The following is a 144,179-nucleotide window of genomic DNA, read 5'->3' on the forward strand; positions in this document are numbered from 1 at the left end:
TGTGGCTGTTTTCTAGAGGATCGAATTAGTGGGAAAGTTCCAATAGGACAGTAACAGGTCCGCAGGTCGATTGAAGTGCCTGTTGGATGTTTGAGAGAATCTCAGAGAGCTGAGTTGGAATTCATTGCCGTTGATGAATTCATTTTTATTTTAGAGGTCTGCTTGGGATGTCGACTAGTTCCGGTGTTGGCATTTTTGAGAAAGCAGATTCTCGCACTTTTGAATAGATAAGTTTCTTGTCTATTGGAATTCATTGCCGTTGATGAATTCATTTTTATTTTAGAGGTCTGTTTGGGATGTCGACTAGTTCCGGTGTTGGCATTTTTGAGAAAGCAGATTCTCGCACTTTTGAATAGATAAGTTTCTTGTCTGTTGGAATTCATTGCCGTTGATGAATTCATTTTTATTTTAGAGGTCTGTTTGGGATGTCGACTAGTTCCGGTGTTGGCATTTTTGAGAAAGCAGATTCTCGCACTTTTGAATAGATACGTTTCTTGTCTGTTGGAATTCATTGCCGTTGATGAATTCATTTTTATTTTAGAGGTCTGCTTGGGATGTCGACTAGTTCCGGTGTTGGCATTTTTGAGAAAGCAGATTCTCGCACTTTTGAATAGATAAGGTTCTTGATTGGAGTACCGTTTGAGTTGGTATTTTGAAGAGTCTCTTGTTTGTTCGTAATCTGGTCGAGTGTGTATGTGATTAGCCATTATTTTGAAGGAATAGACTGGTTGTGCGAAACATCGTTTGTATGAGTTCATTTAAACTGCAGATATTGGATCTGAAGGTGGGGCCAGTCTTTAATTCTGATCTTGGTGCTTTGTGGCAATCATTCTTGTTTGAAGTTCTGATTGATTCATTATACATCCGACCGTTCATGTGATTAACCAAAAGGCCAGTTTCTATGCTCGGTCAACTTTTTATTTGTAATTAATTACAAACAATTCGGACATTTTTTAATATAAGATAAAGAAATTGTATGAACCGGCTAATTGTCTGTATTTAAGTCGTGTTAGGATTAAGTCCTCGGAGGTTTTTACGACCCGGTTCATTTTTTGTTGTTGTTGATTCTGTCATAAATAAATTAGGTGGACAGAGAATAGTTAATTTGTTTAAATTAGTTGATAATCATAAATAAATTAGACGGATAGAGAATAGTTAATTTGTTGAAGTACTGAATAAATGTGTAAATCCTCTTTGACATCACCGCGCTGACTAACTGCACGTGCACGAGCAAACACACAGGGGACGAGCAGGAGCCTGCAGGCCAGTGTTGGGGCCACATTCCAATCTTCAGGAGGGAGACGAGCGCTTGGGGGGAGTTCACATTTGTAGCTTAGAGATAGTAAAGTATTTAAACTAACTAGCAGAATAAACTCAAATAAATTGTATTAATAAATAGTGTAATTCAGAAAAAATAAATAAGGTAATAAAGTAATAATTAAAAATGGCACCAACAGCGGTAGAAGTTTTGAGCAGAGATAATCCACTCCTCAGAAATGAGATCAAACGAATTTCTGAGAAGTGGGAGAAGCGGACAGTTAAATCAGGTACAATTTGGCCCGCGGGAGGGACTTTTGATCCAATAATGTATCGGGACATGGAGGTAGTGATAAGGAACTACATAGATAACAGAAGTGGAAAAACGGCCTCAGCAAAGAGGGACAGGGAAAAGTTAGTACTAGCTTTGTTCTTAGAGGAAGGAGAGAGATGGCGAACATTACAGAGAGTGGCGGGAGAAATAATAGCTAATAACAACAAGGCTCAACCATTGCCTCTGAAGGTTGAGCCACCGCTGCACAAATTAGTATCATTGCACCCATTGCTAAAAGGCAACGTAGAATCGAAAGGGGAAGTCACACTAGATGAAGGAGATAATAAATGTAACACACAAGGGAGGGTCAGTGGGGACCCAGGCACAGAGGTGTCTGGCTGCAGTACATCAATACAAAGCCCCCTGGTACTCCAGTCACGGGGGAAACTAAGGAGAGCACGAAGGGGAAAAAAGGCACCCGACACCCTCCCCGGTAATTATCCTATTCTAGTCAAAGGACAACAGGTCCATTTTCAACCGTGGGGTTCACAGGACTTAAAGGGAGTCATTTCTAAACTCCCTAACATAATTAACGGGGCGTCTAAATGGATTAGAACATTTGAGGAGCTCACAGTGGGAAAGCTAATTGCAGTGGGTGACCTGAAAGCTCTGTTGACAAGAGTATTGGGGTTATCCAAGATGGAGTTTGTACTGAGGAATGGAGGGTTGAATATACTGGATGGAAAGTATGATGAGTCTACACTTGATCATTACAGAGGGGCGTTGTGGGCCACACTCAGGAGGGAGTTCCCGGTCCACATGGATCCTAAAGACATGAGAGGTCTCCCCATTGGTGACACAGAGAACCCTGCATCCTACCTGCAGGCCCAAGTAGACAGATGGCGCATGGAGACGGATGAGGATCCTGAGATCCATCCGGTGTTCTCTGTCATGTTTAGAAATTCTGTGATAGAGACACTTCCCAGCCAAATCAAAGCCAAGCTAGAGGATGTGGTTGGACTGTCTACATCAGGATCTCATAGAAATTTTAATGGCCATTTAGTTCATGCAGTGGATGAATATCGTCAGAATAAACAAAGAATACAGGAACAAAGCAAAGAGGTCCAGAGGAAGCTATATCAGCTTCAGCTGGAAGATCTCACAAGGAAGGAAAGAGATAAGGAAAGACAGGCAGGTGTTTTAGAACCAGCTGCTGTAATTTCGCAAGCCGCCCAGCAGGGCGCACTTCAAAACCAATATCCACGATTGGCATTTTCTCTCCCAGTACAACAGCCTCAGAGCCAACTGTCAGCTACTCCACCTGTTACACATGTACACATCCATAATTATGGGAACCCCACGAATAAAAATAGACAGAATCAGGGGCCCCAAGGACAGTTTAGAAACAATCAACAACCAGGATCCCAAGGACAACGCAGAGGTCCTTTAATATGTTATGGGTGCAACCAGGAAGGACATTCTAAGAAGGATTGTTTAACTAACCCTTTTCCACCACAGCAAACACAGGGTAACAGCGACCAGGGACAGGCAGGTCCCTATATGGGTCAGGGATACTAGGGGTGCCCAGAGAATCCACAGGGGGAGGGTCAGCTTGTAGCAATCACAAAACAAGCTGATCAGGAACCAATACTGCAGGTTCTGACAAATTATAGAGGCACGCCAATGATGGCCCACACTGGAGCCACTTACACACTATACCTCTCACCTCCCCATGGCAGGAAAATTCACCAAAACTTTAGGATTCTCGGAACACACGCAGTTAATGCCTATGACAGCTCCAAGGATGAGAATCGGTGAATTCCTATTTTAAGTTGTATGAGTGAGTGAGTGAGTGAGTGAGTGAGTGAGAAAGAGTTAGCATTGAGTTAAGTTAGAGGGGACAGATGAAGTGATTTGTGAAGAGTGAGACAGAGAAGAGGAAGAGTGTGTGGATTTGGCAACGAGAAGTGACGATGAGATTGGAGAAGGCTTTCCGGTTAGAATTTTCTTTGGGGAGATTCATATTTTTCGATGGCCTTTTTAAGATTAATTAAGATTGAGAGTTAGAGAGAAGGAACGTAAGTAAGGAAAAACCCGCAGGTGGGGGCTGGACAGAGAGACAACAGAGAGAAAGAGATTGAATTTGCATTGTGCCTAATAGATTATTTGTGCGTTTGGATGTACTCTGTAATTGGTTCCTGAATGTAACCTTTGTCCACTGTTTTAGAGAAAACATAGAACCACCACTGGGATTGGTGATTCTGTGGCTCTTGGAGACTCTGCATCGCGTCGGAACACCATGTGGTATAGATCATTACATCTTGGTACACAGAGCACTGGTGAGACAACAGGTTGGATCAGAGGGAGAAGGTGTTTGGAGAAGGGAGAGGAATATATTGACAGCAAAAAGGGCGGATGCGGACCGACGCAGAGGTAATAAATCAGCGGAGAGGAGGCTGGGGGACGGTTTAGCTCAGGAAGTAGAGGGTGTCTTGTAACCGAATGGTTGCTAGTTCGATCCCCATCTCCTCCTAGCTGAGTGTTGATGTGTCCCTGAGTAAGTTACATGGTAATCACAGGATTTAGGAATAATTATTTAGACTCAAACATGAGCAATTAGCGTTAAAAATTGTCTGCACACCACACTCCACAGGAGTCAATGGGTTCAATGGCGCCAGGGTAAAGTGACTCATCAAACGAGGAGCGGACCCAACCCATGGACTCTGCGTGGATAGGTGAATGTTATTTTGGTGCTTGGGCCTGACGAGGTCTGGGTGCCAAGATAACAACACAAATAAAATATTTCCTTCGAGATTATGATAAGTAATAGACAATTTATTAAAAGCAATCTTATAATTTAGAAAAACAATCGGCAATACTTAAAAATTAGATCAAATAAATATGATAGAACGTTATCCAAATTTCTAATTTAGGTTATCCACAATGACAAATGTAATTTAAAATAAATAAGTAAAATAAAATAAGAAAGGGTGTGTGTGAGCCTGTTCTCGTGTGTGTGTCAGGGCTGCCGAGGTAGGGGAGAATCCTCTCCTACTCCAAGTGACTGAGTACACAAGGGGATACACAAGCATACTTCAGATAAAACAATATGGTTAATTACTAAATAGAAACAATGTATCAATTCAGTGTTGAATAAACTAGTTAAGATCAACATAGAGGATTTGGGTTTGGTATAGTAGTGAATCAAAATATGGAAAACACTAAATGCAAGCAATAGGTAGAATAAAAGGTATAATTAGGTCGTCCAATTCAAATAGATAGTGAAGGGCAATCGGGTAGTATTATGAAGAGAATTGTGATTTTGAGCAATGGTTAAGACAAAAATGAGTCGCCCAATATTGAAGATGCAAGTTTTAATATTGTGATTTTTGTTTTCTTTCACATCTCCCTAGTTAAGGACAATAGGTGGATTGACGCTACATCTGCTGGGAAGGAGACATACATGCTATGTTGTCAAATTGGATTCGGAAGTAGTGGGTTTACCTTCAAATGCCACTAATACTGCTGCAACACTTTAATAATTTTAACTCTGATAAATTATCTTTTGTTTTATAGTCGCCCTGATGTGCATTCATGACGCACACATATGGCTGCATAAGGCAGATGCGGCTGAAGACTCTGTCTCCATCCCTCCACTTTGCGATCTATACCACCATATAGGTGGGGATTGATCGTATCCCAGGTACGGCATCCTGCAATAAGCCAGTATGGAAGGCTGGTTAGCCAACGACGGGTAAGATCCCACCTTGAAGCCCGGGACAACCTAATTCAGGCACAGTCACGATTACTTGGCAGAGTCACTGTGAGCACTGGCTCACTTGATCATGGAGTGACGGACTGCAACCATCATAGGAAAAGCCGGCTGATGAAAGGTGGAGGGGGAACAGGAGTCAGATATGTCAGCTCTGGCAGCAGAGGTCGTCTTGAAACGGGGCATGTCGCGTTTTATTTCATTTTATTTTACCTTTGTGGCATAGAAGGCCACTAACGCATGTACGTTTTTTCGGCTTAGTGCATGACCTCGGAACAGCGTGGTTTCGGGCGGCTGATGGTAAACCCACCCATATTGGGCTTAGGATTTGGACATACTGGTTTCGATTTCCCTTCCCAAAAGATTGGTTTCAGTTTACTGATGCTTAAGGTTAGACTTTCGACGTTGGGTGCACCAACGGCGTTATTAGATTTGTTTATCATTTAATGTGCATGGTTTTGACCATTGCGCAAGGGGGGAGGTATTGAGGAGAATTAGTAAAAATTTTGAAAACAAGGTTTTTCTTCACCATACTTGCAAACAATGATTGACATCCAGCTAAATGAGTGTGAAATATTTGAAAAAACAGTGTTCAACAGATGGGTAGAAGCAGTCCCATCAGAAGACCAAAGTGCGGTTACGGTAATCAAGGTTCTGACTAGAGAAGTCATGCCAAGGTTTGGAATTCCGTCACAAATTAGCTCAGGTGACAGAGCAGTGTTTATTCAGAAAACACTCAAACAAGTGATTTAACATCTGCATGTCAAACAAAGATTAGGCTATGTCTACATTCCTCAAACCACAAGGTATGGTGGAGAGAGGAATGGGACGCTTAAGACAAAGATTAACAAAATTTGTGTACTAAATTAAAGAACTAATGCACTACGACTGACACTAATGAGTTATCGCATGAAAACTAACCGAGCGACGCATCTAACCCCGCATGAAATGTTTACGGGTCAACCCATGCCTTCATCTGTCATTCGAGGGCCTCACAAAGGACCTCCATTGGAACAATTGGAAACTGAGTTAAGACGCTATTTGGGACAACTAACTGGCATACACAGGCTTATTTTTCAACAAGAGAAAGACAGAGTTCCAGAGTTGGAGAAGGAGCCACCAAGGGGGGTGGAGCCAGGTGACCAAGTGTATCTCAGGATGTTCAGGAGAAAGTGGAACTAGCCCAGGAGAGAAGGACCATACAAAGTCACCAACGCAACACCAACAGCCATCCAAGTGGAAGGAAGTGCCACGTGGTATCATCTCAACCACTGCACAAAAACCGCTCAACCCAAGTCCAGGGATGAGTGTGAGGAGGAGGAGCCAGACGCAGACACACCTGGGGCTGACCAGCCGCCCCAGGACCAGATCCAGTCGAGCCAAGAGATTCAGCAACATGATGTTGCTGAAAATGGGGAGCCTGTTTCTGATCCTTTACGGGTTGTGCCAGATTCCGCTGGCACAAGCACAGACCCCGAGGAAGGATGAAACCACGGAGACAACACAGACCTGGAAGAGCCAGGAATCAGGGGCTGGTACTGAAGGAAGCCTAAGAGAAACACAGGACAATCCGGCCCCAACTCACTCAGGAATAGTCAACAAGAAAGGGAAAATAGTCTTATATGCTCAGATACCACCGCGAGACCAAATTAATGAATTTGTGTTTACTGTTATGTCGGATAACCAACCGTTATGTGCATTAACCTTCCACCAGAATCGTGAACATGTGCACAGGAAAAATCGGTGTGAAGTAAATATCCAATTTAATCCAATGAAATGGTGTTTAACAGTAACGTCAAGAATACATGGGGCTATAACAGAAAGTATCTGGTTAAACATTTGATAGATCTTTTTGCCTTAAACAGGTTTAAAATCCTGAGAATTATACAGGTTGAGATTCCTGAACATGCTTAAAGGTTTTTAATGATGATCAAATGTAGTGCAAAATATGGCCTAAACGACTGTTATGTTTTTGTTGTGATCTTATCTTACAAAAAAGGGGGGATGTGTGGTAGAAATTAAGGAGTATATTCTGTGGTGAACCATGATTGTGATGAGATCTGTGTGTCTAATAGTGGAGAAACACACGGGGCCTGGGTGTCTGGGTTCAGAACAGATGGTTGGGCCCCTAAAAGGAGCAGGACGCTACGGGGATTTGGCATGCTGACCTTAGCCTAGTGTTTTGGGCTATCTTTGTTGACCATTTGCTGACCAATTGCTGACTGTTCAGGTTAAGATGGATTTATGACTGAATGGAGGCAGACACTTCAAGGAGAAGCTGCTCTGTTTGTGTGTATAAAAAGACGCCGCAGTCTGTGAACCGCAGTGACTTTGCAAACCTACTCAGGCTGTTGTCGTTGTTGTTTTTCTGCACGATAAAGTCTTTTGTCAATTCTTGCTCCGGACCCCTCGTTTTCATTTCTCTCTCTCTCTCTTGAATTAGTCTAAGTGTTTTAAATCTCGATTAATCCACGACAATGTTTTGTGTTCATTTGTGTTTGCTAAATAAACACAGAAGAAGCATAAGCAAGGTTGCAGACTTTCTCTTTCTTCTATTCCCACTGGCCAATGCCTTCCTGCAGAAATAATTGTGGTCACTTGCACTCTTGGCTCAGCCACTGCAAACGTATTTAGCTATTTTTTACCATTTCCATATGAGGTGCTTTTGTGATCGCTTAGCAAATCAAAAACCTCCTGTTTTTGCCCAATGACCTTTATTGTCCAAGCCACTGAACTGATTCCTTGAGCTCCTTCAGGGCCTTGCGAGTGAAATCTATAAAGGAGGCATACTTCTTTTCCGCCAGGAAACCCTGCTGGATTCTTTCTTGTTTATTTTTTCAAAGTGCTAGACTTATATTATATTGTTGGAGATGTGTATTGAGTTGCTTAAAGTAGCAGTGGGCTACTTTATTCAAAGTGGGCACCGGCCGTATCTTCTGAAGAAGGGAAGGTTCTCATTTTCAAGCGCATGTTTGATTCTCTGCTGATATTTATGGCAGCGGAAACTCTAGAATCAGCATCTTTTCATGAGATTCATGTCAGGATGCTGATGACTATATTAGCCTTCTGGAGCCATGGCGAACAGGCAGGCCTTCCAGTTGTAAAGTAGTTCCTCGGCTACAAGAGCTTTTTCTGTTTCCTGTATTCTCATCTGTGCAAGGACTTCTGCAGCTCCTGCAACTTTGTGAGGATCTCGGTCTTCTCCTCCTGACTGGCATTTCTCATCCTTCCTTGTGAGTGGGCTTTCCACTGGTTCTGCTAGATCTAGGTGCAAGGTTGGCTTGAGGTCTTGGATCAGCTGCTGCAGGTGCTGAATCTTGTGGAGGCCTAGCGGAGCCCAGATGCAGTTGGTGTCGGATATGGCTTGGGTCAGCTGTAGCAGCTCTGCTTCCAGATACCAGATACTAACCTGGCCCTGACTAGGGCCTAACCTGGCCCTAGTCAGACTGATAGAAAATAAAGATGATTATGCACATTTAAATGTATTAAAAATATTAATATCAAACTACTCCCTGGGTCCATCAAAAGGGTCCTCCTGATCCCACCCATTACCAGAACAAAACAGGGAGAAGCTGCTTTTAGCTCATATGCTGTTAAAGTTTGGAACTGCTTACCTGAGTACACAAAAACTGCTCCAACAACAAGCTGTTTTAAAAGCAGGCTAAAGACACACCTCTTCTCCCTCGCCTATGCCTAGGTCTTTCCATCCCAACATTCCTTTAGAGCTCTCCCCTCACTCATCTATGCAAACACTTTTTCTGCTTTTAGGGATTTTATGTTTTCATGGTTTTTATGGTCTTATTATTAAACATTTTTGTTTCGCCTCAGCTTTTATTGAAATATACATCTAAAACTCTAACTTTGTACTATTTTCTTTTTTTAACGTACACTTTTAGAGTATAAATGCGCTTTCCTATTTTATTCATTTTTGCATTTTTGCATGTGAAGCACTTTGAATTGCCCTGGTACGAAAATGTGCTACATAAAAAATTGTGCCTTGCCTTGCCTTGCCTTACTACTACTACTAAGAAGAAAAATAAAAAACTCAAGCGTCATGGAAACAGTTCCAAACATGTTGGAGATGATTTCACAAGAATTGGCCTATATAAAGCGGCGCATTTGAAGCAGTCTTGCTCATCCAGTAGGAGCACCACCCTAGTGACGAGCAGACGCTGGCTGATGGTGGAGACGAGCTCCTCCTGGCACTGCTGAAGATGAATGACGCACATCCTGGTGACGTGTTTCTGCAGCTCCCACGACACACTCACCAGGGTACACCAGGTAAGATGATTGAAAGGAGTGAAAGACTGGTGTGTGTGTGTGTGTGTGTGTGTGTGTGTGTGTGTGTGTGTGTGTGTGTGTGTTTGTGTATGTGTGTGTGTGTGTGTGTGTGTGTGTGTGTGTGTGTGTGTGTGTGTGTGTGTGTGTGTGTGTGTGTGTGTGCGTGCGTGCGTGCGTGTTTGGGTTATTGATACTGTTGGTCAAGGTAATCTTTCATGGTTTGTTTCATCATAGCTACATGTATGTTCAAGAAGGTGTAAATGTAAACATTTTGTTAAACTACAGTCAAAATACAAACCAGGCACTGCATTTACAATGTTAATCTCTTGTAGTGTAAACCCGACATTCAGTTGATGTCACAATGCCGGTTATCTCAGAGACTTGAGATTTGCCAGAAGGCTATAGTTAGGGAGGGTGTCTGGTTTGGTCTACTGCAGACACAACACACTTGCAAAAAAAAGATAGAGGGATTGAAAAATAGGTTTATTCATTGATTAATTTTCCTTCTTTGTGATTGTTTTTTTCAAAGGATGGTAGGGGGTCACCTTATGTTGAGCCATTTTCTCCACCCTGCTTGAGACAGAGGACCCCATCCAGCTGTGTGATGCAGTGTTGGGCCATGTCCTCCAGCTGGATCACGCAGTGTTGGGCCATGTCCTCCAGCTGGATCACGCAGTGTTGGACCAGGTCCTCCAGCTGTAAGACGCAGTGTTGTGCAATGTCCTCCAGCTGGGTGATGCAGTGTTGGGCCAGGTACGCCAGCTATGTGACGCAGTGTTGGACCATGTCCTACAACTGTAGGACGCTGTATTTGGCCAAATCCTACAGCGGTTTGATGCAGATATGTGACGCAATGTTGGGCCTTGTCCTCAAGCTGTGTGAGGCAGTGTTTGTGTGACAGTGTCCTCCACCTGTGGGATGCAGTGTTGGGCCATGTCCTCCAGCTGTACAACACAGTGCTAGCCCTTGTCAACCAGCTAAGTGATGGAGTGTTAGGGCCCTTACATAGTCGACGCATCGCTATGCTTACGCATCCAAAAGGCTACGCGACGCGACGCTTCGGCCGCCATTAAGCGTCGAAGCGTAGCAAAACGCGTCCTCCAAATTTTTGATACGCGACGCGCCGATCCATGCAATACCATGCGTTGTCGGTGGGGGCGATTGTCCATGCGTTGTACTGCAAATACTGTACATTATTACTACTATAGGTTATATTTACAGAAGAACATATGAGAGGATGCGGGAACGTGATAAGAATGACTTGACCTCTCTTTTACTAATTATCTGTGCCAATTTATGCGAACCCTTCCACAGGGTCAAAGTGCTATTTTGATGCGCGACATCAAACAGCTGATGCGGGATTGTGAGCCATTTTAATGATCTTCTTGTCACCCAATATTCGTTCTATTACTGGCCTTATTTGTTTTAGTGTAGCCTATTTGAATTAATTACGTAATGTTTTGTGTTCACGTTCTATGTGAAACATAAATGTTCATGTTCTGTGTGAAACATAAGTTCAGTAGCCTCTTTGAGAGAATGAAATTTGAAAGTGTGAGTGTGTAGTGAATGAAAAATGTGTGCGTGTATGGTGGGACTATTTTCTGTATTTGATAAATAAACCCCTTTTCTCTAATAATGTTGCCTACCATATAATTTCTGTGGACATTATGCGCTATAGCTTTGGCTATAGGCCTACACTTAAATAATTCACTCATCTGTCAAGGCAATAGCTCGTTGTATAATAAACATTTTATATGGATATGAATTAATGAGTTTGACGTAAACCAAATTAGGTAACTTGTGTAACATGATAACTAATGAATCAAAAGTCATGCTTCCAAGTGACCAATGTATATACATTTATTGGTCAGTGCGCATACCCAATCGTAGCACATTGTACTGGTGGGGAAACACGCGAGCATCTGACAAAAAATAATCTGCCAGCTGCTCCCTGACAAGGGCCGGTTTTGGTGAGAGTCGGGAAGATATCGGATGACCCGCGAAAGGAGATCATCAAACTTTGGCGCCGACATCCGAAAATACTGGAAATGCCTCTCCTCGTCCATGCTTCGCATTGGAAGCACCAGAGAAACAAATTCCCCATCCTGATCTCGTGTGGTATTTAAAGGGCGCACATACCACCGTCTATCTCTGCGCTTCATCACTCTTCTTCCGTAGCCACTTTGATCGGAACGTCACCTGGAACGTCACCCGCGAAAACACCGGTGACTCTGCTGCCCACCATGGCGTGAGTGGTGTATTGCATGTCATGCATTGCCCGCGACATTCGCGTATGCTGTGTAGACTATGAAAGGAAGCGCGTCACTCACGTCGTTTACGCGCGTCGCTCGCGTCGACTATGTAAGGGCCCTTAGGCCATGACATCCAGCTGTTAGACGCAGTGTTCGGTAATGTCCTCCAGCTGGGTGACCCAGTGTTGGGCCAGGTTCGCCAGCTGTTAGACGCAGTGTAACAGCTGTCCTCCAGCTGGGTGTCGCAATGTTGGGTCATGTACTCCAGTTGTGTGACGTAGTGTTTGGCCATGTCCAGGTTATCCAATTATGGATCTTAAAAATCCATAGTTCGGACTAACCCAATAATTAGGATTTCTTGAGTGTCATGTAAACGTACTGACTGTCCTCCAGCTGTGGGATGCAGTGTTGGGCCATGACACCCAGCTGTAAAACGCAGTGGTAGGCCATGACATCTAGCTGTGTGAACTGTGACGCAGTGTTGATTCATGTGCTCAAGCTGTAAGATGTATTGTTCGACAATGCCTAGTGCCTAGACCTGGTCCAGCTTCATGACCACGATGACCTCCCAGCCCAGCACTTAACTTAACCTAACTTCCCCCATAACATGACTAACTTGCGATTAAACAACTCCACCGCTGCAGGGGCAAAGCTTGGCGTTAAACCTATTAATGGATATTACGCTGGCAAACAAACATGCAGATTCACACACACACACACACACGCACACACACACACACACACACACACACACACACACACACACACACACACACACACACACACACACACACACACACACACACACACACACACACACACACACACACACACAATATAACACACTGTTATGTACACACACACACACACGCAAACATTCACAGAAACCTATGCAATTGCATTCAGGTGTGTGCTTGCATACATCATTTTTGATCAACAACACACTGAGACATTTAAAGTTAACAAGCCTGCTGTTGTGTCACCTTAATGAGGCTCGAAGAATCAGTGTTACCTCTCAGCAGCTGCTATTCAGCTGAGACCAGGGCCCACCACCTAGGCTGGGGGCCATGCATCAGAGAGGATGAGCTCACATGTAGTTCGAAAGCAAAGGGGGCTCGGACTTCAACGGGAGGGCACAACCATGGAGCGTGTTGTGAAACGGTTCTGTTTTTTCATAGGAGTATGTGTTAACAGTAGTGTCAAAATACACAGCGCTCGCGTCAAAAGGAAAAGGAGAGGCAGAGTGGGGCTGGCAGACTGGATTTGGCAGAAGGATTGGCGAAAGACGCTCCGTTCTAATATGGTGTATAAACTGACACACACTCAGGCCTTAGAGACTTAACAACAATGGACTCTCCTTCCTCATTCATCGTACTCGCTCCAGTAGAGGTATCAGTCGGGGGGGGGGGGGGGGGGGGATTTCCACATCCTCCATGTCATATCCTTCCTCAGTCCATTTTCGATCTTACTCCGCCTTCTCCTGGACTACCAACCCTTTTTTTCCACCACTTAATTTTTTCCCCCCAATTTCCTATTATTTTCTCCCCATACTTACAGTCGCTGACATACATGACATACATGACACGCAATTGGCATATGCATTACAATTACAATATGCATGATTTATCATTACATTTCAATACCAAAATAATATTTTCATTCGTGAGATGAAAAGATTGTTGAACCAGACACTCACACATGAAGAAAACACTCATGATTATGCAATGTTTTTGGAGACATTAAACGTTTTCAGTAGGAGAGGGGAAGGTAGAGTTGATGGAGGGGCATAAAAAGATTTGATCAAATTAGTCCCTGAAAGATGTATTCATCATGACCATGTTTTGGTTATGTCGAGCTTGTATGTAAACATATGTGTGATGAGTGTGTGCGTGTGTGCGTGCGTGCGTGCGTGCGTGTGTGTCTCTCTCAGGGGGCAATTCACATCTGGGGCCCTATCTTGCATCCGGCGCAAGTGACTTAGTCACTGGCGCATGTGTCGTTGCTAGTTTACAACTGGCGCAGAGCGTTCTTTTCCCACCACCGCCACTCGCCGGTAAATTAGGGATTGATCATGCGCCCCAAGGGGCGGTTCGGCGGAAGGAGGAGGCGTGTTCTGGCGCAAACGGTATTTTGCCGTTTCTGAATACCATTGCGCTACTGACCAGGAAATACCTGGTTTAAAGTCAGTGGCGCGTTGTTCAGATGCTATTTTAAGGGCGCATGCATACATGCGCATGCGATGCATACGGATTGCTTGTGCACCTCGCGCATACACTTTGCTTCTCCCATCTACCTAGCCGCACGTTCTTGGTAAATTATTTGGGAAAGAACAGCTGATGCAGCGGTAATAAGTTGTACTTTTAAATCAATGCATCTGCAAACACCGTACAGCAAACACATATTTTCTTGACAGAGACATCGTGTAGGCCTACATGCCCATAACTTTTAGGATTGATGAGTATTTGATCGTGAAAAACATTGTTTTACCGCGAGTGAGTGTTAAAAAGAATGAATGAATGCGGGCGCGCGTGTGTGCTCTGTTTAAACACACGCAAACTAAACACGTAACGCATATCAATGGCAATGTCTATTACCGCGGGGACACATGCATATTAGGATAGCATACAATACTGATAAGAAATAATGTCTATAATGTATTGCGTATATCATTAAATAGAACCACAGTTACCGCATATCATGTTATATCATATACGTTTTCTTTGCCGAAATTTATTTGAGGACTTAGTATTTCTGAAGTTGTGGAAGAAAACCCCTTATTCCCTGTGTGAATTAGGTCATATTATTTGGCAATAAACTGAGCCATTTGCAGTTTGAAATTCATGTGCATCTGTCTCATCGGAGACTGCAGACGCGCTGTCAAAATATCAACTCGTCCGATTCAAATGCGCTCATGGCTCTTAAAGGGGATGGGAGCTGGCACTCTCATTGGTTTGTTGGACGTTACGCCCAAACCTATGAAGGTATTATTGTAGCAAAAGTCTTTAGCACCTGTAACTGCAGAATTTGAATGCGTACACTAAAGTCACAGTAAATTTGAAGTCGTATATATTTATTTTGCATGCGTACTCTAAAGTCACAAATGTGTGTAGTCGTAAAAAAAACATAAATATTTTTTATACCATTGTAAACACAAAATAGGGTCTACGAGTACGCTAATCTGTGTTACAGGTGCACAAATCCTTTTGCTACAATTATTGCAGCGCAGTTGGTGCAAAACACATTCGCACACCCGTGTTTCATAATCTGAGAACATGCCCAAAAGGTGTGCATTCGTAAACCCATATTTGAACAAATGCATCAGAAGTTGCACATCTGTGAACGCTATGTTAATTCAGCATTTTAATGAGCGAGCACAAAACCATTTTACAACTGCTCGAATCTGCTCCTGCAAGTCTCAGCTGTGGGTTTTTTTGCAGGTTGTTTTGCAACACCCCTAGGTGGTAAATGTGTAGCAAAAGTATTCGTATCCGTAGATGACAGAGCGTCCGTGAGCGGGACAAAATAGTCCCGCCCATAATTTCCTAATCCAATGAAAATCGCCGGCAGGGATGCATTTCTCAAATTACACTGGGACCCACCCCGTGCCAGCCATGGAGCTATACAGATCGCAGCATACTCAGCACGGGATACGTTTATTTCTGGAGAAGTGAAGAGGGCGTCCTACTGAACAGAGATGGGTATCCTACATTATGTTAAATGAAATGACTTAGTTCAAGTGAATTCCCCCCAAAGTATTTCATTAACATGCCGCAAATGTCCTTGAATGTATTTTAATGGTCGCCATAACATAAATTCAGAAATGTTAATGCAATACTTTGGGGAGAATTCCCTTGAACTAAGTAATTTCATTTTACATAATGTAGGATACCCACCTCCGTTCAGTAGGACGCCCTCTTCACTTCTCCAGAAAGAAACGTACCCGCGCTAAGAATGCTGCGATCTTTATAGCTCCATGGCTGGCACGCGATGGGTCCCAGTCAGGGACGGCTGGTATAAATGGGCTAACAGGGCTAAGCCCTCTTACAGTGAAAATAAAAAAAATATTATTAAAAACTTAGAACATATTGTTTTAAATTTTGGTAGAACCTAAAGGAGCAACAGCACCAAAAAGTGACAGAAAAACCCAGGATATATATATCTTCGTTTTTTTCCTGTGAATGGGCTAAATGTATTCAGCCCAAGCGCAGTAGCGTAAGCTTCCATTGACGTTTGATTGACAGGTGCCCTGACACGCCCCCTTCATATGCTTCCCATTTGGGCTAAATTAGTTTAGCCCAAAGGCTGACCTAGCACAGTAGCTACAGTACAGTGTCCTTCGACTAATCACAGCACAGTAGCGCAAGTGCAGTATGGCGGGCGTTAGCATGAAAATGAATGAAGTGGATTATTTACTTTCTAATCGGTTTTCTTTAATGTCTTTGGAGGAAAAATTGGAAGTGAAAAGATTGGGGACACATCAACCAAACGATGTACAGATTTACTGTCAGGAGTGCGGTCAGAATATGGCCGGTAATAGTGCATTTGTAAGCGGGTCAACTACGTTTCGTATCGAAACATTTAAAAAGCTGTCTAAATAACCCAACATGACGTGACAAGTGTGTAGAGATAGTGGCCCCTCTCCAAGCTGCATTTCAGCGACAGGCAGTAACAATAAGGTTCTCTAAGGAATCGGAAATGATCTCATTTAATGTTGCATACAACATTGCCAAAGAGGAGTTGCCGTTCTCAATTTAAATCCGAAATTATTCTCATGAAGAGAAATGGATTAAACATCAACCCGACGTAGGCCTATAGCAATGAGATGGCATGTGCACAATTCATTGCAGTAGGCCTAATGGGCGACACCTTAAAGCAAAAGACAGCTGCGGACGTCGGAAATGCCACATAGGCCTACATGTCCTTCATGATTGACGGCGACACAGACATCTCTACCAAAGAGTGTGTGATCGTCTACAGCCGCATTTTGCGCAAAGGGAGACCAGTCAACATTTTAATTGTGTAATACTTTAAGCACAAAAAAAGTTTTATTTTGCTTAATGGTTTAGTTCGAAATGTTCAATTTCAGCTCAGTGAAGCACTTTAAACACCTTATTTTTCTTTTTATTTATAATTGTGCTTCAAATAAAGAAATGCCTTTCTCTACACCTTAATCTTGTTTAAAAATCATTCACATTATATGAAAGTTATGAACAGAGATATAAAGGTGACCTCATGGCGTCTGGAGCCCTGTGAAGTATTGATAAATGTAATGCATTCTTTAGCCCACCCACCCAAAATCACCACCAGCCGTCACTGTAATTTGAGAAATGCATCCCTGCCGGCGATTTTCATTGGATTAGGAAATTATGGGCGGGACTATTTTGTCCCGCTCACGGACGCTCTGTCATCTACGGATACGAATACTTTTGCTACACATTTACCACCTAGGGGTGTTGCAAAACAACCTGCAAAAAACCCCACAGCTGAGACTTGCAGGAGCAGATTCGAGCAGTTGTAAAATGGTTTTGTGCTCGCTCATTAAAATGCTGAATTAACATAGCGTTCACAGATGTGCAACTTCTGATGCATTTGTTCAAATTTGGGTTTACGAATGCACACCTTTTGGGCATGTTCTCAGATTATGAAACACGGGTGTGTGAATGTGTTTTGCACCAACTGCGCTGCAATAATTGTAGCAAAAGGATTTGTGCACCTGTAACACAGATTAGCGTACTCGTAGACCCTATTTTGTGTTTACAATGGTATAAAAAATATTTATATTTTTTTTACGACTACAAATGTACTGTTACACATTTGTGACTTTAGAGTACACATGCAAAATAAATATATACGACTTCAAATTTACTGTGACTTTAGTGTACGGCATTCAAATTCTGCAGTTACAGGTGCTAAAGACTTTTGCTACAATAATACCTTCATACAAACCACACCTACGGGTAATTAGGCTGCTTCAGACCAACCCTTTTGACACTTGCGCCGCAAGTGTCATTTATCCGCCTGTAAAATAGCGATAGCGCCGTAGAACCGCCCACAAAGATACTTGCGCTTTGCGCTTCCCACTTGCGTTTCAGACCGTTAAAATAGGGCCCCTGGTGTTAATTTACACAAACCCCTGCTCTGCATTCATATAATCACACAAATGCGAATGCACACGCACTCACACACACACACGCGCACACACACGACAAACACACACATACACACACAAACATACATACGTTGCGATTAACACATCATAGTGTTGCTCCATTGGTCTCGATAGATGAGTTCTGATCTGGAGGTTACAAGTAAGTAATGAATGAGAAGGATGAAGATAACCCATAAAAACTAAAGGGAGAGAGTCATGGGATTCAGCATCAATGGGTGTGGGTGCTCAGCATGGAATGTTCAAATGAGTATTCTGCTCGGGTCCGAATGGCACGGTGTCAGACACTGAACCCAGCGCGAGGATACATGTAACTAGGTCAGTGTGTCAGTACTGATAGTACGTCCCCTTTAGAACTCCACTCTACAATTACAAACATATATTGGCCAGATTGATGTGTGGCACGCATTAACACAGACACGCACACACAGACATGCAACTACACAAACTTTAATTATTTCGAAACACACTAAATTTTAAAACATAAACTGTGATAATTTTCAATTGCAAAATAATGGAAATTAGTACACTAATGTAGCAGGCTGTTGTTTTTACCCTTCTCTAGCCTGGCCCTACGGTTTGTGTGCAATTTTGTGTGCTAGTGCGTTTGTGCGTCCATGCATTTGTGTATGCGTGTGTGCCTGGTGTGTTTCAACAAGCCGGCTGCCCGGACACCCCACTAGCAAAACACACATTCAGCCCCACACAACCCAGCCCCACAATTACAATTACACCCATAGGCGCCACAGCCAAAGCTAAAAACAATAGCAGTTACATACGTTTATAAATGTCCATCATTTCCAAAAGGCTGCTCTCAAAATGAGGTCACACTTACAACCACTAAACCCAGTCCGTAAAACACAGGCATTTGGTGATGAGGAAACATTCCCGATCTGCCTCACCCTAAAAAAGGAACAAGGAGAGAGAGAGAGAGGGAGGGAGGGAGGGAGGGAGGGAGGGAGAGAGAGAGAGAGAGAGAGAGAGAGAGAGAGAGAGAGAGAGAGAGAGAGAGAGAGAGAGAGAGAGAGAGAGAGAGAGAGAGAGAGAGGGAGAGAGAGAGAGAGAGAGAGAGAGAGAGAGAGAGAGAGAGAGAGAGAGAGAGAGAGAGAGAGAGAGAGAGAGAGAGAGGCCTTGAGACCCGGATCTGTAGTTTTGATCAAAAACTACACATCCCCCCCCCCCCAGTTGGCAAAAGCAAGGTATCCGCAAAGAGCCAGGACTCTCACGGGAGACCCCGCCAATTGAATTCTGTCACTCACAGGGCTGATGGGAGCGCAGCAGACCAGAAGGAGAGTTCAGCGGCTGCGCCCATGGCTGTTTAGGTTGGGTTTGTCCACACTGCACACTTGCCTCATGTATGACCCATTATAATAATCCTCCACATCTGACCCAGACTAAACCAAACCATGTGGACAGTGTGTGTGTGTGTGTGTGTGTGTGTGTGTGTGTGTGTGTGTGTGTGTGTGTGTGTGTGTGTGTGTGTGTGTGTGTGTGTGTGTGTGTGTGTGTGTGTGTGCACATGCCTGACTTATGAGGAGAGACTTATCAGGTCCCTCTTATTGGGGCCCTGTTCAGTTTGGGCCCAGCCTACAGGAGAGAGGGAGAGAGGTAGTGAGAAAGAGGGCGAAAGCTTGGATGCGAGACACATGTTTCTCCTTTTGTCAACCATCCATAACTCATAGCTGAGTTACATCTCAATGATATCTGACAGCCATTACAGAACAGGGAACGCTCTTAACAGATGCCAACTGGAGTTTAGATTTTCCTCTTTCTTTTATATTTCAGATCTGCTTTTCAAGAATGATCCCGTGAACCTCATCATACTCTTAGAAAAGAAAACTAACGTTGTTCGGGCCCTTAATGACCTGGGATACCCAGGGAAGGTGATCCGTTTCTGGCTAGCAATGCTGCTCCACCTGTCCTTGCAGGTAATTAACCTTCTAACACACAGGATATCCTTACTGGAAGAGGCCTTACAGAGTATGACGTACGCACATATGCATACACGCACTCACAAACACATACACGTGCATGCATGCACTTTCCCAAACACACACACATTACATGGATCATGTGCATGAGCACATGATCCATGTAAAAATGTACACATAGCTATACACATGAGAACACGCATAGAATACATGTAAGTAGTCTGACACACACACAAACACAACATGTAGGTAGTCTCACAGACAAATACACACGAACAAACCAACATGGAAATAATCCCAAGTCATTTCCTGTACCTCGACACCCTCTCATCCTCTTTTACTGGCAGCCCCCCACCCCCCTCTACTTTTCGAATTCCAAAATGGTACATCAGATGTCTTCTGTATGACCCCAGCCTGACTTGCCAGAACCCCCCCCCCCCCCTCTCTTTCCTACAGTGTCAAGGCAAGATTTGACCCACACTGCTTCACTTTCCATTTCTTCTTATTAAAGCAGAAACATGGCAGAAAGGGGCTGTTCTGTTTCCTGCATCTCGTTGTCCAAGGGCTCTTTGAAGAAATACACCACAGTGCAATGAGGTGGGTTTGATCAGCCATGAAAAGCTGTTACTTACTGATTATAGCCAGCATCGGATTAAAGGATCAGAGAATTATCTATTATTGTACATAATAAAAAGTATTGAACTTCTAAAGTTGGTACAATGGTTTTCTACACTAAAGACCCTGGATTTTTCAGGGTCAGCCAGTGTGTGTGTGTGTGTGTGTGTGTGTGTGTGTGTGTGTGTGTGTGTGTGTGTGTCTTAATTTGGCTTCTCGCTAAACGAATGTTGCCAGTCCCTCGTTCTCTATTTCAAACGGCTCAGAGCAGAACCTGGCACATGCATAGCCGGGTGGGAAGAGGGAGCGGAGGGTGAGAGTTGTAAACACATGTTTCTGCTGTCAAGTCATTTGTGAGTCTTTTGTTTGGTCTAAAGTGATCAAAGCCCACGGGTGTGTTTATGAGCGCTGGAAGAAGTAGAGAGGCAAAAGGTGGGGTGTCGGGTTGGCCTGTGTTTGAGCTTTGTGTCGGTATGTTTGTATATGCGTAGGGCAGGCACATGAATTATATGTGGGCTGTTTGTTGGCTGTATGCTGTGTGTGTGTTCTATCACCTTAACAAATGACCAGCAGATTCTGGTATTTGGTTAGCCGCATTGGCAGACCCTTTCCTAATCAGTTTAGAAACTGATTCACTCTGGCTCAACCCCACCATTTTTGTTTTATTGTAAACTACAAATACATGTGCTGATCCACAATGCACCAAGAGTGTTCTATTTTACCCCCAACAATATTAGTGTAACATGATATACCTACTGTACAGTTATCCTGCCTGCCTCAATTAGCAGCAATGCCTCATTTGATATTGCTGCAGTATACTATTCCTTTCCCAAGAACAAAATATGACAGTATACTATCCCTGTCCATAGTAGTAGAGTCGCATGCTACCATTTTCAGTACAATACACTATGAATGGGACAGTAGGAACATTTCCTGCCACAATCATCCTGGCCAAATGGTAATTTTCAATCCATGCTTTCATGCTCATGCCCAACAATCATGTCTATGATTGTTGGGCAATTCGTTATTGAGACCATAAAACAATATTGAAATACTTCGAGTTTGTTAGTTTGTTTTAAGATTGCCTTCCTTTGACCAGCAAGTTTTTCAGTGATGATTGAGTTCTCCCTTTCTGTTGTCAACTTATCTTTTTGCAAGTAGCAGCTTCAACTTTTTCCTGAGATAGATTTTCTTGTATGGTAATTCCCCACACTCGCTACACCGTACCACTTTGACTTGCGATTCGGAAAGGCAGACAGAGTTGTTGTCATATATTTCTTCCGTTAGTGTTCTTGACTACAAAGGTTTCATTTCCCCAGAATATCAAAGATTTTTCAGGTATATGCTTTTTTAATAAGGAGGCCCTTAATTCACTTGAGAAATTTGTGCTTGGAGGTTTCTGGCTGTTGTATGCTTATCAATATACATTTTGACCATGTGAATGAGGCTGGAGTTCAGGTTTATCAGTGGCTCAATTGGATAATGCCTTGTACAGGTGATCCTTAGGTTGAGAGTTTGAATCCCGATTATAGCATTATGAACAATCTGAACATGACATTCGGCCATTGCTTTGCAGCTCACCTGAAAGCCGATGCACAGTATTGCATTAAGTGGAACATCTTCATCAACATCTTTCCTCCATAATTATTTGTCATATTTATATATCTTCCTTTAGTGTGTTCTTGACTTTTAATTTTGCTCGGACCCCGTTTATCACCGCTTGCGGTTATATTTTAAATAATTTTTGCCTTCTTCTCTTTTTCTCTCAGCTCCTTGCACACCTTCTCTCCCTTTCACTGGCCCTTCCTCCTGCCTACATTATAAATCATCCCCGCTTTTCCTCTCTTCCCATGACTCCGACCATATGGTAACATCATACTGTTTCATTCAGTAAATAAAAAAATAAGTGTGTGTGTTTGTGTTCTTGCTAATGTAATTGTGTGTGAATGTGTTTGTGCATTGTCTCTATGCGCGTGTGTTAGTGTATGTCTTTGTGTGTGGGTGTTTGTTTGTTTGTTTGTTTGTTTGTTTGTTTGTGTTTGTGTGTGTGTGTGTGTGTGTGTGTGTTGTGGTAACCGGCTCCGTGAATGAGCCGGGTTCCAAGGATCAGACACGAGGCAGCAATGGGTTAAGCCGTATTCAGCGTTTATTCAGAAGTCTCTCAGGATGCGGTGGCGCTCTAGGGTCTCCGTGAGCCTCTAGGTCTCGCGTTCGTTGCGTAATCCCGGACTGTCCCTGCTCCCGCTACGTAGCCCCTCTTATGCCGGTTCCGGGTCTTCCTCCTCCCAGCCGCCAGGTGTCCCCCATCCCGCTGATCCATGTGCTCCCTGTCGCCGGCTAGTGGGTGGCGGCGGTATACCCCGTCCTCCACTGTCCCTCGGACCCGTCCGGGCCCAGGTTTCAGGGGCGGGATGCCACACTCCTCCACCGCTTGCTCAAGCCCCTGGTCTCCGGGGAACCCTCCCAGGCAGGCATCCCGGCGTGACAGGGCGTCGGCGTTGGCGTGCTCCCTGCCCGGTCGGTGGTCCACCCGGAACCTGAAATTCTGGAGAGCCAGGAACCACCGCGTCACCCGGGCGTTGGTATCCTTGGCCCCCGCCATCCACTTCAGGGGGGCGTGGTCGGTGACCAAGGTGAACTCCCTCCCCAGGAGATAGTACCGTAGCTTCTCAAGGCTCCACTTGATGGCCAGGGCTTCTTTCTCCACGGTGGAGTAATTGCGCTCATTGGGAAGGAGCTTCCGGCTGATGAATGTTATGGGGTGCTCCTCTCCGGCCCGGATCTGGGACAAGACCCCCCCCGAGTCCCACCTCCGAGGCGTCCGTGTGCACTGTCATGGGGAGATTAAAATCAGGTGTTATTAAAACTGGCTCGGAACACAGGGCCTCCCGAAGCGTCCTGAAAGCCCGGTCCGCCGCCTCCGACCAGGTGACTCGTCTGGCAGGGCCTTTCGGGTCAGGTCGTTCATCGGGCTGGCCAGCGTGGCGAACCCGGGTATGAAGCGCTGGTAGTAGCCTACCAGCCCCAAGAAAGCCTTCACTTGCTTCTTGGTGCCGGGTTGAGGCCAATCCCGTATGGTGGCTACCTTACCTTCCAGCGGGCGCATTACAAAAACGATAGGTCCCGTCTGGTTTTGGCACGAGGACCACCGGGCTGCACCAGGCGCTGCGTGACTCTTCGATCACCCCGAGCTGCAGCATTCGGCGCACCTCGGTCCGTATGGCCTCCCTCCGGGCCTCCGGGATCCTGTAGGGTGTGACCCTTACCCTTACAACCGGCGCCGTCCGGATGTCGTGGTGGGTGACCGTGGTCCTCCCTGGCAGGTCGGAGAACACTTCCCGATGCTGCATGATGACCTCATCGAGGTCGTGCCTCTGGGCCGGGCTGAGGTCCTCCCCCACCGGGACCTCCGGGATCTCCCGCCGGGCCGCCAGTGCCAGGGGAGCGGGGTCGGTGAGTTTCTGCTCCCCCCCCTCCACTGCTTCAGGATGTTGATACAGTGGTGCGGTGGGGGGACTGCTGGCTCTCCCAGGCCACCTTCGCGATGTCCAGGATCCCGCGGGGTCTCCGACCGTACAGCAGCTCGAAGGGGGAGAATCCGGTGGACGCCTGGGGAACCTCCCGTACTGCGAACAGCACGTGGGGTAGTAGCTGGTCCCAGTTCTTCCCGTCTGCTTGCATGGCCTTTTTGAGCATCTGTTTCAGCGTCTTGTTGAAGCGCTCGACCAGGCCGTCCGTCTGGGGGTGGTAGACCGAGGTCCGGAGCTGCTTCACCTGTAGGAGCCTGAGGACCTCTTTCATCAACCCGTGACATGAAGCACGACCCTTGATCCGTGAGCACCCCCTTCGCTATCCCTACGCGGCTGAAGAGAAGCATGAGCTCACGGGCGACTGCCTTGGCGGTGGCGGCACGCAGGGGGAGAGCCTCGGGGTACCGGGTGGCGTAATCTACTAGCACCAGGATATAGCGTGTCCCCGGCTGGTCTTGGGAAGGGGCCCCACGATGTCCAGGGCTATACGGTCGAAGGGTGTGTCTATGATTGGCATAGGAATGAGGGGGTTTCGGGCCGTGGACCGGGGGGCTACCCGCTGGCACTCGGGGCACCCCTGGCAGTGGCGCTCGACATCCCTCTTAACGCCCGGCCAATAGAACCTCGCAAGGATCCGCTCCCCGGTTTTGTCCATGCCCAGGTGGGCCCCCAGGAGGTGGGTGTGGGCCATAAAGAGCACCTTGCTAACGTAGGGGCGGGGCACCACTAGCTGCTCTCTCACTCCCCCCTCCCCTGTGGCTACTCGGTACAACAGACCCCCCCTGGTGCTGAAGTGTGGGTGTGGGCCTCGTCCTGGAGCTGGGCGGTGGCGAACCGGCCGGGTTGGGACGAGCCTTCCCCCCTCCCCGGTGAGAAGTCTGAGAACTCGGTGAGGGGGGAACTCTGCTCGGAGTAGAGTCGCTACTTCTGCTCGGGGTCCGGCTGCTCGGAGGCCGTGAGGGTCTCCGGGGTGTCGGGGGAAGGTTCCGCCGTCTCTCTCCGGGCGGGTCCTCTCCCCGTGTGAACCGGGGACCCCGGTCGGGAAGGTCCGTTCCCCACTGACTCCTCGTCCTCCGCCGTCAGCTCTCCCGGGGACGATGGGCGCCGGGTGGCCCCGTAGGCCTGCCGAGCCTCCCGCGCCCCTCTGCGGGGAGGGTCCACATCGTCTTCGGGTCCCAGCTTGGTGAGGCGGCTGGTCGGGGCGGCGGTCGGCACGGCGCGGACGGCGTGCTGGGTAAGCCGCAGCACGATAGCAGGGCGCAGGGCGATGCTCTCGGTGGTCTCCCGCTGTTATTGCTGGGCGGTCGACGCTGGGCGGTCGACGCCGCAGCTCCGTCCGGGTTCTGCATGGCGGCGTAGTGGGTTCGCTCAGGCTGCCTGCATTCACCACCATATGTGGTAACCGGCTCCGTGAATGAGCCGGGTTCCAAGGATCAGACACGAGGCAGCAATGGGTTAAGCCGTATTCGGCGTTTATTCAGAAGTCTCTCAGGATGCGGTGGCCCTCTAGGTCTCGCGTTTGTTGCGTAATCCCGGACTGTACCTGCTCCCGCTCCGTAGCCCCTCTTATGCCGGTTCCGGGTCTTCCTCCTCCCAGCCGCCAGGTGTCCCCCATCCCGCTGATTGGGGGGAAGGTCCAGTTGCTCCCTGTCGCCGGCTAGTGGGTGGCGGCGGTATACCCTGTCCTCCACTGTCCCTCGGACCCGTCCGGGCCGAGGTTTCAGGGGCGGGATGCCACAGTGTGTGTGTGTGTGTGTGTGTGTGTGTGTGTGTGTGTGTGTGTGTGTGTGTGTGTGTGTGTGATACCATTGTAATCGTTGGTCCTCTCGGACGATGTGATGAATGGATGGGTGCCACTCTGGCTCCTGGCGCTCTATCTGAGAGCGCCCTACTGGAAGATGCATGCATATGGTTGTGTAGATGCGTGTGTGTGTGCGCCCGCATACATGCATGTGTGTGTGTGCATTCTAAATACGGTAATGATCACAGAAGGTGATGCTGAGTAGCGGGCTAATTATTGGTCATATTCTGTTTTATGGTATTCAAGCTGATAATAAAAACACTGGGAATAGAACTACTGCTACTTTTCTTACTTATAAAGGAATATGACAAAAATTATAGCATTAGCTTTATTGTAATGAATAATTGTATTATTGTATTATTTTTATTATTTTTTATTATTGTTTATATTATTATTATATGTATACAAAGTCATTCAAACCAGGTATTTTACAACTTATCATTGAGTCTGGTTCCAGTCTCAGTTATCAGCTTTCCTGTCTGAGAGGAAAGCTGATAATTGAGACTGGAACTGAGACTTTTTCTACCAGAAGAGAAAGGCATGCTTTAGATGTGTAATCTGGTTAGGGCTCATTAACATGGGAATACTTCCCCTAATAGAAGGTGAACATGCAGTCTTCTTTTAGGTACCAAGGTGGAGGATTTAAAAAAATATATACATCCATAGAGCAAGAGAGTATGTTAGTAATTTCTTCTCTGAAAACCAGTATACGCCGTGTTGCCATGGCGCCGTCGAGGGTGGCTGCCTGTTGCAGTAGCTCTTGCAGTTCCTACTTATTTTTTCTTCTAATTGCTACTATTATTTCCACTTTACATCTTTCTGATATTCGCTGGAAGGTGCCTTTAATTTTTTAAACACATTTGATCATAAGTTTAAGTTAGTGTTAGTGTAGTTTTTAGTGTAATTTGTGATACTCGTGGACCAAACAATGATTACCCATACGAGGGAAGGGCTGCTGATGTACCGGCCGGGGCCAACGGCCGGGGCCGTTGGAGCCCCACCCGCGGGCATACCTGCGGAGCTTAGGAGACACCGGAGGGGAACGAGAGCCGGAACGAAGGCAAGGTTGAGACGGGAGACGCACAGGAGATTTAAACCTTGCCTTCCATCTATCGTGATGGGGAACGTGAGATCGTTGGCCAACAAAACGGACGAACTAACAGCCTTGGCGAGCGGTCAGTGTGTGTACCGGGAGTGTAGTTTGTTGTGCTTCACGGAGACATGGCTACATAGGAATATACCGGACTGTGCTATCGAGTTGGCTGGCTTCACGCTAGCGAGAGCGGACAGGGGACGACTGAGCGGAAAGAAGAAAGGAGGGGGTCTAGCCGTCTTTGTGAACACAAAATGGTGTAACCCCGGACATGTTACCGTGAAGGAGAGCATCTGTACTCCAGATATCGAACTATTAGCTGTGGGATTGAGGCCATACTATCTGCCTCGGGAGTTCTCTCACGTCATCGTTGTTGTTGTGTATGTACCACCGTCCGCAGTGGCAGCGCGCGCCAGTGACGTCATCCACTCTACCGTCGCAAAACTACAGACTCTGCACCCCACAGCGCTCATGATAATCAACGGAGACTTCAATCATGTCTCTCTCTCCAAAACTCTGACCAGCTTCACACAGTATGTGAAATGTAAAACCAGAGGAAATAAAATTCTGGACTGTCTTTATGCCAATGTGAGGGAGGCATACAGCTCCTCTCCCCTCCCACCCCTCGGCCAGTCTGACCACAACTTGATACACCTTACACCTGTGTACAAGCCTGTAATAAACAAGCAGCCGGCTACCACCAGGACTGTGAAGGTGTGGTCTAGAGAGGCTGAGGAGGCCCTGCAGGACTGCTTCCAGAGAACAGACTGAGATCGGTTCCAGGAAGACCACGCAGAGGACATTGAGGGACTCTCCCATTGCATTACGGATTACATCAGGTTCTGTGAGGACAGCGTTGTACCCATCAAGAAGGTCCGCTGTTTTCCTAACAACAAACCCTGGATTAATAAGAACATTAAAATCCTACTCAACAGGAAGAAGAGGGCTTTCATGGAAGGAGACAGAGAGGGGGTAAAATCAGTTCAGAAGGAGCTGAGAAGGGAACTAAGGGCGGCCAAAAACCGCTATAAGGAGAGGCTGGAGGGCAAGCTGGAAATGAACAGTGCCAAGGAGGTGTGGGATGGGATGAAGCAGATTACGGGACACAGACTGCCAGGTCCACCTGTGGGGGGCGGGCACGAACGTGCTAATGAGCTGAACCTATTCTTCAATAGGTTCGACTCAACCCCTGCCCCAGTGAGCTCAGCGAGTCAGTCTGTGCCCCCCTCCTTCACCTCCCCTACCCCCAACCCAGTCACCTCCCCTCCCTCCCCCCCTCCCTTTCCCCCTCCCTTTCCCCCTCCACTCCCCCTTGCTACCAGTCTTTTCATTACATCAGGCCAGGTGAGGCAGGAGCTATCTAAGCTCCAGAGGTATAAGGCAATGGGTCCGGACAACATCAATCCCAAGGTGCTTAAAGCGTGTGCCGGACAGCTTGCTGGAGTGTTCCAACACCTCTTCAACCTCTCCCTGAGGCTAAAGAAGGTGCCCCAGTTGTGGAAGACCTCCTGTATTGTTCCGGTGCCTAAGATAGCTCGTCCTAGCTCTCCCAATGACTACAGGCCAGTGGTGCTGATCTCGCACATCATGAAGACCTTCGAAAGACTGGTTCTACAGCACCTCAGGCCCCAGGTGTGTGACTCCATGGACCCACTGCAGTTCGCGTACCAGGCCCAACTCAGCGTGGACAACGCCATCATTTACCTGCTGCACAGGGCTTACTCACACCTGGAGAAGCCGGGGAGCTCAGTGAGAGTCATGTTCTTCGACTTCTCCAGTGCGTTTAATACCATCCAGCCTCCCCTGCTTGAGAAGAAGCTCTCAGCAATGCAGGTACACCCTGACATGGTGGCCTGGATTGGTGACTACCTTTCCAGCAGGCCACAGTACGTGCGGCTGCAGAGCAGCCTGTCAGATGTGTTGATGAGCAACACTGGCGCACCCCAAGGAACAGTACTTTCACCCTTCCTCTTTACCATCTACACCTCTGACTTCAGCTTCAACTCTGGAACCTGCCATCTCCAGAAATTCTCAGATGACTCCTCCATCGTGGGCTGCATCAGTGAGGACAGGGAGGACGAGTACAGAGGTGTGGTGGAGGACTTCGTCAGATGGTCTGAGGAGAACCACCTCCAACTCAACATCGCCAAGACCAAGGAGCTGGTGGTGGACTTCCGCCGGAAGAGGAAGCCCCCAACCCCTATTACCATCCAGGGGGTTGAAATTGAGACAGTGGATTCGTATAAGTTCCTTGGAGTACACATCAACAATAAACTGGACTGGTCTGACAACACAGAGGCCCTCTACCGGAAGAGTCAGAGCAGACTCTTCTTCCTCAGGAGGCTCAGGTCGTTTGACGTGTGTGGCAGGCTGCTAAGGACATTTTATCTGTCTGTGGTAGCCAGCACGCTGTTCTTTGCTGGGGCGTGCTGGGGAGGAGGCATGAAGGCTGGGGAGTCAAACAGACTCAACAAGCTGGTTAGGAAAGCCAGCTCTGTTGTGGGACTTGAGCTGGACAGTCTGGAGGTGGTGGTGGAGAGGAGGATGAGGGACAAATTCAAGTCCATCATGGGCAACCCCTCCCATCCCCTCCATGCTGAGCTGTGGCAGATGGGGAGCACCTTCAGTCACAGGTTGATGTTCCCCAGGTGCAAGACGGAGCGCTTCAGGTGCTCCTTTGTGCCGGCAGCCATTAGGCTGTTCAACAGTGCCTGATGATGATTGTGTTTGTGTATGTCTATGTGTTTGCATATGCATTCACCTTGGATCACTGCGTTGTGTCTGCAGCGACACCATTTGGGCTTGTAATATTTAGCTGTAGTCCTTTTAAAGGTGGTCTGTGTAAATCCTCATATGGACTTTTGTAGAACAGACTTCTATTAAACACTTAAACAAGGTTGACACCCTCTGTGACACCACCTATCACCCACTCACCCATATATATCAATACTGCAGGGGCGGACAGAGTTCCATAGCAACATCTCAACATGAGGTCCAACTCTCGTTTGTATGCATGTGGGAGTTTTCGTGTATGTGTGTGTGTGTGTGGTTGTGTGTGTGTGTGTGTGTGTGTGTGTGTGTGTGTGTGTGTGTGTGTGTGTGTGTGTGTGTGTGTGTGTGCATGCTTCTGCGTCCATGTGTTTGTGAGGGTGTGTGTGTGTGTATGTGTGTGTGCACTTCCCAGACTTATTGTGTTCCCTGTCCATCATCAAGTTGTGGACGTTCTCCTTAAATGGTCCATTCAAACGACCTGTGTGAATGGACTGTTTAAGGAGAATATCCATAACTAGATGATCATAACATGATAACGCAATCCCAATGATAATTGTAGCACAACTTTCCTAGGCAACATGTAGACACCAGAGAGGACATGACATCATGCAGCTGACCGAACACAACGGCCCGGTCTTAAAGTTCCCAGAGATATAACATCGCTGTCCATGCGTTGCACACACCATGCAGGCCGAGGGTCATGTTGTGCAAAAAACGCTGCAGAGGAGCTGTGTGTTTTGTGTGCGTGTGTGCTTGGGATTGTGTGTGTATATGTGTGTGTTTACGTGTAAGTGTAAGTCTAGGTGTGTGCCTGGAGTGAGTGAGTAAGTTGGTATGTGTGTGTGTGTGTGTGTGTATGGGTCTGTGGATCTGTGTGTGTGAGTGTGCGTATGTGTCTGTGGGTCTGTGAGTGTGTGCATCTGTGTGTGTGTGCATCTGTGTGTGTGTGTGTGTGTGTGTGTGTGTGTGTGTGTGTGTGTGTGTGTGTGTGGATCTGTGCATGTATGGGTCTGTGGATCTGTGTGTGTGTGTGCGTCTGAGTGTGTGCATCTGTGTGTGTGTGTATCTGTGTGTGTGTGTGTGTGTGTGTGTGTGTGTTTATGCTATTCTGACATTCAGAACATTTACGCAACCTATTATTCATGTACCCCTCAACACACACACACACACACACACACACACACACACACACACACACACACACACACACACACACACACACACACGCATGCACAGGGCCAATCACACACACACGCATGAACTCAACATATCCAGAGTGTATTATGAAACAGGATCCAGTACTGTATATAAATATGAACCAGAGAGGAAGACACACACCCGCTGACCTCCATGTCTCCACTTCCACAGTTCCTGTTGTTAGAGGTAAATAGGGAGAGTGCTGCCAACCAAGGTAAAGTCACAAAAGCCTGCACGCACAGAGTGATACTTACACATGGCCCCTAAAGGAGGAGAGGAAGGAGTGCTGTTGGGAACAGTTAAACAAAAAGACATTTATAGAAGGTTCCTTCTGAGTGGAGAAACAAAGGGGGGAAGTGAGATGACGTCGCGCAGGGAGGGAATCAGCAGGTCCCTGTTGGACCGTACGCCATGCTCTAGAAACATTTTCTCATTCACACACTTCAAAATGTAGCGTGCACACCCAGATGCACACACATGTGCACGCACACACACACACACACACCCAGACGGCTGCACACACACGCGTACTTAGAGTAACACACACAAACTGAATGAACAAAGCCAATATCTGCGTGCTGCTCCACAAATTGCCGTTTCCTTGTTGTCTTCACTATTTTTGGAATATTTTCAATTTTCCTATTTGTTGCATGAGGATGTTTTAAATCTATTCTTATCCTTCCGAAGTGGACGAGGTGTATGCGTCTGTTTTAACAGGCTCTCAGTCTGTCTTCTCCCACCTGTTTTGAACCGTGATGTAACACTAGCCGTGGGTGGATCGGAACACCACATCTGATCGGACGCTGTGGTAGAACGACGCGCCTCTCTGGTGTGGTCCGTACACCAGGACCACTGAGCGCAGCCACAGCTGGATGTGTAGCCACAGAGAACACTGGAACTGAATGATCTTCTGTCTTACTGTTTACTCGACATCTTTTCAACACAGCTTCTTGCACTAACACACACACACACGCATGGATGCACAGACACAAACAGACATGCACACAAACAAACACAAGCGCACACACAAACACACACACACACACACATTGAAACAAGGCTAGGATAATAGTCTACAATAGAATTCCTGACAGTATCGTCTGTACCTCTTGCTATTCTCTGGTATAGTTTAGAGCAGGGGTCACCAACCTTTCTGAACCTGAGAGCTACTTCATGGGTACTGAGTCATACGAAGGGCACCCAGTTCTATACACTCTTCTGAAATAACAAATTTGCTCAGTTTGCCTTTAGTTATATATTACTATTAATGATTAATGATACTCATCTATGTGAAGACATGTTAATTAATAAAGTCATGTTAATTATATCTCACAATAATTATTAACAATGACTTAAAAATGGTGGGATAGAGTCGTTCAAGAATGAGCAGTGCTATTTTTAGAGCAGGCCTGCGGGCGCCTCATGTAGTCCTTGCGGGCGCCATGGTGACCCCTGGTTTAGAGGGATCAAAACCATATGCTTGGGGTACTTGGGGTTGGAATCCCAAGCTCCTCTCCACAACCGTCCGACAGCTCTGTCAGTATCGCCATCTACTTTTATTATTCAGAAGAGACTTGAAATCAGAGAAGAATGTAGTCACCCAACATGTTGGGCAAGATAGGGTGGACACACACACCCACACACACACACATAAACTTCACATCTGGTGGGAGTTAGACCTGCCAGAGCCTTAGGGAATTTCTGCACTGGAAGGGGTGGGGAACGTACCATCAATCAAAACCTCCCCTCACCTACTATCTTTCTTTCCCTCAACCATTTAGTTTAGTCTTACTTTATCAGCAGGGGGTATATCCTGGTGTGTCAGGGAGTGTCAGGGAGGGGCTCAACCAATCAGTAATCAGAGCTTTGGTTATCAGTAACCAGAGCTTCAAGTCTTCTCTCGTGGGGTCCCTTATAAGTCCAAGTCAGGATCCCTGCTGAATTGGGATTATCTGGTTCCAGGACTTTTGGAAGGGTACTTATTCTGCCACTTTGGGGGTTATCCTACCCCAAACTGGCCCTCAAACACTCACACGTGCACAGACACGCATGCACGCACACACATACTCACACACACATACCCATGAGGTTATAATAACGTTATCACTGTAAAGAGAAATCTTGACGCAATATGGGATACAAATTGTAAAGCTGTGGTTTCTGTGTTTGTAGCACATATAAACAGTTTAGAGACAGAGAGAGTTACATATCCTCTAAGAAACCTAGTATGGAGGAATAACAATAGGAACAGAGGATCACAACCACATATCTTTCAAGATAAAGACCAATAAACATTCAGAATCTGCTCCCTCCCAGTGGAACACTTTCGTCTATCATACATCACATGCTCCAGATCAGTGCTAATGATCGGGGGCCAACATGTGGAAAATACGATTTTAATACTATATTACTATTATCCAAAACTGTACTTCAATACCTCGAAGCTCACTTTTTTTGCTCTTTCCTGGATTTTAAAGTGAACAACTGCACTGGGAGAAAGAATTCACCTTTTCTGTGGGGCGGCTGAAAGAACTCTCAGAATGACTCAAATGCAGGTTCACGCAAGGACAAAGCTTGACTAATATCACTATTTTTTTTCTAAATAAGAAAAGAACTTGAGATATTTTTCCTCAACTACGTTTGTTTCTGTAAAAGACAGAGAGGGAGGCATTGCTTCACAAAACAATACATTGACAATAGAAGAGCAGATGGAGACCGAAGCACCAGCTGATATTACTGGCAGTCTGCAAGGCCTTAGCTCATCGTAACTGTTGTAGCACGGCCAGCAAAAATCAAATGGATAGCTTTTAGCACACACAACAGAACACTGACCCGTTAGCTGAGCCAGGTGCAGTTATGTTTATGCACCCTGGATAATTAATGCAAATATTATGGCAGTCTGTGGAGAAGAGAGTTCTGTGCTTAGCTTGGTGAACCATCCGAGGGCTCATTCACCCAAACCTGGACCGCTCAGGCATAGGACCACATAAAAGTTGGGCAGAGGGGATCAGTGCAATTCCAAAATGATCAGGGACATATTGTGGCAGTTAAGCTATTAGAAAGATTAATCAAATCATGCCTTCTAATAAGTTATAGTATGAGCCAACTGACATTTTTCAGACTTGCACAAGAAGTAACACAATCTTTTTACAGACAATCCCACACACACACACACACACACACACCAGTTTTTGATTGATAATTCAATGTTCTTTTACTCAAGTTCCCATGCAGTCAGAGGGAACATGCGCAATAGGCCAGGCTGTTTAGGATCTCCTCAGATCTTCACTTATCCATGCTGGTGTACACGGTCCGAGGCAGGAGATAAAGGCAGCTTTGAATTGGCTCTATACTTGGTGGGACTCGGGTGGTTATGGTGTTCGGAAGAGTCCGGGTTCCTATTCTAGTAATCGCAGACAGAGTTTACAGAAGGGGGGGTTTGTGTTTATCAGCGTCTGCTGCGTGCGGGCGTGCGGTAACGCACGCGCGCGTGGGGTAATACATGGTAACATATACCTAAAATAGTATGCACGCACACACACACACACACACACACACACACACACACACACACACACACACACACACACACACACACACACACACACACACACACACACACACACACACACACACACACACGTGTGCTTCTACACGTTCAAACGTACCAGCCACATGCAGACAAGCCTTCTTTCTTAAGGAAAATCCTAAACTATGACATAATTTTAAGGCTACTTTTGTTCTTCAACAACCTAGGATGTGACATGGATAAAAAGCTGTAACGGCGGGGTTACCCATGGGTGCAAACCAGATCAAGGTAACCCATGGAGGCAGAAGACGTGGTGGAGGAGCAGTTCCGCAATCTCCCTGGCAAAGGGGAGTTTAGTAAGAGGGATGAAATGGGCCAACTTACTAAATCGATCTACGAGGGTGAGGACAACGGTGTGGCCCTTGGATGCAGGCAAACCAGTCACAAAGTCCAAAGAGATATGCGAACAGGGACGATGGGGGATGGGCAAGGGGTGCAGGAAGCTGGCAGGTGGGCGGCGAGAGGTCTTATTCTGGTTACAAACAGGACAGGCGTTGACAAAGCCCCGGACATCCTCTTCCAGTGACGGCCACCAGGACTGAGTGAAAGGACTGGCAAGGACTGAGTGAAAGGAGAGGACTGTTATAGGGAGAGCACAGGTGAAGGTGGTTGGGTTACCACTGACCCACAGCAATCACTTCCATCAAGTATAATGATGCAAAACTCTAGACATGTATGCAAGGATCCTCTAGACACAGCATCAGAAAGGCTGACTACTGCAGGCCAGAGCCTCTAGATTGAAGGAGATTTGTAAAAAAGCAACAAGTAACCGAGGGCGAAGGGTCAAAGATGTCGCAATTTAAAAATATAAAGGGAAAGATTCATTGTCGAATCCAGGTTTTCGAATCCAGGTTTAGGTGTAATAACAAATAAGCTATTAAATTATCTATTAATTGATTGGGAGAAAAATAATAAAGTTTTTTTAATTTTTCATTTTTGATTTGTTAATTAATGTATCATGACAATGTTCTAATACAATGTTTTTGACCATGCAATGGGTATCGGTTTAGTTAACAAAAAACAAAATCTAAACAAAATATTAATCTGATTGTTAAATACACATACACAGACTTATCTCTGATGGCTCTGGATCCAAAGAGTCTGAGTAGGTTTTAAGGTAAGTAGCAAGGGGTACTTAAAAGGACGGTTATATGTTGAGATTCATAATGAGTATGAACAACAACAGAGATACAAGCAGACACACACACACTGAGATTAATAAGTGAACATCCAACTTTAACCAACCTGACATAAGATGAGGTTTCTTTAGATACTAGCGCTAACTGTGACCTCCAGTCACGGGTGGGTTCTTATGTACTTAATGTTCAGATGGGGCTGATGGGAGACACAGGTCAACATCCTGACTCCCCAACCTGCGGAGATCAACCCAAATGAAGGGACACCGCTCCCCCATTCACCAACACATTCCATCTGGTCTCATTTTAGATGTGTAATCACAGACCGAGGCCATCTTGAGAATAACGCAGGCAGATTTAGCACTTGGTTCAAAGTGCTACACGGCTGACATGTACTTCTTGGGGCTGGGGTTAGAATTACAAAGGTGGGGTTTTAAAGATCTGCTGCGAGCTAGAAGTGACACCTGGGTCATGAGTGTGAGCTTTCGTGCCCACGTGTGTGCTTGATGGAGGTGTGAGTGCTGGAGTGACGGAGGGTGAACCTTGTGTGTCTTTTCATCTCCTTTCCCAGGAAAGGTATTTGAAGTTTGACGCAGTTCCTCTGATCTCACATGTGGTTCGTATTTGAGGAGAAAATGCCTGCAAGATCTACAGGCAGCTCTCGAATGGATGTAAACATGTACAGTCTCACCATTTATCTTAGGTCATTTGGATTTATTTTAAAGGCATTCTCTGTTGCAGGGGCATGGTTTTACAAGCTGGAGTGTAGGCATAGTTTTTTTGTGTGTGCGTGCGTGCGTGGTTCTCCGCAAAAAAACAGTTAACGTTTGTGTGACAATCTCCATTAGGAAAGTTGTTAACGCTTAACTACGCCAATTAACACAACGATGACAAAGATGGCTTCAAGTAATTTTGATCATGTACAGTAATCTCTCTCTCACTGGCTCTCTCTCGCTCTCATTTGTGAAGTGTAGTAAAGTCTCCCACAGATCATGGCAAACCTGTCCATTACACAACCGCGTGGGGTGGCATTTCGCCCTGCCATTGCTAACTGGCACCAGGCTTTTGGGGGGGAAAAAGCACCTCTGCTGCAGATTGTGACAAGATGTTTGATGCTCTTTTAATCTCACTGCTGGCTACTTTCTGCATTTGGTCAAATCCAATTCAAGTGGAGCCTACTCTGTTTGTTTTTTTTGATCGGTTGTGGTTGCTTTTTTGCGAGGAATGTTTATTCTAAAAAATGTTTTTGTTTCAGGAAGACCAGAATCAAAAATGCAATCAAATCTATAATAACATGAAGCAAGTGTCTATATTTTTTAGCGTCCTGTGTTTGTCTCTCTGTCTGTGTCAATACTAAATTAACTAACCCTCAAACTGAGGATAAACAATAGCAAAAGCATGAGAACTGCCGAGTTGTGTCTATTGTGGTAATTCTCAATCTAGACTGGAGACACTTACATTTGATCTTCATAGGAGAAAATAAATACTTAAAATGCTAGATTCTTTCCCCTGTCTAAAGTAATAGCAAATCTCAACAAAGCTTGGGAGTTGAAGACATATGCTATATAACTTCTCCTTTTCATTAATATATCAGGTTATTGATGACTAACTTTCACTAACTATAATTAATTAACTTTAGAATAAACATACAAAGTTAGCACATTTTCTGCTTACGGTTTATTATCACCGTTCTCAGTAATAACATGCGAAAGGACCAGTGTACACAACTTTTATTGACCTACAATTTAAAACCAAAACCAATGAAGCCCCTTGACAACCCCAGTGTTTAAAAGATGTCTGGTCTACCCTAGCAACAAATAAACACACCAACCAAACTCAAACATGGGAACACTTTTCTTAATTAGGAATGTGTTGATTCCAAGTAGAAACTTGCTGAAAAGGAACATCCTGGTGATTAAGATTAGTCTGATCTCAAAAAACAAAAATGACAAGTTACCCAATAAAAACATAGATCTGCACATATTGGTGTGCATTGGTGTTTCCAAAACCTACCATCCCTATTAGAGTTTGGGGGTATTTTACTGAGGCATGCTTCCCGGTTGGCTAACTGACTTGCTATAATGCACCCTATCGGAGCAATTGAGGTATGGAAAGCTGGGCGGTGGTGGGAATTAACCCAGAATCCCTGTGTAACCTCTGGTTTATGTACTTTATGCCCGGTATCCTAACAACGATGTGGTGCATAGACTACCTGTTATATCTTAACATATGCACTGAACGATAACCTTAGAAGGATATTGTGCCAGGCATGTTATCAATCTGATAACATAATTTTGTATCTAAGATACACCTACAAATCTTATTTTTTCTATAACATACAGTAACAAACCTCCGGTAAAAAATATCCCATTTTAAGAAAAAAACAAAAAGTAGATCTGATAAAATACAGAGACAGTAAAACACAGGAGCATATTACTGCCCTGAGGCCTGGGGAAAGAGAGGGAGATGGAGGGGTTTCTGCTCTGCTGCAAACAATATAACAGTATGAATAATGAGTTCCCTCTGTGTTGGGGCCTTAGCAAAAATAATGAAAACAACCTGTTTTAGATTAGGCCCCTCTCTCCCCTCTTACACTCACATGGGATCACAACAACACAGGGGAGCTCAATTACTTTAGGTTATATGCTGCTGCCCACACAGCTATAGGTGTGTAGGTTTACAGCAAAAGTTGTGAATGACGGAGAGCGAAACCTTTGATAGTGAAAAAGAACTCGCATAGATTCTAGATTAGTGACCTGCTCCTCGTCTCCGGCAAATACTCAACCCATAATTACTTTTTCATTCTCTCAGCCTTAACTTACGTTTCACAATGAATAACAGAGAAACCGAATATGTAAATTATCCCGATGAGGAAGGTATCAGGAGCTCAAGCGCCACGAACACTCTGACCCACCTATGGATTATAGTGATGGTGGAGTAGGCTCCATTGTTGATTCATGGGGACTGTTGTCAACAAACCTGGGTCAACTGCAGCATGAATCGAGTGGTTGTGTGATTGGGATTGGAACAAAACTGCAACCTTATTGTGATATCAGACTCGTTACATAGTATTGTGCAAGAGCCTGTTTATTTATCATAGCAACAGAATAGCAATTGTTATAATAGGTTAACAAAAAATAGTAATAGTTACTATAGTAAAAGAAAAGCAATAAAAAACTGTTGGAAAATGTCAACTGACAACTCAATGTCCAAGTAGCTGTCTCATTTTGAACAGCCAAGAACATTTTAACCAGTAAGAGTAAACGTGTCAAACAAACTAGTTCTGTTAACCACTTGACTAAAGTAGAAGCCAGTATTGAGAGGCAACATTGAACATGGTGCAGCACTGACACCTGCTGATTGCCGTCCGGAAAGGGCATAACAATCCATTGGTCAAAAAAAAAAAAATACTTTTCATCTCCGACTTATGTACACATTACATATTATCCAATTTCTCTATTCTAAATAAACTCCTCTTCCAAAGCATACTGCATTCTAACGAGTTGGCTTCAGCTGCCTTCAACACAGTTACGCAATACCATGTGTAAGTGTTCTCTATCAGTATTAGTCCAAGTACATAACAATGCCTTCAAGCCTTTTGGATCAACCCTACCTGAGGCTTTAATACTGTAAGGGAAATCTATCACACTGAATACGCTGCCATGTAGATCATTTTCCAGATGGGGCACACCTTTTTTCAACAAGGAGTAGGGGCAAATTACTTTCTTTTATAAAATGTACGCCATACTTTACCACGGATCTAAAGAGTTGGCCATAATCTTCTCGTCCGTTCCGGCTGAAGCTCATTAGGATTCAAGCAGTGCCAACTGTCCGTTTCTCAAGCGTTTTATTTAGGTGTGAAATTGAGCTTGCCTGGATGTTGTTTCTGTCTTGTAGTGCCGTGCTGGACTGGTAAGGGGAGGGGGAGAAGAGAGACAGCATGTCTTCTCATCGCTTCTCCAGTTTCTTGAATTTTGCCTCTGAGCAGATACAAAGATTTATAAATAAAGAAATAAATAATTCAACAGCATGAAATTCTCACGAAACAAAGTGCACAATATTCAAGTGAAGAGTTTTTGGTTTGGGAAATTGAGGAGGGCATGAAGAAGCCATGTGCATGGAAGACTATCTGTGAGGTAAGAGTGCCATCTGCTGTTCAAGGTTGTAATGGGCAGCACAATGTGGTTGAACTATTTTAAGGCTTCAGTATGTCCAACATACCAGAAATAGACAGGACTGACATTCAAAGAAAAGGCTCTGTGGCTCAGCTGATATACAGAAGCCTCTTTTTAGCTTTCATTATTCTCCATAATAAAGTCTCATAATGCAATTATGTCTTTCAGTTTTCAATTACAACTGTTCAAATAAGTGTTTTGTAAACACTCAAAATAATAATAATAATTTCATACCAAGCTTCTTGGAGTATGCATCTAGTTTGTAAGCAGCCTGTTCCAGAGATGATACCTGTTCTTCGATTTGATTTATTTGATCCAGGTAAGGTTGAAGGCTGGCATCTGAAACACATAAAAACAATTTTCATGGCAACAAAAATCAGGTAAGTGTGTAAACGTCCGTCTGTGTAAACGTCCGTCCGCGCACACACACACACACACACACACACACACACACACACACACACACACACACACACACACACACACACACACACACACACACACACACACACACACACACACACACACACACAGTACTTTTTAGCGTACAGCAGCACGTGGTATAGCATGTATCATCCAACAGAAGTCTCACGTTGCTGGGTTACTCCAAGACGCGTTGGTTAAGTATTAGTATACTACAACCATAACAGACGCACATTCTTCAGAGTTCAGAGGTGCCATGTCTATGCTATTCGGATCATAGACATTGCAATGGATATAAGATAGTAAATTGTATCTCAAGGTTGTACCCAATATAAATATTCAAGTATTCACATAAAAGAACACGCACTGCCACAGTGGTAGTGTGTACGAGTACTTCTCAGGTCGCACGCACGCACACACACACACACACACACACACACACACACACACACACACACACACACACACACACACACACACACACACACACACACACACACACACACACACACACACACATTAGTGGTGGGCATGGATTATTTAATTAATCTAGATTAAAATGGCAAATGGCAAAAAATGTGTTTGTTTACCTTGACAGCGGTCAATTATACTGGGCAATGGTGATTTATCAAATATAATTCACAGCCGGAAGTTGTGAAGTGCCCATGCAAGTGAACGGAGCATAAACAAAAATAATTGACAGCTGAACGTTGGGAAGGCCCATGCAAGTGAATGGAGCAGTCTACAGCATTGAGAAGAGCTGTGTAATAATCCATAATAATGTGAGGTTTACAAGTTAAATATTTGAAAGTTGTAGAATAAGTTAATATAATTTATATTGGAGTTAATTTGCTAGAAATGTACTTACAATTTTTAGTCAGTTAATCATTTACATATTTATGTTACACAATTATTACATATTTACATGTTTACATATTTAACACAGTCAGGATATTCTGTTGAATCTGCCTCTCTGATTCCCTCACGTTTATCTCAGTCTAAATTCTAGCTTCTGATTGGTTAGTTCAGTCACGTGAAGGGTCCGAACAAGGAAGTGTTTGAAAATAGATTAACGGCGATATTTTTTTTTATCGCACGATAAAAGTTTCCAAGCAGCCGTTAACGCCGATAACGGCCCACCACTAATATATATATATATTATATATATACACACATTTTCAATATCGGCCGATTCAGGTAATTTCTTACTCCCCAATATCTGTATCGGCCCCAAAAATCGAGTATCAGCTGATACTCAACACACACACACACACACACACACACACACACACACACACACACACACACACACACACACACACACACATTTGTTGTTGAGGTCTTGCAGGTTACGGCTGATGTTGATGCTGATGTCCTTCATCTCCATGTACTTGAGACTGGTCAGCTTGTTCATGTTCTCCAGCAGCCGGTAATCCTCACATGTTGCTGTGTGGGAAGGAGGAGAAAGGTAGGAGTGGAAGCAGGATAAAAATAGTTCACCAATGACATTCTAGCATGTTTTGTGGTAGTCAACTCTTGTGTGAGAACGACTGTAGTATTTTTGTATTGAGGACCTTGTGTTGTTTTGCATTGCATTGCATCATTATAGCTTGTGTACTTTGTCTATGTACTGTGTTAAAATATGACCCCCATTGTCTGTGAAAATGCATTTCCTCTTTAAAGACGCAACATTACTATACATCAACTCAGATGTTTCCAGAGTTAGACGTACACAGTTTCTGCATCTTCAACATTTTTGCCAGCCTCAACCAACTAGTTGGTGCTAAGAACAAACGTACTGTTCGTTTACTAAGAACATGGGGCTTAGAATAAAAAGGTTACAAAACTTGGTATGAACAGGGAGAAGAGCAAAAAGAAGATGAAACCTGTGAGTTCTCCTTGTAGAAATATTGCCATCTTGTCAAACATGTCAGTGCAAAGCTCATTAATGTCGGGTTCTGCAGGCTCCACAGCCTCCTCTGCCGTCTCCACTCCACCATCACCTTAACACACACACAAAATAATTCTTACTTTTTTTTTTTCTAAATCAATGATGTTATAACCGAGAAGGACAGCAATAGCAATCCCGTGTTATTACACCGTTGTTATCGATATCGTAGTGGAAATTAAGCGTATTGGCATAAAGTCAAGAGTAATTACAAATAAACATGCATATTGTTAGGCTATATATTGTTCATTCATTCTATACAACTATGATATGAATTTTCGTACAGCACGACGACGTTATTTAAAGCACAAGGCAAGCAGAAAATAAACGGATGCATGATAAACAAGGCATAGACGTGATACGGACCAGAAACCTACAAAAGTAAAAGCATTGGACGGCTATTCAAGTGTAGCCTACTTGTGGTAAGTTACCGTTCCTCTAATGTCATCGGGTAGCTAGCCAAGGTGCCTTGAACCGACATCAACTCAATACTCACTGTTCGTGCTTGGCTTCTTGAGCGCTGGTGCAAGAGGTTCCACTGCATCTTCCAAGCTCTCGCCGTGAGGGACGGTGGTTCCTGTCAGATTTAACGCAGTCGGATGGGCCATTACCACCCTGGAGATGCTGTCCATATCAGCAGCTTTCTCACCCGTTGCAGCCATTTTCTGTTGTTAGCTTTTCCTCGTCACATGATTTTAATTTCCACGTGATGTTCCTACACGAATGAAATCACTATGCCACACCCTTTTCTTGTCAGGTGGCTAACTGATATAGTATACGCCGCGTAAAACAATTTAAAATAGATATTTTAATAATATTATCTCATAGGTGTTGATGCGCGTTACACTGGTCCACACATAAATTACCTAATTATAACCGTAATTGGATTGATTGCAAAGTCAAATTAATTATATTTTTGTCCATAGCCCCTAATATCCTAACCAATATTTGAATAATAGTAGAACATTTGAAAATAAGAACCAGGCGTTATGAAAACATCCCTTTTGGACGGGTAAGGGTGACGCACTCCACGCATCCTCGGAAACGTATGGCGCTGTTGTGGGAATCCATCGTGACAGGTTAGCAGTGGACTGTAAACATGGCGGCGTGCACGGCGACAGGGCTGTGCTCCATACCCCGCTGCTACTAGTCTGAGAGACGGAGACGCGCTGAACATGGAGACTGAAGAGGAGCAGCATATGACAACGCTCCTATGCATGGGCTTTCCAGACCCCGTTGCAATACGGAAAGCGCTTCGCTTGGCAAAGAATGATATAAACGAGGCAGTCGCGCTTCTAACGAACGAAAGCCCCGGACTCGGGTATGGTTATGAGCCGATGGAGAGCGGGCCTACCACGGGCTCGGGGACAGGAGGAGACGGGGAAAACAGCGGGCGTACTGGGACGGGGGGTTTTGATCCCCCGCCTGCATACCACGATGTAGTGGACAGCGAGGTAAGGCCAGATACAGCCTTTCTTCAACCAGCAGCAAGGGAATTCTTGGGAATGTGTGAAAGTATGCGTGATACCAGTAATTTAGCAATATAGACCAGAGGGATCGCCCATTAGGCGAAATCACTGCTAGCTTAACATCAAGCATATCTGTCAAAGCAGGAGGGAAAGGTCGAGGCATGCACTCTCAATCCAATAGACTATAACGTTGAGAACGATTGACTTGGGCGGACGAAGACCGTGTGATAAATGTAAAACCCGTTTTGAACCTGGTTCGTACTGTGGTTTGCTGTCAACTCCAAGCGGCTAACCAAGTAGCGGCTAGCTAGCCGGGACGTTATGCTGCCCGCGCGGTTCTCCGAGTAGTAGCAGCAGTAGTACTGTGCTGGCAGGGTTAAGTTAAGGTGTAACTGGATTCACGTTTTAGTCTCAATAGGGAGTAAAATAATCAACCCAATGATTCAATACATTAACCACTGCACAGGTAAAATGCTTGCAGTGGTTGCTTCACGTAAAAGCTATCGTTAGCCCTTGCCCCTTATCGTAAAGCAAGGCAGTGTCAACCATGGATTCCTGCATAACCTTTTCTAGTGCATTTGACAAAACCGTATGGATTTCGAAATTCTTAACATTTAGCCACTTCAAGCACGACCCAAGATCTTTGCTGTTTGTTCGTCATCTTTATGCCATTGAAAAAAAGCTGCCCATATGTTTAAAATGCTACCATTTTATGCCATTACGACGAATCGTTTTGTCAGTATAGCAAACCACTTACTGGTCCTCTCTGGACCACTGGTTTATCCTCTTCTTTCTGGGCAGCTTGAAGACCAGTTCCATGAACAGTTCTCATTTCTAAATAACTACCTTATGACATGTTCGCATAATATTGTACGCACTGCCTATAAGAAAGTTCTTCATACATTATGACCGCTCAAGCAAGGCTAATGGTTGAGCTGTAATGAGTTAGCAAGCAACCCGTACACCTGTTGCATTCCAACATGGCCAAAGCAAAGAAACGTTAATCATTACTACTCTAATGTTGACCTTTAAATCGTCGCACAGCACTGGTGTGTCAGCCTTCATATATTTGTTTTATGTTACTTACTACTACTAGTGTAGAACTCAAATATTTTGAGTGAGCTCAATATGTCTTATCCAGTTATGGTCTTTCATTGCCAATGGTAGTTAATGCTAATTAGACCGTCCCTGTAGTTAAAAACGATGATACTGGAATTAGAGGAATAAACCTGATCAGGATAAATTGAATTTGCTTAGTCTAACACTTCTGTTAGTTTACTGTCAATTGGCAACATTTCTTTTCCCTTTTAGATAATATTTCACCTTATTCCTAGTACATCAGTAGTTCTCAGCATTAAGGAAAAATACAGATTTTATTCATCTCCTCATGCAACATTTCATTCATACTTATTTTATACTTCGGCGGCCTGTCATAGTTCTTTAGCCCCATATTACGCTCCTAAATATAGTCTCTCCACAAACACACACACTGCAGTATTTTGCTGAGGTGGGGGTCCCAGGGGGGTCATAAGGGTGCATGGTAACAGACTGGTGCGGGATTGGTTACCTCTCTGTTCTGTGCAGATAGAAACATGGAGATGATCCCCTTGAGAAGCCTAGCCTTTCATTCTCCCTCATTCCCTGCCTATCTGCATTTCTCATATTTTGGTTTTTGGAAAAGCCTCCCATATTCCACTTATTGCCTTTAGATACTCTTTATACAGTATATGTCACTATTAAGTTTGATGTCTCGAGACATCTAGGTTTTAAGCAGTCATGTGGCTCCATTAGTGACTGGAGGCAATGTTTTTTTTGTATTCGGAAATCGAATGGTTCTGATTGGGTATTCTCTCCAAAAAGTTCCCTCTTGGTTGCCTTTCACTACCTTTGTCTAATGTCATAGCAGGTTTCATCTCTCATTCTCCACACCCCCTTGCATCCATCCATCCATCCATCCATCCATCTTTCATCTCTTTTTCACTTCAAACGGGAAAAGATGAAATGTGATACTTCTTCTTTGCATCTCCCTTCTCCATTCCTTCCTGGCTCTTGTTCAGTGTGCAGACCATCTACATATACATCAACAAGGTTATTAAATATGCAGTAAGATACGCCATGGGCATTGTTTAAAGGTAAACTGTTTCGTAGCTATGTTCATCAGCCTTTGGATAAGTTTTTCACAATTGTTTAAACATATTAATTGGAATATCAGACACAATGTGCACCTGAAACTCATGAACCAACTGCCAAACCAATTCTGCTGAACTCTAAGCACATTTTCTGCTTTAGACTCGGATGCCCATTCCAAACCACAAATTTTTCACAACACTACACACAATTCTCTATATCTTGCACACTCTTCCTGAATTCCCTCTTGGTGTTCACACAGAACACACTGCCAATCACATTTCTAAGCTCCAAAGGCTGTTGTGCAACTAGCAATCTGCAATTTGCTGTAGAGCAATCTAAAATTTGCTTTTAACTTTACGGTATTGCCTATTTTCTGTTATCTCTTTCATTTCATCCCGTTATAGTTATAGGTTTATTATTATCCCAAAGGGAAACTTGGTTGCAGGAAGGTTACTGTAACAGATACGTAAAAGCATACAAGAAATACATTACTGTAAGACATCAACAATGACCAATAAAGTTACGACACGGACACACAGGCAACACACAACAGACAAGTCTGGAATTCAGTATTCTGCAAATTTAGCAAAGATATTGCCCTAGTTAAAAATGAATTTTTGGTCCTATTGCATCTACAAAAAGGCACTCTGAATCTCCGTCCTGAGGTGAGAACCTCAAAATGATTGTGAAGGGGGTGGCTTTTGCAGTCTAAAATCTAGTTGGCTTTACGGACGACCTGTTCCTTGAAGATATATTTCATCCTTTTTGCTGTGCTTTACAGTAGACTCCACACTTTGGGTACAAATCTTGTATGTGTTGTTACTGTAAAGTATTGTGTTTTCTATTTGAGTATATGTAAAAACATTTGCGGTAATATTTTACATCCAACAGGTGACAGTGTAACACAAAAAATGCAAAAGCATAATACTGATGGAGCATTCATATAGTGTTTTCCATTCATACTATAGTGTTTTCCATTCTGCACACTAGTGTTCACGGGGTGCTTAGAAATGTCTACTTGTATGAAGCATGTGTATGTTATTTGAAAAGAAAATACAGTTAAGTGAAGAGTTAACACTGTTTTGGGGGCAAAGTGTGCTTTTGCAAGGGAAGTGTAGGATTTAGAATTTTGTGTGTGAGTTTTGGGATTTTATGTTTAAGGTTTTGAGAAAGTGAAGTAGTCTATCAGGAAATGTGTTTAAGCAATTGGGAAAAAACAATATTGCGTTTCACATATCACAATATTCTATTGTAGATGTTTTAACTAGTGATGCTCCTTTTGATTGGCCACGGATTATTATTGGCACACAGACACCATGTAGTACGTGATCAGACTACTACTATCTTCCATAGAGTAGTAATACATTTCATATAGATTGGGTTTAAAATTAATTTCTCAAAAAACTGAGATATTGTAGCCTCTGAGAAATTGGTGATCTCTGTCTGATTGTCTGATCACACATTGCCAAAAAAACTGATTGCTGCATCCCTAATCTTAACCAATGTTGAATGGAATATTGTGATATCATAAATATATTCAAGAGGGCTATATTTGCTGTCTATGGCAAAACAATATATTTTAACTTGCCTTATGTCAGATCGATAAATCGCAAAGCAAGCATGAATTTCTAAAAAGACACACAGGACTTACCAGTGATCGCGTCTATAGTTCACTGCGTCGGATCGCTGTTATTCAGAGTGAAAATTATTTGATGAATATCCATCATCTTTCCAACTTAATATAAACTGCTATTGAGATGTGTGTTTCTTTTAATACACAAACATAGTAGCTATTCAAGACTGAAAGTATTAATTTTACAATCAGTTTTCATGACGGTACATTCAGGGTGTGCCCTTCATTATTTTAACTTGTCAAACGTGGATGAACTCTGCCTACCCGGGTAAGCCATCTTGAATCTAATCATTATCAAGAGAGGAGACTAATTAAATCGTGAATATGCATATTCCTTCAAGAATATGTTTTTAACTTCATAACGAAATAATCACAATTGCTGCTCTTGCTCTACCACACAAAAAAAAATGTGTCCGACTCTTAATGACAAATTAATGATTCTGAGCTGCCCTTTTTTTTTTTCTGTGCATGTTATTTGGTCAACACATTTATACTTTCGCTAGCCTGCCCTTGAGAATGAAATAGTAGATTATGATGCATGATTCAGTTTTGGGAAGACGGGATGGTATTCCTCATACTCATTCGAAGATGATTCTTCCTCACAAGTCTGGGCAGTGTTTCCCCTACCATTGTTCAGGCCTGGCGGGCCGCCAGGCCAACGAGCGCCCCCGCCAGGCCAACAACCGGCAAAAAAATGAAAAAAAAGAAAATGCGGTGTCGCGCGTGCGCAGATGACGCCCCATCATAACGGACAATCTGACCGCATTAAGTTATATCATCATTAGCATGGCAGAGCCATTCTTCCAAAAGCCTAGAAAGATTAAGTGTAGCAACCAGCCATGCTCACTGTGTTCATAATAAAATAAGTGTATTGTAAATAAAATGAGTGTATTTTAAATAAAATTAGTGTATTTTAAATAAAATTAGTGTATTGTAAATAAAATTAGTGTATTGTAAATAAAATTAGTTTATTGTTAATAACGTGTTTATTGAATCATTATCAACTTGTGATGGCTAAGCAAGTGTTTTATATGGAAATAACCAACAAATACTCTAGCATCCCGTGAAAAATGTATAACAAATCACACTATCAGCTCTTACCACCGGGCCTAAAAAAAATTCTAGGGGAAACACTGCTGGGGATATTCTTTACAGCACTTGGGTCACTGTGGAACAACTTATACATTTTTGGGGCTCTGGCTTATTCATTAAAGCAGGTTCAATATGCTAAATGTAGGACTCCCTTTGTGTGTTCAACTTTAGGGGAAAATGACGACAGTTCACTATTTAATTATTTCCTTTTGGTTAAGTAGCCCTGGGTTGCACTGGGTAAAATATTTGGTTTACCCAGTGCAATGAGTTTGTGTGATACAGAATAATTTTGTAGCATGATAACTTTTATTCAGACGATTTCTAGGCAATGTTGATCTGTTAAATAATTGTATCTGCTAATCAGTCAATAAAACTAAGCCGGATAATGCGTCAATAAGTCGTTCTTTAGTATTCAAATATATATATTTTTTATTGTTTTAGAAAGACGAAGGTTTAATGTGCAAGCGGGCCATTAAAATACTAACTGTAGATCTAACATGACAGACTAACTTGTGTCTGTCTGTGTGTGGCAGAGAAGTAACGATGAGAATGGAAACTGCTCTGGAGGTAGCATGGAGTTCCCCACCACCAACCTTTATGAACTGGAGAGCCGAGTGTTCACCGACCACTGGTCCATACCCTACAAGAGAGAGGAGTCCCTGGGCAAGTGTCTCATCGCTTCCACCTGCCTCGCCCGACATGGTAAGATTGTCCTATTGTGTGTGTGTGTGAGAACAATCCTTATTTTACCTCAAGAATGAGCTGTGATGTTCCTGTTGTGTGCAATTCAACCTTTTCGTTGTTGGATTTCCATGGTTAACAAGTTCCCGTAATTCTCTGTTGGTTGTGTGGGCTAGGGTTGGGCAATCGTCTACCAGCTTCCATCGTCCGATAGCGCCCCCTAGAGATCGCCGATAGTCGATACTATCGGGGGGGGGGGGCAACTTTATAATAATTTTCTAATATTAATTATTTATAATAATTGATCACTTTGAAAAAAATCGCCTTTTTATTTTTCGAATTTTTTCTTAAAAACGAATATGATGGTCTTCCCCTTGGACCAGCGTGAGCCGTGAGCCTCCGCTGATTTAAATTTCGATGCGTCGGCGCCGGCGGCGCTGTCATGATGACACACGCTGATGACACACAGCTCGTAGCTCTGTTCGAAATCGTTCCCTATCACGGATATAGTGCACTATATAGGGTGCTCGCTATTTTGTAGTGTTGTTCGAATTCTCACTGGTTAATTTCATGCCCTATATAGTGCACTTAAAATACACAAAATGTGAGTGTACAAACTGTACATATGTTACTCCCATATACCACAATGCAATGCGGTCGTGTTTTTCCGGAGGAGAAGAAGAAGAAGCTCAATAACCGCAAGCGGCGAAAACGAATACATTTAATGATGGAGTCTCCAGCTTTCGTTTAGAAATATCAACAATTTATTAGGGATTTAAACAAGAAAATGAAACATTCAAAATTAATAAGAAAAACCTTGTTCAAGGAAATGTAACATTCAACATCAATACAACCTCCAGCTTTCCGAGTAGGGTCCAGCTGCAGCCCCGGAGAACAACACCCTGGCGTGACAGAACACCCAGGCGTGACGGAAGTACTGTGGCTGGACGGAAGTTACCTCAGATTATTTTCTATAGACAAATAAATGTTTTTATAGCTTGAATTAACATAACAAAGAAATAAAAAAATATTTCGACACTTTAGTAACCATTTTTATAGCTTAGAAAATGTCTTTTAACGTTATTTAGACAAATACCTCAGGATTCTTTTTTGCGTTATTGAATTTATTAGACTAAAAAATTTACATAATAAAACAATATTATGACATGTCAGTAACCATTTTTATAGCTTAGTTTATAGCTTTTATTTTTTTTAACGTTATTTAGACAAATAAACTAGTTCAGTGTGTAGACAATTATTGAATGGAATTGAGTGTATTATACACTTTACTCATTAAGTAATTTACCATTAGAATTAAGTAATTGTTTTAATATGTCTAATAGAATCAAATAAAAAAAATTGTCAAGTATATCATCATAATTTGATATAAAGATACATTGAAGAATAACCACACCAAAATTTCCTCACAATTTATTAAACAAATAATCTACAGAATCTTAAAGATATAGGTTCTTCATGCTGCCATCAGCTCCAACTCACTGTCAAAAGAATCAAACAGTCAAATCATTATTAAGCCTATACAATATATTATTTGTATTCTGTCACTGGAAACGATATTCACTTCTCTCTTTCGCTTCAGTCTGAAGACTGGTGGAAGTAGTCCAACCGCCATTTGTTTGGCCTCCTCCGTGAAGTGTGCGAACCTTCTGCCGTGCCTGAATAAATAAGGAGAAATTATTGTAAGAATTATACATATTTAGTTCATATTGGGGTTGAGGTTTATATTCATATCTGAAATAAAAAAAAACACACCCATCCAGGTGGAAGTTCTCAAGCAGTACTGTGCACCACCATTTTCTGAGGACTGGCATGTCTTTCTAAAGTAAGGGGATATTCCAAGAATTGACAATGATAAAATATGTATACAAGTATAGGGCCATATGAAATCCGTTTTATTTTTTTCCAAATTCCGTTTTTATTTTTTTCCAAATTCCGTTTTTTCCGTTTTAATTTTCATTAATTCCGTTTTTACACTTAAAATCATCAGAACGAGTGTCAAATAAGTGCGAACGAATACAATTTAATCAGATGGAAGACTACATTTATTAAAACATCACAACATTGCACTGTTTTTAGTGCTTCAAATAAAAACATGACATAAATATTAAAGTGCTTATAAACTTTTTTTATAAACTCAAATTGTTGTTTGAAGGGGCGTGCCCTGGCTACGGCGTTCATTGTTTTTCATATGGATTTTGGACTTCAAGTGGTCATCGCACGTATCTTTGCGTTTCCAATCGATAGTATGTTGACATATTCTACAAAACACCTGAGTGATAGAAGTGTTTTGGATATTGTTCGGCTCTGAATTTGGGGTTAGAACCGAATTACGGGCGCTTCAACTTCTTCTTCGGCTTCTTGTTAGGAGCGGGACCTATTGTTTGCGTGGTGGACCGGGGATTTTTTTTTAACATTGTTGTGCGAGTGACTGCTAAACATTCAGTGACGTTAATGTCACCTGTGTTGTTTCCCTTTTCCCTCAAAACTGAATTTCACCAAAATAATGGCGAATTCCGCTGCATTCCGCTGCATATTGTAAATGTGACGTCTGATGTGCCTTGTCCCCTGTTGCATGTTATATGTGCTGAAGAACAGGAACCTGCTGGAAATCAGTTATTTTACTAAGACAGGCCCGTTTTAAATTGTAACTTTGTTACTTTTAATACTTTCCTGCTTAATAATAAAAAAATAAATAATAATAATAATAAATTATCAGTTGATTCCGTTTTTATTGTCCAATTCCGTGATTCCGTCCGCGTTTTCGTTATCGCGGATTTCATAGGGCCCTACAAGTATGAATTTCTCGATGTTGTAACCTTACATATGTCAAAAATCCAATCTTCACACGCGTTGTTATATCTGTTCAGTACATTTTAAGTTTGCGACTGAGTATACCATAATCATGAAGATCCCACAGTCGTTCCCATATTCCTGTGGTGGAAGTCCCTGAACCATGAAGGTAAAACATAATATTAGAAACGCATATAAAAACGATTTCTTCCTTAAAAGTTAGACGAGAAAAAAGGCATGTACCTCGATATCATGTCCAGTTTTCTCCAACCAAGTTCCTGGAACAAGCTGCTCTGCGAGATCTCTGTAATGTAGTGGTTTACAAAGTACCTATTCAATTACTGCAGCCTTTACAAAGGGATTAGCTTTATGTGATTTTCAGCTATCTCACACAAAATATTGATGTGGCCAATGCCATTGTGTGTCATAAATGAACACATTTCACTGGCGTCCAATGGTATCTTAAGAGTGAATGATAACTTACGAGAACACTTTCCATATATTTCAGATCTGATGACATGTGATGAGCGCATGACTACTTGACTAAAAGTCAGGGAAATGTGACTCCCTTTTGAAATGTCTTAAACATAGGCTCGTCAGGGGAACGTGACTGCCTTTTGAAATGTCTTAAACATAGGCTCGTCAGGGGAACGTGACTGCATTTTGAAATGTCTTAAACATAGGCTCGTCAGGGGAACGTGTACTTCCGTCGCGCCTGGGTTGTTGTCATGCCAGGGTGTTGTTCTCCGGGGCTAAATAACGTTAAAAAACCTTTTCTAAGCTATAAAAATCGTTACTAACGTGTCAAAATATTTTTTTATTTCTTTGTTATGTTAATTCAAGCGATAAATACGTTTATTTGTCTATAGAAAATAATCGCAGGCAACTTCCGTCCAGCCACAGTACTTCCGTCACGCCTGGGTGTTCTGTCACGCCAGGGTGTTGTTCTCCGGGGCTGCAGCTGGATACTATTGAGCTTTCCTCGAGAGTACCCGGTTTGTTTACATGATCTGGGCGCATCTGTCTGCGTCACACAAATACCCGGCGCATTTACTGACGCAAATGACATTTAGAAATGTTCAGCGTAGTGTCCGAATTCTCGTTTGTTCGTTCCCTATGTAGTGCACTATATCATGAACACTATAGGGAATAGTGAGTGAGTGAATAGGGAACGATTTCGATCACAGCTCATGTACCACAGCTGTGACCCGGAAATGGTGCAGCGGGGTGTGATGTCATTTCGCCGTGCGAGCAGACCGGTAGGTTTCGAGCCCCTCCCCTCTCCTCTCGCAGCAGTGAGTGAATACGGCAGGTCAGCGCTGCATAGTATGTTTTCCACCGGTGCCAGTTAATTTCAATTACAATTTGCGGGGCTTTTTAAGTTGAAAAAATAGCTACCACAGCGCTTTAAAAAAATAAATAAAAATTAACAATTAATTATTCAAATATAATTATCGCCTTTTTATCGGCAACTTGAGACAATCGACGATGGAATCCATCTATCGTCGATAGAATCGACTATCGGCCCATCCCTAGTGTGGGCTGCACCTTTTGTTTTGGCTTGCTTATGGTTGGGCAATCGTCTACAAGCTTCCATCTTCCGATAGCGCCCCCTAGCGATCGCCGATAGTCGATACTATCGGGGGGGGGGGCAACTTTATAATAATTTTATAATATTAATTATTTATAATAATTTATCACTTTGAAAAAAAACGCGTTTTTATTTTTCGAATTTTTTCTTAAAAACGAATATGATGGTCTTCCCCCTGGACCAGCGTGAGCCTCCGCTGATTTAAGTTTCGATGCGTCGGCGCCGGCACCACTGTCATGATGACACACGCTGATGACACACAGCTCGTAGCTGTGTTCGAAATCGTTCCCTATCACGGATATAGTGCACTATATAGGGTGCTCTCTATTTTGTAGTGTTGTTCGAATTCTCACTGGTTAATTTCATGCCCTATATAGTGCACTTAAAATACACAAAATGTGAGTCCATGTTCCCTACGTGTTACTCCGATATACCACAATGCAATGCGGTCGTGTTTTTTTTGGAGGAGAAGAAGAAGCTCAATAACCGCAAGTGGCGAAAACGAATACAATTAATGATGGAGTCTCCGGCTTTCGTTTAGAAATATCAACAATTTATTTGGGATTTAACAAGAAAATGAAACATTCAAAATTAATAAGAAAACCTTGTTCATGGAAATGTAACATTCAACATCAATACAACCTCCAGCTTTCCTCGAGAGTGCCCGGTTTGTTTACATGATCTGGACGCATCTGTCTGCGGCACACAAATACCCGGTGCATTTACTGAAGCAAATGACGTTAAGAAATGTTCAGCGTAGTGCCCGAATTCTCGTTTGTTCGTTCCCTATGTAGTGCACTATATCATGAACACTATAGGGAATAGTGAGTGAGTGAATAGGGAACGATTTCGAACACAGCTCATGTACCACAGCTGTGACCCGGAAATGGTGCAGCGGTGTGTGATGTCATTTCGCCGTGTGAGCAGACCGGTAGGTTTCGAGCCCCTCCCCTCTCCTCTCCTCTCGCAGCAGTGAGTGAATACGGCAGGTCAGCGCTACATAGTATGTTTTCCACCGGTGCCAGTTAATTTCAATTACAATTTGCGGTGCTTTTTAAGTTGAAAAAATAGCTACCACAGCCCTTGAAAAAAAATAAAATAAAAAAATAATAATTATCGCCTTTTTATCGGCAACTTGAGACGATCGACGATGGAATCCATCTATCGTCGATAGTCGATAGAATCGACTATCGGCCCATCCCTAGGCCTGCTGGGTTGTTTCACACATTGGTATTTTGGAAACTAATGTTTTTTTAAACTTTGGAAAAAGTTCTTCCATAGTTTTAGATTTTATGGGCAGGGTTGTGCTGCTCCAAGGTCTCTCCTATTCGCAAGGTACTCTGATCCCCAATTTTTCATTCTACCTTTCACCATTCTTAGCAAGGTTCTAAATCCCTACCTGCTCTTTAAGATAAGATGCACTTTGTTGAAATGGTGGCTTAATAACATGTATTCTGAATTGACTTTAAGGCACTTTGGATAATAGTGACTGCTACATTTGGGAATGTGGGATATAAAAAAAAATAACGTTTTGCCTTTCTTTCTCCCAGGTTTGGCTGATGCGGACGAGAACTGTAAGCGCTTCATGGATAGGTGCATGCATGAAGCCTTCAAAAAGGTGAGAGGTCCCACTGCTGAGGTCAAGGTCATGCCTTCAAGGAGTCTACATGCTTATCCAATTGAAATCTTTAGAATAATCAGTTATTTAACTGAAAGGTCCAGTGTGTAAAATTGAATAGTAGCTAGTGGTATGGTTGCAGATTGCAGCCAACTGAATATTCAGCCCTGCCTTGTAGGGGTGTAACGATACACGTATTTGTACAGAACGGTCACGGTACAGGCACTTCTGGGTGGTTACAGAGGTGGACCGCGGTGCGTAAATGTGTCGTACATAGCGTTAATATGGCGATTGTAAAGGCTTGTTTTGCGATGCAGAATTTAATACTTGAAGTCAGAGTTCCCCCCGGACCGTTTAGCCAAAGTATACTACTCTGACTCCGTAACTATGGAGACCACTCAAGCAGTTCTCCGTCAGATCGATCTTATATGTTGACTACAAACCATGTAAGTAGTGTTGTAAATTAACTTTGAAAGCTTTTAAAATCTTATTTGGTGTTTTCTTGGTCCTTAATGTGCAAATGAAACAATGTACAAAGTAAATAAGGTGTCAGGTCAAACCGGAGAATTGATCCCGGAAATGATTTTGTTAGAGGACCAATCACAGCACTTGCCGTCTCCGTTGCGTCGACGGATAGTTAAAAAATATTGGTTGCGCACGTAAGAGGGTCTCCGGCAGGCTCTCCGGCTACAGAGAGGGCTATCTGTGTCTACGTACAGCACTTTGACATGCACACGCATTTGAAAAAGCACCATCCAGGTGTTATTATCACCATTGCTGTGAAAAAAAAAAAAACTAGCTGTGCAAACCCAGCTCACGACAATATTTCGACAATCCCTGGCTGCATCCGAATACTCGTACTTGCATACTATATAGTATGCATTTTGTAGTATGCGAAAAATCTAGCGCGTCCGAATACTCTAGTATGCATTCTGTAGTACGGAAGTCGTTTCCGAATGCATACTACCGCCAAAGTGAACCACGGACCACACTACGCTATCCCACAATGCAACCGGAGTCTGGTAACAAACGAAGAAGAGATGGCTGACCCGACACCACCAACAGCGGCTTTTTATTTGTGTGTGTGTGTGTGTGTGTGTGTGTGTGTGTGTGTGTGTGTGTGTGTGTGTGTGTGTGTGTGTGTGTGTGTGTGTGTGTGTGTGTGTGTGTGTGTGTGTGTGTTCAATAAAAAAGGAAAAATTAACTTCAATCGTCTTTTTCACGGAGTAACAAATAACTGTAAATGTATTATTATTATTCCAAAAAAATGACTTACCAAATGTCCACATATATACAACATAACCTGCCGGTAAGTCGCTCTACGAGATGACCGACGACGACGCCTTCTAGCAGAGATATCCATTTCAAGAGCCATTCGCGTAGAAAGAGACATTTTATTTAATAGCAACGATAACAAGACGGAAAACAGGTCAATTTTGCCGCCATCTGGGGGGAGATACGTCATCTCCAAACATCCGGTGGAGTTTCGGCGGCGTTCGGAGGCGTTCTACGCATGTCTGTAGACCGTACTACACAGTCAAGTGTAGTATGGTCAAGTAGTAGACACTAGACAGAAATAGTATGTACTAGGTATTCGGATGCAGCCCCTGTCTCTGAATTCAGAAATGCAAATGCCATAACTAAGTTGCTGCTGATCTACGGCCATTCTCTGTTGTTGACAAACAGTTTTTAAAATGTTCCCCTTAACTATGAACCGTAACGCACGGTGACTTCAAAACCGAGGTACCTGCCGAACCGTGACTTTTGTTTACCGTTACACCCCTACTGCCTTGTATGTGGCTTTGCGAAATAGCAACATACATTTATTTTGCACTAAGGTGGATTTTGACGGCGCTAATCTGCAAATCAGTTTGATCAATCACATTTGGATATCTATGTCATAGTCACCAATGGTCACTGTACATGTTGTAGGACATGGCGGAGGTTATAGCCAACTGGCGTTGCTCCACACACAGTCCTGAATTCATAGTGGTAAACTACATTTATAGACCTATAATTATTCATTCAAATAGCAGTTGACACTAAAGGCCAATGTTTACTTGCACGGCGGTAATTGAATATAGGTTGCTTTTGATAACTATGTGCCTTTTTGTATCAAACAGTTTTCATTTTGGATACCAACTTTCTCTGAAACAGTGATAGCCTACTATTAGTTATCGAACACGGAAACAACCACAAAAACAAACGTCTCCAAATCATGGATGAATCCACACCCACTTGACATAATCCCCCTCATGGATCAAAAAGTCAACCTCTGTTATAATTAAACGCTCTGAATACATATGATAGTTTGGTGAACGAACAGAGCGTAAGCTCATCTTCATTGGCTATTTAGACTCGTCGGAGAGGGTTAACTTTCTTGAACACCTGAATATAATGACATGGTGTTTGTAAATTGATTATACAACATTGCTTATTCTAAAACGACTACACAACGGCCATGCTAGAAAAGATTCACAAATGGGTCATGGCTCATGCCCCCCTCCTTCCTATAACTCTCAAATATATATATATTTTTAAAGCACGTTCTCTCTAAAGCTGTCTGTCCATTCTGGGCTACTGTATGAATATTTCAGTTAACGTCTTTTAAGAGGACTAGATCCCTATATAGATATAAAGGGCTCATTGTAGGGTAACGATATCGCAGCAATTATATTTGCATGTGATTATACAGATATCGAACATACTTTGGAATATTTCAATATTCCTGCGAAGTTGCCAACTCTATTCTGCTAGATGCCATTCGATTCTATACACTGAACCTTCAACTGCAATGTGACACGAGTCAATCAGCTCTAATACATGATTTAATACCATATCATATTGTTTTTGATTGTAGTTGCTGACCAGCAGTGCTGTCCACAAGTGGGGCACAGAGATCCATGAGGGAATCTACAACATGCTGATGCTTCTGGTGGAACTGGCTGCTGAAAGAGTCAAGCAGGATCCCATCCCAGTTAACTTGATGGGTGTTCTGACCATGGTAAGGTCTCCCTCTGCCCCCTCAGGGTTTTATATTGGTCCTCCTTGACTCTTTGTCCGTCTGTGTTTCTCTATCTCTGTCGTTATATCACTGAGATGTGTATGCATATTTGACACATGAGATTAAACATTGAAGGGCATTCTTAACATTTCTTCATTCCCCTCGTCCAGGCCTTTAACCCTGATAATGAGTACCACTTCAAAAACCGCATGAAGGCCTGTCAGAGGAACTGGGCAGAAGTGTTTGGAGAGGAGGCCAACATGTTTGCTGTATCCCCTAGCAACAGCTATCAAAAGGTACATCACACCCTACAATTAGATCAAGCTAAATTAAGAGTTTATCTTCTTTATTGTTGCTGTAAATTAACCAGTGACTGCCCAGGCAACACAAGCTGTTGATGGAAATTGAATGCTTTGTATACAGGCTATGGTTAGGTGGATTTGAGAAGCCCAAAATGATAACTAATAAGCAACTAAAACTGTCCAATCAACATTCTTATGCAATCTAATTAACTGGTGTAAAGTAGGGCATACGTGTTTATTAATGTGTAAATCTTTATCTAATATATACAGCTATGCATGCAGATTGATTGACCTACATCCTCAGCAGCACTCTATGTCTGAAAAGAATAACTGCATGCTGGGGAGGTATTCTGTTCCTCCTCCCAGGCAGGCACATCTTGCTGGGCTTCTGTTTGCCTCTAGTTAGCCCTTTGTTTCCATCTCCCTGAGCCAGAACAGAGGGCAAAATGAGTATGCGCCTCATCAGAAGCTTTGCGCAATAGATCCAAGAAGAGAGCTTAGTGTGCTTGACAGACATCCAACAGCTGTCCGGAAATCATGTTGCATTTAGTTACAGCTCTAAGGTGACGTGATATTTGTGAATGATTCTGTGAAGCTCTCCACGTGACATAACTTAACCCAACAGAACCTCTGAAGATTGTTTTCATTGAATCTCAAAAGGTTTTACATTTACCGAAGACGCATCAGACCATAAAACACATGACACATGTCATAAATGAGGATATCTACCATACATTTCTAATGACTTTCTCACAAGGCAGTTTGTCATTCAAGTTTCAACTGTTTGTTTCAGGAGCCTCACGGTTGGCTGGTGGACCTGGTGAATCGAGTAAGTCATTAGCGCTGAGCAACACATCATGGTGACATACTGAAACGTTCCTAAAGTGTCTGAATGTAAACATTGTGCTTGGCCTCACACCTCTCTCCTTTCATCTGTCTGTTCCAGTTTGGAGAGATGGGAGGATTCACCGCCATCCAGACCAAGCTTAATACTGAGGAAATCGAGATAGCGGTAAGGGAAACCTTTTCCCAGCATGCACTTGTGGCCTGACTCTAACAGTAATGCAATGAATGCAGGGGTTAATCTAAACCGGGAAAGAGGGGCGCTGCGCCTCCTTGTTTCAACCCAGCGCCTCCTTGTCGAAAATTTTAAATTACTTAAAATCTACCGGAATGGAGAGCGAGCGAGCAAGACCGCGCACAGGAGACAGATGTGCTCCTAACCGCGTTCGCATCTGTGTAGCGAGCGCGCAGCACAACAGAGAGGGATCTAGAAACTGTGCATGAGGCAGTGTGCAGTGTGCACGTGAGCCTCAGGCGCCTCCTGGATCGGTAAGTCAACCAATCAGTTTACAGTGTAGGCGGGCTTTTATCTCTTCTCCCGAACCAAATTTATCAGTTCAGTGAATCTGAGAGTGTCTGAGAAGAAAGAAAATATAGTGTTTGGTGACTTAGTTTACAGTGTTTTTAAAATGTCGTACTGGTCCTTCACAAGCCTCAGAATGATCCATTTCTACCTCAAATTTTCAAAAGCTCCGCACCGCGGAAGGGGGGGAAACCCACCCTTCCACACCTTCCCCCCCGCTCGGTCGCTTTGCTCCCTCGCCATTGGTGTTTTCCCCCTTGTGAATTTTTTCTAGAAAAACCCCTGGAATGTTTTACTCGAAAGAATATATGGATTGTGGAAAGGGGAAGGGGAACAGTGATAGTGATTTACACACAACGGTATATGGAGCTAATTTGGTAGAACTCTCCTGTTCAATCCATGACCTTAAGGATGCATTTCAGTGCTGTATTACAGTATAAGATAACTGCTCTAATTTAAAGTGTGTGTGTGTGTGTGTGTGTGTGTGTGTGTGTGTGTGTGTGTGTGTGTGTGTGTGTGTGTGTGTGTGTGTGTGTGTGTGTGTGTGTGTGTGTGTGTGTGTGTGTGTGTGTGTGTGTGTGTCAGCTGAAATGCTGTGTGTGTGTTGAGAGGAGTCCTTGTACTGAAGCCTCTTTCAGTGAACCTGGCCGGAACACAAGCATTGATTCAGTGTGTGTCTCTCATACACACACAGAAGCCATTAGCATGTTAATAAGTTAGATGTCTTGCTCGTTTACTCTGGAGGTGCAGGCAGAGTGTGAAAGCTATCTGTTTGGAGATGCCCCATGAGCAGAGAAAGAGACTGGAGGGAGGAAGATGCATAGGAAGACAGAGGGGAGACACGCACTCAGAAAGCAAAAGAGGGAGTAAATAGAGAAATGGCAGGAGTTGCATCCCAGGGGTGTCTCATTCAATTGTCTTTGATGGGTTGGAAGTCAAAAGCATTGTGGTCATACGCTCCTCCAGAAAGAGACATGGAAGATGTGCAAAGAGGAGGAAAATGGTGCCGAAAGTAGAGGAACACTACAGCCATTCATCACAAACCTTCTAGTTTTGGCCCTGCATGACAAAGGACAGCTGGGTTCCGCTGTTGCGAACTCACCCACATATCCATGCGTGCTCTCTCCCTGACTTTCCCTCGTGCACACTCATTCACACGCAGTAGTTAAAATGCTCCATGCATTCCATAATTTCTTGACCCCTTGGCCTGGAGTATGACACGTGGATTAGAGTATAGATAGTCTTTTTTTATGTACATAATAATCTGTGTTTCTGGTCAATAATCAGGTGCCGAGACTCTATCTGTATGACTCGTGATGTTTTTGGTCCAAACTGTTGATCAAGTTATCGTTTACAACATGAACATGTATATCAACGTTCCTACTTTTTGCATTAGGCCTTCTATCATTTTGGCTCATTGTATGATGCTTAAATTGCACAGCAGTTTGCCTGCAGCAGAAATGGCGTGCTATTTCAAACGAAATGAAATGCATGTTTAAAGATCCCATGGCATGCTCATTTATGAATACTTTTATATATCTGTTAGTGGGCCCCTAATACAGTACTTGAAGACGTTCAAGTACTGTATTGGTTTACAGCCCCTACGAGCCAGTCCCACAATGAGCTTTCCACAACCGTGTCTTTTTTTTAGAGGCGGGTCATGGTGGAGGGTGGGGGTGTGGCCCTGAGCAAATTGCGGCCACGGTACCTTGCGCTCATTTATACAGTGGATGTATCGCAATGGCAAGGCGCACACAGCTTTCGGCCGTGTTCTGTAAATATTCTAGAACACTCCGGGTGCTCCAGCGGGAGTCCTGGAGCTCTATATCTAAATAATATCATATTATACATCAGGGTAGCCGCGGGGTCTTAAAAGTCTAAAAAATGTCTTACATTTCATGTTCCTAAATTAAGGCCTTAAAAAGTCTTAAATTGCGTTACCCAAGTCTTAATTTTTTAAAGATGGTCTTAAATTTCCTACTAGGATATGTTTCGTAGTCAACCGGACTAACACAAGGGGAAAATAGGGGGCGTTTTGCGTATCGGGGTTTTGCGTAACGTCAGAGAACGTCTCATTTAGAGAACGACTCAGAGTATGCGCGAACAATACTTTGGGTTTTCGCGCCGGCAATCTCAACAAACATAATCAGTCGAGAGGAGACGCCACATCATGGGGAAGCAGGGCTCTCAAGTCTCACGCATTCGGCGTGAGACACGCAATTCGACCCATGCACACGCTCACACGCCACACTTCGTATTTCTCACGCAGAGAAATTACCAGGATAGCGCCCACCAACTTGCGCCACTATTTAACAGTGGAACAGGTAGGAATCAAATGGGTTCCCCTTACGAAGGGTGACCAGACGTCCTCTTTTGCCCAGACATGCCCTCTTTTTGAGACACTTATAAAAATAAATGTGTCCGGGCGGAATTTCAAAATCGTCCGTGATTTTATTAAAGCCTCATACATGTTCACATTAAATTTGCGTTGCGTTCCTCTGGGTCGGTCACAAACTACTTAAGCTACGCCCTCCCCACCTCAGTTCTGTTCGCTTTGCATTGCTGGAAGTGAGTAGGGGGAGTGGTTAAGTAGAGCCTTCAGATTGGACGGTTTGACTTTAGAGTTACCGTCATGTTTTGTATATTTTTTTTGTTGCCATTATTGTTTTATAGGGACAAACATTAACAAATTTCTCCTACAGTGGATTGATAAAGTTCTATCTATTGAACAGAAAGAAACACTTGGTCATACTTTACACACTTTACCACAGCATTGGCCTACTGAATGTCACAGATATATTTTAAGCATTGGACTGAATGCCACATAAATATATAATTATGTTTTTGCACGTTTGCAACGTTTAAAAGTTCAGGGAAAAGTATAGCCTCTACTGGTGTTGCTTAGGCCAATATCCTTTTGAGGCAGTGTTGTTTCCGAATATTAGTGTTAAGGGCCAATAATGCTTACTATCATACATTAGTCACCATGTCTGTGGACGGGTTAGGGTTAGGGTTCGGGCTGGCTCCATACATTACGAAGGAGTTAGTAAAAGAGGTCAACGAGGCAAGTGGTGGATTCATTGAAATGGTTGAGGAAATTTGAATGCTGAGAAACTACAGCAATTTGAAAAGAGTTTGTTTGTTTATATTTTATATTGTGTGTTGAAAGTTTGATATTTAAACCAAAAATACAGCTACACTTTCACACCATCACTTTGTGTATTGTTTTTTTAATCTTTTATTATCATTTCTGGGTACATAGTCTTAAGAGACATCAGGCCTCTAGACTTTGAGTTAAGCCCTCAGTTTGGCTCTTTGATTGGTGAGTGCACACTTATCCTTTGGCACATTCATTAATGTATTGACATGAATGTTTCATATGTTCCAAAAAAACGTGAATAACATATGCACGACCGCGTTTTACGACTGCTTAATGGGTGCGATGTAGGTCTTAATTTTCATTGAAGTGGTCTTAAAAAAGTCTAAAAAAAGTCTTAAATTTGGGTTGATCAAACCTGGGGAAACCCTGTACATAGATATCTATATCATTTAATTATCACAGGCAAAAGCTGTGTGCGCCTCCAGACGATATTATGAATCTCAAACGTCTCTGGTTTTCCCACATCAATCTGAAGTAGACTGAACCACGACATGGAGGAGAAAGGGATTGTTGACCGCGATTGTCTCACCAACGCGAGCAGTGGGCAGCGGGGCTCCGGCGGGAGACAATCGCGGGCAACAATCCCTTTCTCCTCCATGTCGCGGTTAATTTACTTCAGGGAGTCAAAGCCAAAGTTCCTTTCCCCCAATTCCTTCTCAACCATGGCTGAGATTACCCCCACTACGAGTCTCGTTGTGGAAATACCAGAGACGTCAGAGAACCTGACGTGTTATGCGCCATAACACCAACAGCAGAATGGTTATCCAAATAGCAAAGAAGTGTACAACACTTGCGTTACAGTGTGTATTCACACACACACACACACATGTGGCGCATGCACAGTCATAGCTCATTGGCGGGCCAAATTCTCTGGGCGGGCAAGGCATAGAAAGGGTAGGTATCTTGGCCTTATGACGATGACATATGGGGCCAAATTCGAAATCTGAGCATCTGTGCTTTAATTTTCCAAGGCGGAGCAGGATACCTAGTGCTTGTTTTACACCTAACGTCATTTCTAGCCACTGGGGGACCGTAGGCAGGCTAGGGGATCTCATATTATAGTTAGAAAAAACCTCCTAAAGTGAAGTTTTCATCTCATGGGACCTTTTTAATAATATTTTAATTTCAGCACACCAGTCATCTCCATTATCAAAAAAGTCTATAATTTTCTATTTGGAGGCTTTATTTCCTTATGGTTGTAGCACTTCTGAGCAGCTCTCTCTGTGTCTCAATGCAGTGTGTATCAGCCCTGGTTCAGCCTCTCGGAGTTTGTGCAGAATACCTCAACTCCAGCCTGGTCCAGGTACGTTTCTTTGGCTTTATTCAACCTTGAATACAGCTCCCAGTTGGTTCCAATAACTTTCCATGTTTGGATGGGCAAAGTGGAACGGGAAGGATATGTACAACACAATGCTTTCTTTTCCCATAACACATTCCAGAGTCCCAAATGTAAATCAGTACCATGCTGAACCTGCAATCACTGGTGCTGTAGTTTGTTTGTTGAACCAAACCAGACATTATTTTTCTGTTGGCTATTTGATACAAGTTTACCTGTTCTCCCACGCAAATATACAAGTATAATGAAATGTGTTTCTTGCAGCCCATGCTTGATCCGGTCATCCACAAGATGATAACCTATGTACAGAACTTGGAGGAGAAAGACCTGAAAGACAAGGTAGAATAACTATTCATATAGAGGCACTAGGGTTGCCGCGGTGTGGACATTTTCACACCGAGTAATACACTCGTGTCAACACCGGTATTACCGAGTATAAACAGTATAAACTTTGAAACTAGGTGAACCGCCATCTTCTCCGTCAACTCTCCTCTCACACTCGGTGACAGCGTCTGGCAGCACGCCATTTCTCGGTGACAGCGTCTTATAACGTTCTATATATAATAATAATATAATTTTATATATAATATCACGGCCAAAAGCTCTGTGCGCCTCCGGATGGCCGTAGCGCGGGGAGCTCTCGTAGGGATTGGGCTTCGCAGGGTTTGTTTACCGGCGTTGCTATGGTTACGGTCTTGTAAGGAAGCGCGCCAATTCCCTACCGCACAGAGCAGAACTGTGGCCTATTCTACACATAATTTTCTTAATTATAATTATATTATTAATTTGTAAGAAAAAAAAAAACGGTGTTGCCAATGTGCAACACCGGTAATACCGTATAACGTGGCAACCCTAACAGGCACTCTAAATCGACTTGAGCCTTGAATGAAGTGAAACCATAGGGGACAAAATAGAAGGGGAAAGAAAACAATTAAATAATCTAATATGAATCTATGAGTGGCTGTCACCTCCCTCCCCAGCGTCTGGTGAGCATCCCCGACCTGCTGTCAGCCATCAAGTTGCTGTGTATGAGGTTCCAGAGGGAGCTGGTCACGGTGGTGGACGACCTGCGCCTGGACACCCTGCTCCGGATGCTCAAGACCCCCCACTTCTCCACCAAGATGAACTCCCTCAAGGAGGTAACCAACATAAACTATACGCGTTGCCATGTGCTGGATATACAGGGGCTTGTACATGATGGGAAATGTTGTTGTTGATCCTCCGCCATATTGAGGACTTGATTTAGAACTTAAATCCTAAAACAATGTAAATATACTAGGGGTGTGACGAGATCTCGTGCCACGAGATCTCGCGAGATTAAACTCGACGATATTACCCGTTGCGTTAAAAATCTGTCTCGCGAGATTTCTGAGCTATCCAAACTTCTATTTGTGGCCTGTAGGGGCAGTAATGCGGCTTTGATACGTCTAGCCTGCCAGAACCTTACGTAGGAGAAGGAAAAGAAGAAGAGGAGGAGAAGGAGGGGAAGCAGGGGAAGCAGCCATAGGCAGCCAGAATGACGTCGGAAAATACCCGTATTACCGTCGAAGATGCCCCCGCCACTTTTAAATTATTTGTTTGGCAGCATTTTGGGTACCCGGCGGAAATTATGAATGGCAGTAGAGTGACTGATAAGACACGGACAATACCTAGTTGTCAGTGACATACTTGGTCAGAATCTGTTTGCACTATTTGCACTCTGTATTGATGGAGTAGAACTTTGATTTGGTTTTGCACATAATATTGTTTGCACTTGAAAAAAAAGAGAATTATTTAATTTAATTTAAGAGTTATAATAAAACATTTCAAAATGCATGTGCAACTCGGTTAAATAAAAGTCTGTTGGTCCAGTCATATATTTTGTCATTGTAGTTTTCTTAAAATCTCGTCTCGTCTCGATCTCGTGAACCGAATATCGTGTCTCGTCTCGTCTCGTGAGCTGAGTGTATCGTCACACCCCTAAAATATACTGATACATAGATTAATGAAAACATTGTTTTGACACATCATGCTTGAGAAACGCTGTGGCAGTTAATAACGCAACCATGTCTTCCCATGAGGACATTTCAATGCATTTCACAATGAATTATTGAACAAAACCCCAAAAAACCTACGACTCAGTGTTGAGTGGAGCTTAACAAATGGCGGTATGCTCCGTCTTTTATCTGTAGTAAAGAAGAGACCCCTAGGGGAGAAAGAAGGGAACTCTGTTCTTTAGTCTGCTGACCAGTAGGAGGACATGGAGTATCTCTCTTCTTTATTCTGCTGACCAATAGGAGGACATGGAATATGAGGCTTTGAAACTGTATTACTTCCCTCCTTTGATGTAAGGATTTAGCGTTCGTGGGGGGCTCTTTGAAATTGTTTGGGACTCACCCGGTTATAGACGAAACTGGTGTATGCAGAATTCAAGTAACTTTTGTTTGCTATGTAAGAAATAAAATGGAATTATTATGGCAATTTGAATTATATTAACCAACAGGTTATATACGCTGCTGTAGGCAAGCTCCACAAGCTGTAAAGAGAGCGCAGACAATTCTTTTTAATTATACATCCAAAAAAGAAACTTGCTCCCTGCCTAAGTTTCTCTGCTATTCTGAAGTTTTGCATTTAAGTACCTGTGTCAGAGCTTAGCTATATGTGTTTGACAGGCAAGATGAATTCCCTGAACCAATCAGAGAAGAGGTGGCCTGATGGTCAGAAATTGGCGGGAACGGTCTATATGCTCGATTGGATCATACAGCAGAGTAAACTAAAGATGGATGGATGGATGGATGGATGGATAAGCTGTAACGCATCATTTACAAGTTTAACATTTAGAAACACTAAATTCTCTTGAATGGATTTAGAGGTGGTAGTTTTGTCATGTTCAAATGTTAATACTGTGCGAATCAGAGAGACTGGGTCTCTCCGTCTCCACAATGGCCGACCACTATTAGAAGCTTTGAAGCTGAAATATATCGGTAACCCTACAGTTGTATCGCCTTAGCCTATATTAACAGTAACAGGCTAACAGCATCTCATATTTTATGTCAAGTTGAATGCAGATGATGCAAGATGTCCTCACAGTGTGATAAGTGAATTTGTTTGTAGAGGAGGTCGGTCATTTAGCAGGCACCTTGCCTAGCTGACAGCTGTTGGAGATCCTTTTAGGTCCCTCTCGTTTGATTGCTCATTACCTGCACTTTGATGGCCTATCCCATTCTAAGCAATGTCATGGTTAAAATTGCTAAAATATAGCATGGCTACAGAGTTTGTGCACTGATCTTTGTGTATTTTGATTTCTCTCTACCAGGTGACAAAGCTTATTGAGGAGAGCACAGTGTCTAAAACTGTTAAAAATGCAATTGACACAGACAAACTGCTGGATTGGCTCGTGGAGAACTCTGTTCTGTCAATAGCACTGGAGGGTAAGGGCTGCTCAAACAAACAAGCGTTTATCCAAGCACTTGGCTCTAATCCTTTTTAAACTTCCATTTTGAATTCCCGGTTTGTTGCTTACCTCCCTTGGAAAATGCAATGAGAAGGTATTTATGCATCAGAAAATAACATTGGCAGCTTCCCTTAAAAGGTGTTGTCTCTATGTACCGTTTCAGGTAACATAGACCAGGCGCAGTACTGTGAAAGAATAAAGGGAATTATCGAACTCCTGGGCAGTAAACTCTCTATGGATGAACTTTCAAAGATCTGGAGAATCCAAGTAAGTAGCCCATTGCACACCAACCCTCACTAATAATATGTGACCACCATGTAGGTATAATTATCACATTGTGCTTTCAATAAAAAGACTGCAGGTAAGTGTGTGTGTGTGTGTTAAGCATACTGGCCATTAGACGGTCAGTTCAAAGTAGGGAGTGAAGTGATGGAAGAGCTCAAATGTGTTGACAGTATTAAATGTGCCTGTACATATTTGATGGTCCGCTGTGTATTTGATCTCTGGCTGATCTGATTGAACGATTCCAGGCCGGCCAGTCTTCAACGGTGATTGAGAACATCCACACCATCATCGCCGCTGCTGCTGTCAAGTTTAACTTCGATCAGCTCAGCCACCTCTTTGTTCTCATACAGAAGGTCTGTGCTCCATGCCGCAACTGCCATTTCACCGTTGGTCCATTTGGAGATATGATGAGTGGTTTTATTAATTGATTTTGTGTCTCAGAGTTGGGAGGTGGAGAGCGATCGCGTCAGACAAAAGCTGCTCAGTCTGATCGGACGGATCGGCCGAGAAGCTCGCTCTGAGGCTACAACAGGAAAGGTACGTCCCTCAAATTGGGGTGTGCGTGTGCATGCGCGCGCCAGGTTGGAACACAATGTATACTTGGTTACTCCATTTAATGAAGTTAGCCAATTTGCTTTGAAGTTAGCTATTGGTGCTTGTAAAGTTCAACTGTATGTGTGTGTTTGGAGGTGTTGGAAGTTCTGTGGGAGCTGGCCCACCTCCCCACCCTGCCCACCAGTCTGGTTCAGCAGGCGTCTGAGGAGCACCTGGGGATCCTGAGCGACGCTTACGCTGTCAAGGAGACCATCAAGCGGAGTTACATCATCAAGTGCATTGAGGACATTAAGAAGGTGTGACACACACACACACACAGACACAGACTTCTAAAAAAAGAATCTTGAGTTGTTTACTTATTTGAGAATCAAAAATAAATGGACTTTACCCGGTTTAGCTTGGTCACCATAGTTATTAAAGCTCATGATTTTTAATAACTGTTGTAAATCATAAGAAGGGATGCTTTGATCCGCCAACTCTTTCAAGAACCATGTGAAACAAAAGTGCTTTATGAAGTTGCTATCCTAATTTGGGACTTTTATTGGAAAAATATATAATAAGTGCGCTTCAGCCCCAAAACTAACCCTATCCCGATTTTGAAGGGGAACTGACAGACCATTCAGTCACAATCAAGCCCCGCGCTCTCCTCTAGTCCTGGCCATCTAATGTATGGTTGAGCTTTGTTAAGCTGAACAAGCAATTTACGCAAAAATATGCTGACCCAAGGTATTGGCATAAGGGAGGACGAGTGTACCGTGTTTAACACTTTCAAGCCTGCTAACAAAGAATAGCACCTCCTCTGTCGGGAGATAGCAGTAAAGCTATCTAACTTGGTGCTAAACAAACCATAGTCTTACCGATATAACATAATTCATTGAGTCATGCAGACCAAACACAAACAAAAAATATATATTTTCCTTAGTGTCAGGTTATCGGTTATAGCGGGAGTTGTATCTCTTCTCTTCTGAAGGCACACATGCAGATTTCTCTCAATAAAAACACCTGAATTTGATAGACCAAACCAGAATACTGTTATCTCAAGTCTCATATTTTATGTATTTTTTAGAACGCTCAAAACATTTACTTATTTATATTATAAGGTAGGATTGGAATGGAAAATGTATTTGTAATTTTCACATTGACTTATATGAAAGTGAAATTTAATAGGAACGATAACGTGGGAACCAAAACCGTAAAATGATGATCAAACGATGCCCATCCCTAATCTGAAGTGTCGTTCCAGCTTAACACATCAATGTTTGAAACCTCTTCAAGGCATTTTAATTTGTGACCTCTGCTTGTGTGGTGGATGTTGGAATGTGAACCTGACTAATTCAACACATGCTTTAACGTTCATTCACAGAAACACAGTAGAAGAATCTTCTGTCCGCACTGCTATTCCCTTCCTTCCTCCCTCCCTCTCGAACACATATTCGTAAACTCCCTTGTGTGCATCCTGTTAACTGAATGTTCATAGGGCCAGACGTGATGTTCTCATGCACCAAGCTCAAACAAGGTTTACTTTCCTAGCTTCAGATTCAGGAGGAGAGTAAAGGCAGCGAGTCGCAAAGTTCATTTCTTACTGGTTCTTGGGGCAAGCGGAAAGCTAACACATCAGTCAAAGTAAGAAAAGCCCCCCTTTTAATAATAATATTAATAATAATTATACACATACTGAGCTGCCTTTAAACAATCCAATCAGCTCTTCCAATCTCACTGCTTCACCATTGCCAACCAATCGTGGAGAAATGCCTGATCACAAAAGGGATGTCATTGGGCACAGGGTGATTGTATTTATTCATTAGTATTTCACGTGTGTGTGTGTGTGTGTGTGTGTGTGTGTGTGTGTGTGTGTGTGTGTGTGTGTGTGTGTGTGTGTGTGTGTGTGTGTGTGTGTGTGTGTGTGTGTGTGTGTGTGTGTGTGTGTGTGTGTGTGTGATTTAATCTCAAACTCTTTAAACTAATCGGGTCACTGGCTTTCGACTGCACTGGGTGGTTGATCTTGGTTTTGGTTGAGGGTGTTCAATAATTTAGCTTCCGCTGAGTTCCTTGGGAAGGTCTACGGAGGCCCATCAGGACTGTAGATGTCCAGGGTTTGGCAAAGGTTTGTTTTTGTAATAGAAACGTAAACATGGCAACCGAAGACTATATCCGAACTTCACTGTGTTGTGACAACTTAAAGACTTATTTTAAGTTTTGCCAAACCCTTCCCATTTATGTCTGATTATGCCCTTTTCCATGTGTGTGCTTTCTAACTTATTCTGTACAAAGGCAGCCACAGGCTTTAGTCCATGTGTTGACATGAGTGTGCGTGTGTCAGGCTTCTCAACAGAGCAGTCCTCAGGCAGTTTGGGTTGTCCCTGCTCTTCGGCAGCTCCACGAGATTACACGCTCCTTCATCAAGCAGACCTATCAGAAGCAGGACAAGGTAACACACTCCCCCTTGCTCTATGTGGCTGTGTTTGGATTTGGCTTACTTGTTCCACCATGCAGTATTCCTTGCATAGTGTATCGCAGTGTGTTCAACCTGTTTTACGAGTACCAATGGGGCTTCTGCAGGTGGTACCTGGGATTTTGTTCTTGATATAGACGCATTTTTTAATATTTGTGAAAACTGTATTGATGATTGTGGCCGAGATGTGTTAAATGAACTGCGTACTAGGGCCCGACCGATTTAATCGGCCGATTATAGCCTTTTTGAAAATAATCGGCATCGGCCAAAAAGACGCCGATTACAACCGATTATTATTTTTTTTATATAAATGTTATTGCGATTAGTATCCTGCAGATTGCGCTCCTACTCGCCTTGCTAACTAACAACTTAAGCTGGAGTAAAAAAGAGGAGTTTGAATTTTACCGTACAACATGAAAGCACGCTCGCTCAGGCAGCTGCGCGCTCACCTCACCAATGTACACAAGGCACGTTGTTTGAGCATGTTGTGCCTGTTTTTCTTCAGGTCCCAGGCCATGTTAATTTGTTATACTGTAGACTCTAACGGTGAGACCATACTGCTCAGCACGCACGTGTTAGTCACTGCTCACGAGCGCAGCACATTGGGAGTTAGTTATTTATTTTACATTTTACATTACACTAATTTTTGACTGTAAATGTATTCTAAAACACTCAAAGATTCTGCATTCAATTCACATATTCGTCAAAAGTGTTTAAAGTATATTTAAGGTATCAAAAACTACGTTTTATATGTTTTTTATTTATTTATTTTTTTGTTTTTTTTTAATCGGCCGATTAAATCGTAATCGTAATTTTTCTCTGAAAATAATCGGCATCGGCACTCAAAAATCAATATCGGTCGGGCCCTACTGCGTACACAACTGAAAAAGCCGCAGCACAACTGCCAATGCTGCAACACAACTGCCAGCCCAACACCACAACAAATGAAGAAACCACAACTTTATGGAAATGAGCCTGACGGGATGTTGACTATGAAACAAGCTAACTATTATTGTAAACCCATACATTATAGAATGTGGAAAGGGATGAAATAAATAATCTACGTTCTATCTAATCTTGTTGGTTGAATCAAAAAAATGGGTTTACATTTTAATCTGGAATACTGCTTCTCAAACGGGCAAGATGTGTTCCAGATGTGTAAGCAATGAAAGACCGACAGCAATAATAGTCAGCCCGTTCCATGGTCTCTGTCCTTTGATGCTCACTAATTTATAACTTGCTTGTGACTCTTGGCCACTGTAATAATCGTCTTTTTTTGAGTAATTCAAAACTATGGTCGCTTCGTGCATCTCATCAAATGCTTTCCATTGTAATGTTTTCACTTGATTTGTGTTTTCTTGTACACACTGGGAGCTTGAGCAGACTTTTTTTTTTTCCACTGTTTCCCACCGTCTTTCTTGTTTGTAATTCTTTCATATAAATTCATATAAAGATCGTCATATAAGATCGTGACCCACTGGTATAAAGTTCATTATTCAGGTAATAAGTAAGATAATAATAATGTTCTAGAAATCCATCGGCAGGTTGTGTATTGATTGAATAAATAAGTGCTTCTCCTCCTCCCCCTCCTTCACAGAGTATCATCCAGGACCTGAAGAAGAACTTTGAGATCGTCAAGCTGATCACAGGCTCCCTGGTGTGCTGCCACCGGCTGGCCGTCACTGCTGCCGGGAACAACGGCCTGTCCAGCAGCACCCTGGTGGACGGACGCTACACCTATCAGGAGGTCCGTCTCTCACACACACACACGCACGCACGCACGCGCCTGCGACATTAGTGAAGAGCTGCGTCAGGATGCAGACACGTTTCAGATTTTTGCAGAGCCGCCTGCATTTAATCATATTAACGTGTACAAGTGGCCAATATAGCATTTCCATCGACAAATATGCAAGGACGAGCATATCCTGAAACGGAAATGCAGGAAGAGTTTGCTCCATTGAAGATATGTTGAAAAATCTATGTATCCATGTAATAAGTAATACATTTACATTTTAATAATTAGGTTTCAAAATTATTAATATGTGCTGCTGGAAAGAAGTTGCTGAATCATTGCCAAATTATATTAGTGTTGGTCTTGCCAGATTTGTTCATTTTATTATTGTGTCTGGCTGTTGGAAAGTAAACACAATAGAAGCACCCTGCTCGGCCAACTGATAACTTGCTGTGAAATATCGCAGAGAAGGACGATGCGTTGCTAAGCTGTGGAAGGAGAGGTCCTCCTCGCATTCGTAAAAGTTATTGACCTGCGACAGGGGTGTCTACGGTCTCTGAGTAGCGACACGGATCTTCGCATGCATGATGGAGAAGTGTGATTTGGGCATGAATCAACGCTGCAATTAATTACAAACATGAACAAGCTTTGAAAAGGAAACACACAGCTATCTGGATGGGGTAATGATAAATTCTGTTGATAATGTGTGTGTGATGATCTTCTTCTGTGTTTTAGTACCTGGACGGCCACTTGCGTTTCCTGGCCTTCTTCCTTCAGGAGGCCAGCCTCTACCTGGTGTGGAACCGGGCCAAGGAGATCTGGGAGTGCCTGGTGTCCGGCCCTGATGTCTGTGAGCAGGACAGAGAGGTATACATGCTATGGGCGAGCATCAAACAGTCTTAGCGTTGTTCTACCTTTTTTAAAAGGGGTTGTATGTTCGATATGAGAGTTGTGAAGAGAGATAGAACAGAAAAGTTGAGATTCTGAAAAAAAACGTCCCCTCCTTCTGTGCTCCCTCACTGCATACTCATCTCTGTCAATGAAAAGTGTTGCATTCATGCACCTGTTACTGACCGAGATTGATTTCCCGATATGAGCCGGGAGTGGTCTCAAACGTATATTGGCTCACAGACATAACCTGACACATAGAGAGAGAGAGAGAGAGAGAGAGAATGTACAGTACTTGCACTGTATTGCTCAGATCCTCTTTGAACAAGGTCTTTGTCTCCAAGCCACCCCAAATACCTAGAATGTATTCGGTGCTTGAACTGCAGTTTCATGGTAATTGTTTACAATATGTCATGCATTGTAGTGATGTATATATAAATGGCTCCACAGATGTGTTTTGAGTGGTTCACCAAAGGCCAGCATGACCTGGAGAGTGATGTCCAGCAGCAGCTATTTAAGGAGAAGATCCTAAAACTGGAGCCCTATGAGATCACCATGAATGGTGAGGTTCACCCTGTAGACTAGGGCTGTAACGATATGTGTATCGAAACCGATATCGCGACACTCAAAGCCACGAACCTGTCTCGAGGTGGCAGAAGCGCGACACGCCCTTTCTAACTCCCATTATCCTTCCAGTTCAGATCCAGCAACATGATATGAGCTGTTAGTGCCAGGGTTTCCGTTGTCCGGTAATGGAACAATTAAATGTCAGACAAAATTGTATCTCTCCGGTCAAATTGTCAGATTAAAACTTGCTAATAATCGGTCTAAATAATAGTCTGCTGACACCGCTCCTCTTATCAATGCCGAAAGTCTGCGACGAGATGCCCTCGCTGTGATGACAGCGCTCCGTGGCTATGGAGGATTGCATTTCTCCACAGCTTGCGAAGTCCTCATGCGATATGAACGACATTTATCCAGATCGGGCCAAGCGCGCAAAAATAGCCTGTGTGATCCCTGTCTCTAGTGTTTTGTGTGCTTTGACCGGCAGTTGGTCTGCTTATAGGTCGGAATGAAGCGGCTACCGATTATTGACAGGCTGGGTACTTTATTCTACCGGACTTGTTTGTTTCTTCACCAGACACACACACGCTACCGCTTGCTCTCCTCGCTCGTCCACTCACTCGCTGACGTCACTCACACACACAGACATTCACACTGCTGTTCTCGCGCACACACAGACGCTACTCGTAACACTATGCCTCGTTATTGCGAATCAGACGTTCATGTTTTTTAGGCTATTAAACATGTTGCATTCTATACGGCCTGATTATGTCATTATTTAAGCTACATAGCCTAATAAGAAGCGATAATAGGCTATTTGACCGAAAACGAATCCTATGCAGGTCACTTTGACCAGCACCGTTTTCTCTAGCGGGCACACTGGTTAGTGGTTAGTGCTACCAAACTATTCAAATTACTATTATTTATTTGACATTAATATTTTCAAATACGTAAGCCTAAACCATAAATCTAGTTGAGGGTTTTTGCCTACCTGTAAGCATCCTCCAACTGCAATCTTTGGTTATTTATTTTATTCATTTTGCTACACTTTAATTGTATTCTTTCTGTTCAAATCTGTTCAGTGTTACAAATGATTTGTTATTAAATATTACAAAAAGTTAATTGTTATATAAGTGTTTATATAAAATGCTTTTTAAATCGTGGGATGTATCGAACCGTGGGTCAAAATTCCTGATACAAACCGAATCGTGAGTTGGTGTATCGTTACAGCCCTACTGTAGACACACACCCCACGGGGCTATGTCGTTAATTAACGTGAATAGGTCGCAAAAATACAAATTGAGTGTACATTGCATTTCAGCATTTCCACATTGTATGTGTAAAAAGACACGACAGAGACAGACATAGTTGAGCATGTCTTTCTAGGTAATTGTTTATTTTTGCATCCCTTGTTTTTCTAGGATTCAATCTCTTCAAAACCTTTTTTGAGAACGTCAACCTGTGTGACCATCGCCTGAAGCGCCAGGGAACGCAACTGGTCAGTTGTGTTTTAACATTCATTTTACTGCTTGATTTAATTTTTATTGATTTGGTTTTCATGGACTTAACAGAATACTTTTGAATAAATTATCTGAAACAAATAATGATTCTGTAGCTGACACATATTACTTAACTAAGACATTGCTTGAAAACTTTATATATTTTTGTTACAATGCATTGCATATAATATTTTTTAATAAATGGTTATGTCTGTTATTGATAATAATGAAGTTGTATAACACTAATGTTGAACCACAATATGATGAATAATGAGGACTACTCAATGACAATGCTCTTGGTCAATATGTGAATCCAGTGTGTGGAGCGACTGGATCTGGTCGGGATGGATTTTATCTGGCGAATCGCCATGGAGACTCCAGATGAAGAGATCGCCAACGAGGCTATCCAGCTCATAATTACATACAGCTACACCAACCTTAACCCCAAAATGAAGAAGGTCAGTGTTATTCATCTGTGGCGTTGGGCGCGGGGGGGGGGGGGGGGATTGGAATTGTGTGTCCAGCCTTCTATCTGTGGTTCTTAACTCGTGGACTTGCTTAACGTGGGCTTGACACAGGTTTTCTAAATGTATTTTCTCATTTTCTGTCCCATAGGACTCTGTGTCTTTGCACAAGAAGTTCATCGCTGATTGTTACAAACGGCTCGAGGTAGGACATTGTACCCAAGCTCTTAAAGGTTGGCCTGATAGAGATATCATCGAGTGTTTATATTGAAATCCTAACGTTTCTCTTTCCCTCAGGCGGCAAGCTCTGCTCTTGGCGGGCCAACCTTGACACATGCTGTTACCAGGGCAACAAAGATGCTCACAGCCACCGCAATGCCTACGGTTGCCACCTCCGTGCAGTCTCCATCCAGGTACACATAGGGTTGGGTATCGTTTGGGTTTTATCCGATACCGGTGCCTACTCTGTACTTTTCAAACGGTTCCGGTGCTAAAACGGTTCTCAAACCGGTACTTAAAAAAACGAAACGGCACACACTTGCATTAGGCAGAAAGTCAGCGGACACTGAGTTGAGTGGCAACGGTGTTTGCTAGCCTACTTGATATGCAAGATTTACGGTTAGTAATTAAATAATTTTAATTACTCACTGAAAGCAGGCAGGCACGCATCATGGCGCAGCATTACTGCCAAAGTCATGATAAGTAATATAACTTATGTGCGCATGGCAGCCACAGACAGGAGACGCCAACATTGTTTTCAACCGCTCGGTACCGCGCTGTATTAATTCCCAAGTTTTGAAAAGAAAAAGTATTTGAAGCGAATAACGACTCTGTTTTTGATTTGTTTATTTGGTTTTTGAACAGCAAGTTTTGGATGCATGCATCGGCTTTGAGTTTGTTTGTTTGTTAGGCCTACTTTAAAATTACATTAGCTCGAGTCGCAACACACACACACACACGCACACGTTCATTCACGTTCACCCACTACAACCTGCCGATCTTCAATCAAAACAACATCAAGTAAGCGATGCCACAGCGCGTTGACAAGTCCGTCCCGAGTCTCGAGGCGCCCATAAGCTTTATGGTTTATATGTTTGAAAGCCGTGACACACTCTTTTACCAGTTGGCCTGAAATACCACGCCTCGCAGTCATGGACCTATAAAGAAAGTCGTAGTCGTACCATGCTTGTTTACCGCAACATTGAGAAGGGTCCCGTCTGAAACAGAGTCGCGCAGCGCTGCGTTCCGAACGTTGTGTAATCAAATACACTGGTATGGCGGTAGGCTATATAAAAAAATCATATCCTAACGAAAATACACACCGTTATTCAGTGAGAACCGGTATAGCGCCCAGCACTAACGCAAGTTGACGCCGCAACACCATGGGGGCGGGGCAGGGGGCGTTAAAAAACGTCAGGCACCGTTATGAGGAACCGAAATGTGCGTTCCTATTCAATCTCGTTACAACCGTTTACGTCGGAACCGGTTCCCTACTGGAACCGAGTTTCAGTGCTCAACCCTAGGTACACAGCAGGCGGGTCTGGGTAGGAACATAAGATATTAAAAGCTCTATACTAACTGTCAGGAATACGTATCAAATAAGGACAGGGCTCACCATGCTGAGTGAGAAAGCTTATTCCCTGCTGATGATTACTCCTTTATTGCAGAAGAATTGTGCTAGAACATTGTACAGTGTGTTTTGTCTGACTGAATCATTGCTTCCTTGATCTACTGTATCATGTATCGTCGTTGTACTCCTGTGCAGGTCCACAAAGCTTGTGATCATTGAGAGACTGCTTCTTCTGGCGGAACGATACGTCCTAACTATAGAGGTACGCTATAGGTCCATGTTGAAGACCTTCCTGTGTTGGGGGTCTAATTCCTTTGTCTGGTTCTAGCAAACTCTTTGACGAGGTGACGCTTAACATGGTGCGGTGTTTCCTCCACAGGATCAGTACTCGGTCCCTCGCACTATCCTACCTCACGGCGCATCGTTCAACGGCCACCCGGTGACCCTTCATGTCACCTACGAGTCCACCAAAGACACCTTCACCCTGGAGGTATGGCCCTCACTCACACACACAGCCTCAATGTATGGCAGTGCGCACCGCAGGGACGGGCTGTCCTCACGCCTTGTTATCCCCGCAGGCCCACAGTAATGAGACCATAGGGAGCGTCAGATGGAAGATCTCTGAGCACCTCAGCTGCCCTGTGGACAACGTCCAGATCTTTGCCAACGACAGCGTGGTAATTATTAGGATTCTTGTTGTTATTGCTTTAGTAAATGTTAAAAAAAAATACAATTTAATATTGGGTTACAGAGAAGGACAATAGTGTAAAAGTTAACGATAACATGACATTTTGAACATAATGAAACTTGGCGCCACAACAAATTGCAAATTGCAAAGTGAAACAATAATACCAACCCCCTCACCCTCCTCTGTCAAGCTGACGATGAACCGGGACCAGAAGCTGCTCTCCCAGCTGGGCTTCAGCGACGAGCAGAGCCTGACGGTTAAGAGCTCCAGCACTGGCACACCCTCTGGCAGCTCAGAGTCCTCCACCTCGGCCTCCAGCAGCTCCAGCTCCGCCGTGTTCAACTCTGCCTACGCACTGGAGCAGGTAAACACATCCATACAAACACACAGACACGCACACGCACACACACACGCACACACACAGGCTACCTTCAAGCACAAGGAGCTTCGTTGCAACGTCTCCCCCGGCTTTGTCATATAACTCTGCCATTCATTTTTATAAAGGCTTCAGTCGTGTGTGACGAACAACAAGAATTCCCGAGTTTTGTTTGTGTTTTTCTGTCCAAAGGAGAAATCTCTGCCTGGAGTGGTGATGGCTTTGGTGTGCAACGTGTTTGAGATGCTTTACCAGCTGGCTAATCTGGATGAATCCAGGTGAGAGAACCACCCTACTAATGAATGCATCTGTTTTTGCCAAGAACACGCTTGGCTGAGGGATGGTCATGAATAATAGCATTATTATCCTGATCTACCACAACTCAATCTCCGTTCAAACTACCTATGAGCTGTGTAGGACTACGTCAGTTGACAGTCTCCAAAACGAGAACAATAAGAACAGAGTTTTCAGATGAACAATATCTGAAACATGTATAGGAAACGTATTTCACCCTCTTACTCCCCCCTCTCGCCACTTAACCCATGAAACTGAAACGGTTGTTTCTCCCTCCCTATGGTCCCGCTCTCTCGCTTCCCAATTACACTCATTTGGCGGACCGGCGGGAGTTGAGAACACCTGGCAAAAAGGTTATTGTGTGTGTGTGTGTGTGTGTGTGTGTGTGTGTGTGTGTGTGTGTGTGTGTGTGTGTGTGTGTGTGTGTGTGTGTGTGTGTGTGTGTGTGTGTGTGTGTGTGTGTGTGTGTGTGTGTGTGTGTGTGCGTGCGCAGGATCACTCTGCGGGTGCGGAAGTTGCTGCTGCTAATACCAACAGACCCTGAGGTGCAGGATGCTTTGGACAACTTTGTTCCCAAAGAGTCCAGCGTTTGGAGTCACCAGGTACTTCCCTCCTGCCGCCATGATTTTAGTTCTCTATCCCATCAGCCTATACGTCATCCATGTTGCTTTATCGGAGGAGATTGGGAATAATTTAAGATTCCCTTTTTGTATTGATTGCGAGAGCATGGCCTCTGGATTGCTAATCAGAGAAAAGCAATGCATAAAAATGATGATGTGGATAACAATAATAACCCTTTCTATAAACAATGAGGAACAGCTGTGCAGCTGCAGAAACTCTGCTGCCTTTTCTTTATTTTCTTTTTTTATTCACAGCTGGATGTTGTATAACTTGTATAATGTCTCTCACATTGCCCTCCTCCCCCATGTCATGTGACCTCCTGTCTTGGTGTGTTCAATGCAGAAGACCCTCTTCACGCTGGGTCAGAGTGCAGGATCTCGCTCTCCATCCATGTCCTCCAAGCAGCAGCACCAGCCCAGTGCCGCCTCGATCCTCGAGTCCCTGTTCAGGTCCTCCGCTCCGGGCATGTCCACCTTCAGGGTGCTCTACAACCTGGAGGTACACACACACACACACACACACACACACACACACACACACACACACACACACACACACACACACACACACACACACACACACCTCTCCAACAATGACACTTCACTGACATTTTTTCATTATTTTACAGAAACATCCTTGACATACAGGGTTCCCGCGGATCCTTAAAAAGTCTTAAATTCAGAAATAGAAAAATAAGGCCTTAAATAGTATTAATAAGTCTTAAATCCATCTTTCAAAAGTCTTAAAAATGTTACCACATCATAAGTAGGATTTTATGATTGTAATTAGTCTCAAATATAAAAAAACTATCTGTAATTTTTTTAATATAAATTAATAGCAGTAATGTCGCGCAACCACGAGAGCGGAACCAACAAAACATTTGTTGGTGTATTTTGTGCAAGAAATGTTTCAAGCTCGGCACGATGAGAAGGAAAGCATTGGAGTCCCACATGCACAGCGCGAAACACAAAGCCTCAACATCAAGCTGTCAACAAACGCCAGGTATTTCCCTGTTCTGGGGCCTGTACTACGAACCTCGATTAGAGGGTTAGCGAGGTATGTTGAGCTCAAAGCCTGGGTTAGCTGGACCACGAAAGTCGATCTCTTTTAGCGTCGCTGTATCACCATGGTGACTTATGCTCGCAACCAAATCTGGTCGGGAGCAGGTTTTCAGCTTAGTCTACCCGGAGATCGGCTACTTAAATCGGCGTGCGCAGCTTCCTATCCCCTCCTCCGACAATGGCGTCACCTTTTGTGGGTGTGCCTGTGGACCTCAGCGCACTTATCGTACAGGCGTCTCCGGAGACAGAGGGTTTTTCGGGACAGAACCGATCCCTTGGCATTAGCCGCGTTTACATGGACACATCTATGCCGCATAGATTTCTATGCGGCATAGAAAATGGTCATGTATACGCCTCATTCGGAATACAATTATCTGTGCGGCATAGATTCTATGCCGCATAGAATAGGTGGTGTAGTCCGTTTTAAATCGCCATGTATACACTTATTCCGCATAGATTGGGGTTTAACTTAGAGCAGCCGCAGTAGTTCGCAATTGGTCCACTGAGCTCCGTCGGTACTTTTAAGCACACCGAACTTCACCGCTGTCAAGGAAAGTGGATTTATTGCCTGATTCACGTCTTTGTTATCACTCCGTAAAAGTAGTCCGGTAAGCGTGTCCGGTTGCTAAGCGACGGGACATGGGTGTTTATTAATGACGTGTCCGAGATAACTGTAAATGAGTAGGCTACTACTAGTACATTTGCAGGCTGAACGTTAAAATACTTCTTAACTTAGAGAGATGGCAGCTGCAGTAGTGCGCAATTGGACCTTCGAGGATTCCTGGTCAGTAAATTCCCGTAAGACCACTCTCTCCCACCAGTCTTGGCTGCGGACTCGCATCCAAATTCCTCTTGTTTGCGGCGGCGCTTAGGGTAAATATAAAGATCTGACGAGAAATTGACGTTGCTGCGCTGTCCTCCTCCTTCTTAATTGAAAGAGCAGGCAGAGAAAAGCTCTCTCCTGCTGTGCTTTCATTAAAATCAAATTTAAAATCCCTGATAGTGATAAGACATCCATTATGTCGCCGCCGGTCCAGAGACGTGTCAGGTGTGCGCGAGAGACATAACGGACACTTTTGTTACTGCCATGTATACAGTACATTCGGAACACATTTTAGGAACAGATCTATGCCGCATAGAAATCTATGCGGCATAGATCTGCCATGTAAACGCGGCTACTGTCTGATATTCTTTATGAGAGATACAGATTACAGAGGGTATTCGTTATTTGATCGTCCTTGTTGGACCGTATGTAGGCAATGCTACACAAAGAAGCCGTGCACTTACTGTTGCGCAGTGTGTCTTTGTTTCAAGTTCAAAGGTGGCCCCACGTTCAACGTACATTAACCTTGGATAGTCAAGTGCCGTGTTGTCCATTATCCCTTACATAACCGCTATGTCAGTGACACAATTAGGCCTAGGCATTTTGTATTCTACAAATTCATATTATAGCTGTGAGAATTGTTAAGAAAAATCACCTCCATAGTCGCCCTGGAGTCACAGGCCAACAGAGTCTCCTGCAAGAATCAGGGAAACCTATTATAGGACATTCTTTCCAAAAATGTAACATTTAGAAGAATACGTGACACTTTGCTTTGATAGTTATATACCTCTGATTGGAGATTGATTGTCGGCGGCTCCTCCAAGATAATGTTTGTACCTTCAACTAAAAATGACACAATTAATTTACACTCAATCATTTCACATTTGATTAGCAAGTGCATCACATTTGATTAGCAAGTGGTTTTATTTGCTACAGGTAATCAACATGAGATTAAAGGTTGGAGCCTAGGCCATTGCAAATCATAGTCTAGATTCACCTGAAATTATTCAAATGAATGCTTACAACTTACCACATTGAATAATATTTTTATATTTATTTTTGACTTGGCCCCATGTTCGTAGGAGCGTGCTGGCACCACATCTATGGGGGTAAAAGGCATGATGATACATATTTTTTAGACAATATGCAGAATCTTTTCACTTACGAAGACATGGCTATCTTTTGCCAGCATGCCACCCTAGCCATATTTTGGGCAACCGTGTTCCCCTTGGCTGTGATTTGGACTTTGAATTCCTCGTAGGAATTCATAATAATACACTGCTAGTCTTGGGTGAAATACACCGCTCTTGCTCGATTCATTTTGCATAAGAGTGAGTCAAATGACGCGATAAACGCCTCTTTTATGTGAACGCGCATTGAACCTAAAGCGGAAAACCTGGTTCGACTAATTGAATCTAAAGTGAGCGTCGTGGTACCATTTAACTCTGATTGTGAGTTGCGTCTCTGTCGAGCCAGGTTTTCCCAAGAAAGCCTGGGTATGTTCAGCGAGGTTCGTGGTATACCCCCCTGTTCTGCTCTCGTTTCTACCGTGCCTCCAACCCCATCTCCGAAATTATCAACCGGGATAGCAGCAACAAATTTCCGGACAATGTTTGGTTGCACGCCAACGATGAAAGCAGAGTTACTGTGGTGTCTGAACATCGTGACAAGACACCAATCCTACAAGTCAAATAAGGGAATTGGAGACTTATTCCGTGCGATGTTCCCAGACTCTGATAGTGCCCACTTCTTTGCATGCGGTTCCGACAAGTTTTAATGTTAATGCTTTCTTGCATTTACTCTCCTCATAGTGTTCAGATGATATAGGATATAGCGTTCAGATGATAGGTCTTACTGTTGAGTTTTATCGGTTTCATCTTCCCTGTACTCTACTGCACAATGTGCGCAAGAAGTCATTTTTGTTTCCGTCCAAAAAGCCTACTGATATTGGAAATATGTTCAAATATTTTTTTTCATTAGTGTTGATTATGTCATTGGTCTTAAATTTCCTTTCAAGTGGCATTAAAAAAGTCTTAAAATGAACTTTCATTAAGCTGTAGGAACCATGACATAACAGTTTCTGAGGTAACAAAAATTCCAAACGGCCTATTCAATTTGTCTTGGAGCTTGAAGGGTTCAATTAAATAAAACTATTTTGACATCCTGTAAGAATGCTGTTGGAAAATGCTCATTCAATGAGACAAATGACAGTAAAATTGACAAATCCTTTCTTCTCTCTAAATGGGTGCACTGTAAAAAAAAAAAAACAACGTAAAAAAACGGTAATATTCTGGCAGCTGGGGTGCCAGAAAAATACTGTGAAATAACAGATAATTTCTTTCTCGTAAAAATACGGTTAATTTCCATAATTAAAATACAGTTTAAAGTTGTAATTTTAACAAGATTTTGCCTTATTTTCATGTTTTTAATGTTTAATTAGAAACATTCACATTTTAAAACGATGACATTACCTAGAAATATGGTAAATAAATGTTGTATTACGAATAATACTGATTAAATTGACAGAAATTTGCTGTTCTTAGCTGGTTTTTAATGGAAAAAGGTTGTATAATAATTTATATTTGATGTAATATAACAGTATATGGACAGAAAATAATGTGATTCATCTTTCAAAACATGTAAAAAAATTGAAAAAGTATGAGACAAAATGTTTAGTCTCATACTTACTGCTCAAGTAAGTATGAGACTAAATAAGGCACAAATAACCAACTTTCTATTGTATTTCTTTCAAATACTACATTTAACACTGAAATCCCATTACTTTGCTCGATTAAAATGAAAATAAAATAGCACAGCCAGTGTTAGGCATGTGTAACTTAGAGCTGACTCTGGAGAATGCTTGTCCTGCCTACAAATTGCATGTCCATAGGTCCTTGGTTTACAGAGCCTAGGCTGAGCACTAACAAAGGATTTATAGCACATAAGTACGGACAGGTAGTGGATCATGAGATATTCACTGATTTTGACAACAATAATTCCCCTTAATCGCTGACTCCACCTTCAAATAGCAATAGTTTGGACATTTTTGGAAAACACTAGACATTTTTAACACTGAAATCCCAAAACAACATGTTAGGTTGCATTATGTTTTTTTTTACTTTGCATAAAATTCTAATAAAATAATAAAATAAAAAAGTACTGCCAGTGTTTTGAATGAATCACCGCACAACAAACAATGAGTAGACCTAGACAAACATCATTAATACTACGAAAAATGTAATTCTTTCAAGAATCTAAATACTGCCAAAAGAATACAGGAAAAACTAAAGCTGCATGAGTGCATGTCAAAAGACGAGTGCATTCACAGAGCAAACATAGTCCATGGCAACTGCTCATTCAGCAGCTCTATTACTTTAAGAGAAAACAGCAAATCCGAGTCACATTTTGGGAACGCATGAGCTCCAGAGAAAACATTCATTTGATAATACAGTAGACATGCTGTATGTAAATACTGCAAGAACAAGAACAAAGAACCGCAAAGTTGCATGCGTACAGTCCAGAATCAAGTCAATGAGCAAAAAGATCCAAGGACAACAGCTCACTCATAGTCTGTTTTTGAGAACTTGGGCTTTCTTTGAGAGCGTGGTGCCGTCCAGCTCCATCACAACTTTTTGGCGCACTTCAAACGTGTTCTTTAGCTCAGGAGGGTAGTTGAGGTTCAATACATACATTAGGCCAAACAATATGGCAGCAGCTAATGCCGTGTTGTCCAGTCCTTGAATTATCTGCAGGCCTTCCAGGACAATCCCCACGTCCTCTGGACCACTGGTTGCATCATTTTTCACGACAAATATTCCCACCGTGGTGTCCTCAATCGATTCTTTGATGGCGGCTTCGTCCTCTGCCTGCACAGTGAAATCACAAATAAATCGGAGTCAGAAAAAACAAAAATCATATTTACAATGGAATTATAATGAAAGTGCTATTTAAAAGATTTTCATTTTAAATAATTTTAGCTAGTCTGTGAGCCTCTCCTTTTCTCTTTGTTAAACTTAAATGCAGACTGTACATGTTTCAAATTAAAATGCCTATATAGTGTTGTGCCGATAAAACACGAGAAGGTTCATTTTATAGTCAAGTTTTAACTTGGATAAAGCACTCACCTGTGTGTCATGTAATGGAAGCAAAAATTAAACTAACCAGACCTTAAGGTCGAGCAACCAATATAAATGTTACTAAACACAAAGGAAGTGTGTTGCGTAATTTGCATCAGTACAGTAGCCTAGATCTATTTCATTAAAGGGGACCTATTATGCTTTTTTGACTTTTATGACCTATGAGCGTTGTTATAATGATTGATCATGTTTAACCATACTCAAGTGTCAAATAATGACGCACATGCATTTAGACGTATTCCCTGCTGACAGTCGGGGGTGGCTGTGCAGAGCGCTAAACACTCGGGACAACGTTTGCGATTCACTTGTTCACATTTCCGGGAAATCATCTACGTAGAGGCACTCCTGCCACGCCCCCATATGCCTGGTCAAATCTGCCCACGCGCACGCTTCAAGGAAGGTAACCAATCACAACGGAGTTGGGTTGGCAGGAGGGGGGCGGAGAAGTATGGTTAAACATGACTATCAATCATAACAACGTTTATAGGTCATAAAAGTCGAAAAAGCATAATAGGTCCCCTTTAACTACGCATTTTGGTGTTCAACAAAATATCAAAATCGGTAAAATAACTTCACTCACCACGAACTCCCTGACAAGATTTGCTGGGTCTTCGTTGAGGTACACACACAGCCACTTGAGAACACATTCCCGCCCTGCATCAACGTCATCGTCCTAGGTCATGTAGATTAGAAGAGAAAGACATTTGTTTGGAATCCTTTTTCCTCTATCAAATTTCTCTATAAATTCAGTATTTTATTTCCCAAAAATTCATTCTTACTTGAGTCATGGGGGCCAAAGTTCTCTCAAGACGCTTGCCTATCTGTCCTCCTCGTTTTTCGAACAGCTTTAGAAGTTTGTCAGATCGTACATCCATCTGTGACAGAAATCTGGATTGCAGGGGCATGGTGGTAATGCGCTTAAATTCTGCATTTATCTGAAAATAAAAATAAGACAATCATTTGATTACTTCATTTTCTAATGATCTTATATTTATAATATATAAATTCCAAACCTAGGGGTGCAACAGAAACTTCCTCTTCCACAAACTCCTCATCCTGGCAATCAGCTGAAGAATCATGTAATGATGGTGATGCTAATGTAGTCGTTAACACAATACCAGGAATAAAATCAGTTGGGTTATGAGGTGTGGTAATGCGTCGGCTTCTCTTATGAGACATAAACGTTCCATAAATATTGGTTTGAAAAGTACAGCCAACAAACATGTCAGAGACAATTTCATTTCTCCTCAGATGCATGTTGATATTCCCTTTCATTAGATAGAAATTTGCATCTACATAAGTGACAGCTGAAAGTAACCAACTCTTTTTGAGTCAGACTAACTTGTGTTGAATGAACTCTACTTTGGTGTACAATTAAAGCATTCCAAGTCTTAAATGTACATGGATAGTGGATGGTGCGGCCAAAATGTGGATGCTTGAGTTTATAATGATTAAGAAGTAAAGACCTACTAGCTACTGCAACGGAACACCCCTTACACTGCCATATCACTGGAAAGAGAGAAAGAGGGAAAAATGTGAGGCCAGCTAGGGATGGGCGATATGGCCTAAAATCCATATTGCGATATACATACAACCTATTGCGATAACGATATATATCACGATATATAAATCATAATAGAACCATTTCAGAACAGGTTACATAGACTCTAAGGAAAGCTAAACTGCTAAATGTATGTCGTTTTGAGAACATTTATTGTGCAAAACTAATCATACAACATAATGTTGTAGCTGCAGAGACTTTAAAAAAGAAAAATCTTCTGTGTAATGACGTATACTTCTCTTAATGAAATAAAAATTGGTGGTGTCTTGTTAATAAAGAAACTGATAGGCCTACTGTGAATTAGGGAAATACGTCCAGTATTAGGCATGGCTATTTTAAATAAAGAAAAATCTTCCAAGTGTGTGCACAGATACTTGCTATTAAAACATAAAACAATAAGTGCAAAATGAACGCATATAATTTTGAAATGAACATGAAATGAGAGCAATCACCAGCTCCTCCGTTTCGCTTTCAGCCATATTTACTTAGATGACGATGATGCGTTGAAGCCGGTTGGAGCTCATGGCTCTTTAAATTCCGCGGGTCGCGGACGATGCGTTGCAGCCGGTTGCAGCTCGTGGCTCTTTAAATTTCGCGTGTCGCGGATGATGCGATGCAGCTGGTTGCAGCTCGTGGCTCTTTTTAAAATTCGCGGGTCGCGGACGATGCGTTGCAGACGGTTGCAGCTCGTGGCTCTTTATATTTCGCGAGTCATGGATAGATCGCGTCAAACATACATTATCGCGATAGAGCAATATAACTAAAATCTCTATCGTAGGCCATTTTTTAGCGTTTATATCGTATATCGTTTATATCGCGCATTCCTAAGGCCAGCCAACCAAATACATCCATATAGCTTTCCTAAAAGAATCGGTCAACATGCTTCACAGTTACTCTTTATTGTAGTTTAAATGCAATTCATTGTTCATGGTGCTTTTAAACTGTTGAATGGGGACCTAATAAATCACACAGGAAAGTATATTCCTGCAGGCTACTGTTATCACACAGTACCAAAATATTAAGATTAATTTTCATAAATTGACAGCAACATTCTAATACTATTAAGTTTAAATAAGTCAAGTGAATCAAATAAAGCATTTAAATACTCACCATTTCTAGAGCCTTAGGAACAATGCTTGAAGCAGAAGCCCGTCTCAACCCAACTGTCTCAACACCAATTACCGATACCTACAGAAAAAAACTAAAACAAATATTTTATGATTCAGTTTCTACAGAACAAGTTTACCCTTAAATAAACATTTCCATACAACAGTTAAATAAAAATCTCCCTAATTTCTCATTTTAATAAGGCTCTATTAAGGTAATTAGACATCAAGACCTTAAAAAATAATACATTCTTAACACAACAAAATGAAATGAAAACATTACATTGTAGCGTCCCTCTGTAAAAATGCCACGAGACGGAACTGGGGTTTTCTGGCGATTTATTTCCCAATTAATACACAGGCTACTGTGGGCTGTAGCCAACGCAAAAGCAACTACATCGAATAAACTGTTGGGTCCGTGAGAACGGCGACGGTCTGTCTATAGCCGAGGGCTCCGTAGGCGTCGCGTAAACTCGGCAATAGGAGCTAGCGTTTAGCATTAGGCCAATATTAGCATCGCACTTTAGCCTAGCTCTCTCCCCAGAACAACAATAACGTTTCCTGGTTCTCAGCCAATCACGACCCTACAGCCTATGACATATCCACCAACTCTCTGGAATCCCAACAACTCAACCCCGTGAAATGGACATAAACAAACTATTTTAACAGAGGAAAACACATAACACAACATTACATAATACCCAGTCCGTTACAATGACTGGGGAAGGCTAGGTATAGCTGGTAAAGACCAAACCGCTTAAACTATGAATGCCTTTGCTACCCAGCGATGCTAATATTAGCCTAATGCTAAACGCTAGCTGCCATTGCCACGTGTACGTGACGCCTACAGAGCCCTCGGCTACAGACAGGACCATCAAAATTCTCACTGGCCCAATTAATATACTCACACGTTTTTACGTTTTACCACGCATAACAAATAAAGACATTACCAGCGACTTTCCCCATCGTGGTATAGTGAATATATCCCAAAAAATGCGCCAACATTTTGAGTTGCTTAAGCATGCAGTTAGTAACTCCCCCTCCCCCCAGCGAATTACACCAATTAACTTCATAGTTCTAAGGAAAGTCAACTACGTTTTCACACGATCGAAAAACATGGTTTATTCCCTAATTTCGTGAATGAGTCATGAGCTAAATTAAAGTTGTTTTTTACTATTCGCCAGCGAATAGTAACCACCGCGAACTTTTAACACATTAGTATAATCACATTAGGCCTGGATTTTCAAAAAACACCTTGACATAAACATGTTGCTCAACCTTACGAGCAAATTAAAACAAGTATTTAGAGTGACTGACTCTAACAGTGACATATTTGGTAAGATTTAATTACCTTGAAAGATAACTCCTCAGGTCCACACGCATTCATCAACACAAGTGCAAATTGGCAACGTTCTTCTTCACCACGTGGGTGATGACGCGTTCATAGTGGGCGGTGTTCCAGACAAAACATAACTTATTTCTTACTTCTTAAAATGACTCAAACTTATAGATTTAACATCCCTCAAAGCTGTAAGAGTTCTACAAGATTTATATATGTTTTGATGAGAAACATAAATCAAACGTTTTGCATACAGTTTGTTTGTTTGTTTACAGTAACATTTCTATCCTAGGCATCCATAACTTGGTCAAGTCACCATACATGGATTACAAACTTACATTCAACCTCACTGAAATGAATCCATACTCTATCAAAGGTTTCCATAACCTGGGTCAAGTAACCATACATCCAAAACATTGGCAGAATGTAATGCTTTTAAGTGGTAGGTTAAGGAAACAGATGAAAAGCATGTAGTTTATGTGGTTTTATCCTGGTATTGGCCTCCTTCACTTTCCCTATGTCTGTTTAGATGTCCTTAAATAAATGTTAGTAATATAATGTTAATAAATGTTACCATCTAGGAAATTGCAGTAATTTTAGTTATTTTCAATGAAAACATTAGTCAATTAACAAAGAAATTATAGTAAAATTACTAGTTAAATAGTTATTTTACTTTTAATTTCTCAGTAACTTTAAATTATTTTTTATTTTTTTTAGTTTTAAATTTGAATTTTACAGTTTATTCCCTTAAATAACAGACAAATATTTGTGAAATTACGATATATTTGTGAACGTATTTTAACAATAAATATATGGATTTCTAATAGTTTTTTTCTTTTGTAAAAGAACAGGAATATTGTGTGTTTTCACAGTTACAGTGATTTCATGTTAGTTTACATTTTACATGTAAAATAACAGTCTCTTTTTCTAAATTAAATGGTATTTTAAAAATACAGACAAAATCTGTAAAATAAACAGTAAAATTCTGTTATATTACAACTTTTTTTTACAGTGTGGGCTCTGTTATCGCTAACTTTATGACAAGGTCCGCCAGCTACGGTGGGGCATTGCATTCACATCACAAAAAAAAATCGGGTTATCTCGTAATTATGACAAAGATCTCATAATTATGAGAAAATATCTCATAATTACGAGATCATTGTCATTTTTACGAGATAATTATATCATAATTACGAGATCTTTATCTTTCTCATAATTACGAGATAATTATCTCATTATTACGATATATGTATCTCGTAATTATGAGATATTTATCTCGTAAGTACGTCATCAGAATCCCGTCTTCCACCACATGTGGTTCAGTTGATTGTTGGTCGGACTCGGTACTTCCGTAAAGATGGAAAGAAATGGGCAGATTCGGAGTTTGCGGTTCAATAGATCATCAGTGAAGCATCGTTGTGACACCAATGTCTCCTCTAGCTAAATGTAACCTAGAGTAGCCTTTCTCAAACTTTTTTCAGCCAGGGCACCTTTCAAAAGTGCATAAAATCTCAAGGCACCCCAGTGTAAAATATGATTTGAAAACGACACTGCATAGCCTAAACGTAAATGCAAATGTCCTGTTTATTTAGACAGGACAGTAATGAACAGAGCATAATACAACTGTAAATATTAATAATAACGACTTCATAGCAACTTTATAGCACCTTTAAAAACAAAGGTTTACAAAGTGCTTCACAAAACAATAAATGAGACACAAATGCCATAAAACCATAAGAGGTGGACCGCCCAAGCTATACAGCAACACAGGCAATACAAGAACCCAACAAATTGAGACCAGGAGAACTCAAATGAAGTGCTGAGATAGCAGGAATGTTTTTCCATCATAGTGCTTGTTTCCATCCGTGCCATACGCGCGCGCACACACGCACGTACACACGCACGCACCCAATAATCCGCAATGAGAGAGGGAGAGAGAGGTCCACATTCGCGCATGCAGCGCGCATACGCACACAAATAAGCCGCAATTGAGAGAGAGAGAGAGAGGGGGGTGTGACTCACAATCAATGAGAGACATGAGCCTGGTGCGACGTACACAACCGGCCTATCCTGGCAGGGATGGATGAGAGGCAGACACGGAGCTCCTGGTCCACAGTCCTCAGTCGCTCCCTGTACTTGTTCTTGATGTATGTCAGGCTTGAAAAGCTCAGTTCGCACAGATAAGTTGTGGAGAAGGGAAGCAAAATAGCAACAGCGCTACTTGAAGCCACTGGATACTCTTTTTCCACTGATATCCAAAACCTGTCCAATTCCATGTCACCAAATCTCATTTTCAATGTGCGGTCTTCCCTGATCTCCATCAGTTGCTCCTGTGTTGGCAGTGGCCAGTCCGTTGCGCTCTCCAGTGCGCGTGAACTCCATGGATCACGGACCCAGTCAAACTGTGCATAACACTCCGATGGAAAATAATGATTAAATCACTCGTCAAGAGATTTCAGATGCTGGGCTATGAGGTCAGAAAGCGTGCTGCTGTTTACATGCACATTGCACAGGGGAAACATATCCAGCCTGCCCTGTTCCACAAAGGAACGCCAGAGTGTGAGCTTAGATCTGAAGCCACGCAGTTTGTCAGACGAGGAGAGGAGGTTTTCTTCTTTGCCTTGCATTTTAATTTTCAGCTCATTGAGGTGCTTGAAGATGTCAGCCAAATACGCGAGTTTTACGCACCATTGCTCATCTGCGAGCAGCTCTGCATATGCAGATTTCTCTTCTGTCAAGAAGACTCTGAGTTCTTCTCTTAACTCGTACAATCGGCCCAAAACCTTCCCCCGTGACAGCCAGCGGACTGCCGTGTGTAGCAACAAGCTCTGATGCTCTGCCCCCATTTCCTTGCACGGAATCGAAAACAGGCGGCTCTTTAACGGGCGCGCTTTTGTGAAATTAACAATGTCCACTGCTCTGTCAAGTACGTCCGAAAGTTCTTTTGGGAGCGTCTTTGCAGCAAGTGCCTCTCTGTGAAGGAAGCAGTGGGTTGTGCGGATGTCAGGGTTTTGCTGTTTGGTCCTGCTAATGAAACCTTTGGCACAGCCCGTCATTGCAGCCGCACCATCCGTACAGATACTAATACAGTTCTTCCAACTCAATCCTCCCTTTTCAAGATACTCATTTGTCACACGATAAATTTCTTCTCCTGTCGTTTTGTTTGGCAGCGGTTTGCAAAATAGAAAATTCTCTCTAATACGGTCCCCATCCACAAACCGAACATTTGCCAAGAGCTGAGCGTGCCCACTCACGTCTGTTGACTCTTCAAGTTGTAAGGAAAAATGTCCACTTGTCTTGATTTTCCCCAAAACGGCAGCTTCAATATCCACAGACATGTCATTGATTCACCTCCCTATTGTACAATCCGACAGCGGGACCTTTGAAATTTATTTTGCAGCTTGAGGCCCTAGCATTTTGTTTACAATTGCTGTACAGGCTGGCATAATTACAGTCTCTGCAATAGTGTGGGGCGTCTTTGTTTTAGCTACTATTTCAGCTACGAGGTAGCTAGCTTCCAGTGCCTTCTCCGAGACTTTTGCAGATTTAATCATCATTTGTTCTTGACGGCTGTGTTGACTTTTCATTCGAACAAAATATTCAGCATCCTTGTCAGCAAGTGATGGATGATTAGTGGTCAGGTGTCTTTTAAGTTTGCTCAGAACCATCCCTTGGTTTGACAGTTTCATCCCACATATTAGACGCAAAGGGAGAGGGCATGCTTCATCCGCAGTACTGATAAAGCCAAGTTTGAGGTAATTGTCGTTGTATGTTCTCTTTTTAGCCTTATCTACCTTTGCGACCTTTGGTGCAGACTCAGAGCTGGTGGACGAAGGCTTGCATGAAGTAGTAGTCTGAGGCTCCATTTCACAGTCAATCATGTCTGGTTCTTGTGGGGCTTTTCTTTTTAAAAAACGATCCATGATGCTTGTTCCTTGCTCTTTGTGAAATGTATTTTCGCGGTTAAATTATAAAACAATGTGCTGTGTGCTGCGCTGTCACGCTGACACCGGTGGGGACGTCACGTTACGTGAGACAGATTTTTATGGTTAATTTTATATATTTGTTTAACTAAAATGACTTTACAATTTTATTAATCCATTCATATGTAAGAAAGAATGTATTTATGTATTCAATATTTTCATATATGTCATATATGAAATGTCAGATTATTATTTATTTTTTAATTAAATGTCAGAATACGTAATGTTTTTTTACAATTATTATGCATTAACAAAGTAGAAAACTCTCGTAGGGAAAGAAGACATACTTTCATCAGATATAAAATAATAAATAATGCATCGGTAATACTGTTCACAACAATGGTCATGCCATAGGGTTAGCTTTTTGAATGGAATTGAAACAGAGACAAGCCCCCCCAACCCCGCTCCTTGACCACCTTGACTAAGATATTTTCTGGGGGAAACGCTGGCTTGTGTGATGATGTGATAATTTGTCTGGAGGATTTGCATTTCGCTTAAGAGGTAGCTGTTATTAGTTTTGGTGAAAACTCTCTCTCTCAGTGCTGTTTAGTCGTTTGGTTGCTAAGGCTTGACTAGCGTATTCACTTTTGTTTCAGAGCTGGAATTTGCATAGGTAACTTTTGCAGTGCTAAAGAGAGTAAACATTAAGTTTAGCTGGTGGTTTGGCTTTTTTGCGATGGGGGGGTTAGAGGGCAATGGTTTGAGAGCGATTGTTGGCTAATGTCAAATTTCCCTGCAGCAAAGTAATCTGTCTTTCGAGAAGATGGGACACTGGTTCCTTTCCTACACCTCCATGTTGTTTTTGTTGTGGTTGAATCCATCAGCTTATTCAATATCTCACACGCTAGGTGCTGAGCTCCAAGCTGATGCCCACATCTGACGATGAGATGGCCAAGACCAGTGTCAAGTCCTTCTGTGAGAACTTCCTCAAGGCTGGAGGCCTCAGGTAACCCAACAACCCATAGCAGCAACATATACTAGTCCCTATAACAATTATTCTATTTGAACCTTGGAGAAAAGCTCTTGAATGCAATACTATTTGGTCTTGAAGGTGATTTTCCACAGTTTAATTCTGTGTAATAATCGGAGCAGCAATGCATTTGTAGCTGTATTTGTTCTTCTAATTGACTGCACGGGTGCACCAAGGACGATGAGAACAGCCCGAGTATATGTCCGCCTCTTATCCCCGCAGTCTGGTGGTGAACGTAATGCAGAGGGATTCCATCCCCTCAGAAGTGGACTATGAGACCAGACAAGGAGTCTACTCCATCTGTCTTCAGCTGGCCAGGTACCCAAACTTTTTATCAAATTGTTTTACATAAGATAAGTTTTTAACGCATTCAAAAATATAACAGAACTTGCAGAGTTCAGCGTTGTGTCCGGATGTCCACATCTGTCCATTGAGCTGACAGTGTCTCTTGACAGGTTCCTCCTGGTGGGCCAGAGCATGCCCGCCTCATTGGACGACGACAACCTCAGGGACGGCGACGCGCTGTCGTCACGGCCGTTCCGGAACGCGGGGCGGGCCGGCAGGCAGTTGTCTCTCTGTGGGACCCCAGAGAAATCCTCCTACAGGCAGATGTCCCTCTCGGAGCGCTCCTCCATTCGGGTGGAGGAGATCGTCCCTGCAGCCCGAGTGGCCATCCAAGTACTTATAACACACTAGGGATGCACCGATTCCACCTTTTGTAGTGGTATCGGTGCTTACATCGTAGGGATCGACCGATATTCGGCATTTTGACGCATATCGGCATCTGCCTTTTTTTTTTATCCGACGGCCGATAACATATCAATTTAAAACTGGGTTATTTTGACCCTGATGCAGCCGCGCCTCTCTGTCTGCTGTCACTACGCTGTCTCCAGCATTGTCCAACCCACAGCACCATCTGATTGGTTACACGCTCTGGTTACACGCAGAGCCACGACGGACAAAATAAGCTCAAACAAAGGGTTTTGGCTATTATTTTTACTTAAAAAGTGAAACTGCAATGGTATAAACACCAAAACTGAAATAGTAAAAGTACTATAAATAACTATGTACAAATATACAAAAATAAGTAAAATTACAATAACAATGTGAAAATAAACAAAAATAACAATTTTTATTATTCATAAAACCAAACTCACAAAAGTAAATAAAAATAAAACCACACACGAGCACGCAAATCAACCTCTTGCTTCACACTCGCACTCTGGGGAAGAGCCTGCTAGCTTACGCACACCCCATGCGCAATTGTTTTCTCAACCACACGTGAGACGGTGTTTGACATGCTGGATATCGTCGGAAAGGTATTTTCAATGGCTATTAGGATATCTAAGGCCCGTCCCCGACCCTTGCTGTCTGCTGGTGTAGCTGTCAATCAAAGTATACATGCCCCGTTTTGATAGTGATCGCCTCATTGGCTTGTAAAGCTTGTAAACAACGAAGTATTGGTCTCACAGAGATGTGCGAGGGCTCTATGTCACCGTGAGACCCTGGTGAACACAATGGGTTCCATGAATCGGACGACAATAGCGGAATTCCAACCCTAAATCGCAGTTTTCTACAAAAAAACATTGCAGCGTTTCGGTTTTCTATTTTTCGGCTGCTTTGTATAAGATGGCTTGTGAATATACACAATGTAATTAGACTAAAATAATATTGATATTCGATTTATGTGGACTCTTTCTGTGGACTCATTTCAAGACCCAACATGAAGTATCAACTCATTGCTAAGGATATCCACAACGACGATAAAGTTAGAATGGACCAAGGGAGGAGGAGGGTGAGGGGGCTATTTTGCCCTAAGACACTAGGATATTTTTGATCTATATTCGCTAAACATATTTATTCCACCGAATGGTTGACATTCCTGAGATTCTAAGCTTTCAAACGGTGTATGACATGACTATATCACTCCACTGAATGATGCTGAAAATTGACCCAGCATGTTGGGGGGGGGGGGGGAAGGGGTGGTGTAAGTTAATTGTTGGAGTTTGTATTATTCAAAATTTTGACGCCAATATTTTCCCCTTTTCTGTAAATTAATATCGGCTCCAAATATCGGTTATCGGCCCCCTTGACTACTAATAATCGGTATCGGCCCTGAAAAAAACATATCGTTCTATCTCTATTACATCGGTACTTGCCGATACCAAAGAGCCAGTGAACCCACTGTTTCAGCGGACATTCAAACACTTTCAGATATTGGGCTGAGAGTTCTAAGAAAGAGCAGGGTGTGTTTGCGCCATTGTTATGGCCCACAACAATTTTGCGAATTAATGAACGATGTATCTGCGCAATAGGCCCTTGGACGCGGGTATTAAATAAATATTTACCTTTGCGAACTTGCTGATGCCGAGTTCTTTGAATGATAAGTTAACCTTAACTTGGAGTTGCCACAATTGTGTGAATGCTTATTTTGAATAACACTTGGAAGTATACAGAAGATAATGACACCCGTGAATCAAAAACATAGCATTCAACATTTGTTGTACATTTGGAAAGTAGGCCTGCTTACTGATTACAATTCATTCCTGTTCCCTCCCGTCCCCCCACCACCAGAAAAATTTTACATTCTGCACCGGGAACACTGGAAATGGATATCGAAGAATTTTCTATATAATATGAGTGGTGAAGAATGAAAGGTATCTAAATGGGTGTTTTTTGATCCTAGACAATGGAGGTGGGTGACTACACCTCCACTGTGGCCTGTTTCATGAGACTGACCTGGGCCGCTGCTGCTGGGCGACTAGACCTAGTGGGCAGCCCTCAGCCAATCAGAGACAGCCACAGTTCATTGCTCCCTCAAGGCGTTCGCACCAGAGTGAGCAGCACAGGTAAGAGAGCCACATCAAAGTGGAATTTAGTGGTCAGGTGTGGTTTTATTTCTCACTCATATGATTGGAATGTGTTTTCAGTTTATTTTACTGTCAGCAGATGTCACGGCAGAACAAACATCCTGCAGATCAGGCTTCTACTGCTTATGCAGCCAAGATTATAGTTAATCACACACGGATCCAAGCCAATGACTTTCTTGGGCATGTTTACAATTTCCAGGAAGTAACTGCAGCTCCAGCAGCGAGGGCGAGGGCACTCCTACCGCATTGCATGCTGGGATATGCGTGAGACAACAGAGCGTCTCCATCAAAGACACCATCATCGCCCGGGAGGCTTTGTCACTTCTGGTGACTTGTCTGCAGCTCCGCTGCCAGCAGCTCTGTAAGACTACACACGCACACATGAACCCAAGTTGTTTTTTGGGCTATCAGCCATAAAGAATCCCTGTAGTTAATGTGTAGTGTATCGGTTTAAAATATATGCATTTCAATTTATTGCAGACTCTGAGATAGATTCAATTCACTGCCAATATGTGTCTGCACAAAGTACAAAAAAAGGCAAATAGAAGTTATATTTGTTCATTTGCAGCACTGCCCAGCAGAAAGAGGCCATTGGTTATTACATGGACATGCTTTGTTCTGCTACAGACAAGACAAGGCTCTGTGTTGTATCATTCTCTTGTATGTGCTAGTTTGTGTAGCCGTGGTGTTGGCTGACCCTGTGCTCCGGGGCCATTAGATCACTGGGTGTGTGTTCTGTTTCTCCTCTGGCAGCATCTTTTTACAACCTGCCCTCTGTTAACGACTTCATCATCGACATCCTGCTGGGGTCCTCCAGCGGAGAGGTACTGAATCGCTTTGTTCCGTTTCTGAGAACAAATGTTTTGTATGGACTGGAGCTGGCCGTTGCTAGTGACCTGAAGACATTGTAAAGTGTTTTTAAGATATCGGTAATGTCTATTTGCATAGTCTGTGCTTTGCTCACGTAATACAATTTGAATGGGAAATAGAACTAGCACACTCTGAATGTCACAACCGGATCATAATCTATTTAATAATGTCCATATTATCTATGCTTTCCTTTAGCAGTATAATATTATAATTTACAGACTACGCTTGGTGTAATTACAATTAGGGTTATTTGGCAGACGCTTTTATCCAAAGCGACTTACATCGGTTAATACACACATTGACACACCGACGGCAGAGTCAACCATGCAAGGCGACAGCCAGCTCGTCAGGAGCAGTTAGGGTTAAGTGTCTTGCTCAGGGACACATCGACACTCAGCTAGGAGGAGCTGGGGATCGAACTAGCAACCTTTCGGTTACAAGACAACTGCTGTACCTCCTGAGCTAAGCCGACCACAGTTCAAGGGCTTTCCACAGTAGGGCGGGGGGGGGTACCAGAATAAAACTATTAATAGCGGAAACATTTCCTTGATGATTGGTTCATTTAACTCAAATTCTACTGTAGTTGAGCTATTTAGTGATGTTGTAAATAGCTGTAAAAAGGCTACTTAGTGCTGTTTTAACGTCTGGTGTCCACCTCCAGATCCGTCGAGTGGCCTGCGACCAGCTGTACACTCTGAGCCAGTCGGACACCTCAGGCTTACAGGAGGTGCAGAAGCCCAACCTGTTCCTGCTGACGGTGGTCCTCAGCGCCCAGCTGCCCCTCTGGAGCCCAACCTCCGTCATGAGGGGAGTCAACCAGAGGTACACGGCCCAAAAGAGTTACAGGGAGGCTCGACCAACAAGTCAGACTTTAGATTCAGCCTGTAAAGTCTGATGGCAGGCAAGCTGAATACCGGGTGAACAGATTTGCTATCTTTAGCTTCATATTAGTTTTGACCCGTCATGTTGTGGCTAACAGCAAACACAAACTCGGCCAGCATTAGTTTACTTTTCCCAGGGTAGCCACGCTATAACTGAAGTTCTGCATAGTAGGATTGCTTGATCTAAGATTATAGTTGCCAAGACTTCAGACTGGAAAGCTGGACCTATAATGCCTGTTGGGAATGTGTTTGCATTCCATCTGGCCATTTAAATGGCTTTGATATTATGCCTTTCCCAGGTGGATACAGCCGAGCGGTTGCATGAAGAATTGCCCTAATCCCTTCCTGACCTTCTTCCTAGTCTCTCTTGACAGTGTTTTTTTGTCCGGCAGATTACTTTCTCAGTGCACTGAATATTTTGAACTGAGGTGTCAGCTTCTGGACGACCTGACCAGTAAGTCTTAACGCAAATACACACATGTCAAATCCAAGTTGTCGTTTATTTTGCGTTGATATGTTTGAAAGGGCAACGTCTATTTTCATCCACCAGATGTCAGTGTAGGATTATCTCTTTTCTAATTGTGTTATCCTTGCTTCCTTACTATCTCTCCATCTCTCCCTCCACCCTGCTCCGTCCCACTGTCCTAGGCTCTGAGATGGAGGCGTTGAAGTTGAGCGCGGCCAACATGCTGGAGGACGAGATCTCCTGGCTGGACAACTTTGAGCCCAGCTGGGGCTCCGAGATGGAGACCAGCGAGGCTGACAACATCCTGCAGGCAGGGCATCTCCGCCTCATCAAGACGCTGCTCTCACTCTGCGGCAAGGAGAAGGAACAACTCGGTGAGCCCGCGCCGACGCACACCCAATACATCCCTTACCTGCACAGTCTGCATATCAACGACTTGTAAACTAATGCGATGACAACGGCGCCGTCTGCCAACAGGTCCGTCGCTGATCCAGCAGCTGTTGGATGACTTCCTGTTCCGTGCCTCGCGCATCATTATCAACAGCTCTAACCCCGCGCCTGCCCCCACCCCCAGCCATGACTTCCACCCAAAGTACACCTTCCTTTTATAGATTTGGATAATGTTTTGCAATTGTTTTTTTCGAGACAACTTGAAAAATAACATGATTCACAACATGATTAGAACAAATTGATCTATACTGAACGCATGTGCGTGTGTTGGCAGGTGCAGCACTGCCAGCAGCAGGCTAGCAGCCTACGAGGTGCTGGTGATGTTGGCGGACAGCTCTCTGCCCAACCTGCAGCTGATCACCAAGGAGCTGCTGTCCATGCACCACACGCCTGACCCCTCCCTCAGCAAGGAGTTTGATGTGAGACTCGACAAGGGATTCTCAGGCTCATCTTTCAAAGGACCTTTTCCTATGACATATAGTTTACAAATGACATCAAACAGCTGAGGTTGGAAATATTATAGTACAAGTAATAATAATACAGATAACTTTATTTTAATAGCATCTCCAATGTTTAAGCTGTACAACAATTCACCATCTTGCAAAGTCTTATTATTATTTATTTAAAAATATGCGCCAACGCCATTTTCTCTTGCAATGTTGTGTGGCTGTGGTTTCCCTCCCTGCAGTACCTACCCCCGGTCGACAGCCGCTCCGTATCTGGGTTCGTGGGGCTGAAGAACGGCGGAGCCACTTGCTACATGAACGCTGTGTTCCAGCAGCTCTACATGCAGCCTGGCCTGCCAGAGGTGCACGCACGCACGATTGCACGCATGCTTCCCAATTGTCGTCAAAAGTGATTTGTTAATATGCAACGTTAAAACTGTGTTACTTGATACACAGGCGATCTTGTCTATTGAGGACGACACCGAGCAGCCAGAGGAGAGCGTGTTCTGTCAAGTTCAGTCCCTGTTTGGTCACCTGATGGAGAGCAAGTTGCAGTACTACATCCCTGAGAACTTCTGGAAGGTGCGTTGCATCCTCACTAGCTGAAATCCTGCAGGCTTTTATTATAATTGCTTTGTTTGTTCCAAGATAACATCTCTGCCTTTTTGTCCGTATTAAACCTCATGAAAATTTGTGTCTCTAGCCCAACACACAATTCCAGGGACTTAATTGTTGCAATGTTGTATAAATCGAAAGAGCTTCACACAAAAATACAGATGTTTCCTTTGTATTAATCATTTTTGGATACTGTTGATGATTAAAATGCTTAGGGTTTTCATATAAGGTTATAGCTGTGGTCCTCAAGGGGATGAACACATTGTGTGGTTTTGTCTCCTTGGTCTGAGGCAGATCTTCAAGATGTGGAATAAGGAGTTGTACGTACGGGAGCAACAGGATGCTTATGAGTTCTTCACCAGCCTAGTGGACCAGCTGGACGAACATCTCAAGGTGTCCCTCTCACTCACGCACTCTCTCACTCTGAACAACACAATTGTCTTGTTGTATTTGCCATTTCTTGTGCTTTAAGGTGTTGTCACTGACACAACCCATTCCTAAAAATGTTCCCCAACAGAAAATAGGGCGGGAACAGCTGTTTAAAAACACTTTCCAGGGGATTTTCTCTGACCAAAAGATTTGTAAAGACTGTCCTCACCGGTAAGCCACAACCAGGATCTTGCCTTCCATGTTTTATACACTTACTTCTAGATGAATAATAAAAAGTGACAATCTCAAATATATCTGACTCGACATACATTTATTTACAGGAAAGACATTGAGATTACCACTTTAAACTTACATTGACATTATTAATGTCATAGTTCCTATTAAACCCCACTCTAAAGGACCTTGCTTTCCTTCGTAAATACTTTACATTATACATTTATCCTTTGACCCTTGACATTACAGGTACGAGCGAGAAGAGACATTCATGGCCTTGAACCTGGGTGTGACCTCCTGCCAGAGTCTTGAGATCTCACTGGACCAGTTTGTCAGGGGGGAGGTGCTGGAAGGCAGCAATGCCTACTACTGTGAGAAATGCAAGGAGAAGGTGTGTGAGAAGTCTGCTAAATATTATAGTATACAAAGCTGTAGATAACGTTTGAGAGTTGAAGATGGTGCTCTCTCTTGTAGAAGAATCGAGAGAGCAGAAGTGTCATTTTTAAGCTAAACTTCCCATAAAGAACGTCCCTTCCTCCCTACGTTGCTCCGCCTCGAGCACCTTTAACTTTCCAACTTGAAATGTTGATACTCTGGCACAATACTAACTTAGCAATATCGTGCTGAAACGAACAACATGAAAACTTACAACGGCTTTATATGGGGCCAAGAGGATTATTAGGTTTAATTCAAAGCCTAATTCTGGGTACATACTGTAGGCTCCCCGTCAAGTGCCATTATTATTGAAGTATCAAATTAGGTGTGTGTGTGTGTGTGTGTGTGTGTGTGTGTGATTTCAGAGAACCACAGTGAAGCGGACGTGTATCAAGTCCCTGCCGAGTGTGCTCTGCATCCACCTCATGCGCTTTGGCTTCGACTGGGAAAGCGGACGCTCCATAAAGTACGATGAGCAGATCAAGGTAGGACATGACTGGGGCCTGCATTCGTAGGGAATCATCACTAAGAGCTACCATCACTGTTCACTAGATGCAGCCTCATCACTGTTGAATAGATATAGCCTCATCATGTAGATCTACCATCACTTTTCAATAGAAACAGCCTCATCACATCATTCAGAGTAATTTATTAACAAGTTGGATAACAATTAACTCTTGGTAATTGAAAGACCCCATGTCCTCCCCGTCTCTCCCTCAGTTCCCCTGGGTGTTGAACATGGAGCCCTACACGGTGTCCGGTATGGCACGCCAGGACTGCAGCGGGGAGGCTGGGGAGGGCCGCGGCGACGGGGCTGCCGGTGGCTCGCCCCGCAAGAAGGTAACCATATCGGAGAACTACGAGCTGGTGGGAGTTGTAGTCCACAGCGGCCAGGCGCACGCCGGACACTACTACTCCTTCATCAAAGACAGACGGTAAGACATGAAGGATAATTGGACCATCCGCCTCGCCGAAAGACTCAATTTACCAGTTCAATGTTTAACATTTGTTTTTTACGATTACTCAATAGTGTTTAAATGGGAATAATGCATAGGTTGGAACTAGTTGTTCTTATTTTCAAGTCAGCACAACTGTAGTATATCAAAGCAATTGAAACGTCTCTTTAGTCAGTCTTCAGTCGGTTCTGTTCAAATGCCCTAGGCAACACTGAGCAAAGGCCCATTACAGCTCTAACAGGCTTTTTCCCCCGGCACCCCACTGTACTTTATAGCGCTCTCAATCTGAATGTAATGGAGGAGGCTAATAGCTGATAATTAGTGGAGCCAGTCGAGTCTTATTACCTTGGTTTTTCCACTCAGCTGTGCTAGAGTGTATACAGCATTCAAGGGGTAGGGGGTGGCGGAGTGGGGGCCCTGTAAGCTTTTACAGATGTTGGGCCCCTCAAGGCAGAAACACTAAATGAAGACCTTGAATGCCTTGGAACCAGATAATCCATCACTGCCACATTTACCACATCTCTCACTCGTTCTCTCACTCGCTCATTCACTTACTCACTCTTATTCTCAAAGTGTTATCGTGGACTGTTTATCATGGTCCTTGTATACAAAGCTGTGTGTATAGATTTGGTGCAGCCAACCGCCCTCTGCAGAGATGTATTGTGCATAGAGGTTAATTCAATACCATGCTTTTACAGGGGAGGCGCTCGCGGACGCTGGTACAAGTTCAATGACAACGTGGTCGAGGAGTTTGACATGAACGATGAAACCCTGGAGTACGAGTGCTTCGGAGGGGAGTACCGCCCTAAGGTCTACGACCAGTGTAAGCCCTCAGCACACAAACGCGCCCCGATCAATCTAGCCAGGTCCTCTTCATAGGTTAACCATAACATTTAGCGTAGCTCTATGGAGTTTATGAATCATTCCTGACCATTTATTTTCAGTCAGTGTTTTACTTTGCAGTTGTTTTTGCATATCTTTTGTATATGTATGGGTCTCTTTGTGTGTGTGTTCTCAGCCAACCCATACCCTGATGTGCGCCGGAGGTACTGGAACGCTTACATGCTGTTCTACCAGAGAATAAGTGACCAGAACTCTCCAGTCCTTCCCAAGAAAAGCAGGGTCAGCGTAATGAGACAGGAGGCCGAGGACCTCACTCTGTAAGTGTGTCCCTACAGACGTACACACTGTAAACTGTAGGTCCCCATATAGACAAACTGCAGGTCCCCCCATGATAAGTCGCACCTTATCCTGTAGGTGACCACATGGACCAACACATTTTCAATGAACCCAGATGAAATGTACTTCATAATCCCAGCAGGGTAATTCAGGGATATAGACAAACTGTTCGAACTCGAATAGACCCACATAGGCAAAAAAAAAAGCATAAAGTATAAGAAAGTCCCCACTTCTCTCACTCTCTACACAGGCAAACGCAGGTTTCACATTCTCCACACAGGTAAATGCACACTTCACACTCTGTGTCCCAAAAAGGAGACAAGCAACATCTTCTGAGAAACGCAGCTTACAGTACAAATGTCAAATGTAAAGTGTGTGACTAAAGGCGATTCACGTGTTACATTTAATTAGATTTGCATGGTGTGTAACTCATGCTAATTTTTGGACTGTTAAGCTTGTCCTGTGGTAGCAACGCATGTCTTTGTTGTTCTGCTCTCTAGCTCCGCCCCCTCCTCTCCCGACGTCTCACCCCAGTCGTCCCCCCGCCCGCCCAGGGCAAACAACGACCGGCTCACCCTCCTCACCCGTCTGGTGAGGAAGGGGGAGAAGAAGGGTCTGTTTGTGGAGAAGATGCCGGCCAGTATCTACCAGGTACACTTTGGTTACTAAGAAAGCCTGCTGGAAGCCTTTCAGTAGGCCTGACCTAGTAAGGTAGATAGGTTGGAGAGCTACGGTGTAGTTATGATTAAGTGAATCAGTTAGTGCGAAGGTACTCTTAGGCATACAAAAACATAGTTTCTTAAAAGATAAGCTGACCAAGTCACTCTTCTTTAAATTAAAAAAGCTTTAATAAATAGGCTTTCATAATAGAATTCTTAAAAAGTTGCCAACATGTTTCGGCAATTGTTGGCCTTCATTAAGGCATGAATAATAAACAAGGTGTGTCGGCAGGTATATCAAGTCATAGGTATTAGTAAACTCGCTCTAGCTGGAGTAGGCAGTCAACAGATTACTCATAATGCAGCTTAAATCATGTAATATGATCACAAAATACATACATATCCATGACAAACTGAATGTATCCGGTGTTGAATAACAATCATAGCGATACAATCAAAATAGTTCAAACAGTCAAAAACAGCTCATCAACTCTAAAGGAAGACCACCATTTCAATAGAATCATTCAATCCTGGGAATGCCATAGCATCTAGTTTATAGAGCCAGCGACTTTCTTTTTGGTTTATTGTTTTTTGTCAACCCTCCTAGAGGTAAGGGGCACATGATCAATCCCTATAGCTGTGAACAGTATGCCGTTGACATTATGGGCTTCTTTGGAGTGTCTTGTCATAGCATAATCACAGTTTCCTATTTTTGCGGCATACCTATGTTCAGCGAGGCGGTCTTGTATCCGTCGCTCAGTACGCCCAACATAAAAAGCATCACACAGAGAGCATTCCAAAATATAAATAACATATGTAGTCTTACAATTTATGAAATGTTGTGGAAACTACTGTGGAAGTATTCTGTTAGTTTTTTACAGAGAAATTCCCTGGATGGATGATTCGTGGATGCTTGTGTTTTGCGCTTGAGTAACCTTCTAGTTCAGATGTAGATTTTATGGAATCAATAGATGCAGTAGAAAAATTGCAATTTTGAATCGCTGTTTGTGAGTGATTCATCATTCTACCAGCCATATCAAGCTGATAATATATCAATGATTGTTGTGTGTAGATGGTACGAGACGAGAATCTGAAGTTCATGAGGAACCGCGACGTGTACAACAGCGACTACTTCAACTTCACACTATCCCTGGCCTCCGTCAACGCAGTGAGTGCTTCACGTACCTTACTGGTCCTGGTCTCTCCCTCGCTCCCTGCCCAGATCCACATCACCAGAGATACTTGTGTGTGTGTGTGTGTTACAGACAAAACTCAAGCATCCCGACTACCAGGCCATGGCCAAAGAGAGTCTCCAGTTGTCTGTCCATTTCCTCTTCCACACGTACCTGCACACCAAAAAGAAGCTCAGGTACACCCGCACACGCACAAGTCCGTAGCTAAAATTGACACTTCTGCACTACAAAGGAAGGGAAAATCATAAGCCAATACAAATACGTTTGTATTGCTTTAGTATTCCCGTTTGGTTTGGTTTAAATGTCACATCTCCATCCCTTATTTCTATGTCTATCTTGCTCGGAACCAGGGTGGACACAGAGGAGTGGATGACTACGGTGGAGGTGCTGCTGTCTAAGAGCAGCGTGGCATGTGGCTGGATGGTGCAGTATCTGGTGGGACCAGAGGGCCGAGAGATCTCCAGGTGAGTTCTGCCACCGGCCTTTCGTCCACGACACCAGATGACAAAGGAAAATAGTTTTGATGGCTAAGGTTGACCAGCTAAAGGGCTGGTCCGGTAGATGGCTTTCCTCAAGTTTTAAAAAAATTACCCCACGCCAGGAACGTCCCGAGTATGGCTGTGTATTTAAGGAATAACTCATCCCATTAAAGGCTTATGTAGTCTAAAAAGTGCGTTCTCTTATACCTCAAAAAGTGCAATGAACAAATAATTAAATCCCGGACTCATGGTCCGGGATCTGTCCTATGGTCTGAGAGCCCTCTCCAAATTTTAAGACGCACAAAATGTCAAAGCGCAATAGTGCCAAGAGCCATCTAGTGCTCTCTAAAATAAGCACAGCTGTCGATTAGGCTCCGGATGCTGATTGGCTGAAAGAACAGGGGTCTCATTTATAAAACTGTGCGTGGGATCGTTACTAAAAATGTGCGTACGCCCAGAAGCCAAGTTTTGCGAATATAAAAATATTCGGATTTATAAAACACTGCGTACGCACACCTGTACGCAATCTTTGCTTTATAAATCACATACTGACTACAATTGTGTGCAGCTGAATCAGCTTCACGTTCCGCCCTGTACACGCCCCTTTTTAACCATAAATGGTCAATGCAAATGACCTCATGAATGCGATCTGCATGTAAAACAGACTCAGATGCAAGTATTATGTCTTGTCGGAAACAATGGCAGAAGTACTGAGAAAAGCAAAAAAGCGAAATTTCACGGAGGCTGAAGTGGAGACTCTTCTGGGTGAGATGGAGGCCCGAAAAGTAGTTTTGTTCGGCGGTCACGGATGGGATCGCCAACAACAAAAAGCAGAGTGAGCGGCAACATGTTGCTGCAGCAGTGAACTCTGTCAGTAGCACGGAGCGCACAGTCCCAGAATTAAAAAAAGAAGTGGACTCGTCTGACATAAAGGTACATATTTTTATGTAGCCTACCAATAAATCGTTATGGTCCCTAAAGACCCTCTCCCTCCGAATCCTGCCTGGTCCGCCAGAAGTGCCATATGGTGCAGCATTACCACGGCGCTCAACTCTGTATTTATAGGGTTACGGTAGACTGACCGAGAACACTTAATGAAAAGCATCAAGAGTAACGGACAACGATTGTGATGAGGAGTGTGGCTTGGTTTTCCACACTTGGGATTTAATTGACATTTGATTATGTGTTTACAGTCTCACATAAAAATATTATGTTATTGACACATGTTGGACGGATGCTTTATTCCATGCAGTCGCGCCGTCAGTGGACAGTTTGGAGTGAAGGGATTAAATATAGAGATTTATTTTTATTTCTATTCTAAGGAGATGTTTCTGGAGTTATAACTGAGAAATAACGCAGTTGACTTAAATTATTCTGATTACGTAGATTTAACGCATGATACGGGTCGAAATTAAATTCATGAAGGGCGATGATAAAACATTATCGTTCTTCTCACTCTACAATTCTTCTGTCTGACTTCAGTTCACCACCACACCATCTGTGTCGCCATTTCTCCTTTTCCTCCAAACCATGCGTACGGAGTTTGCTTAGGGCTGCGCACATTCTCCCGTCAAGTCGGTTTTTTATAGATCAAAACCTTGGCGTGGAAAGTCACGTACGCAAATTTCAGCCCCGTTTTGTGCGTACGCAACGGTTATAAATGAGACCCCAGGCCTTTGTGTGTAGCTGAAACAAACTTCAAATCAAGTTTGTTGTGAAGAGTGGAGTGATTATATGTAGGGAAAGTGTGTTCCTTCAGGCTGTGGTTAAAAGGAGTTCTCGCTGCCTCTGGAGTTCTCGCTGCCGTGAAGAACAAACATGCCCTCACAAATGACCAGGGTTTCTGGATAAAAACCCTTTTCAACAAGCTTCCAAAATGACTTCTGACAAGATGAAAACGATTACAGAAAAGTTCCCACCCTTCAAGTTGCTTAATGCCATCTGTTTTTGGTTATAAAATTTAGAAAAATTGTTTTTGGTTATAAAATTTATTTGAAGTTGGTTTCAGCTTCTTGATAAAATAGTTAATAAGTTGATAAGATAATAAGTTAAAAACATAAAAAGGGACAACAATTGACTCCTAGTTCTGCATGATCGCCCCCCAAAGCGTCTTTGACAACGCCAATGTCCTGTTATCTGCCATCTCAACACACACCTAGTACATGAAGTCACATCCGTACGTACTTACGTGAGCACTGACCCGTGCCCCTCTGTGTGCCTGCGGTGCTCCAGGGTGTGTCTGCTGGAGTGCAGCCTGCGTGAGGTCCGGGTGGTAGTGGCCTCCATCCTGGAGAAGACCCTGGAGAGCGCCCTGCACTTCAGGGAGCCGGGCCTGGACGGCCTGGTGGATGCACTGCTCTCCCTGCTGGACAAGGACGTCCCAGAGAACGTCAAGAACTGCGCCCAGTACTTCAGCCTCTTCAGCAACTTCGCACAGCGGGTAAAGGAAGAGTTAATCCAGTTGTTTAACTGATTGGTAACACTACATTAAGGAGAGGTTAGTTGGCAATAGGGATGGGGATCATTAATATTTATTTATCGATACTATTTTCAATACAACTTAACGATCCGAGTCTTTATCGATACCACTATCGATACTTTTCTATTAATTGGTGGAAATACAACGCATTTTTAGTGATGAGGAAAATATTTAGGAAATATATAATTGTATTTTAATTAAATATGTACTTCTTAATAAATATTGACATCAGTAGTTTCAATTACCGTATTTTCCGCACTATAAGGCGCACCGGAGTATAAGCCGCAGCAGCTAAATTGAATGATGTGTACATATATAAGCCGCACTGGAGCCCACTGCTTAAAGGTTGGGGGGGGGGGCGCGGACCGGTCATAAAGCCCATAGAGTTAAAGTTGGTGGACTGTAACCTGTAAAATCCATAGACTGGGAGGTCCCCTAGTGGCCGTTAGCTGTACAAATCCATAGATTAGCCGCACCGTTATATAAGCCGCAGAATCGAAAAGTGGGAAAAAAGGCGCGGCTTATAGTCCGAAAATTACGGTATATATACTAAAATGATTAGAGCACTATACAACTGTATTAGTAATGCAGAAACTTGAGTAATACAGTATTACTCATGTTTCTCACAAACCCAAAAACAAAAACTCAATTTACCGTTTCTCTATGTTACATTTGAACGCATCATGATAACCTAACAGTCGTTTTACTGAGCCAACCTCGGCACATCATCACGCAGCACATCTGAAACTTTATTTACTTTCTAAGATAACTAGCTTGTATGCTGCCGATTACAACACCGATTTCACAATTGGATTACTATTTTTAACTGACGGGACTAGCGACAATGTCTGTGGTGAGACAGGAGAAGGAGGAGACGGGAGGAGTCTTTTCAACTCCGAGACAGTCGAAGGTAATACATTTGGCCTTTATTTGATGCACAATGCTAATGTGCTTGGCCATTGAGGTTGTGTTCCCCCCTTTACAATAAATGATTTTCGCCCGTTCAGCCATCCTCGCGAGCAAAGTTAACTGGGTTTTGAAAAAAGTGGAACCGGGTCCTTTATAGAACCGGGTTTCGATCCCCATCCCTAGTTGGTAATGCAGAGTTAATCAAGAGGTTTAGGAGATAAGGAATTAACTACAGTGATGACAGGTCAAGTTGTTTAGGTGATACTGTGAAACAACACATTAAGGACAGGTTAAGATGGGGATGATTGAACAAAATAAAGGTGTGTAGTGCTGCTGGTTTCTGAGCTGGTAGATCCTGATTGTGTTTTTTCTTCTCTGTTAGGGCTCCACCTCATGCCAGTTGTTACTGAAACATGCAGCCTATCGCCGGATGCTTGTATTCCTCCTTGGAGCCAACAGGCAGAACAACCAGGTAAGCTCCTCTGGTCTCTTCCACAAGACAAATGGCGCATTCCCTTGGCGGCTCCACTTGTTTTCCGTAGTGTTGTACCGTATAGTATTGTATTGTATTGCTTTACCGTATAAGCCTTATCACCTTAACCAAGAAGGGCTGTACAAGTTCATCAAATACTAATGTATATTTGCAATAATTTGAAGGTTTAACCATATCGACACAAAAACCAGAATTGTGAATATTTCATCTTCATTGCACTAAACCCGTGAACCTCTGTCTCTGATAATGTTCCAGAACCGCCGCTGGAGTCCGGCGCAAGCCCGCGAGTTCCTCCACCTGCACAGCACCCTGGCCCTCATCACCCTGAACTCTGACCTCACAGCCCAGAGGACCCATGGTCAGTCACACACACAAGACACATCTTATATCCAGTGGCATTGCTTTGGATCTTATTCCAATTTCCATGTCAAATAATGGGGAATCTAAGAAAGTAGCCATTGTCTACTGATTAGAATATAGCAAAGAACTATACCAGAGATTAAGGGAAACCACGCTGTAGACATGTCACTTCCTGAGGGAAATGCTTTTTATGGCCTTCTCCCCCATCCAAAATAATGTTTTCTGTGTGAGTCACGTTTAATGATACATGGTGGTAATGGTGTTAAGCAGACTGTTATTTGCTGTGATCAGAGATGTGTGTCTCACATGAGACGTCTGGTTGTGTTCCTCAGCCCCGGGAGCGTTCAAGCTGAGTGTGAGCAGTGTGCCCCCTGCCAGCGCTCTCATGCCGCTCCACGCCGACCTGCAGGCCTCTCTCTTCACCCCAGAGGGGCAACCATACCTCCTGGAGGTAACGCACTCACGCACTCACAAATACACAAATACACACACACACACACACACAGACACACATACACACACAGACACACATACACACACACAGAGACACACACACACACAGAGAGACACACACAGAGAGAGACACACACACACACACAGAGAGACACACACAGAGACACACACACACACACAGAGACACACACAGAGAGACACACACACACAGAGAGACACACACACAGACAAATGCACGCACAAATGCACTCGTGCAAGCACACACACGCATGCGCGCACACAAATGCAAGTGCGCATTCAAAAACACACACACGCACAAATGTACACACACGAATATGCGCACAAATACACACGCACACACAAATGCACATGCACACACAAATGCGCACATGCACACACAAATGCACACACACGCACACAAATGCACAAATGCGCGCACAAATGTACACATACACACAAATGCACATGCACACACAAATGCACACATACACACACAAATGCACACACATGCACACACAAATTCACACACACACACAGACACAGACACACACACACAGACACACACAGACACACACACACACACACAGACACACACACACAGAGACACACACACACAGAGAGAGACACACAGAGAGACACACACAGAGAGACACACACACACACACACAGAGAGACACACACAGAGAGACACACACACACACACAGAGAGACACACAGAGAGACACACACACACACACAGAGAGACACACACACAGACAAATGCACGCACAAATGCACTCGTGCAAGCACACACACGCATGCGCGCACACAAATGCAAGTGCGCATTCAAAAACACACACGCACAAATGTACACACGAATATGCGCACAAATACACACGCACACACAAATGCACATGCACACACAAATGCGCACATGCACACACAAATGCACACACACGCACACAAATGCACAAATGCGCACACAAATGTACACACACACTAGGGCTGTCACTTTTTCCAAAAATGAAATTCGAACGAATTTCGAATGTCCATAATTAATTCGAATACATTCGAATACATTCGACCCCCCCCCCCCCCCCCCATAGAACACGACAACAGTCTTGATTTTTTATGTTGCTCTCGTATACCTCACGTATACCTACTGAATTCTTAACGGCACAGGATAAAAACACATCTTTGATAACACATTTGTAAACACAACAAGAGGAAGCTCCGACACACAAGTGCGGCTGTCTTTTACACATTAACAATAACTGCTCGGAGCGCGATATGCGGAGCGCATGTCGTCCATGGCACACACAGCCTATATAAACGAACAATCTGTGAGGCCGACCTCCAACACGGCATGCTGCTCTTTTTATTCCTTACGGAAAGAAAATTACAAGTAGTCTCGCAGCTCTCCGTTACCGTTGCAGCTGCTTGTGTCAGCCGTGCTGTATAAGTCCCCAAACAGGCTGCCCATCGCGCCCAGCGCAGCAGCGGACTTTTCTCCCTGTCGTGTGCGATCAGTGTCAGTCTCCGTTTCCGTGAGCTCGTGTGAGAGGCTTTCAGTCACGAGATGTTTCTGTGCAGGGGAAAGGTGGACTAACCGGGAGAAGCGGGGATCCAGGAGGGCCGCTTTATTGAGGAGAAGCCACTCGCCGCTCTCTTCTTTATAGCGCATTTTTACAGTTCGAATTCGAACTTTTCACCCCACCTTCGAACGAATATTCGAACTTCGAATAAAAAGTGACAGCCCTAACACACACACATACACACAAATGCACATGCACACACAAATGCACACATGCACACACAAATGCACACACATGCACACACACACAAATGCACACACATGCACACACAAATTCACACACACACATGGAAACAGACACTACCCAAGATTAACAGCATATTGGGTAACTTTCAAAAAAGGTTAGGCATAATAAGCCTTAGCGGGCTTGACATGTGACATGTTTTTACTCTCAACCTTTGTTGGATTATAAGTGATTTACCTAACATACTAGGCTCGGTCTATCCTCTTACTATTCACTACTCTTATATTGTTTACAATGTTTCCAACTGGTTAAAGGTTGGGTATGGGATTTGCGAAACGCCAGCAGATTTTGAAAATACACAACTCAAATGGTCCTACCCCCTCTCCTTCAACTCTGACTCCACCCATTCCAAGTACCTGGACGCGCAATCATGCACGAGTGCGAACACAAATGCGCGAGAGCGAGCCAGGCTAGCGTAGGTTTTCAACATGGCAACATTAAAAAAAACAACATGGGGATGGTGGCGTCTTGTCTGCCATGGAAATTGTCTTCTACTGCTAGGTCCCAATGTGGATTAACTAGTTCCAGTAGCTACCGCAGGATAACAACAAACAGGAGCTTGCTCTGGGTCACGAGCTCTGGGTCACGAGCTCTGGGTCACGAGTACTGCACGAAGGGGACGCACGCGGGGCGCGGGGGAGGGGGAGTGCAGTACGACCGTTTGATTGACGTACTTACTGTCCAATGCAACTCGGTGGCTCTGGAAATCATTGGCTGGAGTTTTTCGAGCCCTGCCCGTTCCACAGATGATTGACTTGTTTAATTTTCATGTCAGTACTTCTAACTCAGTGGCTGTAAGTGGGTTATGATAAGGATTTCAAGTAATTCTGCAAAAATGGCCAAAAAAGCGAATTCCATACCCAACCTTTAATGTAGGCCCGTCGTGAAGGAGCAGGTATAGGTTAGGCGACTAGCTCAAGAATGCTGTAGGCAGACTAGACGTGAGGTTCCAACCCAGAAGCAGCCTCTTAGTGCTTGTGTGTACATGTGTGTTTTAGGTGATGTTTGCCATGCGGGAGCTGTCTGGACCACTGTCCCTCCTCATCGACATGATGGCCTACTGCTCCTACTGCAATGAGCCTTTCTCCTTCGGAGTCCTACAGCTACTCAAGGTAAGCATACACCTACATGTGGATTCACTGTCTGTCAGACCATACCCACATGCAGTGTATGATGAAACTCTGACGGTCCTCATTTGTTCTGGCTCTTTGTGTGTGTATGTGTGTTAGACCCAGTTAGAGACAGCTCCACCACATGAACTGAAGAATGTGTTCCTGATGCTCCAGGAGCTTCTGGTGAGCGATGATTACTGATCACACAGTATCATGACACCTGGATCTACTACTTTACCTTCTTTTGATTCGATTGAAAATATCAAAGTAGTAGTAATATGATTTATTTTGATTGATAATTTAATTGGTGCAAATGATACGCTTCACCTGTGTGGGTATTTTGTGCCCAGATTTGTGTGTCTTATATGCAGCAATTAATCCCCTCTCTACCTCGTCAGGTGGTTGAAGACCCTCTCCAGGCCCAGAGACTCAAGTATGCGTTTGAGTCAGAAAAGGGCTTGTTAGGTACGTCTGTTCCTTTTGGTTCCTCCGACAGAGCACTTCACTGATCTTAATTGTGTGTGTGTGTTTATGTGTGTGATTGAGTTGCCCCGACTGACCGCTCTTCTGCCTTCTTCCAGCGCTGATGCACCAGAGCAACAACGTGGACAGCAGCCGCTGCTACCAGTGTGTCAAGTTCCTGATCACACTGGCCCAGAAGTAAGACGGGATTATTTATAGAGCCCTCTATCACAAGCACTGTCTCAAAGGGCTAGTGATGGAGTCTAGAAGTCTGCTGATGCGCAACATGAAACTTAATGGATGGCTGGGAGTGCTCCAAAGATTCTGAGCAACACTGGACGTTCTAGCTGATGTAAACCAAGATTTACATTTTTGTTCAAGTCTTGTTCACAGTTGCATTCAACATGCCTTCTATCGTAGTTTTATCACATGAGATGAGTTGTAGTGCATTAGGGATCGGGGTAGTTTTAACAAAGGATATGAGTTGAAATGCATTAGGGATCATGGTCGTTTTAACAAATGAGAGGAGTTGTAGCACATTAGAGGTCGTGGTTGTTTTATCACATGAGATGGGTTGTAGTGCATGAGGGATGTTCTACTGACATGTATCACTTGTTGTCACCAGGTGCGTTCCAGCCAAAGATTACTTCAAGGATCTCTCTGGTCACTGGAGCTGGGCGGTCCAGTGGTTACAGAAGAAGGTCAGTCTTCAGTACTCCACTGAAATCACGCTGCTGATACAGGACAACTGGGAGCTCAGCCTGTGAATGTGACCATGACCATGTTTATGAAGGTGTGTGTGTGTGTGTGTGTCCTCCCAGATGTCCGAACATTACTGGACTCCTCAGAGCAACGTGTCCAACGAGACGTCCACCAACAAGACCTTCCAGCGCACTATCTCAGCACAGGTAGGGAGACACACTCACTCGCTTTTACACACACACACACACACACACACACACACACACACACGTACACACGTACACACACACACACACACACACACACACAGGTACACCTCAACACACACACACACACAGGTACACCTCAACACACACACACACACACACACACACACACACACACACACACACACACACACACAGGTACACCTCAACACACACAATGCAACTTTTGTTAAAAAAAATGTCTAATTATAGCGTGCATCTGAGAGTCACTGCTGTCTTCTCGGCCTGTCTTCTCCGTAGGACACGTTGGCCTATGCAACAGCCCTGCTGAATGAGAAGGAGCAGTCCGGCAGCAGTAACGGCTCTGATGGGAGCCCAGCCAATGAGAACGCAGACCGAAGCCTCCGCCAGGTATCCTCCTACCCCAGTATGAGGTCACATGACCTCTTGTCATTCCGTCCTTTCAAGGCGTTGTTTGTTTCCTCACAGCTAACCTCCCTGTCATTGTTTTCTCCAAGGGTTCAGAATCTCCCATGATGCTCGGCGACTCGAAGAGCGATCTGGAGGACGTTGATCCCTGACCCCTTCCGCAACCAGAAGAATCCCTCCAATACCGAGGTGGTGAAAATGCTCCTGGCAGCCAATAGAAAGACTGCACTTCAACTCTGATTGGTCAGGACATTTTAGACCCAACACAAAACCAATCACTTTATTCTTCTGGTCGCTATGGCAACGGAGGGGCCATGAATAAACAATGAGGCCCTTCCTGCTAGGCCACCCAAGGTGATAGTGGAGCTTAATAATCATTGAGGTTAGGAGCGCTTGATTACGGCTAAGTGAGAACCTTCCATGAACAATGGATGAAATCATCCTTTTATTCATTCACTCACTCAGAATGACTAAAGGTCCAGGACGGGGTTGGGTTGTGTTTTAACAATTGTTTTTGCTCCTGTTTGCCAATATATCAACAAAGACATATTCATATTGTAAAGATTTGTTCCATACATGTAATTTCAAAATGTAAGATAATATTTTAAGGTCTCTGTGTACTCACCCTCACAGTTGTGTTACTACAAGATGTGGCGTCGCCTCCCTCTGAGGTGTGTGTGTATGCGTCCATGCATTCACCTGTGTGTGTGTGTGTGTCTGTGTGTATGCGTCCATGCATTCACCTGTGTCTGTGTGTGTGTGTTTGCCTGCGTGTGTTGGCACATGAGACGCCCACACATTGAAAGGGCCGTGGTTGGGGTTTTTAAGTATGCACTTTATAAGCCTCACCCAGTCTAGTGTGGGACGTAGCGAAGCACTGACTGGGCTGTCCCACCACCACCTCACAGTTCTGCGTCTCCTCGTCAGATTCCAACTGTACACTCCGAGTTTCTTTGTGCCACAGAGCGCATGGAAACCAGCCCGGTGTGTATGTAAACCCTCTGAGCCCAGCCAGCCTTTGAACGCATCCCTTACTACAGTAACCATGGACGTGGCATCGCCTCGTCTATTCCCTTGGCGATGGAGAGCGGACTGGTGTATGAATCTTGGAGGAGAGGTGAACGGGGTTTAAGATGCAAGCAGCTCTTCTGCTGGCTTTTATCTGTTTTTGTTTACCTATTTTTTTTTTTTCTCAGTTATGCTTTTTATGAGTATGCTCTGCCCGTTTCCTCTGGCCTGGATGTGTAGATCTGGGGCACTTAGTTGAGGGACCGCCTTATGCAAGTACCGCTGTTCTGCACCTCACAGCAAACAGCAGGGGGCATCCGTGCCAAAGGAAGGGGAACTCAGGAGTACATTTTATTTTTGGTGCCAATATTGTATACACACAGACACACGCACACCAACAATTGCAGAATATACGCACATGCTCACTCACCAAAATGCAGATCCAAACGGTTTTTCATCATGTGCATTATTATCATGTTTAGTTTGCCAACAAGAGTTTCTCTTTTCACGTCTAGCCTTCACCTCCTTCTTTTCTGCCTTCCCGGAACACTTCCCCCATCTCCCACATCCAGTCAAATGTAGTCCCCCTCCCCGCCTTCCCCATGCTCGATCTCTCTTCCACCAATCACATCGGGAGACTTGAAGTGCCTTAACCTCCCGATGTGTCCCCCTACCCCTTTGTCCTGTGTGCCCCATTGTTTAGCCAGCGCTCCCGTCTGGAGAGCCACACCCTGGTTCCCCCACGAGAGGCTGATCAGTTCCTTTTATATGCAATGCTGAACGTGGCTTTCTTCCTTGTAGTGTTGAGGGGATTTTGAGCACTGGGTGGGGGTGCCTCTGTTGTGTGCCAAGGTTTTTAGGAATGTAGTTACCTGGGTAAACTAGGTTGCTGAAGTCTTGAAGCCCAATAAAACAGGGTTAAGCTGGTGTGTGTGTTTGTGTTTGAGATCAAATGCTGCTTCTAGTCACTTAATGTAGTTCAAAGTGTAGACTGCACATTAGACAACCGATGAAATGATTATCTACTCCAGCAGAAACCTTCACCAAGACTGTAAGGTCCCAAGACGTTACAGTCCAGCTTCACGCAGAGCCCTTTGTGTTATTCCCTAACCGTCGGGAGATGATCACCGCAGTCACCGTTTTTTAAACCAGGCTTTAAAATAAATTAAGGTGTGTGTGTGTGTGTGTGTGGCAGGCAATCATTTCTTGGCATTTCCTTTGGTTTCATTGACTACCTGGCTTTAGTCCACATGGTGTTCCATGTTGAACTGGTCAGCACCCCAAGCCCCGCCCCTCTGCCCTAACAGATGGGGATGTGAACCCATCTGATTCTGTGTGAGCCCGGCAAACGGCTGCATGTGTGGCTGACGGCAGCAGCGAAGGCTTGTGTATTATGTGTAAATGTTTACATGGAAACCCCTCTCTTTATCTTTGCATCTGTGAATCGCTCATCCACACTCGTTATCACAACCACCACCACCACCACCACAACTCCCTCATACTCAGCCCGGCCACAGGGACGCTTTCAGTGGTCCCCTCTGAGCACCTATAGATCTTTTCTTTTTCTTTTTTTTTAGAGACTTTGAATTGCTCTTTTTCTTTTTAGCCATGGGATGTGGGAAGGGGGGGGGTGAGGGATGATCTTTACGGGTTTTTACTATCATTCAACTTTGAACACTCACTTCTGAAGGACAAAAGTCTGCCACGAGGGGATTCTGTAATGCATGTTAAAAAAAACTTTTAATTTGTACATCAGTTTGATTATGGGGAAAGATTTGATATAAAATAAACTGGAATGCACAACGTTTTGTAATGTCTTTTTTTTCCCCTGTCAATATTTTCATTATTTCACAACACCAGAACCTTCAAATATTTATCTGTGTTATTTCACCTTTTGTAATGAGAAACTGGAGCGATTGGAAATTACTTGGAAAAATATTGAATCATTCTTTCTTTATACTACCTTTTTAATACCAAATCAGTGTTTTTCCATCAGAGCCAGTGTGTACAAATCACCCTGGTCGCCATCGACCATTTTATCCTTTTTAGAAAGGCTGTTAAAAGCTGTTTTCTGCATATACAATATTGCTAAAGTAAACTTGCTCTACTACTCAGTTTGCTAAGTATTGTGAACTAAAACAACGCTTTCGTTTCAGAGATTATGGAGTGATCCGTCTCCCAATGGGGACTAAATATGTAAATGTCTCATCACCCCGTCACACAAAAGTCGGTCTCTGTAAAGGCGACGGCTAGCCGTGTTGCAGTGGGCAATCAGTGGAGAGGTGATGCGGGCTCTGCATATTTTCTGACAAGACAGCAGGTTGAAACTCCTGCGTCCTCGTTCACCCCTGTGACACTGCAAACAAGGCAGCTGTTGCCCTTAGCAACCGGCCCCGTGCGGAGCCGAACGAGACGGCACTGCAGTCGGTCAGAGTCCAGCTGGATGGACAGGACACCTGCACCTGAGAGAGGAGTCAAAGGTGCTATCAGAGATAGTCGAGGGTGAGGATCTCATTCTAACTCAGGGTGAGACCACAAATATGGCGTATATATCAAATGATCTGTAACAGACAAACAGGCTTAAAATGTATATTTTAATGAATCCTTTTAAGGCTAACTAATGATGAAAAACCTACGATCCTTTGTGGTGTGGTGGTCTCGTGCTAGGTATGACTCGGAGAGTGGTAAATGTTCAAAACGTAGTTTATTCTAACAGACAGGTAAAGAAACAGTTAGTGGGCAGAACGGTAAATAAGCCACGCCTACATGTTCTAATTTACGCAGGTAAACCTTTGGTCTGTCTTGGCTTAAACGCAAATGCAAAGAGGCCATGTTTGTCGTCTTTAATTTATCTATAAAATCATTAAAACCTTATATTGTGTTGTCCATTATGTGGTTAATAAACCATTCATAACTGTGGTTAGCTTGAAACATGTCATCAGAAATAGAATAGACTAAAATAATTTAAATAACTAAATATATGTTACCCACTAACCCACATACATCCCCAAGTGCAGCACAATTCATTCTCTGAAAATAGCAATAGAGTTGTATAACGCTAGACTGGGTGCCCCCAGCCCGTTCTGCCGGAGAATGATTTCGCCCTGCTGCAGAATAGGTCTGGTGAAGAGCAATACATTTTAAAGATTCCATACGTTTTTGCGGGAGCAAATCATCAAGCTGGCTTCTCCCCCTGAAGCGCTACTGGCTGGTTTAACACAATGACAGGTAAGCGGCCGCAAGGAACAGTGCATACTTCCGCAATCCACCTGGATTGCGGAAGTATGCACTGCGCAGCTGTTTAAGCGGGGACTCTCTAAATCGACGCCACTTCGACCTGGGCGGGACTTTACGTCCTACGTCACTCGCTATGGGTTTGCATGTGTGCGCGTAGCCGTTTGTCTCAGGGATCTGTGCACGAACTCCCTTGCACTACAGATTACGAGCGTCAGTGTCGTACGCGATGGAGGGTGGGTGACTGACATTCCTACAGTCTGTGATGATAGGCTATATTTCTACAAATGACTTAATATTACTAGCGATTAACATGACGAAACAACACGAACTAAGCTAACATTAGACTATAGCCATACCAGATAACGCCATACCAGCTAACCCTAACTATTTCTATTAAACTCTGAACCATTTTGCAACAGGCAACTGTGTGTTGGTGCGTCTTATTGCTTCCCACGTCTGCGTCTGCGTCTGCATCTTTCCCACTCCTGGCTAATAGTTTCAGCTTTTGTACTGTATATCAGAAATGATCACCCTGTACCACACTGCTGACTTGTTGATGTTTTGTGAGCACTCACGCAGTTACGCAAAATGGCATGCAAACATCCAGCCCAATATTAAAGAAAAAAGCTAGCTTCATTAAGGAATCGAACCCCTTATCCCCGCATTAATGAGTTGTTCTCTGACCACTAACCCATCAGGTCTTAGTGCATGCGATTCAAGAGTTAACCACTTGACAATCTTTAAACTTCTGTTGCCTAGAAATTGTAAAGACAGTGATGTACATTGTGCGAGTATCCGTCACTTGCGATGTGTGTGCAGTCCAAAATGAAAGAAAAGACCTTGCATCACTAGGGAATCGAACCCCCAATCATCAGTTGGTCGTTGGTAACTGTAAACAAAGAGATCGCATTTTGTTTAACTGCTAACTAACAAACGGGTTTATGCGTTCACTGAACAAAGATTATGGAAATAAAAGACCACTTTTCCATCAGAAAAATCATCAGAACCGTTATTACCAACCCATAGACACTAAAGCCGAAACCTTTCTCACATGCACACCCATCGCGAGTGACGGCTATGCGCACACATGCACACCCATAGCGAGTGACGTAGGACGTAAAGTCCCGCCCAGGTCGAAGTGGCGTCGATTTAGAGAGTCCCGTTTAAGCGGGCTGTGGACCGGTCCCTCGATTCAAGGGGCCCAGAAATAGATATCTCCGTTCACTCCAATACAAGTGGGGAACAGGAATGTGTCTCCGTAAAAAAATTCTGGATATAAATCAAAGGCTCATAATTATCTTTATGCCATGTACTAAAAAAAATAAGTTTTCTCTTTTCAAAACGCCACCTCAAGCGTATTATTAGCCGTTTTATGTTATTTTTTGCTGGAGAAGGAGGGGTGGGCACTGGGCAGCTGAAAGGAGTCGTCGAGAAACAAATGTTGTTTCGGCTGGCATTCGAGAGGGCCTAGTGCACCGTTAACTTCTCGTGTCCGAGGTTTTTCCTTTTACAATAACGTTGATGGTTTTTAGTCACTGTGGTGACTTTTTATTTATTCTCTTTATTTTTATCTATTTTATTTAAATTGATTTTTTGACTGGTTCAAATGCTGCTCAACGACTCTCACGTTCCTCTGCTTGCGATCATTGCAATTCACTATGTATTGATCCATTTATTCAAAAGATCCAAAGACAAAGAACGGGTGCATTACAGTATCATTTTCATAATATTGTTAATAGCCTAATAAACATTTCAGGTGCGTTAGTATTTAATTTTTCATTTGCTTGTTTAGCTCTGTGACAGTTAACAATGTTGGTGTATTACAATTATTTATGTGGGTAGGTAACTCCAACCTTGTTGCTGATCATTATGTAACCATTTATTTGTATATAAATTATTGATTGCATTTTTTATAAATAGTTGGAACGGATATCTGTTTCTTAAGCAATAATATTGAACTGTATTTTTTTCCAGGCCTACATACATTTACTATGTTGTTGGTGTTATATGGAGCAATCTTTCATGAAGTAAACATATACTTCCATGGTCGGTAAACGCGACTGCGATCGCTCAGACCTCTCGCTTATGATGCTACAATGCTAACAATGCTAGAAAACGATGAATATTTCTGCATCCGGTACGTCATGAACCAGGGTGTGGCTAGGCTCCCATGATGCGGAAGCAAATCTCTCCTTGATGTTGCCCTGCGACATTGAGCAGTTTTCTTTCAATATTCGCTCGGTATCTCACTATGGGACACGCCCCTCGCGCTGTCCCCCAGAAGCAATTCTACACTACGCCAGTCATGACTGGCCAACAGACGTGACGTCTGCCTGCAGAGGAGGGACTCCCTCCTACTACATAATTCCCGTCGTCACGTCATCTCTTCAGTCTTTAATCTCTTCTCGCTCCTAGCGGCACCTCTCGGACAGAAGTTGTAGACGGCCTAGCATACTGTTCCCAGAGCGAGTGTTACGCCCCAGTCTAGGGGTGCCTAGGGCCTAACATGAATGAGCCCTTGTCTTCCTCAACTCCCAAGTAGCCACAACCCAAATCATCAGTGGTGTGAAGGAAAGATTTATTTATGCAAGGAAAATAAATCTATAGATATACAAGATAAACTTCAGGGCGGACCAAGGCCAAAATAACAAATAACACAAACCTATCTAGAAAGTAAGAAACTAGCTTTAAGAAAACAAACTACAAATCTTACCTCCCTATCTTATGGAAGCCCATTCCTATGGAAGCCCATTCCCGCCACAGGAAAAAAAAAAAACACCACAAACTATCGCATAATTATGAGATTAAAAGTCATAATAACGAGATTTAAAGTCATAATTACGAGATTTAAAGTCATAATTACGAGATTTAAAGTCATAATTACGAGATTAAAAGTCATAATTACGAGATTTAAAGTCATAATTATGAGATTTAAAGTCATAATAACGAGATAAAAAAGTCATAATAATGAGATTTAAAGTCATAATTACGAGATTTTCGACGGTTAGCCTGCCCCCTGACCTCACTTCCTTCAAGTTCGAAATCGGCACGACAGAGCGGCACGCGCTACTAGGCTACCAGTCGGCGCCATAATTTCGGACCTGAGGCTGATGAACCTGCAAGTCATCACTTCTCTCGGTCATCCTCCTATTCGCAAGGCGAAACAGCAAGGTAACCGAATTTGTAGAGATGCTCTTTTAAGCCTATATTCAGTAATTCAGCGTCTTTTCATCTGGTTTATGTTTCCTTTGAAAAAGCACTCTGCTGCAGCTATGTTGCAGCTATGTTAGCTAGTTCTAGTATTAGCACCGTGTTAATTTTGTCAGCTATTTTAGATTTTGTCACATTTTAGTCATTGTTTTCCTTTGTAGTTTTAGTCTAGTTTTAGTCGACAAAAAGTCCTTAAATTGTAGTCAACTTTTAGTCATTACTTTTAGTCAAAATGTTTTCTCTTTTTAAACTAGTTCAAAGTGTTCGAAATCGTTCCCTATCACGGATATAGTGCACTATATAGGATGCTCGCCATTTTGTAGTGGTGTTCGAATTCTGAGTACATAAAAAGTAAATTGTTAAGCCTAATTTCTCTGATATAAAGGAAATTACAAAATAAGCCAACGGCAAGAATTAAATGACGTACAGGACGCGAACTCAGGTCGCCCGTATTGCAGGGCCTAAACCACTCAGCCAACTGCTGGTTCATAAAGTTGATGGAATGGAGTGGTCTTGAGAAAATATCCACGATAACAATATAGGCATATCTCAATTAATTTAATTACTTTATTTGCATCATTCAATCTTAAACCCTTAGTGAAAATATAGGCTGTTTGTACTTCATATATGTACATTTATGACAAAATCGTGAGGACTAGGCTTGTGACAGACACGCACATGTGGCGCTCGCGCGGTAATAGCTCATTGGCGCCACCTAGTGATCATTATGTGCAAATGCACAGCCTCTCATTCAAATGACTTAGGGGTCATTTGACCCCTCTTGTGGCGCTAGTAGTAAGTAAAAATGGCCCGGCGTGGGACGAATTTCGAATTATAAATATGTACAATGCATAATGTTAGCTCATCCATGTGCTCAATGCATCACAATGTAGTTGGCCTCTCACAGGATGGATGAGTTGTGCGAGTTCTTGAGGTCGCGGAATGTACCAGAAGAAAACATAAAGCAACTGGAAAACGATAAGGTAACTAGTCTGTTAATTGGGGAAAGATAGGCTAAATTGTGTGTTTATGCATTTTTTGATTTTTTTTTTAATTACTGCTTCTGTTTATGTTAAATTATATTTGTTTTGTGGCTGTGTGTGTGTGTTTTCCTCTTTTTTTAAGATCGATCCCAATGTCCTCCTGCTCATGAACGACGACCAGTTAACCGAGTATCTACCATCATATGGAGACCGACTGGCTGTCCTTGGATATTGCAGATTGAAGGGGAAGAATCCTGTTGCCCGCAAATCAAAACTTTTTGAGCGACTGAAAGCCAAGTTAGCAAAAAGTGACGATCGTGAACACTTGTCTGAGAAGTTACCATGTCAAAATGCTCAGAAGAAAGAGCGTAAAATTGAAATTGGCTGGTTGAATTTCCGTGACGGGAAATTCTTACAAATGAGGGCCAAAAAGGGGGGCGGGACCAGGAAAATCTCTGTGTCCAAGAATTGTTGTAAAGATCAGTTAATTGAACAGGCCAAAAACCTGTTTTTCCCTGGTCAGAAAAATGCAGAAGGAAATGTTCAAGATTTTGCGATTGAACTAACTGATTTTCAGGAGCGCCCGTTAGATCCCCTGACTACAGTTGGGGATCTTTATAAAGTAACAAAGCTGCCCATTTTACGCTTTTACTTAGCAACAACCAAGAGGGATGGTTGCAGTGAGAATCAGCTTGCAGCCTCACCCAACCCCCCTAGGCCTAGTTTACCACTAGCTGAAGGTCAGGAAACCGCAGATGTGGTATATGCTAGTAGCAGCAATGTCCTGTCTGATACAAACAGTGATCCTGAGCCCTTCGATTGCTCCACTGTTGAAATGACAGATTTGGCTAGTGTGAGCGAAGTTGATGCCGCCAATGCTGTCGATGACTTTGAGAATAGTGGCACAGTTACCTTTTTCCAAGGACACCTACATGATCTGGACTGGGTTAGCCTTGATGATACCTTACAAACGTCTCCTCGGGCATCAAGTTCATCTACTCCGACCCTAGATATTGCTCATGTGCCCATTGATCAGAGTGAAAGAACAAAGAGAATAATTGTTGTTCACCGTGGGCAGATCCTGAGAGAACTAATCACACATTTTTTGGACACGAGTGTCATGCGAGATGATGTTTTCATCCAAGTAATTCTTCCCAATGGAAGTTTGGAAATGGCAGTTGATGAAGGTGGCGTGTTAAGGGATGTGCTAACTGAATTTTGGCTGGACTTTTATGAGCAATGCACTTTAGGAAATGCTTTCAAGGTGCCTTTTCTACGCCATGATTTTGGTAAGCAGCAGTGGGAAAGCATTGGCAGAATAATAGCAATGGGTTGGCAAAAAGAGAAGTACCTGCCTATAAAAATAGCCCCAGTAATTTTGGAGAAAGTTGCCCTGGGAAGTGTGAAGAGTAGTCTTGTTGACTGCTTCCTGAAATATGTCACAGAGTCAGAGAGATTGGTGTTTGAATCCTGCCGTTCAGATTTTGAAAGTGTGGATCAGGAAGAATTGATTGAAGTAATGGATCTCCACAGCTGTCGAAGAATGCCAACCGCTGATAATATTGAACAGCTCTTGGAGGAGCTTGCCCACCAAAAGCTGGTTCAAGAACCCGCCTTTGTCCTAGAGCAGTGGAGCAAGGTGCTTGCACCCTTTAGGTCAGATTTGGAAGGCATTTCCGAAGCGTATGTAAATCTTCATCCAACACTGAGGAAGGTGATTAGGTCTATCTCTTACCCCACTACTATGAACGACCAGCAGAAGAACATAGGAAAGCATCTTAGCACTTACCTTAGAGAATCTGACACACAGCACCTGTCTCTATTCCTTCGGTTTTGCACTGGCTCTGATTTGTTTCTTGGTAAGACCATTACTTTGAGCTTCACGAATTTGCAAGGTATGCAGAGACGGCCCATCGCCCACACATGTGGATGCTACTTGGAGTTGCCAATTGATTATGACAATTACCCGGATTTCAGACACGAAATGAACAAAGTATTGGAGAGTGGTGTGTGGGCAATGGACATAGTTTAGTTGATTCAGCTGCCATCAGCAGCCTCCTCATGTCAAGATGATTTAATGCAATATGTAATATGTAAATATGAAATTATATAATGTACTGATGTATTAATGTAATGAGATTTAATGTACATATTTTGATATGTTGGATTATGTAAATATGTTATTATATGTACTGTTGTATTAATGAAATGTCTTGAATTCATCCCCACCAATACATAGTTTAGCAGATTCAGATGCCATCAACAGCCTCTTCATGTCGAGATTACTTAATTTTATGATTTTGAGATGCTGGATTATATGTAAATAGGAAATTATATAATGTAATGTGATTTAATGTAGAGACTTTGAGATGCTAGATTATATTTAATGTGTAAATATTTAATTATATAATGAACTATTGTATTAATGTAATGTATTAAAGTTATCACCACCAATACATCGTTTAGCCGTTTCAGCTGCCATCAGCAGCTTATATATATCCCCAGCAATACTTATGTTGTTTTCTAAAGCTGTTTTATGGGAAGATAATAAAATAATAAAAGTTCATTAAATTGTGGCTAACTGTTTAGTTATTTCCCAATAATCAATATTGACGCATGATTAATATATTAAGTATAATGTTTATATCAAATATATTTATTTTTGCAGTAGAAATGTCAACTTAATGTTAAAGACACTACAACGATTGGAGAAAAGGGGTTAAGACACACAGTATATTGTTAGGCTTGTATTGTTGCAGAACCAGTTAAAGCCTACTCTAGTTACAAATAGGTACAAGTTAAGTTTTGCTAAATGAGCTGCAGTAGGCCTAATGCTGAATTAGGCCTACTGCAGCTCATCTAGCACAAACAACTACCCCTGCTTTTAAGGCTGTAGCAATTCATTGTTAATTAGCTGTCTAAGTCTTACATACAGATCTACTGTCTTGTACACGTCGTTAGTTAATTCAAGGCCATGCTCAGACATAAGCCCCACACAAATGTGAAACACATCTTCATCACATGGGAAGTCTTTGTAAACACACTCCCCCAAGCAGGCCTCGATCTTCTCCAGACTTGGGCGATACAGGTAGTCCGTGGCCCCGTAGAGTTGAGGCACTGCATGGATGATGGATGGACGGCCATGAGGACTTCGTGAGTTGTGCACTCGACGCATCCTGTGCTCATTCCAGGTGAATGCGACCTCCTCCAGTTCTGCCTGATAAGACAAGGCTCAAAGTGAATACAAATGAAATGCAATGAATTGCATGAAAAAACGTTCCTACAGACAGAAAGCAATGTGTGGTTCTTGTATTTAACTTTTTTGGTAAAACCAAATCAATAGTATAGTGTAACAATAAAAATAAAATAATACAAATAAGAATAAGCCACAGACAAAAATAAAGCAGTGAATAGTGAAACTTACCTGAATTGTGGAAAGAAAACAGAACTGGACCAATGACTTGTCCAGGAAGGTGTCAGCGAAGTATCCATCCGATTTCAATTTATCGAAAAAGTCCATCCAAAACTGGGCGCACTGACTGCGTAATGTCAGCCACCATCTTTCAATGCGCTGGTTGCCAGTGCTTGGACCAAATGTGACATGTTCGATTTCAAGTTGACCCTCTGAAAAGTGCATGAATCTTTGCATTTCGGCCAAACGAACATTTTCTGTCCCTAAATCTACCCGTAATCGTTCAGGGCAACCTTGAGCTATTAGTACAGCATCCATGAAATAACCAGCAATCACGTTCGGATCATTATTAGTTTTGTATGCCTCCAGCCAGATGAGTCTCCTAGAAAAACCATCTATGCATCCACTTATACAGATCCCATACGGTTTAAGTTTGTCATAGCCGTCAATGTGCCAGACGTAATTGGGACCCCGGCTGTGATATACTCTCCGCCGTAGTCTATTTCTTGATCTCAGGTCAACTCCCTCACTGTCCAACAGCCGCAAGAGAACACGTACTGTTTCCCTGTCGGTAATAATGCCATTTATCCAACATTTTTGGTACATCCAACGGTAGCCATGACACTGCCCAGACGTTTGGAGTTGCGCTTCAATGAAAGCTGCCACCTCGGCCACATCTGTCTTGCCCTTCCTGCGCCACAATCTTTTCTCTCTCAGAATCCTTTCAAGTGTCCGCTTGCTCAGCACTACCCCATGCACCTCAGCCAATACTGCCAGAATTTCATCATTTGTATATCGTCTTTGGAAATATTGCTCAATGTGGTGATCCAACTCCATGACGTTACGACACTGATCTCTTAATGTAAACCATCTAGATGCAGCCTACTGTCATGACTTTATATCTCGTAATTATGACTTTAAATCTCATTATTATGACTTTTTTATCTCGTTATTATGACTTTAAATCTCATAATTATGACTTTAAATCTCGTAATTATGACTTTTAATCTCGTAATTATGACTTTAAATCTCGTAATTATGACTTTTAATCTCATAATTATGAGATAGTTTGTGGTGTTTTTTTTTTTTCCTGTGGCGGGAATGGGCTTCCATACTATCTAAGTAAAACAAGAGAAAACACCGTAAACAAAACTGGCAGTCCACCCTTACGATCACACACGTTAACTTTCAACTATCAGGTAATGTCCCACAAGACAGAACGACAATGTGGCCGGTTGGAAGCGGAAAAGGACGAGGGAAAAACCGGCTGCCCTCAGACGGCCGCCATCTTGGCTCCTTTGTAGTGGTTGGTTCCCGGCTGCAGCCAACCACAGGCCAGGGCTCGAAACTCGTCCACCAATCATCTCCGCGTCCTGGCACACTCGTTTATGCATGTCAGGAGAAAGAGAAAAAAGCACAGGGCACACAAACACACAGCAGAACGAACACAAGAAATGACCATAGTCATAACACCCCCACACCCAAGAATCAAACATACCCCTAAATGTTTGCTTCCTGATCTGAGGAACACCTAGACAAAGCGTCTGCTATTACATTTTCTGTACCCTTCTTGTGAAAAATTTGCAGATTAAAATCCTGCAGGAGAAGAGACCAGCGCATAAGCCGCTGGTTAGAATTGCGCATGTGTGCTAGAAATACTAATGGATTGTGATCTGTGTACACTTGGACAGGCTGCGAAGTAGATCCGAGATAAACCTCAAAATATTGCAAGGCAAGCAGGAGGGCGAGAGCTTCCTTCTCGATAGTGCTATAATGAAGCTGATGTTTATTAAACTTTCTTGAGAAGTAACAGACCGAGTGGTCAATAGCCTGATCGTCCTCCTGCAAGAGCACAGCACCTGCGCCACACGCACTGGCGTCAACCTCTAATTTAAACGATCGCGTAAAGAGGGGCGCGGCGAGGACAGGTGCGCTACACAGTAACGCCTTGGCAGACACGAAGGCAGCCTGGCAAGCGGGGGACCAAACGAACGTTTTCAAAGGACTTACGAGACCTGTGAGAGGAGCCACCACATCAGAAAAGTTTCGACAGAAACCACGATAATACCCACACATTCCAAGAAAACGGCGCAGCGCTTTCTTGGACTGTGGGACCGGAAAATCAATGATCGCCTGCACTTTTTCTGCCAACGGACGCACTTCCCCCTGACCTACCTGTTTACCCAAATAGGTAACAGTGGCCTTGCCAAATTCACATTTTGCGAGGTTTAATGTGAGGGAAGCCTCACGGAGACGGCTGAAAATGAGGGACAGTGTGTGGAGATGATCGGACCAGGTGGAGGAGTAGGCAACTACATCATCTATATAAGCTTCGCAATTCTTGACGCCAGATAACACGATATGCATTAAACGTTGGAAAGTAGCGGGAGCATTTCGCAGCCCGAATGGCATAACGGTATACTGTAGGAAAGTGTCGGGTGTGACGAAAGCTGATATTTCTGAGGCCCGTGGTGTTAAAGGAACTTGCCAGTAACCTTTTAACAGGTCCAGCTTTGTCACAAATTTGGCGGAGCCTACACGATCTATGCAATCCTCCATCCTGGGGAGCGGAAAAGAGTCGGGTTTAGTAACTGCATTTACTTTTCTATAATCGTTACAGAAACGAGGGGTGTTGTCGGGTTTTGGAACCAAAACACAGGGTGAGCTCCACGCACTAGCACTGGGAACAGCTAATCCATGCTCAACCAGATAACTCACCTCCTGCTGCATCATGGCCCTTTTAGTCGGGTTTACTCTATATGCGTGTTGCTTTATGGGTTTGTGGCCCTCCACGTCAATGTCATGATATAGGACAGACGTTTGACTGGGATGATCAGAGAAAAGCAACAGGTTATCCTCAATCAAATGTATGATATCCGCACGGGCTGAGGCAGACAGATGGGACAAAAAACCCTCCAAGGTACTCAGTATTTCTGAATTTCTCAAACGAGCGGTCGGCATCAAACCACTTTTCTCTGCCAACCCATCATCGGCAAGATTGTACTGAGGAGGCGCAACGGACACGGACATCACGGGCGCAACAGGCGATGCCGGGGAATCACTCACTCTGGAAAAGTAACGCTTAAGCATGTTAATATGGCATACTCTGGATTTTCTTTTCCGATCTGGAGTCTGAACAACATAGTCTGTCTCACTTATTTTTCTCTCCACAGTGTATGGACCTGAAAATCGAGACTGCAAACTGGATCCAGGTAACGGAAGCAGCACCAAAGCTTTTTCACCTGGTTGGAAAACACGGAGGACAGACTTTTTGTCATAGCGAAGTTTCATTTTAGTCTGACTTTGTGCCAAGTTATCGCGGGCTAACTGACACACATAGTTGAGACGCTCACGAAAAGAACTGACATAATCCAGCACGTTATGCTCAGTTTTTGGCGACTCTGATAGCCATTTTTCTTTGAGGAGCCGAAGGGGACCGCGCACAGTATGGCCGAAGACTAAATCACAAGGACTGAAACCTAAAGACTCCTGCGGAGTTTCACGCACGGCAAACAACAGAAGAGGGAGGCCCTCATCCCACTCTCTGTTGGACTCGAGGCAGTATTTGCGCATCATGGACTTTAATGTTTGGTGGAACCTCTCAAGTGCGCCTTGGGACTCTGGATGGTATGGGCTGGATGTAACATGTTTAACTTGTAGCTCTCTCATTACCTGTGAAAACAGTTTGGACATAAAATTTGTGCCCTGATCACTCTGTATAGTTTTTGGCAAACCAAAAGTTGTGAAGAATTTAGTGAAAGCTTTCACAACTGGCTTGGCTCTGATGGTGCGCAGTGGGATGGCCTCAGGGTACCGCGTTGCAGCGCACATCACCGTCAAAATGTATTGATGTCCGGATTTCGTTTTTGGTAACGGACCCACACAATCCACCAACACTCGTTCAAACGGCTCCCCAAGCACCGGGATTGGGTGCAGGGGGGCCGGAGGAACCGGTTGATTGGGCTTTCCCACAACTTGACATGTGTGACAGGTGCGGCAATACTTCACTATGTCGGTTTTTAACCCGGGCCAAAAGAAATTGCGCAACACACAATGGTACGTCTTCTTAACACCAAGGTGGCCAGCTAAGCTGGAGTCATGTGCGAGACTCAACATTTGCGCTCGATAGTCTGTTGGCACAACCACCTGATTAACAACGCGTATCTCACTGGAGTCGGGACTCCACCGTCTCATCAAGACACCGTTGTCCAGAAAAAACACACAGGGTTTGCTGTCTTCCTCAGCGGCTACAACAGAGGACAGACACGAAGTTAGGGACGGATCATTTCTCTGAGCATCAATCAAAATCTCTCGGGTCACATTTAAACTCAGGTCCTTGTCAGCAGGAAAGAGATCAGACTCATTGACACAGTTTACCTTTTCACACTCAGTAGCGGAAAACACTGAAGAGGGCTCACCCTCATCTAATGTAAAGGATTCACCCACGTCCACATTTTCACTCAATTTACGAGCCTGTGCGCGCGTAACTGCGCACACTGGAAACAAGTTGGGCACCGACACAGCAGAAGATGCAGAGGCGGGGCAGCAAACAGACGCAACTGAAATGGGACCATTAATTACTTCGGGCAGAGGAAACACCTTTCCTCCGGCCAAATCGTTACCCAAGATAAACGAGATGCCATCAATCGGAAACCGTGGAAGCACGGCAACTTTCACATGTCCCGACACGAGCGGTGAATGTAAATGGATCATGTGAAGGGGGGCGTTAAGTGCACTCATTTTAATACCCCACACTAGCAGATCAGAAGAACACGAAGTGTCGTTTGAGAGTGGTAGGACACTAGCCAGCAGGAATGAATGATAGGCGGCTGTATCTCGGAGAATGGTTACCGGCACTTTATCCGATTCCTCGCCGGTTACCGAAACAAACCCGTGAGAAACGAACGGCTTGAAACGAGGGTCAACCTTCACGTGTACCTCTGGTTTAGGTAACAACTCTGTGGGTTTTAGAGGCGGGGATGCGGCGTTTATGAAACCCACACCTGCGGGAGGTTTAGGATGCCTGTATTGTCCTCTTTTCCTAAGAGCCGGACAAACAGCGATCAAATGGCCTGGCTCATGGCAATAAAAACACTCGCGGCTGCCACCCGCAGCTGGTGAGGTGCTTTTACGCATCAGCTTTGGCAATCTATTTCTACGCTCAGGCATATCTGAACCACGAGGTGCCGGCATAGAAAAAACGCTTTTGTGAGTTAGAATGAATTCATCAGCCAGCACAGCTGCTTTTGTCACCGATGACTCTTTTTGTTCATTCAAATAGACAACAATTCGTTCCGGCAAACACTTTTTAAATTCCTCGAGCAGAATGAGCTCTCTCAATTCCGCCACAGTGTTAACATTACACGCGTGGCACCATTTGTCAAACAAAACGCTCTTGTCACGCACAAACTCAACATATGTCTGGTTAGCAGTTTTCTCACTATTTCTAAATTTTTGTCTATAGGCTTCGGGGACCAGCTCGTAGGCCTGCAACACAGTCTTTTTCAAGACCTTATAATCCAGACTATCCTCAATAGACAGACTGGCACATACCTCTTGAGCTTTCCCCACCAGTTTACACTGGAGGAGAAGGGACCAGAACTCTTTGGGCCAACTCAGGGCGGCAGCTATCCGCTCGAAAGCGCTGAAATACGAGTCAACCTCAGACTCACGAAATGGAGGAACTAAAGCAATGTGCCTACTAATATCAAAAACAGGAGCAGAAACAGAGCTGCGGCCAACAGGTGACAACAGGGTGGAGGCCACATGGGCTCCTTTTTCAAGCTCGAGAGCCCTGACACGCAGATGCATGGCTTGCACCTCTAGCTGTCTATTTTTGGTCTCTACCTCCTTTATTTGGAGGGTTATGCGGAGATCCTCTGTGGTCATGGTACCCATGAGAGGATCCGTGACCGGCCCAAGCTCCACACCAGCAGCAAACATGCCCGCAGCTTCCGCCACTTTCACCTCTGCCATCGGTGCGTCACTCGCCGTGTCACCTGCAGCAGCATCAGCCGCTTTGGGTAGGACGCCCTGCTCCACCAACTCTGCACATATCAACTGTTTGAGCTCTGCTTTCCTGGCACTGTATTGCACCTGCACATTATAACAATTTGCCACAATCAAAAGATCTGCTTTTCTGCATTTCTCAAGTTTAGCAAAAGACGGACTGACCACAAACTCATCTAATGAAAACTCCATGATTCACGATTCCCCCACACACCAATAAAAAACTACTAACCAGAAAAAACTCACCGAAAATTCCCGGAAACGAGGCGCGACAAGAAGATGGACGAGCCCCCAATTCATGTTACGCCCCAGTCTAGGGGTGCCTAGGGCCTAACATGAATGAGCCCTTGTCTTCCTCAACTCCCAAGTAGCCACAACCCAAATCATCAGTGGTGTGAAGGAAAGATTTATTTATGCAAGGAAAATAAATCTATAGATATACAAGATAAACTTCAGGGCGGACCAAGGCCAAAATAACAAATAACACAAACCTATCTAGAAAGTAAGAAACTAGCTTTAAGAAAACAAACTACAAATCTTACCTCCCTATCTAAGTAAAACAAGAGAAAACACCGTAAACAAAACTGGCAGTCCACCCTTACGATCACACACGTTAACTTTCAACTATCAGGTAATGTCCCACAAGACAGAACGACAATGTGGCCGGTTGGAAGCGGAAAAGGACGAGGGAAAAACCGGCTGCCCTCAGACGGCCGCCATCTTGGCTCCTTTGTAGTGGTTGGTTCCCGGCTGCAGCCAACCACAGGCCAGGGCTCGAAACTCGTCCACCAATCATCTCCGCGTCCTGGCACACTCGTTTATGCATGTCAGGAGAAAGAGAAAAAAGCACAGGGCACACAAACACACAGCAGAACGAACACAAGAAATGACCATAGTCATAACAGCGAGCTAACCCCTCGGTCCCCGAACGCTAGCCTACATCGCTACATCTGACCTCTGTGAGGCTAAAAGCTAGACTGTCACCAAACAGTAGCTGCTAGTATCCATACTAGCTGCTAGTACCCACACTAGCTGCAAACCCCGGTGTCCAAGCTGACCTGTCACCAAACAGCGGCTGGGCATGAGCGGAAAGCGGAGACCATGCAGTCTGAGGTTGAACCTACCCTAACCGAGGGTTTGGGGAAGCCTCAGACAAAGTTCTGCGTGTGCGGGAACAAGATGTCGGGAGCGGAGAGCCACACCGCCTGCAATCGCTGCCTTGAGCTGGAACATGCCAAGGCTGCCCTTGCATTCCCGGCCACCTGCGAGCATTGCGCGTGGTTTTCGAATAAAACCCGCTGTAGAATGTTGGTGTATTTTAGTGTCGGAACAAAGAGCAGAGTAGGTTCACAGACCTACACACGACGCTAGTCGGAGAAGGACTGATAGCGGCCCACCCCCTCGACTCAGGGCCCCCAAGGGGGGGTGACCAAGGCAAAGGAGGAGGAACCTTGGGAGCCTATGGTCGCATGTACCCCAAACTGCCATTGTGTGGCCCAGATGGGGAATACATCTTCCCTGGTGGTTTACAGGAGTCGGGACACAGTGTTCTTTCAGACATCAACAGCTTTATAGGCGAGTACCCGGTCATCTGCAGTACTCCCCACGTGCCACGGAAGGGAAATCCATCTGCCCCACCTGACTATGCTAATCATGATGCGATCCAGATCCCACAGCAATTTCCCCCTGTTCAACACACTCTGTGTGTTTCACAACAATTTCCCCAATTCTTCCCTGTCACACCACATTCCTCCATCCCACAACAATTTCTGCATCCGAACCCCCCAATACAACAATTCTCCCAGGTGAGGCCTGGAGCAGTGGCTAAGAATGAATCACGCATTGGAGGATTTGATGACAACATACAACCACACTGCAGCGCGATGGGAGGCGCAGCCACACCACACATGAAGGCCACAGACGAGAAGAAGGAAATAGTCAGGGACCGAGAAAGATTCCCCCAGTCCGACAGGCAGAGAGAACCTCGACCATGCCACAACTGCGGACAAAATGGACACTGGCAAAGAGAATGTAAGGCCCCTCGAAAGATGCACCGGGACCGCTCAAACAAAATGAGGGAACGATGGAAGAAATTACAAGCGCAGAGTGCTGAAGAACTCAGCCGCATATGCGATTCAATGTCGGAAACCAACAATAACACAGACTTGGAATGACACTCGTTAGATTTGGCACGCAAACTGACTGATACGGGGTGAAGAGTAGGGAGTGTTTGTTATTTTCATTCCTTTATTTTCACGAGAGGTTAATCTTCGAAAGATGCTAGGACTTTTGTCACCTTTGTCGCCTGTCTAATTGAGAATTCATGTTGGTTCCTTCTTGACACAACTGCTCAGCTTTAGAACTTTTTGTTTGTTATGTTTTATTTTTGAACAAAGGTTTAATCATTCATTCATTCACACAAGGTTTATTGTAGAACTATGATGACTGATTACTGATTACTGATATAACCATTTTCGAATCAAGCGATTTATTTTTGTAATGTTTGAGGCTGTGACAATGCCTCCCCCATGACTGATACTGCACTTTTTCTTTGTTTCATGTTTCATCGTACCTGGGAGATCCAGGAGACACAGACACTTGTTGAGTCCTTGGGATGAGTCCTTGAACTGACCTGTGCCTGTGTTTGTCCTGACGCCCTACTACGAACTTTCATCCTCATCCCCCATCACACCTGCGGTGGCCATCAACTGGAAAAGAACTCTGTTGCAACTGCTACTCAAAACCAACTGAGTCATGCAGTATTGTCTGTGATGTTGTTGTGCCAAGCAGAGGGAGGTGTCTGGACAGTTGACTTTCTTGATTCTTTACATTTTTTATGTTTTGATTTAATCATGAGTAACCTAATGAGTTTGTTATTTTCTTTATTATAGTGGCCTACACCTGGTTTACTTGTGTATGATTTGAATTTACTTGTCTATTGCCTTTTATGCTTTCTTTCATTGATTTTGTTAATTATTAATGGGTCACCAGAAAATACACTGAATTCTCTTTTTGTGGGTGATCTTTAAACTATGTTTAGTATGATCAAGAGGGAGGAATGTAGAATGTTGGTGTATTTTAGTGTCTCTCTTATTGTTCACATTTCTAGTCTAGGAACAGGCCAGGGCCTCTCATACTGATACAAGGTGTTATCCCCAACATTCTGCCATTGTTATGTCTCAACAAGGTTGAACCAACCTGGTCCTCCGGGACATAGCCAGGGCCAAATACCTTATCAAGGCTGAGAGTGCGTCTGTTCACGTGTTATTAATCTATCCCCTTTTTGTATTATACTCGCCCCAACCCTTTGGTTCGACGAGTAGAGGGTTTCGACAGCCAAGGAACAAGTCATCGACCACCGGGTCCACTATAGATTATTCAACCTAAGTCTGTATCTCGCTGTATTCCTGGAATAAACCATCTATTCAACCCTCTGATCCAACCTGTCAAGCTGCTTTGATTTCGACTTCAAGAATTACTACTACGACTGAAAATACACAACGCAGAGTCTGTCCGAACAGTTTAGAAATAAGCTGAAATCTAACACCGCAAACGCCGGCTAAATAAGCAGGCGAAGTTCTTCGCAGAGGGGCTCGCCGCCCCTCTGGGCACCAGCTGGGGATCGGAGGTGGACCTCACCGAAGCTCAACCCGACGCTATCGAGGCTAGCCTGCTGGTAGGGCCTGACGAAGCCCAGGGCGGTTTCTCCGAGTCGGTGGGGGGGGGGATCTATCAACCTCGGCTCTGACAAGGACGAGGACAATGATTCCTTTTCCCCCCGCACCGCGTCGCCTATGGTGGTAGGCGGCGCATGCACCGGCTCCCTGAACCCGGCCTTCAGCATGGACCTCCACAAGGCCTGCAAGAGGGCGGCCGCGAGACTTAACATCGAGTGGCCTGAGCCCCCGCCGGAGACCGCCACATCTCGCTACGAGGGCAAGCGACTCCCAAAGGTGAAGGCCTCAACCAGCCTGCTACTTCCGGCCTTTCCCGAGTGCCTGGATGAAGCGACCCGGTCTTGGAGCAATCCTCTCTCAGTCAAGATCCCTGTCCAGGGTGGATCAGGGTTGGATTGGGCCGGTATGGAGGAAAAGGGGTTCTCCCACCTGCCTCCGGTTGAACCACTGCTGGCGACGCACCTCCACCCCACACAGAAGTCCGCCATGAATTCGGCGAGCCCTACACTGCCGTCCAGAGCCGACTCCTTTCAGTCGTCGATGACCGAGAAGGGCTACAAGGCGATGGCCACGACGGTGAGGGCGCTGAACGCATCGTCGCTGCTGCTGGCCTACCAGGCGGAGCTGGAGGTCGACATGTCATCGTCACCCACCCAAGCCCTGTGGGATGAACTGTGCGTTGTGAAGGACCTGTGCCTGCGCCTTCACAGGAGTGCTGTCCAAGCGTCCGGAAGGGCCATGGCGCTGATGGTCGCGCAGAAGAGAGCGAGGTGGCTGAACCTGTCCAGTCTCTCTCTGAGGGAAAAAACCCAACTCCTCGACGTGCCCGTGGCCCGAAGGGACAGTTTGGCCTAGCGTATGACGTCATGCTAAAAAGAGGGAGGGTGAGGCGCTGCGACTGTGTCTTCCCAGAAGAGCGCCTTTCCCCGCCAACGCACCCGGCCAGGTGTTCACCCAGCCCCGCGCTCCTCCGCCGGCTTACCGCATCCAGAAGCGTCCCAACCCACGGGGCCGGCCGGGGCCAGAACAAGCTGCCGGAGCACAGTTGGTCATATTGGTTGGCGGAAATAGTTCAGTTGCTGTGCAGCCAGCCTTGGCCTCTGCCTTTACGCAGGGATCTCCTGACGCAAGCGCATGGGGAAATCTTCCATCCTCATCCGGAGCGCATGGCTCTGTGGGCCTGGCCCCATGGAATGTCATTACGACTATCCAGGGCGCCAGGGCTTCCTCTATGCGTTATGCATATGACGGGAAATGGCGTGCTTTGAGGATTGGTGTGCGAAAGCTGGGGAAATAGCTTTCCAGAGTCCCGTGCCTGTTATTCTGACATTTCTACAGGACTTGCTGGATACAGGCCGGCCCACCGTCGCCCACCCTTACAACAGGTAGAGCTTAAGACGCTCTCGTTTAAGGCTTTGTTGCTCACGTTGGCCCCGGCTAAACGCACGAGTGACCTCCATGCGCTGTCGGTTAGCCCGACGTGTATGCAGTTTTTGCGGGGGAACTCAAAGGTTCTATTAAAGCCGAATCCTGCGTTTGTTACCAAGGTATTCGACTCTGCGTTGTCATACCGCCCTATTGAGCTGTTGGCTTTCCATTCTCCTCCTTTCTCCTCCCAGGAGCATTAGCGGCTGAATGCGCTCTGCCCGGTGCGGGCTTTACGCGTCTATGTTGATAGGACGGCTGGATTCAGGAAATCGGAGCAGCTGTTGTGCTACGTCACACCTGGGGAAGCCTCTCTCAAAGCAGCGTTTATCACACTGGATCGTGGAGGCTATAGCCATGGCTTATAATAGCGTGGGTTTGGAACCCCCTATCGGCCTGCGCGCACATTCGACTTGCGGCATGTCCGCATCCTGGGCACTGTTTCAGGGGGTCTAAGTTGAAGAGATATGTGCGGCTGCCAGCTGGGCGACGCCTCACACTTTCACTAGATTCTACAGGTTGGATGTTATTGCGTCTAATCTGTCTCACACAGTCTTGAGCGTTGGATCAGTGAACATGCCTGTTTGATGGGTTTGCGCTGGTACTTCTTTGGCAATACGGGAGTTACTATATCCCATAGTGAGATACCGAGCGAATATTGAAAGAAAACTTAAGGTTAAGAAATTAACCAAGGTTTTCTGATATATGAGTGAGGTATCTCACCAGACCACCCTCTTGCCCGGAGCGAGGAAGAGGTGTTTTGCCTATAGACTGAAGAGATGACGTGACGACGGGACTTATGTAGTAGGAGAGAGTTCCTCCTCTGCAGGCAGACGTCACGTCTGTTGGCCAGTCACGACTGGAGTAGTGTAAAATTGCTTCTGGGGGACAGTGCGAGGGGCGTGTCCCATAGTGAGATACCTCACTCATATATCAGAAAACCTTGGTTAATTTCTTAACCTTAAGTTTTCATAGGAATGAATGGGCGCCATTTTCGAATCCGCTGTCCATTCTATAATATGTCTAGGGTTGGCAGTCAACGTTTCCGGTTGCCGTGGTGCAGACGCGAGTCAGGCAAGACGACTTCAGCAAGGGACCGCGAGCTGCAGCGTACATATGGGGTAGTGGGAGAAATGAAATGTGAGGGAGAAGATCTGTATAATTTTTCGGAAAGTCCCTAGGGCTGGGCGATTAATCGAATTTTAATCACGATTTCAATTTTAGCATCAAACGATCACAAAATTAACTTTTTTTTTAAATGTTTTATAGAAAGGGCAAAACAGCTGGACACATCTGTATTTCATTTTAGATTGAGCATTTTCTTTTTGACCATTTTGTGATTTTTTTAAGGCGAAATTTCAAAGTTCTCAATTACAACATTTTTTTCGGGAGAGACATGCTGAAATTACAACGTGTTTTCAAGCTAAAAAATTATCGTTTGAATAATCGTGATTTCAATATTGACCAAAATAATCGTGATTATGTTTTTTCCCATAATCGAGCAGCCCTAGTCTAGAACTGTGGGTGTAGAAGAATTATACTATAGTCCTTTGTATAATAGTTATTCCACAGTCATTTCCATTTCCTATGGAACAAGCGTCAAAGATATCCCAATTTTAACAAACTCAAAGTTCAAATATCATCTCTTCGGACGGCACTTGTTCTGACCTCTAGGCGTCACATTGAGCCTGAAGTAGTAGCCGCAAAATCTGAAACAGGCAAAAGAATACAAAACTAAAACTAAAAATGGAGGTGAAATTGATTGTTTCGGTGTAATTTAACGAGGAGACCTAAGGGTCCAGATGACTTCAGAACTCGGGTTCAAGCCGAGAATCTTTGAGCTCTGGCATGAGCGGGGCCCTCACCTGTCAAATGGTGCTGTGGAGCCACACACTCGGGTGTCCTGCGCAGGCTCAGGGCTGCCTTGGGCCCAGCACTGCAGGCCGCCAGTCACCCAGCACCGGGCCACCGCGTGGATCCCCTACCGCCCGGCCCGCTGTGGTCCACACACTCAGAGCCGGCCCTAGGCATAGGCAGTATAGGCAAATGCTAGGGGCGCCGTCATCCGCGGGGGGCGCCGAAAACGGGGGGAGAAAAAATAAATACATATATATATATATATATATATATATAAATACTACTTTTTTTTTTTACCAGTGCCATTACTACTATTATTTCGAAATATTATTTAAGCCCACAGCAACATAAAGTCATAGCAAAGACCAGAAGCGTCGCTAGCAATTGAAAACATCCGGGGCTGTAGCCCAGAAGTTAGAGTCCTTTTAAAACGGGGGTTTGGGGGTTTCTCCCCCGAGGAAATTTGAAAATCGGGCTGATGAACATGCAATTGTCACGTAGTTTGAGAAGTAAAGGTAAGACAAATCGTCATGGCTGACTCACGTCGGGGCAGACCTACTGAATAGGTTAATGTTTACGTTAAGGATAGGAAAGTGCACCACATACAGCAGCCAAAATGAATTAGAAAAGCCTGTAGCCAAATAAACACTCATGCGCCTAGATGTCAAGTGGACATCTAGGCGCATCAAGTGGCCTTGAATTCATTGCGGGTCTCCTGAATCTGTGCAAACTAGAGCAGCACTAAACAGCAATATCGACATGATGGGCTTTGCATAGAGAATCAAATTTGCAACATTTTGCAAAGTTAATGATTCTAAATTTGCCCATTAATGTACAAGTCAGAATTTTGCGATTTTCACTGGCTACAATATTGCATCTGTCAGTTGTCAAATTTGCTGAACAAAATGTTAAACTTCAATAATTGTTCATAGTCAATTTATATAGTGCATTTATTTAAGCTCTCAACAGCATAACCATACAGCTTCGCCAAATCGGCGGGAAAACACGGCACACGCAAAGTACATCCATGGAATCAGCCGTTCAAAACCAGTCTGCATGAATCGTATGACAACTGGATGGCAGTGGATGCGGACAAGGAATACACCGCAGGGGTGAACATGAGAGCCCCAGCTCGCCGCATAGTAGCCTGGGGTGCTTTAAGCGTGGAACAAGCTGGATACGGAGTGGGTGAAAAACTATGTGTGTATGTGTGTGTGTGTGTGTGTGTGTGTGTGTGTGTGTGTGTGTGTGTGTGTGTGTGTGTGTGTGTGTGTGTGTGTGTGTGTGTGTGTGTGTGTGTTTGTGTGTCACTCTGTTCGAGCCTGCATGAGAGTTCAATGTTGTCGTTAGCTGTTACGTCTTTCTGACCAATCGCAGTTCAAGGCCGACCTGGGCTGTACCACTTCGGGAGGGGGCGCTCAGTTACTCCCCTCTAGACAAAATCGAATTGGTTGCGACGTTCACCCGGCGCCCCCCGAAACGTTAACGGGCCACAGGGAATTCTCCCAACTCTCCCGATTACCACTCTGCGTGTGCGTGCGTGCGTGCCTGTGCGTGTGTGCAGGCGTTATTCAACTGCCTGGTAAACATGTAGGCCTACGCTAAATACTGGTTTAAATAATGCATTTGATAGTAGGCTATTTCCCATCGTTGCTGAGCAAGAGTTTTGTTCGAAAGTTCAGTGATAGAAAACAAATAATAGCCCGGGCTATTGACGTTTTACGGTACCACTGTCATGCACCTACCCGATGTCAAGTGGACCGGGTTGAATTCACTGCGGGTCTCTTATGAAGGTATTATTGTAGCAAAATTCTTTAGCACCTGTAACTGCAGAATTTTAATGCGTACACTAAAGTCACAGTAAATTTTATGTCGTATATATTTATTTTGCATGTGTACTCTAAAGTCACAAATGTGTAACAGTACATTTGTCGTCGTAAATATTTTTTATACCATTGTAAACACAAAATAGGTTCTACGAGTACGCAAATCTTTGTTACAGGTGCACAAATCCTTTTGCTACAATTATTGCAGCGCAGTTCGTGCAAAACACATTCGCACACCCGTGTTTCTTAATCTGAGAACATGCCCAAAAGGTGTGCATTCGTAAACCCAAATTTGAAACATCTGTGAAAAATTTCCTCACAAATAAAATGATAAAGAACGCTATTTTAATTCAGCATTTTAATGAGCGAGCACAAATCCATTTTACAACTGCTCGAATCTGCTCCTGCAAGTCTCAGCTGTGGGGTTTTTTGCAGGTTGTTTTGCACCACGCCTAGGTGGTAAATGTGTAGCAAAAGTATTCGTATCCGTAGATGCCAGAGCGTCCGTGAGCGGGACAAAGTAGTCCCGCCCATAATTTCCTACTCCAATGAAAATCGCCGGCAGGGATGCATTTCTCAAATTACACTGGGGGTGTGTTCGAAATGACTTACTAATTACTACTTACTACCTACTAAATACTTGGCGTACTACTCGAATCCTTAAATAATGATTGAGTAATACATTTTGAGTAATCGACGTTCGGAAGACCGTTCTTATGGTGCGTTCGAGTATTCTCTGCGAACCGACTCGGATCTCGGATCTGATGCCACGCCCACACTTCAAGCGTTTTATTATTTCGCTCGGTCGTTGGAGGAAAACATGGACGCCACCCGGAAAGCTGTTGTCGCGGTAGCATTGGCAGAGGACCAGGAGATCCAATATAAGTAGGCTATAGGCCATAGTCAAGTCAAGTCAAGTTTATTTATATAGCACATTTAAAACAACAGTAGTTGACCAAAGTGCTGTACAAAAATACAATATATTTGTGTATATAGGCAGAGATACGGACGCAGTAAGGTATTGCAGTAATACGAGTGATTGAAATTACCATTTAAACCACCAAAGTGGTCCAAGCACAATGAAAACAGTTCATACTTCAAGTCACAATGGGCGCAGCCATCTTGAATTCTGTCTCGGAATTTCGCTCGGTCACCACTGAGTTCAACCGAGATGGCGAGATCGCCGTCCGAGGAAAAGGGGCGTGT

The 144,179-nt window shown here is 43.7% G+C and overlaps 4 protein-coding genes and 1 long non-coding RNA gene across 10 annotated transcripts; 2 read left to right on the forward strand and 3 right to left on the reverse strand.

The window, feature by feature from the left end:
- Positions 1-38,735: 38,735 nt before the first annotated feature.
- On the reverse strand, positions 38,736-42,896 carry bloc1s2 (biogenesis of lysosomal organelles complex-1, subunit 2). 2 transcript variants are annotated; one of them, XM_060066962.1, is made up of 5 exons: positions 42,709-42,896; positions 42,151-42,267; positions 41,591-41,710; positions 40,076-40,180; positions 38,736-39,646 (listed from the first exon to the last, which is right to left on the reverse strand). In XM_060066962.1, exons 1-5 carry the CDS (start codon positions 42,872-42,874, stop codon positions 39,615-39,617), a joined length of 540 nt encoding a protein of 179 aa, XP_059922945.1. In that variant the 5' UTR covers positions 42,875-42,896; the 3' UTR covers positions 38,736-39,614. The 2 variants fall into 2 exon arrangements, with proteins under 2 accessions (XP_059922945.1, XP_059922944.1); XM_060066961.1 differs by having other exon boundaries at positions 38,736-39,575; positions 42,709-42,889.
- Positions 42,897-43,239: 343 nt separating this feature from the next.
- On the forward strand, positions 43,240-119,140 carry usp24 (ubiquitin specific peptidase 24). Of its 5 annotated transcripts, XM_060066784.1 has the most exons (69): positions 43,240-43,666; positions 49,070-49,238; positions 55,170-55,237; positions 58,098-58,241; positions 58,412-58,537; positions 59,337-59,372; positions 59,490-59,555; positions 64,307-64,372; positions 64,670-64,744; positions 65,386-65,544; positions 67,701-67,815; positions 68,002-68,105; positions 68,369-68,476; positions 68,565-68,660; positions 68,813-68,974; positions 70,209-70,301; positions 70,999-71,106; positions 72,728-72,877; positions 73,598-73,729; positions 74,201-74,312; positions 75,736-75,812; positions 76,131-76,271; positions 76,429-76,482; positions 76,575-76,690; positions 77,801-77,821; positions 78,043-78,109; positions 78,227-78,337; positions 78,426-78,524; positions 78,726-78,899; positions 79,104-79,189; positions 79,699-79,807; positions 80,169-80,324; positions 94,684-94,781; positions 95,028-95,123; positions 95,261-95,483; positions 97,492-97,654; positions 97,875-98,036; positions 98,429-98,499; positions 99,207-99,367; positions 99,819-99,880; positions 100,075-100,266; positions 100,370-100,484; positions 100,617-100,761; positions 101,031-101,150; positions 101,245-101,370; positions 101,698-101,796; positions 101,921-102,003; positions 102,256-102,397; positions 102,807-102,926; positions 103,162-103,376; positions 104,096-104,220; positions 104,416-104,557; positions 104,827-104,856; positions 105,077-105,227; positions 106,308-106,403; positions 106,501-106,604; positions 106,779-106,892; positions 109,140-109,347; positions 110,678-110,767; positions 111,044-111,146; positions 111,481-111,599; positions 114,417-114,530; positions 114,648-114,713; positions 114,929-114,995; positions 115,112-115,190; positions 115,618-115,693; positions 115,814-115,900; positions 116,201-116,311; positions 116,419-119,140. In XM_060066784.1, exons 1-69 carry the CDS (start codon positions 43,388-43,390, stop codon positions 116,479-116,481), a joined length of 7,917 nt encoding a protein of 2,638 aa, XP_059922767.1. In that variant the 5' UTR covers positions 43,240-43,387; the 3' UTR covers positions 116,482-119,140. The 5 variants fall into 5 exon arrangements, with proteins under 5 accessions (XP_059922767.1, XP_059922769.1, XP_059922768.1 ...); XM_060066786.1 differs by lacking the exon at positions 104,827-104,856; XM_060066785.1 differs by lacking the exon at positions 77,801-77,821.
- Positions 50,637-52,029, reverse strand: LOC132469076 (uncharacterized). The gene is made up of 3 exons (XR_009528337.1): positions 50,991-52,029; positions 50,800-50,893; positions 50,637-50,716 (listed from the first exon to the last, which is right to left on the reverse strand). It is a non-coding gene; the product is annotated as an uncharacterized LOC132469076 (long non-coding RNA).
- A 4,179-nt stretch (positions 119,141-123,319) lies between the features above and the next one.
- Positions 123,320-127,338, forward strand: LOC132468978 (uncharacterized). Its single transcript, XM_060066870.1, has 3 exons — positions 123,320-123,745; positions 124,692-124,767; positions 124,910-127,338. Exons 2-3 carry the CDS (start codon positions 124,693-124,695, stop codon positions 126,797-126,799), a joined length of 1,965 nt encoding a protein of 654 aa, XP_059922853.1. The 5' UTR covers positions 123,320-123,745; position 124,692; the 3' UTR covers positions 126,800-127,338.
- Positions 127,339-127,402: 64 nt separating this feature from the next.
- LOC132469004 (uncharacterized) lies at positions 127,403-129,285 on the reverse strand. Its single transcript, XM_060066916.1, has 2 exons — positions 128,192-129,285; positions 127,403-127,984 (listed from the first exon to the last, which is right to left on the reverse strand). Exons 1-2 carry the CDS (start codon positions 129,014-129,016, stop codon positions 127,652-127,654), a joined length of 1,158 nt encoding a protein of 385 aa, XP_059922899.1. The 5' UTR covers positions 129,017-129,285; the 3' UTR covers positions 127,403-127,651.
- Between the last annotated feature and the right edge of the window lie 14,894 nt (positions 129,286-144,179).

The sequence above is a fragment of the Gadus macrocephalus genome, chromosome 12 (assembly GCF_031168955.1).
Source record: "Gadus macrocephalus chromosome 12, ASM3116895v1".
NCBI lineage: Eukaryota > Metazoa > Chordata > Actinopteri > Gadiformes > Gadidae > Gadus > Gadus macrocephalus.

What these genes read in the sequence shown, in the direction of transcription:
- LOC132469004 (XM_060066916.1), bottom strand. Translation starts at nt 129,016, where the DNA reads ATGGAGTTGGATCACCACATTGAGCAATATTTCCAAAGACGATATACA. An exon ending in GTTTTCTTTCCACAATTCAG is followed by an intron (nt 127,985 to 128,191) that starts GTAAGTTTCACT and finishes TTGTCTTATCAG; the next exon opens with GCAGAACTGGAGGAGGTCGC.
- usp24 (XM_060066784.1), top strand. Translation starts at nt 43,388, where the DNA reads ATGGAGACTGAAGAGGAGCAGCATATGACAACGCTCCTATGCATGGGC. An exon ending in AGCTGGACGAACATCTCAAG is followed by an intron (nt 101,797 to 101,920) that starts GTGTCCCTCTCA and finishes GTTCCCCAACAG; the next exon opens with AAAATAGGGCGGGAACAGCT. An exon ending in TCCAGTGGTTACAGAAGAAG is followed by an intron (nt 115,694 to 115,813) that starts GTCAGTCTTCAG and finishes GTGTCCTCCCAG; the next exon opens with ATGTCCGAACATTACTGGAC.
- LOC132468978 (XM_060066870.1), top strand. Translation starts at nt 124,693, where the DNA reads ATGGATGAGTTGTGCGAGTTCTTGAGGTCGCGGAATGTACCAGAAGAA. An exon ending in AGCAACTGGAAAACGATAAG is followed by an intron (nt 124,768 to 124,909) that starts GTAACTAGTCTG and finishes TCTTTTTTTAAG; the next exon opens with ATCGATCCCAATGTCCTCCT.
- bloc1s2 (XM_060066961.1), bottom strand. Translation starts at nt 42,874, where the DNA reads ATGGCTGCAACGGGTGAGAAAGCTGCTGATATGGACAGCATCTCCAGG. An exon ending in CAAGAAGCCAAGCACGAACA is followed by an intron (nt 42,268 to 42,708) that starts GTGAGTATTGAG and finishes GTGTGTGTTAAG; the next exon opens with GTGATGGTGGAGTGGAGACG. An exon ending in GCAAGACCTCAACAACAAAT is followed by an intron (nt 40,181 to 41,590) that starts GTGTGTGTGTGT and finishes TATGTGTTTCAG; the next exon opens with ATGCCAGCCTTCAACCTTAC.